At 38.1% G+C, this 144,179-nt stretch overlaps 1 protein-coding gene and 1 long non-coding RNA gene across 5 annotated transcripts; one reads left to right on the top strand and one right to left on the bottom strand.

Annotated features, from left to right (window-relative positions):
- Positions 1 to 32,041: 32,041 nt before the first annotated feature.
- Positions 32,042 to 61,904, bottom strand: LOC149784464 (uncharacterized). The gene is made up of 3 exons (XR_016414140.1): positions 61,706 to 61,904; positions 33,772 to 33,955; positions 32,042 to 32,213 (listed from the first exon to the last, which is right to left on the bottom strand). It is a non-coding gene; the product is annotated as an uncharacterized LOC149784464 (long non-coding RNA).
- Positions 61,905 to 83,181: 21,277 nt separating this feature from the next.
- On the top strand, positions 83,182 to 140,218 carry LOC149784463 (retinol dehydrogenase 11-like). Of its 4 annotated transcripts, none has more exons than XM_089932545.1 (8): positions 83,182 to 83,227; positions 87,574 to 87,759; positions 97,352 to 97,468; positions 100,818 to 100,922; positions 125,444 to 125,569; positions 129,444 to 129,743; positions 134,373 to 134,481; positions 138,826 to 140,218. In XM_089932545.1, the coding sequence occupies exons 1-8, from the start codon at positions 83,197 to 83,199 to the stop codon at positions 139,013 to 139,015; spliced, it is 1,164 nt and encodes a 387-aa protein (XP_089788671.1). In that variant the 5' UTR covers positions 83,182 to 83,196; the 3' UTR covers positions 139,016 to 140,218. The 4 variants fall into 4 exon arrangements, with proteins under 4 accessions (XP_089788671.1, XP_089788672.1, XP_089788670.1 ...); XM_089932546.1 differs by lacking the exon at positions 83,182 to 83,227 and adding an exon at positions 84,832 to 84,927; XM_089932544.1 differs by lacking the exon at positions 83,182 to 83,227 and adding an exon at positions 85,284 to 85,482.
- Positions 140,219 to 144,179: the final 3,961 nt, after the last annotated feature.

Genomic DNA, 144,179 nt, shown 5'->3' with positions numbered 1-144,179 from the left:
TAGATTTAGTAGGAATGGGTATATAAAGTTATACGTATTGGTAGGGTAGATTTAGTAGGAATGGGTATATAAAGTTATACGTATGGGTAGGGTAGATTTAGTAGGAATGGGTATATAAAGTTATACGTATGGGTAGGGTAGATTTAGTAGGAATGGGTATATAAAGTTATACGTATGGGTAGGGTAGATTTAGTAGGAATGGGTATATAAAGTTATACGTATGGGTAGGGTAGATTTAGTAGGAATGGGTATATAAAGTTATACGTATGGGTAGGGTAGATTTAGTAGGAATGGGTATATGAAGTTATATGTATGGGTAGGGTAGATTTAGTAGGAATGGGTATATAAAGTTATACGTATGGGTAGGGTAGATTTAGTAGGAATGGGTATATGAAGTTATATGTATGGGTAGGGTAGTTTTAGTAGGAATGGGTATATAAAGTTATACGTATGGGTAGGGTAGATTTAGTAGGAATGGGTATATCACGTTTCACGTATGGGTAGGGTAGATTTAGTAGGAATGGGTATATAAAGTTATACGTATGGGTAGGGTAGATTTAGTAGGAATGGGTATATAAAGTTATACGTATGGGTAGGGTAGATTTAGTAGGAATGGGTATATAAAGTTATACGTATGGGGGTATGGTAGATTTAGTAGGAATGGTTGTTGTTGTAGGGCTTAACGCCATTTTTCAGCACACGATACATGGCGGCCAGTATTACTGGTGGAGGAAGAACCCGGGAAAACCCCGGAAAGAACCACCGACCCACGAGAAGCTACTGGCAAGTTTTCTCACATACCCACATTGGCTGAATTCGAGACTCGAACCTACGCAGACAGAGGTGAGATGGCAGTGATCCGTAACGGAGAGCGCGTTAGACCACTCGACCACTCGGGGCCCCCTAGTAGGAATGGGTATATGAAGTTATATGTATGGGTAGGGTAGATTTAGTAGGAATGGGTATGTAAAGTTATACGTATTGGTAGGGTAGATTTAGTAGGAATGGGTATATGAAGTTATATGTATGGGTAGAGTAGATTTAGTAGGAATGGGTATATAAAGTTATACGTATGGGGTAGGGTAGATTTAGTAGGAATGGGTATATAAAGTTATACGTATGGGGTAGGGTAGATTTAGTAGGAATGGGTATATAAAGTTATACGTATGGGGTAGGGTAGATTTAGTAGGAATGGGTTTATAAAGTTATACGTATTGGTAGGGTAGATTTAGTAGGAATGGGTATATAAAGTTATACGTATTGGTAGGGTAGATTTAGTAGGAATGGGTTTATAAAGTTATACGTATGGGTAGGGTAGATTTAGTAGGAATGGGTATATAAAGTTACACGTATTGGTAGGGTAGATTTAGTAGACATGGGTATATAAAGTTAGATGGCTAGCAGAAACTTATAGAAATAAAAGCGTACGTTTTTACCCCAAACTTTCTTCAAATACATTTTCTCAGTAATGTTGTCTTGCTGACCATTCATTTCGGCAAGGGCCAATCTTGCTAATACATGTCCCTGATTTCATACACATCAATATCCAAAGGATTGTGTGATGAGGTGTTACATTTTAAAACTAGATATTATGCTGGAAATACTGATGAACGGTAAGGAGTGTTTTTTTTTCTTCTTCAATTCTTCACTCGTAGAAAGGACTTTCAGTCTAACAAATAACTATGAGACAGAATTTGTGTATGTGTCTTGTATTCACCCTACAAGAAATTTCAATAAGAATTATTCTAATTATGTTCTCTTGCAATGTATTTCTTGTTTTCCATCTTGATCTCCAGATTTAAATTGTCTACTTTTTTTCACCTTCGTTCAGTTCTGCCGTTCTTCTTGTCATAAGAGTGGTTTTTGAATTGTAAAAGTATTTTGACTGTTCAGTCACTCTTGAATTATTTTGCTGTTTACAATATTTGATTTCTCGTAAATTTAACTCGTACACTTCAATTATCTTACAAGGTGAAAGCTGTTATTATAATAATGTAAAAGGTTGCATAAAAGTGACACTATTATAGGTTGTTATTTTATACTCAATAAACGTCTGAAATAACTGAAGATCATAGTCACACTGTATGAAGGAGTTGCACATATATTTCATATTTTAGACGATAATTCATGATACAGACAATTCAAGATGTACACAAAATGGTTTCATAATTCTGGATCATCCCCACGTCTCAGAACACAACAAATCGTTGACCCCAGTGGTATGAAGGTCTTTGGGGTCAGAGAATAGTGGGCAAGGACGAAAATTGGTCGGAAGAGCATGGAGTCAGAGAATAGTGGGCAAGGACGAAAATTGGTCGGAAGAGCATGGAGTCAGAGAATAGTAGGCAAGGACGAAAATAGTCTGGTTCCCTGCTTAGTATGCTCCCTGCGTTGCAGTCCGCTATACTTAGTTGTTGGTCGGAAGAGCATTGGTAAGAGACTAGTGGGCAGAGACGATTGTTGGTTAAATCAGTAACATTAATTACGCAAATGAAGACACTTGCTACCTTGCGACTGATCTATAGTTTTATACTTAGTATAGCAGAGTGGAACGCAGGGAGCATACTAGGCAGGGTACCAGACTAGGACGAAAATTGGTTGGGAGCGCATGGAGTCAGAGAATAGTGGGCAAGGATGATTATTGGTCGGAACAGCATTGTGTCAGGGAAAAGTGGGCAAGGACGATCGTTGTTTGGAAGAGCATGGGGTCAAGGAATAGTGGGCAAGGACGGTTGTTGGTCGGAAGAGCATTGGTCAGGGAATAGTGGACAAGGACGATTATTGGTTGGAAGAGCAAATGTCAAGGAATAGTGGGCAAGGACGGTTGTTGGTCGGAAGAGCATTTGTCAGGGAATAGTGGGCAAGGACGATCATTGGCCGGAAGAGCATGGGGTCAAGGAATAGTGGGCAAGGACGATCATTGGTCGGAAGAGCATGGGGTCAGGGAATAGTGGGCAAGGACGATTATTGGTCGGAAGAGCATGGGGTCAGGGAAACGTGGGCAAGGACGATCATTGGTTGGAAGAGCATGGGGTCAAGGAATAGTGGGCAAGGACGGTTGTTGGTCGGAAGAGCATTGGTCACAGTGGGCAAAGACAATTGTTGGTAAAATCAGTAACATTAATTAAGCAAATGAAGGCACTTGCTACTTTGCGATTGATCTATAGTTTGATCCAATATAGTTTTAGGGAGATGTCAATATTCACAATAGAAGGTGGTGGAAATGTCTTCATGCCAATGCTAATTCACATTGTGTATAAAAATCCACTACATCGCCTTAACACAAAATATTCAAGCCAAATATGAGAGCTATAATTGTACCATATCATGCCCATGTCATTTACAGAAACAACATTTTCCTTCCCTCCGCTCCAGTGGCCTAGTGGTTAGAGCGTCCGCCTGGGATGCGGAAGGTCGTGGGTTCGATCTATGGTCGAGTCGTACCAAAGACTTACAAAAATGATACTTACAGCTGCCTCTCTTGGCGCTCAGCATTAAGAGGTTAGTGTTAGGATTGGTCGGCCTGGTGTCAGGATAATATGACTGGGTGGGACATCATGCTACATGTCTGCGGCATGATGCCCCAGTGCTAGACATCACTATAAACTGTCACACTGCAGACATCGTAGCGACTTGACTTAAACATTGTTAAAGCTACGTTAAAAATCCACATCACACACACACACACACACACACACACACACACACACATTTTCCTTCCATTTTTGTGTGCGCAATATAATACTCAATCCTCAGATTTCACTGCTGCCGGGTATGGAGTGGGGGTGAGTGGGTAGAGAAAATTGATTTCTCAGCCAGCAATTTCTGACAAAAATTATGCATAACTGATTTCGCGCCCGGATTGTGGTGAATAACGGTAATTGCAGAATAGTTCGTATAACACGACGTTAACTGATAAACAGGGGTGTCTATTAATGCCAGCTTAAACGTACCTATTAGGGCCATTTTGTTAAAATAATGATATTATTTTCTATTCTGCGATGTATAGCCTAGGATATACAAAAAGCTGTATTGTGAGTCGATGAATGAATGATTCGTGAACTTTACAACCAAGGTATTGATGGTGGAAGTATTAAAGTATCACTCTAAATCTAAATGTTCATTAAAACTATATACTCCTTTAAGAACTCAACAACTACACTAATCAACTCTCGACCAAGTCATGGTGCGGGTTTGAATCGTACACAGACCATGCCAAGTAGGCTGTCGTAATGTATGTATGTATGTATGTGTGTATGTGTGTGTGAGTGCGTGCGTGTGTGCGTACGTGTTTTTGCTTATCTTTCGATCGGCCATGGATCCGTTTGTATATCTCTGCCCATCAGTCTCTCAGTCTACATACTGAACTGTATGTTACGCTATGTATCTATGTAACCTCTTATTACAACAACAAAAACAAAATAAATAAAAATCCGCATATACATGTCATATCCTACCTTGTTCTCTAGTCTTTCATCAAACCATAAACATCTTGACATCAATGACATTTGTCACTCATCAAGTGACATAGTAGAACATTTATTCATAGAAACTTGAGAAGGATGTATGTACACACACACACACATAAGTTTGATTTAACTTCACTCACGCTATGCATGTAATCAATGTAATCAAAGTCTGGTAAAATAAAACGTAGAAATATGACATTTTGAACACATTATTTGTAACATCCATTCGATCACACAATACTCGTCAATACAGTCTATGTTATGAATATGTTGTTGTTGTTGTTGTTATTGTAGGGTTTAACGCCATTTCTCAGCACACGATAGGCTATGCACGGCGGACAGTATTAATGGTGGAGGAAGAACCCGGGAAAACCCCGGAAAGAACCACCAACCCACGAGAAGCTACTATCAAGCTTTCTCACATACCCACACTGGCTGATTCCGAGACTCGAACCTACGCACATAGAGGTGAGATGGCAGTGATCCGTAACGGAGAGCGCTTTAGACCACTCGGCCACTCGGGGCCCCGTTATGAATATGTGTATTCAGTCTAAAATATGAACCCTACATTACGCCATGAAATTCCCATGACGTTCATACACTTCGATATCGCCCTGTTCTTATAGGATTCTAGCAATTATTTACCTTGGGAGAAAAGTCAGAGAAATTACTACCGTAGTTACTCATGTAACCGTTAATAATTAATGTATAACGACAGAAACGTTCAATCGGTGGATTTGAATATTAATTGCGCTAAACTAAATTTTTAAAGGTACTCATGGAACTTTATTTGGAACTGAATGTTGCACTAGTGAATCAAAATCTTCATTCTTTACCTTGACTAATCGCTTTAAAGCTAGTGGACCATTGTGGTACACTAATGATCTTTCCTTGTGTATTTAATCTAATTCATACTGGTCAATGTACACAATCATGCAAATATTGATCAACATACTCTCCAAAACAAGAAAAATTCTAAAACAATTCCCCATGTACAATTTAAGGAGAGATGCTGTCAGGATTTGATCTTAAAGAGGACTTCACCCTTTGTCACCGAAAGAAAGGGAGAGTAGAAAAGAAGGAGGGGAGATCGAAACAGTTTATGGTTCAAAATTTACCTACTTCAATACTCCACTTTCTTTTAGATCTCTGTTGAAATCAAAATCTTTAAAAGATTTCACCTCTAGTTGTATAGGTATTAATCTGTTAATTATTTCTGAGTATACTCATACTGTGTATGAAAATTTTCTTTGTTTCCTTCTGAATGGGCATATGAATAGCTATCTTTGTCACCTTGAAGATGTTGGTAATCTTATCTTTATGGCTGTTATTTAGAATTTTCCGGAGTTCACAGGTATTATCTTCTGAATACATCTGCTCCAGATAGGATGCTTCACTAACAGAAATTTACGTCTTGAATCAGGAGTTTACTGACTACTATGCCAGATATTTTATATGTTCCATAATATTGTATTAGGGTTTTAGTCAATCAATGCCATAGTCTGCTTGTGCAGACAGAGGTATTCAAATAAATATCTTTACTTCTTAATTTCCTTTTTATCCTTAAAAAACGAACATTGCATTCTATTTTTAAATTGTGTGTTTTAATTAGGCTCATTATTCTGCCCTTTCTACATTTAATTTCGAAATACCGCTGAAATGGATGCCATCTATTTTTGTCCATCCAACATGCACATCTGACTCGTATTTAACATCATTTTCGGGCTGAAAATCACTCACTGGTATCTCAATTACAATTTCCCAGCTCCAATAATCCAATATACTTCATGACTTTAAAAATTATTGTCATTATCACAATCATCAGCCAGTATTTGGCTAACGAAAACGTAATAAACCACGCCGAGAATCAATTTGTGTTTTTAAGTGGCTCGTATTTTATAATCATTTGTAAAACTTCCTTAATGGAAAGTTCAAATTATACCATAATGCTTACTCCACGGCACAATGTGACAATCAAATTTAGTTTAACAACTATTTTTGTCATGCTTGAAGATACCAAATGTGTAAAATGTTGCCTGCTCGAAAATCGGTTAAATAAAAATTGTATACTTCGCCAAGCACATTTTCATATGCGGGACTTTCAACTAATTGCGAGAGTTCTCGCGCATCACTGTTCTCCAAGTGTGCGAATTCGTACATATTTTGCACGATTCACGCAATCGCATACCCTGGCAGCGTCTCTGTTTAAGTACTTTATATATCAATGACTTTCGAGCGAAGTTTCTCTGTTGCTTTGCTAGTACTTCCTGTCTGTCTTGCAAGGAATAAGCTACACTGATCCCTGATTGGCAGTTATTATTTAACCTCGAGCGAAACAAGCAGTAACCACCAATAAGATTTGAACGTAAAATATTTCACCGTGTGACACATCGGTATTGCAGCTTTCAAATGAACCAAAGCAGACAAACTCAAATTTAGTGTAGAAACATCACGTCAAATTGGTTATTAAATGATGAGTAAAGTACTTAAGATAATTAGCATGAAACTGGGGATGGGGCAGATTACGAACCATATCACTTTGTTTGAATCTGCAGACGGCGAGAGAGTAATCTCAATAGCCTTTTTCGTTTTCTACTAATACAAATGTGTGCCTAGGACTGCAAATGCTGTTTCAGATGTATTCTATGTTTAAAGAATAAGAAGGTGAACTAATAATAATTATTCATAACTAGTGCAAACAAAAACACCTTTATATGGTAAGTATCGTTTTGTATCGATTCTCCTTCTCTTGCATCGATATGTGCATCGTTCCAGCAAAGGCATCGATATATCGATGAATCGTTTCGCCCCTAACATACATACATACATACATACATACATACATACATACATACGCGAAGGTTTATTTTCGCTGTTATATGAATCAATTCATCTTCTTCAAAAGTAAATAGTATTATGAAAATTAAATATCATAATTTAAACCTTGGGAATAATACCAGGCGACCGGTATGGCGAAAAACTGAAAAAGTTGCACGACCGAAAAAATTAGTATCAAAGAGAAAATAACTTGATGCATTTGCACGAAGGGATAAATCATGACAATTTGAGAGCAAGTAATAAACATTTAATTTCTCAGATTTAACAAATCTGCAAAACTAAATTTATGTTCTATGCTTGCGAAATCAACAACAATCTGTATGTAGAAATTGATACAGTTTATCATCCTGGTACACCTGACGACATTAATTGAAAAGCAGGTGCAATTAGAACTGGGTTTACTGTATTTCATCCTCGATTTCAAATATCAGCTCAGCCACTGTCAACTAATAGCGGGTGACTACGACTTGCATCAAAATACAGGTAAAAACAACTGAAAGTAAAGTAAATACCGATTCGGTTCAGAGACTTTGTTACCAGTCAATCACATAATAATACTAAATACAATGTATTTATAGTATCCTTGGGCAAACATAATAGTGTACCTGAGATCCACTATAGGTATGTGTTCTCCAGTTTGAAAACAAATTTAAAAAAAAGTGTATACTTAATTCATTCGCCTCTCAGCGGGTATGAGACAGGAAAATGTATTTACATTACACACGCATCAGTAGAAATTATCTAGACATCTCTCTCTCTCTCTCTCTCTCTCTCCTCTCTCTCTCTCTCATTATAAACAGATCTTAAAATCGATGCCAAACTCTAAAATACATTTATGTAACCCACTTAGTGGCATAACAAAATGCTTAAAATCGAACCGCAAACAACAAGTAGTTCGAAAGTATTAATTTAGTTAACATAATTTTCGAATTAACTCGTGCAACTTATCAGTGACGTAATTCGTATAACCTGTTTCTATTCGATATATTCAGTGTCACGTCTGCATTCACTGCTTGTTACACTAGACGACAAAAGAAAAACACTTTGAACAAATCGATTTTGACTCAATATAATAAAATTAATTTAGCTACTAGTTACGACGGAGAGATCGAGGATAGCTAAATGTTGATTTCAAAACTGAAATTAAGCAACTTCCTAAATTGTGGTGCCGGATCTGTCACCGGACGAGTCTGCAAACTTGGCAAGGTCACAAAATACACGTTTACAAGTGGATATCAAAAAGCTATATAACCAAACTCCACATATTAAACTCGAAGAGGCGGAAATTGATTGGAAATGGAGGTTAGTGCGTGTCTGAATTGACATGAGTTTGAGCAAATAATATCAGGAGAGGGAATGTCTAAAGAGTACGAGAAATTTCGTCGACAGCAACTTTTCCTCAGAAAAGGACAATTCACGAAATATATCACTTTCGACACAGTTTCATCGTGTGCATTGCAAAATAATCCACTCTTTATTGAAATTATATTTACATTTCCTTGTTATAAATCAGCGACATGTATTTAACACCTTGAGGCAGCTGGTCTATTATTTTTGCACAACTTTGTGTTGTTATTTCTCACCCGTGCGACTGAGAAATCGACCTGTTTTGCTAACCCCACTTTTCCTATCCCAGCCTGATTATCTAAATCCTGTAATCTCGGCCATTGTGTACACACCCTATGGACTACTTTTTAACAGAATAAACCCTTGTTGTCTTCTGCTGTGCCTTACAGAGTTGTCATAAAATCCAACTTTGATAACACCATACAAAAACATTCACACACACGCGCGCACGCACACACAGACACACACACACACAGAGTCGAGGTATTTGATTGCGCTCCAGACACACAGGCAATACACACGGCAGGCCACACAAATCTAAACCCTCTCAATTGCTACTGCAAATCCAGCTAAAACCAGGAATGTGTTATATCAAACTTGTTTCTTCTAACTTTGTCAAACACCCGCAATCCGCCCAAGTTGAATCAAAGATAATAATATGATTGCAAATGAAAACTCCTGCACTTACCAAATAAAGTGGTTCGTTCATTAGTTCACACGCTATTCCACAAAAAGATTTCCATGTAGCGTTTCATTGCGTTTCCAGAACAGAAAATATAAATTTCCAAGAAAGTCGTGAATTAGAAATGTCCTGATGCCACTACACACTTCGTAAGATCTGTACACAGTAGACATATTGTACCTTTGCCTACCACAGAACGTTCTTCAAATTAGAACTGTTGAAAGTTAAAAATTAACCGTATTAAAGATATTGATTATTTATCGTTAATTTCATAGGGCATACATCAATTAAATTTGATAATACAATAATAATATAAAATGTTTTATTGTTTCTATTTTCTCATTAATATAACGTTTGTACTTAGGTTCGATAGGTCAACCCACTGGCCTCATTAATATATTCGTATCAATACGCAGTATTTGGATAAACAAAAGCACATTGCTCGAGACTCATTGCACAATACTTCAAACGAATAAAAATTATAACTGTATCTTGTTCTCTTTTCCTTTTCTAACAGCGATATATATATATATACATACATATATATATATATATATATATATATATATATATATATATATATATATATATATATATATATATATATATATATATATATATATATATAGAGAGAGAGAGAGAGAGAGAGAGAGAGAGAGAGAGAGAATCTACCTGGATAATTATTCAAATTTTCATAAAAGAGCACAAAACCCGTGACCTTTATATAGAGTGAGAAGCAATAATAGTACCTGATGAATATTGTGTTTTGCATTTGCAACCTAAATTGTAAGGGTGCAAGGTTATTTTAATTTAGTTGGAAAAAAAATTGGGTGAGAAAATTTATCTATGTCGTTGTTTGTCCCAATACAAGGAAATTCCATTCGCGTGATTACAAAATTTGTCACCCCAGGAGCATAGACAAATAATACAACTGCTTCACTGGGATTTCCTCGTCTCGGGACAAACCGATACTATTCATCCCTAGTAATTATAACATGCATTAATCCAGATTTTTTTTCGCAGATTTTGTGCTATATGTTTATTTTATATACGTAGGTTGTTTTTCCCCTGACGAAGAGTTTGTTTAGCCAGAAAAACACATCCCTCGTAAAACAGAGAGGAAGATAGACTATGTGTTTATTAGCAGGCACATGTTGACCAAATTATACAGATTGGGATCACATAAAACTTAACATGCGCTTTTCTAAACGTTCGTTTTGAATACTACATTTTCGGATTAAATCATAGGATTCTTACAGTTATTCATTGTTACGATAGCATTGTACAGTTCAATCACTAATTTACCATGCATTCCTAATACAGTTCAAGTTAATGTTTACAGAGCTGCAACAGTCGAACCTGAAATTTGGAAACAGATTTTTATCCGTCATGAGTATATAAGTTTATAATTTACAGATGAATGGAGAAGTCCGTTTATCGTCTGTTTTCTTATCACAAATGCCAGATCTACTAAATGGAAATAAGAAGTAATTAGACCGCTTGATTGAGGTAGGATTGTACACAAATCAATGTTGATGTAACATAACAAGTATCGAAACTTCATAATAGTAGCATAAAATGGTATGTATACGGGCAGTTATACTATTATTCCAATGTTTTGTTTGTACAACGATACGTGGTGATTGCAATTAATTTATGTAACCCAGAGAAGACGGGAATTCTTGACAATTAGTGTTATACATATGTCTCGTTAACCTCATCCCTCCCAACACGTACACGTATATTCGAATCTGTCGTAAAGCATTTAAAAAAGAATATATTGCTGGTACAACGATGAAGTATTACCTTTCATATATGTCAGCCAAAATATGTAAATATATTGTGTTATTACTTAATTTGTATAACCTATATTGCTTAACTAAACAATACATTCCAAATCCAGTTTTAAAAGTATTATATACGAGGATGTGATGATAAAGAGAGAAAGAGAAAAAAAGAAACTGAATTGAAAATATTTTAGCGAATCTGACTTTTGGCTTTTAGCACGGAAATATCATTTCATAATTATGCCGAAATTATCTGGTCTAGTCAGTGAGTATATAATGCAGTCAGTCTAATACGTTTCTGGTCTAGTCAGTGAGTATATAATGCAGTCATTCTAATACGTTTCTGGTCTAGTCAGTGAGTATATAATGCAGTCATTCTAATACGTTTCTGGTCTAGTCAGTGAGTATATAGTGCAGTCAGTCTAATACGTTTCTGGTCTAGTCAGTGAGTATATAATGCAGTCATTCTAATACGTTTCTGGTCTAGTCAGTGAGTATATAGTGCAGTCAGTCTAATACGTTTCTGGTCTAGTCAGTGAGTATATAATGCAGTCAGTCTAATACGTTTCTAGTCTAGTCAGTGAGTATATAATGCAGTCATTCTAATACGTTTCTGTTCTAGTCAGTGAGTATATAATGGAGTATATAATGCAGTCAGTCTAATACGTTTCTGGTCTTGTCAGGTAGTGTCGAATACAATCATTCTAATAAGTGTCTGGTCTAGTCAGTGAGTATATAATGCAGTGAGTCTAATACATTTCTGGTCTAGTCAGTGAGTATATAATGCAGTCAGTCTAGTAAGTTTCTTGTCTATTCATTGAGTATATAATGCAGTCATTCAAATAAGGTTCTGGTCTGGTTAGGGAGTGTGTAATGCAGTCATTTGTAATGCAATCATTCTAATAAAGTTCTGGTCTATTCACTGAGTATATAATGCAGCCAGTCTGATAATACTATAATATACAGAGCAAGCTTAAAGAACTGATTTAGATGGCATTTGGTTAAGCCCGCCCCCACCCCCTTTTTCACTAAATGTATTACACATTTCAATATTAAGAACAAATAAGTGTAGATCCTATAACAAAACGAAAATCCGATTAATAAACTTGATCTTCATTTGGAATATATCATGGATACAACCGTAAACTAAATGATATTCTGACACCAAAATGAAGACTATAGAACTCGCATGTCAGTAAAATCTAAAATTTTATTTGTATCGCCCTCCTCGATTTGTTTCACAAAATTATTTACTGGAAGGGGCAATAATGAATTGGGGAGAGGCACACACAGTGTTATATTTTACAATCTAAACTTGGAATGTGTAGCTTCATTTGTCAAGAGAGACAAATATTCCGACACAGTAAAATGTACCCGTAAATGTCTTAATCAAATGCACCCCGAAATTAAAGTGGCGTCTGGGCTACTGTATAATAATTTATGACGGGTTGGAGTCTTGAGATCATTGATTTCACGCAAAGTCTAATACAGCCATTATCGGAGTTTCATCGTCATTCCAACAGGGGACGCCGAACAGCCATCACATCTCAGCCAACGGGGTTACCGCTCTTAAGAAGTGGGGCCTGACACCAAATAGCTATGTGTGAGGAAAAAGCTGTTTGCCGATAATTATTTTAACTGCCACCATCAACCCCGCCAGCCAGCCAGCCCGCCCAGCAGTTCAGCAGGACTTTTCCAGCCCGCCTAGCAGGCATCATAGTTTTCACCTCAACAAAGGAAATTTCTTTCTTAAAATGAGACCATAAATCAAACATTTCCTTTCACGTATGAAATTCTCTACAGATTTTAATTCGACTGTAATGTTTATAAATTAAATATCGTAAGCGGGTAGTAATTATATTGCGTGGAAGATACCACGATTCCGTAAATTGCCGAGTTTTTCCGAGTTGTGATGAGACAACAGATTACGTGGTCTCGTGACACAATACTAGTCAGTCCTCGAATACGAACATAAACATGGCGAGCGAGACAGACAGGAAGAGACCAGATTTGGATTGCATATTCAAAAGTTGAATCTGACGTCTGGTATAATAGTTTATGTACAGTACTGGTCAGTACTCAAAGAATATTTTTTAGGCACAGGCCCCGGGCTGATGACTTAAAAACCTCAAGCCCTGATTGAAATTCCACAAGCCCGGACAGTTCATACCTGTCAACTCTCAAGCCGGAGAAAAACCTCCCGATTTGGGGGGTATTTCCTCATCTACCTCCTGATCTCGCAATATCTCCCAACTTTTCGCAGAGAAGTTCCGATTATTACATTATGTCTGATAATTTTCATTTCTCAGAAGAAGGAAAAACCAAATCATACTTGAATAGATATAACGTTTGCAATCCACAGTTGCCATATTCTATTTTATCACTTGTGACTATTGTAGTGATGAAATCAGTGCCGGATTTAGGCATAAGCTAAACAAGCTACAGCTTAGGGCCTCATAGTCTGAAGGGGCCTCTCTAATTTATTGTATACCAAATAGGGCCTCTTCAGCTTCCCATAGTTTAGAGCCTCGCTATGTCTAAACTGCCACACTGCAGACATCGTAGCGATGTGACTGAAAAACAGCAAAGGTGTCAGAAGCCCCCCAAATCACCAGAGGGTTAGAGCCCAGAACAAGAGACGTAATGGTCTCGAGGTTCCCCTTGGAAGTTGATAACGAAGCTCTGATGGACAAAATAAATCTGAAATTCCAGATCAACATTAAAAATCAAAAAATGGCAACTGTGTGGGGGGTATCAGAAAATAAAAACCGGGGTAAGAATCATTACAGTTGTCAAAGAGGACGCAGCCAAGCTCCCAACATTTTTTTGGGTTTCCTGCTAAAAACTTGGTACAAGGGATGCGAGTACGAGAGTCCCTGTACACGATGCAGGAAAATTGGGCATGAGCCCAGAGACTGTACAAATCCGTTAGCCCCAAGCACATGTGCAAGTGCGGCGGCTACAAATACAATAAAAACTGTTGATGAGGAAATAAATGGCGAAAATTTGATTGATTTCGCAAATAAGGACATAATTGATCAGACAACCTCACATCTAAATGTTGCAACAACAACACCTTATGGAAACACTCAGACACCCACAATAAATACGACCGGCAAAAATCTAGAGTGGGAAGACTTTGTCACCCCAAAAAAAGACCTGCCGTCCAGGAACCCCCAAATACTAGGATGAAATATTGGGGGAAAACCCGTATTTTCTAATGCAACTTGAGGATGAAATTATCCAGGAGAGTGAGGGGGAACCAGAAGAGCTACCTGTTGACATATTGGGAACCAAACACATGACATCAGCATCAACACCGGCGCAGAAGCGCAAACACGCCACGTCGTCGTCGCATGGCTCCTCCCCTGAAGGAGATTTGAGCTATGTGTACCAAATACTAAACAAAACCCAAGAAACAGTAATCCCGCCCGTAAGGGCCAAAATCATGAAAAAAAAGGAAAGACAAAGACAAGGACCTTGAAACCACGACAGAACAAACAAAAAACGACAATGGAACTGACACGGAAAACGAAAACGAATACGAATCAGACATGAAAACCATAAACGACTCACAGCTTACAGAAAACAGCAACCAACCAAACGAGGCTATACTTAATATAAATACAAACAAGAAAAATTGAATATAACAACTTTAACTGAAATACATACAATTAAATTATATATAAAAGCGATACGGCACTTCCGGATCGCTACTATCAACAGCAATGGGATAGACAAAGCGAAAGCAGACAAAATTAGCCAAAGAAACAAACTTTAATGTAATAATGATACAAGAAACACACAATGGAATTACGCCAGAATTCAAATTTTTATTAGAAGACAAACTTTACGCAATAGTCATATGCAACAATTTTACAAATAATGATATGGGGGGGGGGTAGCAACAATAATAAAAATTAAACAGGGAGTAAGCTGGGAAAGGTTTGAGGAGGGGGGACTTTTTAAGGGACGGTTGCTACATGTTAAAATGTTAAATTGGCATATAATAAATGTGTACATGCCAGCTAATAGAAATAAGAAACTAAATTTTATAGAAAACTTATCTAACCACCTACAACAATATTCGATGGAAAATCTAATCATAGGGGGAGATTTCAAGTGGGATGGCGACGAAATTGACAGAACGACTGACCTAACAACGAGTGACAAAATATACAGAACTGAAATGGTAAATTTATTAAATAAACACAATTTACATGACATTTATAGAAAACTGAACATATTAAGAAGAGAATTTACCTTTAACTATAAACAAAACCAGTCTAGCAGGACTGATAAATTTTACGGGAATTTTTATGATCCATTAATATATATTAATACTACAATAACCAGCCAAAAACTATCAGACCATTTCATGATCACTATGGACCTAAAAATGAAAAGAAAAGAGAAAATGGGGGCCAGGATTATGGAAACTAAATAATAAGATTTTAAATGACAAAGAAAATGTAGAAATAATTAAAAAAAGAAATTGAAACCTTCAAAAATCAAGAAAATATTAATATAATAAATGATTGGGATGTTTTAAAAACATAATAAAAAGAATATATATTCAGTACTCAAATAGAAGGGCGGAAAAACAGAAAAAAAAGACAAACACGAACTCAAATTAAAACTAAGCAAAACAACAAACGACGATGAAAAAACGACTGACAGACAAAATTAAAATTATTGAAGAACACGAAAATCAGGGGAGAAAAATAAGGGCGGGAAAATTTACAGAGATCTACAACAAGGCAAAAGACTTATATAAACGAGAAGAATTTAGAAAAGAGGGTGATAAAATTTTAAACAAAATCAAAATAAACAATGTAACCCATACTGTAAAAGAAGATATCCTAAATCATATTTCCCAATATTATAAAGAACTATACACCACACAGAACATAGACTTCAGCACAATCGACAGCTACTTAAAAAATGTCGACTGTGAGATGACATCAACAGTGCATAGAGACCAATGTGATGACGTCATCTCTGATGAGGAAATCACAAAGAGTATAGCTACACTCACTAAAAATAAATCGCCAGGGAAAGATGGACTCACCGTGGAATTCTACCAAAAGTTCCACGGTGAATTAACGCCGATCTTAAACGCTTTGTATAATAATATATTTTTAAGTGAAAATAAAATGACTAAATCTATTCGGGAGGGGGTTATCATAATTATATACAAAGGGAAAGGGGATAGAGACGAGATCAAAAACTGGAAGCCCATATCACTTTTAAACACGGACTTTAAGATTTTAAGTAGAATTTTAACAACTAGAGTAAAGGGTGGGATAAACAAAATAATTAATGTAAATCAAACTTGTGGGGGAAAAGGGGGGGGGGGTGGATATACAAAACAATATTTTAAACATTAAAAACTAAACTTGACTACATAAATGAAACTGGTACGAAGGGTGCTATGGTACTATTCGACCAAGAGAAAGCTTTCGCAAGATTAGAACAAAACTATATACAAAATGTATTTAAAAAATTGGGTTTCGGACCCAACTTCCTGAAATGGACCTAAATCCTATACACTGGGATAACTTCATGTGTACAGGTAAACGGGAAATGCACGAAAGAATTTGAAATACAACGATCAGTGAGACAAGGTTGTCCACTATCAATGCTATTATACGTAATGGCAATAGAAATCCTAAGTCACAAGATAAGAAACAACCCAGAAATACAAGGCATACAAATACCAAAGCTAAAAAAAAAGAATTAAAAATGCTCCAACATGCAGATGATTACACCATCTTTATAACAGAGGGGAAATGCTATAAGCATCTAGTAGAAGAATTTGAAAAATTTGGCAAATCGTCGGGTTTCAAAAGAAACCACGACAAGACCGAATTCTTAAAAATAGGTAACTGGACGGGTAACCACCCTGGATTACCACCCACCCACACCCCCTACTGAGGGACACGGTAAACACTCTAGGGGTTTACCTAGGTAAAACAAGAAGCTATAGAAAACAATAAACATATTACCAACAAAATAAGAGAAAATGTGAAAATCTGGGCCATTATGTACCAAATGGCTAAGACTTATTTATACTCAAATATTAACTACATAATTAAATCCATAGATATGGATAATAAAATTTTAAACAAAATAGACAGTGAAATAATGGATTAAATATGGAATCATAATATGCATTATGTAAAAAAAAGAGACATTATATAGGGCCCAAAGTATATGGGGCTTGGGGTTGCCGAGCCCCCTACTACTAAAATTAACTAACATAATCAATAGATTAAAAAAATTACAACAGGACCCGGCTACAGCGAACTTCACCAAACTACATACGATTGCCCAATGTGATAAAACTAAATATAACAGGATAATGTTAATAATGGAAATTTGCAAAAAATATAAGTATAACAAAAATAACATTTTATTCATAAATGTAGAATACGAAAACAAAATCGTTCTAAAAATTATAGGCTATATAATAATAATAATAATAATAATATTAAGATCATGGAAAGTTCCATCTGCAAAGAGCTCTTCGAGATTACTAACAAGCTAATGTCAAGGAACAAATCAACACCACTTCCAACTACCTTCTCTCCAGTCGACCTTCCGGACATGTTTGCAAATTTCTTCCGTGACAAAGTACAAACCATTAGAGATAAGCTTGACACCACAATTTCAATTGACTCGGCGTCACCATACAGTTGGGATATGTAATTAGATCGGCAACCATTAGCAGCATTTGAACCTGTCTATATGGCTTTCGTACGTACAATCCTGGTGAAGAGTGCACCAAAGTCATGTGAACCTGATCCAATTCCAACATCACTGTTGCTTGAGTGCTTAGATCCAGTATTGCCTTTACTAACTGATGTTATTAATACCTCTCATCCGGGGAATTCCCATCATTTTTTAAAATTGCCATTGTAAAGCCTCTGCTAAAGAAATCAACACTAGACCATAACATTTAAAGAACTACCGCCCAGTTTCTAATCTCACATTCATATAAAAAATCTTAGAAAAGCTTGTTCTATCCCAGCTTGTATCTCATCTGAATTAAAGTCTTTTTAACAATGTACAATCTGCATATTGCCCTTGCTACAGTACTGAAACTACTCTTCTAAAAGTAGCTAATGACATTCTCTCTGCTTTGGATAGTGGAAAGATTGCAGTCCTCACCCTCCTTGATTTGTCTGCAGCATTTGACACAATAGAACATGACATATTACTTCACCGTCTCCAGCATGTATTTGGCATTCATGATACAGCCTTACTGTAGTTCAAGTCCTACTTGGTCAACAGGACACAAATTGTATCTGCAAATGGAATACACCCCAGCCCAGTTAATCTATGTTGTGGTGTTCCACAGGAGTCTGTTCTTGGACCTGTTCTCTTCATTTAATACACTCAGACGCTCTCAAGTGTCATAGATCATCATCCACTGTCTCACCAATTGTACGCTGATGACACCCAACTATACAAATCTAGCCACCCAACTGAAGTTAATGCTACCATCCAAGGTGTAGAGAGATGCATTTCTGATGTGAAATCATGGATGACATGTAACAAGCTGCAGATGAATGATGATAAAACTGAGGTCATTCTGATCACAACACAAAGACTTTCTCATTCACACCCTTTACCTCAAACAATAAATATCAGCAACACCAACATTAAATACACACAATCAGTACAAAACCTAGGTGTTACTCTGGACAGTATTCTCACATTGAACTAGTAAACAAAGATCTATTTTATTTTAAAATGATTGGTTGTTATTAATGTCATGATGAAACTAGCTGGGTAAAGAAGTAAACATGTTTTTTTTTTACATTTTTATTCTGGGAATAAAATCATTGGTCTAATCAAGACCATATTCTGTGTATGTGATATAAACATCATCACATGACCCTTGTTGGTTATTTTAAAAAGACCATACAACTCAATGTTTGAGAGAAATATTTTTTACTAGAAGTTGGGCATTTAAAGTGTTATGTTTTGCTGTTTAGAGTTATTTGAAATCACCTGTTTGAAATTATTTCAGATCACTTGGATTCAAAAAGGATTAATTCTGTTATTTGTCTGGAAATATTCTGAAGAGTGCTCACACGAGGAGAGACATTGCTTACAAATTTAATCTGGATTTCCAACACCGGAGTGCCATTATTTGTATTTCTACAAGGAACTGCAGATAAGCACATTACTGACTACAGCATACGTCATCGTCATTTGGATTTTACATCAGGATTCGAATTTGAAACTATTAGACATTTATTACTAGGACTTTTGCAACTTAATTCGTGGATTATTCTTAGATTAATTTTGGATTTGATTCTTGAAACCGTAAGTTCTTTTTTTTTCTTTCTTTTCTTCATTTTTTACAGAATTTTCCAGGAAAGGTGGTCCTAAGCCCAGGTCATCAGGGACAGTCGCACAAGGTGGCAAACTAGACAAAGAATGCTAACAGCTGTCATCTAGATCATCTTGGCTAACCCACTCAAGAACAAAAACAGCACAGAGAATCTTATTCCAAATTCGTGTAAGACGACAAATTTAGACCAAGGTACTTGGAATAACTCAGCACTATTCTGTGACCGGCGCCGACCTGCCCTCCCTGCTTCCACCTTGCCTCAGACAGACACCCCAATAAACAGCCTACATTGTGCCCAGTGTTGAGTACTTTGTCCTGCCACTGGATGTGCAGAATGCGCCGCAGACATCTCAGGTGGAAGCTGTTGAGTTTCCTCTCGTGTCTTGCATAGGTGGTCCATGTTTCGCTGCTGTAGAGAAGTGAGCTGAGCACGCACGCTTGGTAGACACGCAGTTTGGTCTTCTCTGTGAGGTTGGGGTTGTTCCAGGCCCTCTGGTTAAGTCTGGCCATCACTGCTGCTGCCTTGGCAATCCTGCCGCCCATCTCAGAATCAATGGAGAGTGAGCTGGAGATGTTAGACCCGAGGTATGTGAAGTTCTCGACAACTTCCAAATTGTACCCATCGATGGAGACAGAGGGAGGGGAGTTTGTGTCCTGTGCCATGACATTCGTTTTCTTCAAACTGGTGGTCAGTCCAAATTCCTTACATGCATGGGAGAGGCAGCATACCAGCTGCTGAAGTCCATCTTCCGTGTGTGATGTCAAGGCTGCATCGTCGGCAAAGAGCAATTCACGGATGAGTACCTCTGTGACTTTAGTCTTAGCACGGAGACGGGCGATGTTGAACAGCTTGCCGTCAGCCCTGGTATGGATGTACACTCCCTCGCTGCAGTCCTTGAATGCGTACTGGAGAAGCATGGAGAAGAAGATGGCAAAGAGCGTCGGTGCAAGGACACAGCCTTGTTTGACTCCGCTAATGACTGAGAATGCTTCAGATGTTGCGCCATTGAAGCACACTGTGCTGTGCATGTTCTCGTGGAATGACATAATGACAGCAAGCAGACGTGGGGGCAGACGATCTTCTGCAGGAGTCTGAAGAGTCCACTCCGACTAACCATGTCAAACGCCTTCGTCAGGTCTATGAAGGCAATGTAGAGGGGCATCCGCTGCTCGCGACACTTCTCCTGCAGCTGACGTAGTGAGAAGATCATGTCTACAGTTGACCTGCCGGCTCGAAATCCACACTGGGACTCTGGGTAGACGTGGGAGGCTAGGATCTGCAAGCGCGCCAAGGCAACACGGGCGAAGGCCTTTCCGACGATGCTGAGGAGGGAGATGCCCCGATAGTTGTTGCAGTCGCTACGGTCTCCTTTGTTTTTGTACAAAGTGACGATGTTGGCGTCACGCATGTCCTGTGGGATGTATCCCTGTTCCCAGCAAAGGCAGAGGAATGTGTGTAGGGGCTGGAGTAGTACTGGTTTTCCGCTCTTGAGGACTTCAGGCGGAATGCCGTCGCTTCCAGGAGCATTCCCACAGGCAAGGCAATCGATGGCTTTTCCGAGCTCTTCCAGGGTGGGCTGTGTGTCTAGCTCCTCCATGACAGGCAGGTCTGGAATGGCGTCCAGGTCAGTTCCAGTGACATTGTTTTGGGTTGCACATAGCTCGAGATAGTGCTCAACCCATCGCTGCAGTTGTTTCCCCTGGTCTGTGATGACTTCGCCCGTCTTGGACTTGAGGGGGGCGGTCTTGTAGCTGGGGGGCCTGTCGCCTTTTTGATACCCTCATACATTCCTCTTGTATCCCCGGTCTCAGCAGCTGTCTGTATACTGTTGCAAAGGTTCAGCCAGTAGGTATTGGCACAGCGGCGGGCGGTCTTCTGGGCGTTATTCCTTGCAATCCTGAGGACTTGTAGTGTTCTGGGGCTAGGTGCAGCCTTGTATGCCAGGAGGGCTTTCCTCTTTGCCTCAGTCACGGGCTCCATCTCCTCCCAGTTTGCCTCATACCAGTCGACATTCTTTCGCTCCCTCTTCCCGTAAGCTGTGATGGCTGAATTGTACACAGAGTCATGGATATGGGACCACTTGGAATCAATGGTGTCATCAGGTGTTACTTTGGTGAGGGCTTCCTTCAGTTTGCTGATGAACTGCTGTGTTTTCTCTGGGTTGCTTGCACAGCAGGTGTTGATACGTGGGTGACCCATCTTCTTGGCGTGGTGCAGCTTCTTGGGTAATATTCGCACCTTGCTGGCCACGAGGGAATGGTCCGTGTCACAATCGGCACTGTGGTAGCTGCGTGTAAGGAGGACACTGGCCAGTTCTGCACGCCTGGTGATGACGAGGTCTAGCTGGTGTCAGTGGCGTGAACGTGGGTGTCTCCACGACACGTGGTGGATCTCCTTGCATTTGAAGAAAGTATTGGTCACACATAGGCTGTGGGAGCAGCACATCTCCAGCAGTCGCTGATCATTCTCGTTGATCTTGCCCCTTCCGTAAAAGCCGAGACAGGTGGACCAGGCCTCATGGTCAGCTCCCACTCTAGCATTGAAGTCTCCTAGTAAGTAAAGGCTTTCATTGTTGGGGATACTGGATATTGCCTGATCCAGAGCCTCATAAAACTTGTCTTTCTCCTCGTAGGTGGAGTAGAGGGTTGGGGCGTACACACTGAAGATGTTGACCGGGCCTAAGGATGTTGACAGCCGGAGGGCAAGGATTCTCTCAGTACCTGATGATGGAGGTTCAATGAAGGCGATTAGCGTGTTCTTGACGGCAAAGCCTACACCATGCTGCCTAGGTTCATCCAAGGGCTTCCCCTGCCAAAATTATGTGTAATTGGCTTCCCTGATGGTGCCGCTGTCAGCCAGTCGGGTCTCCTGGAGGCAGGCAATGTCGATGTTCAGTCGGGAGAGTTCTCTGTCAATGATGGCAGTCTTCCGTGCATCGTCGATCTGCTGTAGGTCAGTGGTCCTGATGTTCCAGGTTGCAAAACGAAGAGTTGGAGTCTTTTTATTTCTTCTTTTAGTCTTTCCTGGTGCAGAGTTTTGTGGCCCACTTGTCGAGATGGTTCTCTAAGCTCCACGCACCCAGTGAAGCAGGCAGGCCATGGCGGGCAGCACCTTACTGACTGGGGGCTGCCCAGCTTGAGGCGGGCGGTAGCTGTCCAGTGAGACCTGATGATCTCTCCCACCGTCAGAAGTAACCCGTGGCGCCAAGCTCTACGCCAATCGAGCTTTGACTTAGAACCGGTAAACTGCTACTTCTCGTGTTGTGCCGACGCCGTACGACGACGCTGGAGTGTCCTCTCCAGTGGAGCTATGAAGCCTGGGCAGGGTGGTATGGAGAATCAGCTGTTGCCCATGCAGCAGATCCCCCCTCTCCACGCAGCTGGTGTGCCCAAGGGAACGACGAATGCCGATACAGCTTGGCACCAACGGCGTCGCAGGAGTTGCCGGAATGACGTTGAAGTCAATGTCATACCGCCTTAGGGACTCCATCTCCGGATTTTCTGCCGGGGTTTACTCCCTTAGCCTTTCCCATGAGTGGGTATAGCCACAAGGCAGCAGAGATTTGGAATCGGAGTTTTCCTTCTCCTAGATGAGCTACCATCCAAGGTTTACGAGTCCCATCTACCCGAATCAACTGGTTTTAAGGTGCCAGTGGGCCGCCTTCACCCCTTCTCCTGTTAGTAGAAAACATGGTCTGCCGGGCTTCAAATCTAAGCCACTCGCGAAGGCCAGGAGCTGGATTTTAGTTGACAGAGGCAGTAAGAGACGCAGACCGTATGGGGCATTTTGGAGGATTGGGGCGCTTGTCTCCACTCCGACAACCCCGGGCGATGTCAAGCTTAGACCACATAAACGAAATAACATCTTAACAAATTAGAAGCCTGCCGTGCAGGCATTAACCCGACCTACATGCCCTAACGGGCGAACACGTGGTTAATTTAACGAAGTAAGTAAGTAATTATCTGAGTCAACACAATAAACAGGAAATTAACAATACCAAATACAAACATTGATGGAATGTACAACAAAGATAAACGTGAAAGCACGTTTCTATTAATGAGCCTTAAACAATACTCCAACTTGTGAAGAGTAAATTAAATTGTGTGTGAAGCTATTGAATTGGCCAGTGGCTCCAAGGTCTATGTGATTTTAATAACTTCGGTACATTTATTTTTTTACATTTTCCATTAGACGAGGACAATCTAAATTTAGAGTCAGTACCGTGACGAGTTCAAGGTGAACCTTATGCTGGAGGGGTAACATATGGCGTTCGCGGTACTCTTATTTCCAAGTGTCCATTAATGATGTAATTTTTCCTCAGTAATAATAATAAGAATAATAATAATAGTGACGATTTAATAGCGTGCTTAATCTTTTGTAAAAGCTCTAAGTGCTTAGCAACATCAAGTTAACACAAAGCATAAGAACCGTTTACATACGGACTACATTAAAGTACACAAAAATGTCTAACACCACTTTAAAAACAAATGAATTATACAAAAACGACATAAAACGGGTTTAAACAAATTAACCAAAACACAAAACGAGTTCTCAATACAACTTCAATCGAACAATGCTGACAAATGGATGAATGCCAAATATAGTTTTGCTTGTGTGAAATATGTCTTGAGGGGACTTTGAATGTAAACATTGTCTCTTTGTGTCCGAGATCCAGAGTTCATTCCATGTAACTGGGCCCTGACATGCAAATGACCGCTGTCCAGAAGACTTAGTTTTTACCTTATAAATACATAGAATACGAATGTAAGATGATGAGAGCAGGCTTCTCGCAAGAGTATACACGTGGGCGAGATCAGATAGGTATACTGGACTAGAACAATCATTTAAAAGTAACACTACCTGGACAATTGCATACGAAAGTGCTGTTTAGATAAATTTTATGATTTGAGTATGATTGGAGTATGTGCGTATGTGAGATCGATACAAAGTATCGAATTACAATAACCTTGCTTGTGGATAAATAAAAGCCTGATATATTATTTTGTACTCAAAAAATAAGTATGTCGTACATACTCTCCTGTGCGTAGAGACCAGCTGCAAACAACATCGCATAGATCACCCTCGATATTGTTTAATCTATTGATTACTCATACCGAACTGCATAGACCCAGATCTGCCGAAACATTATGCGATAACAGATCTGGGTATGTACAGTTTGCAGTTGGATTCGACTTATAAACGAGTACATGTGGATTTTCTCTATTATGCGCAAAGTTTAAACGTTGCTTTATCAACATAAGACACTAATTATTTTAATGAAAATATAGGCTAATAATTATCTGTAGTATTCCCTGTGTTCAAGTGGGTTGTTTCAGAAAAAAGAAATATACGAAACAAGAGCTTCTAGAATATCAAGACGACCTTACATAGAAGCAAAAAGACAATACGACATGAATGGTACGTAGAATATATGACAATAAGACATGAATGGTACGTAGAATATATGACAATAAGACATGAATGATACGTAGAATATGTGAAATTTCCTGACGTTTTTCGAATACTGTCAAAACATTTTGTGGTAGTCAGGTTCAACACTGAGTTACTGGAAACTGATTTTGAACAAGACCTATTCAGATCGTAATGTAATCACACGCTTTAAAAGATAAAATGTCAAATATACTCCACCGTCGCTTTTGACGCTATTGTGAGGCTGTGTCACTGCCGATCACATAAACATTTATTTTTATTATTTGTTTCTCTTTTTAAACGATAAAATAGGCTGTGCTGGAGGGGATATATCAGTCTTTTGTTTGAGAACTTGAGACGTTAGTATTGCTAATTCAGCGTAAGAAGTAAAACTGAAATGGCGATAGTAACATTCAACATAAGCGTATTGAAATCTGTCATTACAGGACTGTTTCCTCCTAGTTTCCTGATGATTTGCAGTTAGCTAATTTACGTAAATGACTCAGCTCCTGTTAATCCTAAGATAAACATCGCAATTAAAGATAAGCAACGCAATGAAAAAAGATAAACGCCGCAATGAAAGAAGATAAACACAGCAATGAAAGATTAACACCGCAATAAAAATCGATGTAGTTGACAATCTGCACCATCTTTACATGTGTACTCTGGCAATACGAAGTACGATTTAGAAAGTTCAGTTTTACATTTTCCGTGATTTTCTGATGATAGAGATCGTTTCTTTTAACTCATTCAGGTTTGATATGCAATAATCACTTTATATTTAGGTTTGACGCCATTAGAAATGAGTTATCCCTCATTTATTTAACTTGAGTTTATAATCAGTTAAACAATATCATTATTTGATATTCATTCAGATGGGTATGACACAATGTCTCTGGCACTGAAAATAGGCCATTCCTTGCAAAATTGTTAAATTCCTTTTGAGTCAAACCATTATAAATCTGGGCAAAAATAGATCTTCAGTTGAGATGCTCATCAAACTCTGATATAAACAGAACAGACCATGAACTACGTGGATGTGTTGAATGAAAAGAGATGTACGGATGTCGCAAGATCAAGTCAGTTTATCTTCCCTAGGTCGAAGCTCCAGTCATCACCACTTTGGTGCAGGCTTATACAGATAGTGTGGCAGAGACTGTCTGTGTAAATCTGCACCAAGGTGTGGTGAAAGAACCAGAAGGGCAACATCTAAGAAATTATGAATGCAAACTGCGACAAAGTAACAATTAATTGCATGGGGGACCAAGAGTCTAACTAGAGCAAATATGAATTCACTAACTTATCACCCGTTCCCGTTTGATGAGGATAAAGATAATATGAATACTGTTACGTGTTTAGCCTCAAATAAACAGTAACAAAAGAAATAATGAAAACAATAAGCTTTGAAAAATTTAACAAATAGTTTATTTCGCTGGGGAAAAAACAATATAAAAATGAAAAAAAAAAAGAACTGACGGTTTTAAGAATCAAATCCAAAAATAATCCAAACATAACGGACGAATAAAATTTTAGAAGTCCTAAAAATAAAATGTTCCATCCTGTACTGTGTTGTTGTCTACAGTTCCTTGTAGAAATACAAGAAATAACACTCCGATGTTGGAAATCCGAATAAAATCTTTTTAAGAAATAACTTTGTTCAAGAATTATGTATTAGTACTCAAATATTTCCAGAGAAACGAATTAATCTTTTAGAATCCAAATAATCTGAAGAAAAGTTAAGCTATAACTATATAACTCCAAAACTGGGCACAACAGAACAACTTGACATCAAGCGTAAAAATTCCAAAAGTGACTAAATTCTCTATAGACATGGTATAAAACCTGAATGATGCGCAAAACAGATGCCCGGATGAGGGTCACGTGATCACATTCTAGATAACCTTGGAAGGAATCTACAAGTCTAATGGCACATAAACCAGTACAGCCTCAATTCCACGATTATCATTGACACATTAAAAATGAATTTAAAATAAGTTGTTTACTTGAACGCCAATCAAGGCCAGGAACTAAGTCAAAAATAGAAACAATGTTTCTATTAGGTATTGATGAAAAGATTCAGGTCAAACTGAATTTTCTGGTAAGTATCAAATTCCTAGTGAACAAATTTACATTACATTGACTTGTAATGAAATTTTTTAAAAAAATATTTTAAAACTTACAAACAATAAAATTAAATCAAATCTAAATTAAATTTACATAACAACACAGAAACACACATACAACCATATATATATATATATATATATATATATATATATATATATATATATATATATATATATATATATATATATATATATATATAGAGAGAGAGAGAGAGAGAGAGAGAGAGAGAGAGAGAGAGAATTATAAATATACACCAGACAGAACGGAAACTGCTATACCTGGATTTTATAGGAAAATGTTTGATAATAGTTGGCAGAATTAATATTTAATACATGTAATACTATCATACAAGTTAGAAAATTTTTAATTCGTACTCTACGGAGATACTAACCCAGGTCCTCGGGTAAACCGCACGCAATACATACATACATACATATAGCTCCAGATATATATATATATATATATATATATATATATATATATATATATATATATATATATATATATATATATATATATATATATATATATATATATATGAACGACATGCCACTGTCCAGACTGTCCAAATGTAGTGTAAGGAGGACTGGTCTCTATTTAAGTAAAGAGTAAATAAAATAGCTGGATTCGCGTCTCCGCACGATCGACGTGATAGCTTACGCCGTGCTAAGAAGTTCATTGAGCGGAGACCGGAAAAAGTTTAAATATTGTGAGACAGAGTGTTTTGTCGGCAGGGCTGGAGATTATTTACAGTAATTAGTTGAGTGTGGTAAGTCCGAAAATGTTTGAGGATGTGACTGACTTCTTACTTACAGTGTGTGTATGTGTGTGTGTGTGTGTGTGTGTGTGTGTGTGTGTGTGTGTGTTGTTATGTATATTTGATCTAATTTGGACGTCTTGGTACCTACTTGTAGTAAGGAGTTGTAATGTTTATGTTAGAAAAACCTTCACTAATATTTTTGACATGGCTGCAGCTGTAGCTATTTGGTACAATTTATATGTATGCTGATTTTATATAGTTTGACCACTTCAATAGATAGATAGATAGATAGATAGATAGATAGACAGATAGATAGATAGATATTAACGCATTTCTGGGATTCAGTTGTGAGCCTCGTGCACTAATTATTTAATCGTTGAGAAGGAAATAAGCCGCATACTCCAAGCTTTATTGCCTGCGACAAGGCTACTTAATTTTACCGCAACTCGGGCAACAATGCCGAGAGAGGAAAGGGAGGATAAGGGTACTACAAGATAACCACATACGCCACTTCGCCACTCCGTTACGCCATGGACGTGTTAAGTTCTAATTCTGCCTAGTTATCTAACACGGACGGTCCCTACCGCCCATTGACCTTACGCGAGATGATAGATCACTCCGCCTACGAAATTATGTAACATGACATGTTAACCTCCGACAAACATGCAGTATTTGGCAAAGAAATATGTTTCAGTTTAAGTGATATGTTTATTAAAACTAATATGTATTATTCTTATAAATTTAAAATTACAAAGTTGCATAAATTATACTGCAGTAGACAATAATCATATGTGTAGTTCAAGTTCGTATATTAATAACCTAAGTATTTTTTTTATAGTAAATAATACAAATCAATTTTAAAGCTGCTCGAGAACTTATTTATATACAAGAAAATTCGCTCCAGAAGATGTTAATGTATTTAGAATTAATCTTATCTTTATTATTTTTATCTGGCTTATATTTATGCTGTCTTTGAAGTAAATTAATTTAAAATTAATGACAAAATCGTAAATAATTACTGTTTATAAGTATACGTTTGTACATAATAATTTTAAAGTTCAATGTTCGTCAGATGGAATTTTGATAAGTGATGTATGTTGATGTAAATAAGTAAATGCATGGTTAATACATCCGACAATAAATATCTGAAACCATCGCTTGTTTGTTTGTTTGTTTATTTATTTATTTATCTATTTATTATTATATTTTTGCATCCCCACCCTATCTTTGGCCCAACGAGAAAGGAAAGAGTCACTCAAGTGTCTGAAAGATCGAGACGATAACTTATTATCTTTGGGGCAAGCCAACATTAAAATGTAAATTTTTAAACTTTAAAATAGTGCAGCCTGGGGTTCAGCGCTTCCAATACAAGAAAAATAACATAACCAAAGCTTTAAAGTTAGGGGGTTCTCAACACACATTCTAAAACGTTCATTTTTACATATCGTTTTCCATTTCAATTTCTTCTTTTTTCAAGCTATCGACGAGTCATACTTTTTTATTTACTCTTATGCAAGCAAACGTATTGTAACTGTCTTCGATTGTTTCCATATTCAACTGATCGTACACGCGATTTCAAGTTTCGCCTGTGTTTCGGGAAAGGAATAAGTCTATTTTCTACATATAGACGATTGTCAGAATTACAAGACTCCCACTGACTTCTTTTGATCCTTATCGATTGAGAAATCAACAAATCATTGCCAAATTTGTAGACATTTATAACAATCAATTCATTATTTCCACAAGCAACTTTTTGAAGGAAAATGGCGGACGAAAGCAATGCCTGGAGGTGTGTCCGATTTAAGCTCGCTGATTGGTTAATTGATCAGCATGATTGACAAGTGGTGATAGATCAGTTGTGAGTAAGCCACTTATTGTTATTAGGATCACGCTAACCAGTTTTAAAATGTTCCTATGTAAATCTACATTTATAATTTAGCGTACAAAGTGTATAATCTGTATCAAAATATGTGTTAAAAATTCCTTGTGCGTTTGGTTGGGTAACTTTAGAATTATTCTAAGCAGTGGTCAAATGGATCAAATACATGATAATATAGATATTTTCAAAATGGATTTATAGCCAGAATGAAACCCCGAGGCAAATAGATTAGCAACCTTTAGAAGGGCTTATAACGTCTGACTAAATTGCTTGCGGCGTTTATTATCTGCTTCGCACTCCATTTTCCCGCGAACATCTACTCTGGGAATGCTCCCCAGCACATGTAATGCTCAGCTACCTCCATCAGACTTTACAATATATGGGCCAGATATGCTCAAGAATGTGTCGCCCAGACTTCCATTGCTGTGGACTTGGCTTCCAGATTCTAATGGATTTCCATGCTACGAGGTGAGTGGAGCTGACGAAATGACTTGTTTTGTTGTTGTTGTTGTTTTCTTTTCTTCTTCTTCTTCTGTAGCACCAAGTCCACAAGCCGTTATCTGTCTGGGTTCCAGTCTTCTTCCACTATTTCTTTGTCTCCTCCTCTTCCACTTCCATTTGAGATTCGCAAGGCGGTTTCAGAGTCGGTTTCTGGTTCAAGGTTTCCAGTTCGAACCTCACGGTCTATTGTACTAGTCTGCCGTTATTGTGTGGTGGGGGTGGAAGTTCGCATCAGTTTCACGGTTTGGTATTGGGATGTATGTCTGTTCAAGAACTGGAGTATTCTGGAAGGATTAAGAGGGTCATGGTCACGCTGCTGTGCTTCTTTTCTCCACTGCACCTGTTTCCTACTTTTGTGCGTACTTGCCACTTTCCACGTCCTTGATTTGTCATTTCCGTCGTCTTCTTTATTCGTATTGACCCACGTTAATAAAAGGGTTGTCCTTTTAATCCCTGCTGTCGGACTCCAAGTTGTTGCTAAAGCATTACCTAAGGCCCTTAGGGCCTGTAGTGCTGGTGTTGCTATTACATCATTTGCTGGTAACCTCAAGGGTATTTTGCCTTGTTTAGCTGCATTTCTCTCTATCGTTGATATGCATACTAGCTTCTGTTCTGTATGTGTGTGTTTGATTTTCAACGTAGCTTTAACAACTGTTCAGCCATATCGCTACGATATCTACAGTGTGACAGTTTATAATGATGTCTAGAACTGGGGCATCACGCCATATGGACATAGGACACAATTAATTTTACTATGTGTTCTCTACATTTGTTTCTCAGTACTGACCTTTCCACTGTGTGACAATCAATACAAATCGTATGTTAATCTAAAATACCTTCAAAGATGACTTCACGGTGAAGTTCTCGTCAAAGGTTGACCTGCTCTTTTCTTAGATGCTGGACTGTCAACATAGCAGCATGTAAACAGAACACAGATTTCACTTCCGGATCACCACCAAGGCCTTATTACTCACTGTGCACTGTCGCAGAAATACACACAGACAACAACACCCTGAGCTCATATTATCAAGAATAAACAGTTACCTTTAAATCCCTACCAAAAATGCATAAATAAAACTCTTCTATCACCACCAAAATGAGAGAGGGAAAAAATAGACTAGAACTACATTCGTGGGTACTGAACTGGAAGTATTAACTGTGAACCGATTCCTGACAGGGTTAGACAATTTCACCTCCATGGACAAAAATTCCATCCGTGATCAAATCAATGTCTCTTGAATACTGCTGCAAAGTTTCAAGGAATTTCATCCATGAATAAGACAGATACAGGCTTTTAGCTGACACCACTGTAACACAAGCACAAGCCAATTCCAAATGGCCGAATTTCAAAAATGCACAAAACTTAAAGTTTGATTGTGATTTCACTAATCAAGATAAACACTTCAAATAAACTGTAATTAGCTTTTAGTTCTAACACCAATCTGGAAATTACTAGAAATTAAACTTGACTGATTAATGATTTTCCTTATCATGTGTGAACCAATTAAACCAGAGGTTGTCAATGAAAGGTAACATATGAAATCTGGTAGCATCTAAATACGCAAGCTAGGTCTAACCAAGTACATGACATCATTTCCACCCATGAAGGGGAGGGGTCTTCAGATGTCAAGCTTCCAGTAGTATTGAAGAGTTGGTGAAGTTCTCTGAAACCAAGCTAGCATGCCTTCTCCTAGTTATATAAGTGAGAGAGAGAGGATAATTCTTGTATTTTACATGCAGTTATTGTAATTGAAACCATGAAAAGGTACAAGAAGAGGAAGACAACTTTTTTTAAACCTGGATGTATTCCACATAACAAAGGAGTCACATATCTGACTGATGATACTCTACCAAGTTCCAGTGCTGCATCTATTCCAGTGACCAGAAGAATTGATGCAGACAAGTTCTCTTTCATAACAGTGACAAAGCCGACAAATGGGGGTCTCAAGTCAGTTCAGGCACCAGACTGTAATGGCACACCTGGGTCTGCAAAAATTCTACGACCATCATCCAAAGCAAAACTGGACCTGAAAGAGACAAATTTGAATGAGCACGATGGGACACGTATGATCTGTATGAAAAAAATGTTGAAATGTGGAATGATATCATTCATCGCCATGGCAATCAAGTCAACATATGTGGCAGACCAGAGTTCCAAATTGCTAATGAAATAAAATAGGGACTTGATTGGAAGCATACTATGATGTGTAAAAACTGCAGCTTTAAGTCACCAAAGTATAAGTTGTATGATGAGATAAAAACAAATAAACCTGGGCCAAATCCTGCTGCTGTAAATATGATGTTTCAAGCTGGACTACAAGATACACCAATGGGCAACACCAGGGCTAGATACTTGCTTGCAGCCACTGACATTCCGCCACCTAGCAGAACATCTATGCAAAGGGCCTCCAACCTTGTAGGCAAAGCAACTGTGGAGCTCAGTGAAATGGACATGACAGACAAGCTGAAACTGGTCAGACACGTTAATGTTATGCGTGGTGTTCAGCATCCTGAGCAAATAAATGTTGCTTTTGATGCATGATACAATGCCATTAGCTTTTGGACATGAAAAGAAACCTGGTAAAAGTTCACCACAAGCTGTTAGAATTGCCTGCGAAACTGTTACAGAGAAGCAATACATTGTGGGAACTACAATAGAAAACAGGCTGTGTTGGACTGGAGCATGGCTGAAGGGGAATGGTTTTGATGTGAAATGTCCAGGAGGCCATGTTGACTGCACAGCAAATCTGTCACCAGTTGCACCACATTCAGAGTATGAAATGGCAAGAGAAATGGGAAACAAGTTTGTGCTGCAAGAGATTCTCATTAGACATGCAACAACAGATGGAGATACACAGGCTGCTGCTGGCTTCCAAAATGCTTACACCATTCTGCATCCAATGTGGAAAGTAGAAAGACTGTCGGATGCCATCCATTTGGGTCGCTTACAGTTCAAACGGTGTAATTCTGCAATATTTAGTGAAAATATGTTTCCAGGAATAAGTACAAGAGAAGGAAAAAGGCTCAAACAGAAAATTGTCAGCCAAGACATTAAAGCACGTTGCGGTTTAATCTTCAAGCAAATGATGGAGGACAATAGTGGTGATGTTACAAAAATTAAATGTCAACTTCCCCAAGTATTGGATGCCACTCTGCGCTGTTATTCAGGGGATACTGCTCCAAATGCCGGCATTATTCAAAGGTATGTGGGGGAGGAAGTACTAATAGCTGGTGGATGCGATCAGCATACCTGGGACCTCATCAAATGACACATCTCAACATGACAGAAAATGATGAGAACATCCTGCTAGAAGTTCTGAAAATGAAACTCTCCTGTGATGTTGTAGAAAGACTGCGACTGAACACAAACACACAGAAATGTGAGGCAGTGAACAGATCAGTCAGCGTTTCATTACCTAAAAATGTGAACTCTTCCAGAAACTTTGAGGCAAGAGTGCATTCAACAATACACAGACTCAATAACAGCCTGGGATCATCACTGAAAATAAAAGTGACATCTTGGGAGGTAAACTTTCAACAAGGACTCTGAGATCACTAGAGACAATGGATAAAGACTGCACTTACCATCAGCTGTATCAAAAGCATCCCCAAATCAGGAAACGTATTCTAGCAAGACGAGGAAATATGATACAGGCCCATCTGAGGTACAGGACACAGCAAGGCAATAGGAAGTCTGACTACTGCAAAGGACTGCTAGACACCAATGGCGATCACTCCTATGCAAAGGTTTAGCAGGAGTCAATGGACACTGCAGACAGAAAAAGTTATCTTAATTCCATGTGCAAAATGAAAGTCTTCAAAGACACCATGAAGAACACATTGTACAGAAGGGAAAACTGTAGTGGGGAAATCCGTAGGTAACACAACGCATGTTATGTGCAGTTGTGTTACTTACTACCACCTGATGAGATCTATGGAGAGGTTGAAACAGTTTTCTCTGAATATGAAGACACAAATAAAGAAATTAAAAAGTAAAATAAATAAAGATTTAAAAAAATCAAACTTAAAATAACATGACATGACAAGACATGACTAACTAGACTAGCTGAATGAATGAATGAATGAAATGAAGGAAGGAAGGAAGGGAGGAATTTATTTAAGAAAGCACTGTCATACCAGCATGGTCTACTAAAATAAAGACCACATTCTTTCCTTTCTCCTTGTTACTCAACACATACATCTATCCATCCTTCCTTCCATGCCAGACATAAATTGATATGGATGTGGGTGGGTGTAAAGGATATACCATGATACCTGAATTTATTATATATTACAATTTCAACTTTATCATGCAGTCTGGATAGTCACCATGGCCAATGCAATGACCATAACCTTTGCAATACTGCCTATTATAGTTAATGGAATGACGCTCTAGAACCAGATGATCCACATTCACACACAAACTATTATGGCATAAATGGGATGCATCTAGCTCCTTTGGCATAGTCAGACTTCTCAACTTCACCATCAGTGCCAGTCTGTGAACATGTTTTTTCTTCCATGTGTTTGTCACGGGATCCTTATATGACAATAGACCATATAATTCATTAGCTGTTACATTTCCTGTCCATATTTTACAAACACTAGTATGTGCTATTACAGAATTCAATGAAATTTTTGCTGACAGGCTTTGAAAACAATCCTCCATTGCAACTTCTATATGGTGTAGGAATACATTGCTGCTAATAATAGTGAGTGTCATCTCCAACAGATACCATTTCTGTGAATTAATAAGGAAAAATTTATTTTTAAACTTTTTATTTTTTAAAATTAATTTTTTTCAAATAAATTAATTAATTTTTTAAAATTTTATTATATTTTCTGATTGCTGCAGTCAATATACACATGGTGTGAAAATCTCATGTGTCTATCTTTAATAATAATTTTTTTTTAGCAATTTAAAGTTGAATCAATGCTGCCCTGACAGGACATAGGACACAATTAATTTTACTATATGTTCTCTACATTTGTTTCTCAGTACTGACCTTTCCACTGTGTGACAATCGATACAAATCATATGTTAATCTAAAATACCTTCAAAGATGACTTCACGGTGAAGTTCTCGTCAAAGGTTGACCTGCTCTTTTCTCAGATGCTGTATTGTCAATATAGCAGCATGTAAACAGAACACAGACTTCACTTCCGGATCATCACCAAGCCCTTATTACTTACTGTGCACTGCCGCAGAAATACACAGACAACACCCTGAGCTCATATTATCAAGAATAAGCAGTTACCTTTAAATCCCTACCAAAAATGCATAAATAAAACTCTTCTATCACCACCAAAATGAGAGAGAAAAAAATGTTCTGAAAATAGACTAGAACTACATTCGTGGGTACTGAACTGGAAGTATTAATTGTGAACCGATTCCATATAGCATCATGTCACACCTAGTTACATTATCCCGACACCGGGCCGACCAGTCCTAGCTCTAACCTCATAATTCTGATCGACAAGCTAGGCAGCTGCTAGTGCCATTTTTATAAGTCTTTGGTATGACTCAGCCGGGGTTCGAACCCACGATCTCCCGCATCCGAGGCGGACGCTTTTACCACTAGGCCAACGGACACTAGCTTGGTTCACGGCGATTTACTTGAACACGTATGTGTGTTGATGTTATACAGCTTCACCACTTCGACCAGTAGCTACAGTAGAGATTGACGCTTGTTAAAATAATACAGTACTAAGAAAAATTAACAAGCGGATCTTGCAGCACTATTTTCTATATACAGTATAATGATACGTTCAACTCCTTGTTTCATTCGACTAACGATGATGTGTTGCGTTGTAAAATCAGGATGATCCTCAATAACTAACAAACCAATGACATATATACATAGGCTCGTATAGTGGATATCTGCATGTATTGAGTAGATATACGGAAATATTTCACGTGTGAAGTAGAAATATTGTATTGTCAAGAATGGCGAAGCCACTGGTGACAACAGAAAATGTTTCCGCATCACAAGTGAATTATCCCCGTATAGGTTTTCTTTTTATTATAGATTTTTTTAAAGACAAGTGGTTTCTCCATCCTGTGCCTATACGATTGCCAGCTGCATTCCAATATCGATAAAAAAATTCTTATAATGTTGTGACATAAACGTTTAATAAACTTAGCTTGTACATATCATATGCTTCACATTGTGTATTTTGTCAAAATATTTACTGTATTTGTACAAAAATGAAGACATTTGAATTTTTTTAAACATATTTCATGTACTTATTGATACTCTTGGGGGTAGGGTAACCAGAAACATAACGGAACGGTTGTATCTGCATTACTTCAAAGCGTAACATCTTTAAACAAGAGTTTAATTACTGTGAATTTGACATTTGCTCTTTCTTTTGTTTCTTTCTCGATGTAAACGTAAATTGTTGAGTGGCCTTGGAAAGGATGGAATCTTGCACGGTAGTAGATGTTGTATCCTATTTTCGAGTCATTTAATTTCGGTTTGCAATCAACGCCTGATTTATCCATCGTTTTCGATGGTGATGCGAGTCAAAATTACTCCTTAAAAATTCAATACTATATTTACTCATGAGTTTTGTTTTTGTTTTGTTTCTATTTTAATTTTATTTTTTTGTGTTGCAGATTATTACAGGTATACAATACTATGGGTGACGCAGAGCAACAGGTCACTGACAGTTCCGAGATTCATGTGGAAAACTAATTCTAACTTTTTGCTGTTTGCTGCTAGATTTAATGTATTCCGTGATGGCATCTCATAAATGCACACTAGACGGCTTGCAGTAGCACCATTTTAAAATCTGTAAATCTTCATGTGGAGAGAGAGAGAGAGAGAGAGAGAGAGAGAGAGAGAGAGAGAGAAGCTGCAGAAGAAGAAATAAAAATTAAATAGGCCTAAATAAAGAAACACAGTCACATGTCTGAATAACACACGAGGACAGATATACTACCCAAGTATTAAAGAAAGTAGTTCCAAAAGTGGCATCGTGCTGTGGCGATATAATTTTTATCTCACTGATATATTTCAATATATCACTATGAAATATATAATAATAAATTATTTGGCATGGTTGTATGACTCACTACAAGAGTGGATGGTTAAGTGATTAGATCTTAACTGCTTTTAATATGAAACATTTTGCTCAGATGTTAACACAATGATGAATCCATCGTACTTCCATTAGTTTTGCATACAAATTTCTGTGTGATGCGAATGAGCATCGACATTGTAAAGTTATTAGTCCTGCAATTCCTTCTCTTCTAAAATAAAATTTGGACAAGCCAATTTTCAAATAACTTCATGAAGAGTCATTTTATTATCGAAGGTTTTTCTTTTGCTTTAGTTTTTCATACACAAGAAACAGTTATTGAATGTTTAATTGATTTGAGTTTTTGTTATCTGTAGAGAAAAGTGTCACTTTGCGACACCGAATGTCTCATTTGAACACACCTAACATTTTTGCTATCTCAAGGGAATCCTTTCATTATTCTTTAAAAAGTTTTCTTATGTTCCGCATGGCTTTATTTTATATTGAAGAAGCTTCCTTATAGGCTGAACTGGAGGAAAGGCTGTCAGCTGTGATTATGGTTTTATTCTAAACATTTTAGGATGTGGTTTCCATGTTGATTGCCTTTTCCTCAGGGAAAATGTACATAGACTTTCAACAAATATTCTAATGCCTCAGAGATACGAACAATAAATAAATTTCTCCTCACACACTCAGAAAACCATATCGCTTCAAATGTGAAGGACGTGGGGAAGTGAACCATTAATTGATGGAACCTGCTGTCTAATTTCGTTAATGAATAATAAATGCTAACGAGAAGGTAAATTTGTAATCAAAGCCAGATGTGACAAAATCGGGGGGGGGGGGGGTCTTAAATTTTTATATACAAACTATGTTAACTGCCCGTCCACGGACGGGAATATTGTTTTTTTTTTAAAAGGGGATGAGAGTCTTTAAAAGAACGTTTAAAAATAAAAATGAACGTACTTTTCTCCTTTAAAGATTTTTTTTGCTGAAGATCACGTGTTGTGGTAAATAACGTTATAACAGATTTCATTACTTGTGATAGGTCTTGTCCAAGTCTTTTTAAGGTTCATAGACAGTCTTCTCGGTCAGGCATTTTAACATATCTAACCTATCGTTCATAGACAGTTTTCTCAGTCAGGCATTTTAACATATCTAACCTATCGTTCATAGACAGTCTTCTCAGTCAGGCATTTTAACATATCTAACCTATCGTTCATAGACAGTTTTCTCAGTCAGGCATTTTAACATATCTAACACGTCGTTCATAGACTATCTTCCCGGTGAAGCATTTTTCAGATATCTGACAGGTCTTTCACAGACCCTCTTCTAAGTGAGATGCTTTTAATGCAAAATTGAAAAAATGAAATAAAGCAGTAAATTTGTGTGTTTTGTTTTAATAGCATACCAATAGCGAAGATAAAATTATGCTGCAATATTTCTATCATAAACAGTATATTTCCGTGGAAAATATTTTTTGAAAGCTTCCATGAACATTGAACATTGATCTATCATAAAAAAAGGAGAACAATATTTAATGACCTTGACTTTGGTACAGCTATCCGTGTTGTCATGGAGTCAAATACTTAGGATATGGAAATATATAAAGAATAACTATATAATGATAATTAATTCTTAATTATGCTAACCAGACCAAAAACAACAACAACCACAACAAGAAATAAACTATGTTTCTATTATCATTAATTACATACTGAGTTATTAATACAAACAAATATTAGTGAAGTACGAATAACTCGAGGAAAAACTGTCCCACTTCTTTATTACCTTCATCAGACTACTGGGTGTTTTTAAACAAGATTTTGACAGACGTTTTGATGCTGAATTGTTTTACCGTCGTACATATATCTGAGTGCCGTTCATTCAGAGCCCAGCCATTTTTGAAATACAAAATTCTTAATACTATAGTTGTGGGATTGGGTGGAAGGTTTGGGCATTTCAGACAAAAGAACTTAAGTGGTTCATACTGAATAAACAATTATTTTGCAAAGAACTTTTGGTATTCTGAAACTGAACGGTTACGTCAGTTTACAAACAAGTTTTTTGTTTAAAACTAAGAAACTAAGAAATGTTCATACACAAAGTTTTTATTTATTTTTCTCATATTTATTGTGTGCAGTTTTCGTACAAAAACACCATTTTTGTTTGTCCAGTGTTTGTCGGCATAATATCCCCACAAAAAAAAAAAAAAAAAAATCACAAACAATTCAATACCCCTTATTAAGCTATATAAATACATCCAGGACCTGTTGCATGGGGTTGTTGACGTAACTAAAGAAAACCAAATACCAGTCCAGAAAACATGCTCCATAATAAACTCTCAGCTGGACAGACAAATTAAATCAGAGGATAAATATCACTTCATTTTGCATTCAAAATTATAAACCACTATACAAACACTTACATAGAAACTAAAACAACAACCAAATTCATACATGGTTGTGGAACTACATGGAATGATTAAAAACAACCCCGAATTGAATTAAAATAAACAGGGAAACTCACAAACCAGTCATGTTATGCCTACAAGAGACACCTTAATAATAATAACACTAAATAACTCGAAAAATTCCTGGGTATTCAATAGGGTATTTCAAACACGGATTGAATAAGAAAAAGGAGGGGGTCTGGCAATCTTAAACAGCGACAGTAGTTAATGGGGATCTTATAGGGTCTATGGGATTTATCATTACAGACCCCCTTGGGAACATATAGGGTCTATGTAAATTTAACATGGAGAAAAATCGTGGGAACATATAGGGTCTATGGGAATTAACATGGCCAAAAACCCTGGGACAATATAGGGTCTATGTAAATTTAACATGGACATTAACCCTTGGGACTGTATAGGGTCTATGTAAATTTGAAACAGGGAGGGTCTCTATTTTTTTTTAAAAAAAATAAAAAAAATAAAATAAAAAAAGGGGTAGGCAATTCAAAGACTATCTCTTTTCGAGAAATATGGCTGGCCCTGAAAAGGGCCTTTGGGTTTTTCTTCTTCTTCTTTTATCTTCTTAACTTTTTCCAACATCTTCTTAATTTGTCCATCATTCCTTTCTTCTTCTTTTCTGTTTCCGGCAGCCAGTCCGGGTGGCCCATGGCCCGGAACTTCTCTTGGATTTTCATCCAGTTTGTGTTCAGTTTTTCGAATTCATCCTTTTTTCTTCTATTTTCTTCGTCTTTTCTTTCATTGGACCACTTTTCTTTGATCTTCTTGACCTCTTTGGTCAGCACATTCCTCATTAGTTCTTCAGCTTTCTTAAGTTTTTCTAACCCCCACTTTGCGAAACACCAATCTGTCCATTCTACAACGTCTTCTAAAAAGCACCTTGCACTTGTCACATGATCTATTGCTTCTTTTAACTTACCCACTTTGACATACAGTGGGTTAATTAAACCTCTGATTCTCTTCTCCTCATCCTCTATCATTTCTTTCACGATGTTTACGGCTAAGTGCAGGCTGTTTACTTGTCTTGAGACGAAGTCTTTTGTCACTTCATACCTCCATTCCTGTTCAACCCTTTCTGCTACACTCAATCCATCTACCATCCAATACCAACTTCCCATAAGATCGTTGTATAAAGCTGAAGCTGCTGGCATCTTCTTGTTTGCTTATTCCGTAGAATGAGCTCCAATGGCCAACACTGTTAGTTTTATACTGAAAGTGTGGACGTGAAGGAAAACATCCCCCTAAAAACATAAAATTGATCTTACCTAGATCATGACCCAACAACGCGCGGACGTGAAGGAAAACATCCCCACTTTTCTCATTTCATATAATATAACCCAAACTATACTCTCCACATACGCTAAGAAACAATAAAGAAACCCATAATCTACTATTCACACAAACTTACTTTATTAGTTACTAACACAAACACAAACACACAATCACATACACTTCCACTATTAATAAAGAGTTAGTGTTTATTTTCACACTACTCTACCTACACACATTGGCAAATCTATCGTTATTTCTTTCCTAGAGTATTGGGTAGCCCTGAAAAGGGCTGTTTTGTTTGGAACTTCATGGACACCTGGTTAATGGTGGCACCTTCCAGGCCTGGCGCCACATACACATCTTATCCCCCAGTTACTTTTTACCTTTTAGGGGCAGAGAGCAGAGGCAGGATATGTCGCTTCAGAATCCCAATTTTCGCTCTCTGGGATTTTGAAATTTCTTCTCTCCTTTTCCTCCTTCTCTTCTTTGTTTCTTCTTTCCTCTTTATATCTTCTTTCTTCTTCTTCTTTATATCTTCTCTCCTCCTCTTCTTTGTTTCTTCTTTCCTCCTCTCTTATCCTTCCCTCCTCGACAATGGCTTCCGCGGCCAGTTCATTTAATATGCGCCTGGCATATTCCAGATGTACATGAAGCTCCAACAGTTTCTCAAGTCTCGTGTTCATTTTTTGGTGTTGATCAATCAACAAGGGTAGCTGGACTGCCGAACGAGTTTCAATTTATACTGAAAGCGCAGACGTGAAGGAAAACATCCCCCTAATAACATAAAATTCATCTTACCTAGATCATGACCAAAAAAAACAACAACGCGCGGACCTAAAAGAAACACTCACTCACTTTTTATGCTACCCATCACTATTTTAAATTTTTTTTATAAATCACTTCAATAGACTATCCACATACACAAAGCAATTCAATCTAACTCCAAATATACACCTCAAACACTAAGAAAAGATATCATTTTAATCTACTATCCACACCAACTTACTTGAGCTCTTACAAACACAAACACACCAACACATACCCTCACATTTTTAAAAAGAGTTAGTGTTTATTTTCACACTACTCTACCTACACACATTGGCAAATCGATCGTTACTTCTTTTCTAGAGTATTGGGGTAGCCCTGAAAAGGGCTGTTTTTTTTGTTTGCTATGGCATTCTTTTTTAGTTTCTAAGAATGCGATGTCCTCTGAGGATAGACTTTCTGGCGATAGGTCTGCTTCTTCGGAAAGAGAAGAAGAACTCTTTGGTGTCGATACGACAATCGACAAAGCCTCTGTCAGCTTCAGGTTGTTGCTGCTGTTGCTGTTGTTGCTGCTGTTGCTGCTGTCTCTGAAGTCTGTACTTCTCCGTCCATTCTTCTTTTTCCCTGTTCACTTCTTCTCTGAAGAGCTCTTCTATCAGGTCTTCAGTGATTTGTAACATTCTCACATTCTCTATTTCTTCTGGCTTCGGTATCAGACTGTGTCTGACCCTATGCAAATTCACGTAGGCTTCGTTGAGCTTAGCTAGTTTGGAGCACATCTTCTTAGGAGGATGAGTCGACAATGGATGGCTAGACTGGAAACAACCCCGGTTATTATAGTGAAAGCGCGGACGTGAAGGAAAACATCCCCACACGATTTTCGATTCGCAACGTTCAGTGATTGTCATGAGAGGGATAGTAAGAAATGAAAGAGCATCAAGTCAACATTCTTATAGCTAAACAAAAGACAAAAGCATTTTTTCAAAACACAACATTTTTTATTCAAAAATCACTTAACACTAAACAACAACTCTAACATTTTTAACAATAATCCAACACTATAACATCAAACCATTTTTTTTCAAATCACAACATTTTTTCTCAATGGACAATCTACTTTAAACAGGGCTGACAACGTTGTGAATGAAATTGTGATTTCCACTGTTGGAAATCATTAGGCCATTGATGGACACTACGTTTCCTAGCTTGAGACAAAAGATAAGCATAATGGTCACAAAACCATCGATCTACTTTCACATCGTTTCTAGCAGAAGAACGAGGATCAAAATGAGTCACTAAATGTTCTAAGGAATAGCCCAGGCTGCGATGATGCAGAAAATACACACAGTACTGTCCACACACCAAGGAATCTGTGCCTTGTAATTTCACGTTATTGAATCGGGTGGTTTGAGCATTTCTTCTCATAAAGTCGATGATATCGTCTTCCAAAGGGGGCAATCCGTACGAATCGAAATATTCCACACATCCTTCTTGAGGAAAGTAGACGGCTACCCAGTGGGTTCCTGGGAGATGACTGTCGTCCGTGTTGATCACGTAAGCTTGATGGTCTTTAGGTTTGCGATGAGGGAGTTCATCTTTAGCACAGACGACAGGATTCCAAGAAGCCGTATACGAACTATGGTTCAAAAGGTAATAAAGTTCCCAGGTATCCATTGATTTGTGTTTGTTTTCTTCTTCACAGGTAATAATAAGTCGTCAATTCGATCCTGACTTTTTGCTTGAAAATGTCTGACGAATAAACGGTTATTCGTTCTGTTTCCTCACTCTGATTCAGGAGAGCTTCGATACGATGGATCTCTTGAGTGGTTAATGGTGGACAAGAATGTTCACGCAAGTCTTTATACCACTGGTGCAACACGTCTTTGTTCGAGATGAGACTCCAAGCTTCGTCCAGATACTCGTCCAATTTTTCTTCTTGACTCAACATCAGGCATTTATCGTGTTGAATTTGACTGGGATGATCGTTTTGACATCCATAACAATTTTTCTTGATCAATTCCGTCATTTTGTCGACCAAGTGTTTGGCAAAACAGGAGACTAAATGGGCTTCTTGTTCTGGCCATCTTGACTTCATCATGATCACTTCTTCTTCCACAGTCTCCTCACATTTCATGTCCAAAGTTTCTCCACTTTGTAAAGAGGGATAGCAGTCTTCCATGGCTTCTAATAATCTAGAATGACTTCTCTCAAACTGTTGATTTCTATGGTATTATCGAATTCTGCATACAGGATGACGTTCACCGTTTCATCAGGGATTCGGTTTGCAAATTGAATTTCCACACGAATCTGGCCAGATTTTATAGGGTGGAAATGTCCCTCGTCGCTGCCTTGGTCTGGAGTGAAATCGAAAGCCCACAAAGTGTAGCCTCCGGCATAATCCTCGTACGTAATGCCGTGACTGGTGTTGGTTCCTAACTGACCCGTGGCTTCGTACAGGGACAAGTACGATCTCAAGTAATTCTTCTTGGCAAAGTCAGGTTCAAAAGGTCGGGTACACAAGGTCTTGCCGTCGCGACTGACTTCGATCTTGGACACGCCAAAGTGTCGAAAGTAGAAAGGATTTTTACCCAAATCTCCGTTGAAGGCTGTATTCTCGACGATACCAACGATCAAACGTTTCGGTAGCTGTCCTTGGAACAGATGATCTTCGATCATGGATCGCTGTCCCTTGGGAATGGTGAACGTTTTCACTTCCACGCGTCGTATGGGATACTTGGCGGTCGTTCTGCTCAATGTTTGACTGATGTCGTTACCCACTTTAGGTAACACTTCCACGCTTCGTACGTAGAGCCTGGCTTCCTCGATGACAGTTTTGCAAGCAGTACTGCCTATCAAATGGAAAGTGGCACTGCTCCGATTCAGTCTCAGGCGGACATTCACCCCGTTCAGCAAATACTTGTCTTGCAACCACATGTCCAAATGCAAACGATCCATCAGTTCTAAACTATCTCCACTTTTGATTCTGTTTCTTCGTTCTATAAATCCATCATTTGTTGATTTAGTTTTATCCTTTGTATCAATTTCTAATTCTTCAAACTGGCCTGCTTCGTCAGCTTCCCATAGCACACAGGCATTGAGATGAGTGTTCTTGGCGTCTATTCCGTACGTCAAGAGATTTTCCAGGTACGCTCGATAAGGGTAAGTATCCATGCTGCTGCTGACCAGTTTGTTGTTCAAGTACAAGTCCACTCCGCTAAACAAGGAATGCATGAAATTGTTGACGGGAGCTATTACCTCATCGCCATCTAGGGGTGAATTGTCCTCATCGACAACTTTAACTTTCAAGTACAAGTAACTGCTATTCAGATCGATGTAATCTTCGGGCTGTCCTTTGATTTCAAACTCGATGGGAGCTGAGGCTGTCAATGAGGAGACGGGGTGAAATTCCACCCATTGGGATTCTTGCATGGTCATCATCGTGGGGGGCATGGCAAACAGATCCAGTTCCGTCTTGGAACAAGCGCAAGACTCTCGGTGCATCATTTTTTGGCTCTTTTCTCAATAATCGAAAACGTCTAAGTCTCGAACGGTTCTTCTTTTCTTGGCCTTTCTAGCTTGAAGTCTGGTGAAAGGGTGTTTTCTTCGTCGTCGTCGTTTTCTGCCTTGTCCTTGCTGAATGCCTGATTCGGTAGCGTGCATGGCATTTATAGGTGTGTCTCGTCGGCCCAAAATGTCTTTGCCCGTTTGCAGCAAGACATTTTTGCCTGCCCTCATGAAGGCTTCTTTAGGGTTTTGTTTGTCGATGATGACATTTTGGAGAAATTCTTTGCCTTGCGTCAGTGCCGCATCTTTCAAGGCGTGCAATCCGCGTGTCACCATCGGTTTCAACACTGGGGCCACAGAACGAAAGGCCGATTTCAGCATATCTCCTAAACCGTGTCCTCGTTGTCGAGCCACCCCTTGGTACACTGGATACATGACTTACTTACGAGTCGTGAGAGAACCGTTTTCGAAAATGGAGTTTCACCGTGACTTTTCCTTTGGTGAATGGAATATTTTGTCCCAAATCTCCTTTTATAGCAATGTTGACCGTGTCCAAATACGACTTGCTGACAGGCAAATAATGAGGATGGACAAATTCGCGGTGGACGTGGTAAGTGTTTCCACCTTCCTGGTCACTGGCCGTGGTATTATCCACTTTGAAAGGAATGACACGCAGTAACGGTACAGAGGTGTGTCCCACCACGTTGTACTCCACCACATCGGAGTACACGAACATTAAATTCAGTCCTTGATTCAGTTCTACAGGGAATCGAAAATACTTGTAAAATTCCGTATTGCTGTTGATCTTCGGATTAAAATTTGGAGCCATGTTTGTGTCTCCACCTAAAATATCAAACAAGTCACGATTGAAACTGATGGACATCGTTTGGGTATCCTGAAATTTCATCAGTAAGCGACGAGCCACTTTATGGTACTCCAGGGTGACACTTTTTTGGCTCTGTTCAGGGCTTTGCCAAAGGCGAACTCGAACCTGTCCACAATAGTGTCCACCAAATGTTGGCCGCTAAAATAAAACCCTGGTGGAATTTTCACGGTGTAGATTTTGAAGGCTGGATTGCTGGTGGATGTTGTTGTGATCCCTGAAAACCCGATGTCAGTCATGGCTTCTTGTAATTGTTGGTTCAGGATTTCGACCTCAAAAAAGTTTTGCTTTTCGGTGATGTTTTTGATTTGTGTAGGGTGAATCATTTCTACTAAAGCCACTTCCCAATGGGCTTCGTGATCTAAGGGGATGGCTTGAGGTAATTTGGCCGTGTAACAGCACAATGTGTTATTGGGAAACACCTCCATGGAACTGTCACTGGGTAAGGTTAAGTAAAATTGGTTTTGGTGACTCATAATTCCAGAGTTCTGTGGCTGTCCGAGGGGATATTACTGGACGTCAGAGGTGTGTCTCCGCCCAAAATGGGGTTCTGGTTGTGGTTGTTGTTGGAGTGGTGACTGGCACTGGCACTGGACACAACGTTCCCGTTCGAGGAGAATTTCAGGGAGGGATTGGGAAGCAGATAACCGATGCAACTGCTCAATAAAATGGTCCACAATTGTTTGTCTCCTTGTTGCAAACTCAAATTGGCGATGGCTGCCCCGATGACACAATACACCACGAAGATTTGGCAGAAAAAGACGATTTGCGTTTTAGGCACACGTTCTCCACACCACACCCACAAGGGTTGTTTTTGTAAATCTTGCACAGAAGAACTAGGTGAAGGAGGATTGGTCGACGTAGCTGCGTCTGATGTGTGAAAGGGCATGATGGTCACTTCTTTTTATAGTCGATGACTTGCGAAGCGTCGATCCAAGAATCGAAACTGGGTGGATATCCTTTCCAACGTACTTTGACTTCTTTGACACGTCGTTTGCCCACTTTACGGGTTCTGCGTTCGAGAATGCTTTCGATGTCGTACACGTCGTCTTCTTTTTTGGTGACACGTTGTAACTCGGGTAAGTAAAACGTTCCTTTGAGCACTTCTCCGTTCATGTCTTCCAATTTATAGACGGCAGGATGACGGCCATGCACTCGTCCAGTGACGCGAAACAATTCGGTCGTCCAGTTAGGTAAGTAACCTTTGTCGAAAGTGCGTTTGGTTTTGCCAATGCGCACCCAATCTCCTACGGCCAACTCTCCACTTTTCTTGGGGACAGCCCTCGTCGGGGACGTACCGAACAGACGCTCGAACACCAACACTTCATTGTCGGGAGTCACGTCTTGCGGGGCACGTCCGATGCTTCGATGGTAAGATTGGTTGTACGCTTGCACCAGGTGCGGTAAGATGTCGATGTACTTCAGAGTGTGATGATGCGTAAAATATTTCCACATGCGTTCTTTCAAAGTGCGTTGAAAACGCTCCACGATGCTGGCTTTGGTTTCGGGATTCTCGGTGGTAAAAAAATGAATGTCACGTTTCTTTAATTCTTTTTGGAAAGCTTGGTTCAGAAATTCGGTGCCTTTGTCCGTTTGCCATCGAAGAGGGTGACGACCACTTTGTTTCAACACTCGTTGCAGGGCTCGCACTAACTCGCTGCTGGATTTGGAAGTCAAGGGCACGACCCAGGCAAATTTGGAAAAGACGTCGATGACACAAAACAGATATTTGTAGCCACGATTGTAGCTGGCCAAATGAGAGACATCGGCTAAATCGGCTTGCCATTGATGATCGATGCCTTCCACTCGGGTGCGACTTCTGGCAAACTTGCGTCGAATGGGTTTGTGCAAAGTGTAGGTAGCTTGTTCTTGTAACCATCGTTGCACTTGAGGTAAACGGAGACTTTTCATTCGCGTTTTGGCAGCACGATACAATTTTTGAACTCCTGCGTAACCTGCAGGATGCGAGGGATCGTAGGTAAATGCTAGCTAAGACTTTTTCCATTTTTTTGTGTTGATTGGTGTCTTAATAAGGCACCCACTCTTGGAAGAGGCTACTCTTTTTCTCTTGGGGTATTTTCTTGGATTGCAAGGCTTTGCGTGTGCGACCGGCAATAGGTGTCGAAGAGGAGGATGTCTGAGCAGGGGATATCGGTTCTTGTTTCACTTCTGTCTTCACTTTCTTTTTCTCTTGTGAGGAAGAAGGGGTGGCCATCATCTTTTTAATCCATCCAATTCTGGAGGTAGGTGGTGTTGTTAACTTGCGTACTTTTTCTGGTGGAGTTTGAAACCCTTCTTCTTCTTCTTCTTTTCCTTTTTCTGTCTTGACCACTGGTACCGGTACTGGTACTGGTACTGGTGATGGTGCTGGACTTTTCATCAAGGTCTTAAAATCTTTCAAAGTGGGTAGAGCTGTTTCGTCTAAAGCTTTCTGGTGAAAGAGTTGCAGTCGTTGCAAGAGTTGACCGTACTTTTGCGATTTTTCTGTTTCGGACAAATCTTGGCGATCCATCAAGGATTGCAATTCGTGTTGTAACTGGGACATCTCGCTCAAATGGGGATTGGGAGGTAAATGCGGGGTGCGTTGTTCTTGCCACCGATGGTATTCCATCCATCGTTTGTAAGGCACTAAAGCTAGTTTTCGTCCTTCCATGGGGTTGTCAGGGGTCGATTCTGAGATCTTGGAACTTCCGAGGCCTTTTTATCTTGCTCCCACCAGTCCTCCCAACATGGTTCCCAAGACTCCTTTCAGTATGGGGCCTAACAAGAGAGGTAAAATGCCTCCACGTTGGACCAACATCTTCTTTTTTTGACGAATGGGAATTTTCTTTTGAACCATTTGGCGAAGAACGTGACGATGTTTGCCTAAGCATTGTTTCTGGTGTTTGGACAAAGGGATCGTGCCTTTCAAAACGTTCAAACAACATTCGCACACGGTATCGATGACCTCTTTGGAGGCCGTTTGAATGAGTTTTTTTCGTAGGGGTGAAGAAGCTTTGGACAGGACAGATAACAGGTCCCCATGTTTAGCTAAACGTGGTGGCAGTCCTTTCCTTTTCTTTCCTTGGGGTTTTCTGGAGGGTGACATTTTTTGCTTGTGGGTTCCGGGACATTCACCGAACAGACACTAACGTCGATGACTTAACGCACGCCCTTTTATCTTTTTTTTGGGACTATCGCTTTGTCATAAAGGTGACAATGTTTTTCCCAAAATCACCAAGGAATCCTCCCCTTTGTTGACGCCTCTTTTTCTTGGAACGACTGTGTCTTTTCTTAGGGTAATGTCGATGCTTGGCTAAGCGCTTTGTCGGATGACGCGTCTGCCTTTGTCTCTTTCTTTTGTGGCTTCTTGGAGGTGACATCTTTTTTACAAGTTCACTGATACCCCGACTTGGTCACAGGCTCTTTTTATACTGGAACGCGTCGCCACTGATTGTCTTTACGTTTTATCAGTTTGAGGACAGGCATGACACGTCGTGCAGGGGTACGCAACGGACTAAATCGAGCCAGTTCTTGCTTGGACAAATCCAGTAAACTTTGTAACATGCCCGATCTTTCTTGGACTTTGATTTTGGGAGAAGGTACTTTGTGAGCAGCAGCCACTGCCACTAAATTGGAGGGTCCTGCCACTGGGGAAGTTCTTTTGGGGGTCATCAACGGAGATGTTCTTGGTGTGATCAACGTCTCCAAGTACTCTTCAGTTCTGGGTGTCATCAACGGAGAAGTGGATGAACGTGAGGATGCCGGAGACGCAGTCACTGCCGTGGCAGGTCGTGGTTTGCGAGTGTAAGGTTGCGTCCTGGCCGAAGTGCCTCTCTTGCGACTAGTTTTCTTCTGTGGACTTTTCTTTTTCTGGGGACTTTTTCTCTGTTTCTTTTTCTGGGGGCTTCTTTTCTTTTTCCGGGGTGGTGTCTGGTAAGAGGAGGGTCCTGCCACTGGAGAAGTTATTCTTCTTGGGGACCTGGTCTTTTCTTTTTCTTCTTGGGGCTTCGTTGGACTTTTGTCTTGGGGATAACTTTGGGGGCATTAGGATCCCATCTTAAGAGTGAGCGAATGATGACCCCTCCTAGAGTACCGCTCCCTCCAGGTTTCAAAATGATTTGTTTTTTGGTTTGAGTGTCGATGCGGGGATCGGCCAGTTGGACCAAAGCGACTTTGTTTCGATCGAAAAAGCGTTTGGTTTGATGAGGAATCTGAATGATTCCTTGGAGTAATTGACGTGCCGTCACCGTGAACCATCGTAAGACTTCTTTGAGACTAGCTTCTAAGACACGGGCTCGTGTTTGTGGATCTTTTTCTCGACTGATGCCATACAAGGCACGAATCAATTTGACAGGAAGATGCGACTGAAGGGACGTCATGTTCACACTGTGTGAGACAGACGAAAAAGGGTCTGAGGTTTTTATAGATTTTTTGATGGGGAGTGAAATGAAGTCGAGGACGGAGACGTGTACAGGACAGGCCCTCCGTCTTGGCACCAGTGGTGAAACAAGTGGGTACGAAATCGCAAATCCTCGGGGGTCGTAGGTTTCAAATCGACGAGTAAATAGGCGTGTGGCGTTTGAGTGGCATCGTCGTACGCCTGAGTCAGCCAAGGCGTTCCTAACTGTTTGGCTAAGACTTGCACTTGCGATTTATCTCGAGGGCTTTTAAACAAGACCACGTAATGCGCATTGAGACTGATGGTGCGATGGGCTTTACTTTGTTGAAACAAATTTTGGGTGATGTAAATGACACTGGCATTACGGTGATGCCCTTTGCGCGTGAACCACAATTTAATTTCTTCTTCGTCTTCTCCTAACATGTCGTCGAAAATGACCAAATGGGTTTGACGGGAGTCAGAGACGATGCCGTCGTCTTCTTTAGGAATGCCTTCCACAAACACGATGGAATCGCCTTGACTTTCTCGCAAGAGGCTGTACGCCGATTGCCACTCTTTGTAACACCACACGATCCGTTGAGGTGGCCGATGGATCAAATGATGTTTATGTTCGATCAAACGTTTGACGAATTCGGTTTTGCCTGAACCGCTAGGTCCAGCAATGAGCATGTTAAAGGGATGGCGAAGATACAAAGCCTCCCAACTGGCACGATCTAAGTGTTCGTCGATGACTTTGACAGTAGAGGAAGAGGGAGCAGAGACAGCAGAGGTAGCCATGGTGTGAGAAATGTCACTTGTGACACGAAAACGAACAAGACAAGAGTTTATATACTTTTTCAGAACACGTTTATTGAATGTTTTTTTATCAAACATGAATACGAAAGACAAAAATACATAAAAGCCAAAGGCTTAAGTACAAGGATAAAAGGCACATGATAACGATGAACGTGGAATAAACACAAGTGTCTGTACAACAATCACATCTTTTGGGTAATGTTCTAACCAGTTCAACAGGGGGTAAGGTCACACAAGTGTCCTCCCGAAAGGGTCTTTCAGGTCTGTCCACGACAGTCCTGTCCTGGGTGACGGGTTCTTCTGGCACCGTCACTAACACGGGTTGAAAAGTAACTTTTTTCCTTGAACAACTCTCGTGCATACTGGGCCACTTCTTGGGTCCAAGCCTCAAAATCCCATTCTTTCCAGGCACGGACATCTGTCCAATGGGGATGTAAGTCACAAGCTACACACACATCGTCATACACGTCTTGGGTAGCTAAAAGTTGACGAATCTTTTTTTCCCGTAGAGGTCGAGAAGTATCCAGATGAAAACGCAAGGCTTTGAGCAAAAGGAGTTTTTCGTGACCATTTAAGGCCATGGAGGTGGTAAGTACTGATCGTAAAGAGTCCACAAAGAATCGGCTGGTAAACGAAATCCCAAAAAACAAGTCACTAAGACACACACCACTTGTCGTCCCAAATTGAATGGATACAGTTCTTGTAATAATCGATGGTAATGATCCACGGTTTGAATATGGTCATTGAGTTCCTTCCACGGAATCTGTTGGATGACATGTGACATAAGTCGTGGCATGGCAGCCTGTTTTTATAGTCTCTTTGTTTCGGAAACAATACACGTACTTTCTAGCCAGAGATCTTCGTTCTCCAGTAGGGAATCTAAATCTTGCATACTGTAACCGAAACTTCAGAGTTCGTTTAGAAGTTTCCTCTTCCTCTAAGTAGATTCCACGTAAAATATGTTGATAATCCTTTAACTTGTCTTCCTCAATGTATTGCTGTAGGTGAATCTCGAAGTAACCAAAATAATGAACATTTCGATCATTCACTAACTCAAAGTGTTGAACAAGGTCTGACCACTGAAACAATTTCTGACGAATCAGTTCTCTTATACCATTCAGGTACCAGTGGTTAAAGATCTGGTGACGTAACGGATGCAATTGTTCTTTACGTTTGACTTGTATTTTCACCAGCTCTCGGTAAATGCGTTCTCTCAACTCCACAGGCAAAGCACGAATGTTCTCTAGCAAAGTATCCATGAATAGGTCATACTAAATCCTCTTTGGTCTGACACAAGAAATGTACTCTTTGCACAAACATGGTTTCACTTCAGTGTCAAATTTAAATCGTTGAGTCACTAATCTACACATTACAATTCGTTCAGAAGTTTCCTCTTTCACTAAGTTGACATTGTGTTCAAGATGTTGGTAATTCGTTAACTCTTCCTCTGGAATTCGATGCAGTACGTTTACAATGGTGTAGGTAGAATCGTCCATACCAAACCAATCCTTTTTAAAACTAGAGGATCGTTGATCAATGTCTGTCCGATGGAACACTTTCAATTGAATCAATCCTTGTATAGCCTTCAGGTACCAGTGGTTCAAACACCGGTGACGTAACGGATGCAATTGTTCTTTACGTTTCACTTGTATTTTGACCAGCTCTCGGTAAATGCGTTCTCTCAACTCCACAGGCAAAGCACGAATGTTCTCTTGTAAAGTATCCATGAACAGATTATTATGGTAAGAAGTTACTTCAATGTCTCGGTCCCACTAAGGGTAAGTAATGACAATTCGGTGACCATCGAGCATGTTCTACGTAGGCCGAATCTTGCGGTTCCCAGTGGTGAAGTGTCACATCGCAACTGAAGCACCTGACTTTATCTCCTTCGCCCAAGTAGAAAAATCCGGCTCTGGCTAATTCTTCGGGGGTCGGTCCTCCCAGATACTTTGGCCATTTTCCTTTGAACGATTGAAGACGATTTTCAAAGTCGCAGTATTCCGACAAACGCACAGGAAACGAATATTCGTTTTTCACAGGTTCGTTTCGATGAGGGTTGAGTGACATGGGTAGGAGTTTGCTCAAGGCTGGATGACATCCGTAGGGGGGTAGACGTGAAGGTGAACATTCCCCTTTAAAACGAAACCCAGTAAAATGTCCAAGAGGACGAGCGGCATCACTTTCGCATCCCACAGGTTTGACACGCACAGCATCACTTTCCATGATAGGGGTAGGGGCACTAAAGTTCCCATGATGCTTTACGGCATCGCTCAGGTCACAACGTACAGCATCGTATCCATCGCAAGGCTCACAATCGCACTCGTCTGCAAACTCCGTTACGCAATTACAATGGTAACCACATGGACAATCGCAGTTTCCTTCCGGACATTTTCCGTCGCAATGCCTGGGTCTTATCCATCCAGTATTAGTCACACTAGAGGAAGATACAACTTTTTTACAATCCCCAAACTGGAACGATGTCTCTTTCAAAGTATTCATCTTGTTCGCTCGGTCTTGGTAGTCCCAATGAACTATCGATCTTGCCTAGGGTTCCTTTTTATATACAGACCAATACCGACGTGACCGTACGGTAAGGTGAAATGATTGGGAAGTCGAACTCGCTTCTGGTACACGATTTGATAAAGTTTTTCCAAAGGTCGACTGACGATGTGGTGAGTGGGTAAACGTACAATCTTGTTCGGTTGGTAAGTGGTCACTTTAAAGTTTCCATCCTCTTCCGATTGCAAGGCTTCTTTCAATACCCCAAAGTTGACCACACGACTGGTACGATGATTCAGAGTCAGTCCTTTCACTTTGCACGTCGTGTGCACTTCTCCTTGTTTGTCCCGGTATTCGTAGCCGTAATTTTTGGGACCGCCACTGACGAAACTTAGAATCTTGTCGTCGGGATGCTCGTCTGTCCAGGCTCCTAAACGGTCTCCTTCGATGTCAGGGTGATGTTGAATCGGGTGATGGATGTAAATGCAACTGTCCGTGTCAAAGTACAGGACGCGTTCTTCTAGCAGTTCTAAAGCTTCGTACAATTTTAAGCGAGCATGGGCTGTCACGTAAGCCGCAATGATGACATTTCCAAAGGGGTCGTCTTGTACAAAGTCCAGATCTTCTTCGTAATTGACTAAGATCAAATCCTCGCGAACGACGTCCACGTGTTTCATGAATTTGGTTTTGTCGTGAATCATCTGGAAGTAGCGGGAAGGTTCTGTCAAATATTCCGTCTTGGGTAAACACGGGCGTTGTGCCATTTTACCCCACAAGCAATTTAACATCACTTTGGCAAACGATCGCCTGCCTTCGTTTTTCTCAATGTGGTCTAAAGTGATGCCTTCTTGTTCGTAGTATTTCTCTTTGAATTGTATTTGGTCTTCGGGAGTGTGACACCAGGAAGGATAGCCGCTGGCTTCTTGCTTCAGTTTCAAAAAGGCATCCACGTAGTCTGCGAAAATGCTTTTCTGAGTAGGGTCACCCTTGTGGTATTGTTGTGTCTTGGGAAAGTGGCAAATTTCGTACACTTCTAACAGTTGGTATCCCATGTCCATAGCTTTGAACAATTCTACGCTGACCCAGGTTCCCGTCAAGGCCCGTTCTTCCTGGCTGTGATGACAAGGCTGGTCTTGGTTGCACGTTTCGGCACAAGTACGGCACAAAGGAAACATCAGTTTGCCTTGACAATGGTGAGGTAAGACGGGATGGTATAGGTTCGTGGGAGGCAAAACTTTACACTTGATCAAGCCTTCGTATTGTCGAATGTTGACCAGGTCGATGTGTTCCGTGAACAATTGCGGGTGCCCTACAGGAAAGCGACAATATTTGCACACGTAGGGATACAGCGAACACACGTCCAAGTATTTGATTTCTTCTCCGTTCTCTTCGTCGGCTTGGTACAGCAAACAGGTGGCATTGGTCCTTCCTCCGTACAAACTATCCCTCGGGTTCAGCGGGTCCATGAACTGGTAACTTTCCACGAGGCGTTTAAACTCGGGATCGGTTTTCATACGGTGATCGTACTCGTGTTCCCACATTTCCACCACTTGGTATCCTTGCTGTTCTAACTTTAGGCGTCGCTGACAAGTGTCCTGGTACAAGTCTTCCATGGTTCGTTGCAAAAACTGATTTTTAGTGCCACGGTCAGGATAACAAACGGGACATCCGTGAAATAAGCAACCGTTAAACTCGTACACGATCTTGGGGTTTTCTAAGTCCCAGCCATCGACCGAATACGTTCCGATGGTCTTTTCGCCCCCTCCGTTGCGGGCATGCTGAATCCACTTGTCTTCCTTGTCGCACAAGTAATGTAACCAACGTAGGGCTTTGACCGAGTATTGACGCTTGACATAGTGGGTCGTTTGAGGACTGATGACAGCCACGGTGTTTTCAGGCATGAATCGTTGTCGATACACTAAGGAACACGCTTTGGCAATGGTGCAAGCTTCTTTCAAAGGATCGACCCCTCCGTGTTCCATGAACAGTTCTCGAAATTTTCCACAGCAACGCCGTAAAATGTCCACGTCGGAACGACAATACTTTAGCATTTCTTCCTGAAAGTCGAAAGGGTCCGAGGCGTGAGCCTGGTACCAAGCGTAGAAAGCTTCTCGTTGTTCGGTACGCATGTTGTCGGGATCGTAATAGTGAGCCTCAGGCAAATGGGGTAGAACGGCATGTTGATTGGCTTCCGTATTGAAAAAGTGTGGAAAGTACCCTTTAGCCATTTCTGTCATTCCAAACGTTTTAGGCATTCGACTCAAAGGCATGGCCAAATAGCTCATCGAATCTTTAAACTGTACTTGTCCCACTTGCATGAAAATGATTTTGGCTCCGTTCAAAGTCACTTTAGGACGTTCGGTGCCATGTTCCGTATAGTATCTGAGAAGAAACTGTCCATCGTATCCGGAGAAATTGTGAGCCATCACCGTGGCATGACGATGACAATCTCCGTAAAGTCCGATGTCCTCTTGGCTCCACGTCTTGTCGATGGGGTCTAAGACCCATTGGGCAAAATCGGCTAACGTGTTTGACCCCCGAAAGATTTTTTCACGTCCTCCAGGAATCTTGCTGCAGTGAGGGCAATGACTGAAGATAGGTTCTTGAATGCACTTCTCGCACGCTCGATGAGCCACGCAGAAATTAGGAATGTGAATGCCAGTCTCTTGCATGCATTCGAAATCGAAAAAGATGAAATTGCCTTTCTTCTTGTGACCGTCCTCTTTCTCTGGTGGGGGCTGGTATTTTTGCACGTAACATTGGTGTTCCAAGTCCACGATGTGGTGACAAATGTGACATTTCTTTTTTCCTGAACATACGTGTGCCTTGGTACTATTGGTACGTATGCCTTGTCCACACGTAGGGCACAATCTCAGGAGTTGACAAGCACATTTCTGCTGTGAACCTTGCGTTTTCAGATGTTGTTGGTAACAGGTAGGGCTGACAAACGTGCGCAGACAAGTGGAACAAGGCACTGGTTCTTCGCTCAGACAGGGTGAAGAGGCCAAACATCCTGAGCATTTCGATCCACAATGCTTGTGTTGCTCTCGATTATTATAACCATGGTCACATTTCTCACAGTAATAACCGTATCCCAGGAATCCGGTGATACTGGTAATGGTATCGAAATGGTCATCGTGATGATAAACGTGAATGTATTTTCCGTCCTTAAAATCTTGCCCTCGAAACAACAGAGACCCGCGCACTTCTTGAGGGTGCACTTTCAAAGTGTATCGTGGAGCTAGGGCATCTTGCAATTTTTGCATCTCAGGAATGCCACAGGGTGTGTCTTTGGACATGCCAGCTTGTCGTAACAGGAGTTCTGCTTCACTTCGTTGTTTGGCTCGGTCCGATTGTCGAATGTTCTCCCAGTCTCTTTTCCATTCTACCGTGTCGTTCTTGTTGGCATAGGTTCGTCCCACCACGATGGCACGGGCTAAACACATCTGGTCATGAGGATTGTGAATTTGGACAAGGCTACGCTTAATGCTGCGAAGCTCGTTCACCAATAACATCTTTTTGCGTCCGGTCCCTTGAGGAGGAGAGACGTGGGTCATGTCCAATGTGGCTTTTCCATCGGTGATGTCAAACTGGTCATTAGATTGTTGCACGTGTTGAATCTTGTCCATGACTTTGGAAGCGGTCAATTCTGCAGGGGTGCTAAACTCGATCCAAACAGGGGATTTCAAACCGTCGTGTTGTATGGAAAGTCTCAAGCGATCGTCTTCTTTGGGTTGACATTGTCGCTTGAGTGCAGTGAGCAGAGAATCCCACACTCCGGTGATGAACCCTTCTGCTTTCTCTAACGGTACTTCGGACTTGAAATCTTTAAACTTCACCGTGTATTTGTAAGCCGTGGTTCTAAATTTTCTAGAGGAGCGCTTTTCCGTCTCTCGAATGGAATAGTATTTTTCAGGGTTGACTAAGGGTGGTGAACTTGGTTTAGAGGTTTCAAATTCTGGTTCACTCATGTCCTCTTCAAAATCACTGGCATGAATTTGTGCCAAGATTTCAGCCCTGGTTCGAGGCGATAGATCACGTTTCTGCCTCTTACTTTCTTCTTTCTTCTCGAATGAATGGGATCGTTTCATCTTGAAAGCAAAAAGTCAAATGACTCAAGTTCAAACACCATAAACTACTTTATAGTCATAGCAGACCAGCGTATATAAAAGGGTGTGTGTCTTGTCCTTTCACTATTCATTTCACTCTCAAGCCGAGCACAACGATGGAAGAGACTAACCAGATGGAACGTTTCGTCAGAGCTTTGCGAGGGGTCATTAGAAAATTCTCTTCAGACCAGCCTACGGACTACTCTCCTTCCTTTCGAGATAAAAGTCAAGATACTTGCTATATCTGTCAGAAGAAAGGGCATTGGTCTTCAGAGTGTCCAGACCGTCAAAAAACAGGAGCTAAAAAAGACAAAAGTCAAGATACCTGTTATTATTGTAAAGAAAAAGGACATTGGTCTCCAGATTGCCCAAAAAAGAAACAAGAGGAGTCAGAAGAAAAGAAGGATTCTTCAGAAGAAGAGAGGGATTCTTCAGAGGAAGAAAGCAGACAGGTGAAGAAAAAGAAACAGGAGAAGAAAAGAAGAAGGGAAGAAAGTGAGGAGGAAGAAGAGGAAAAGAGTGTGACGGTGAAGAAATTCAAAAAACAGAGAGACTAAACAAGGAGAAAGAAGAAGTCAATGAACTTTTTATTAAAGTGTTGTGTTGTGAATTGTGAATTGGATTGTAAAAAATGGAGAAAAGAATAAATGAATGATATAAGGTAAGAGTCTTTGAGTTATGATTTTAAAATAAGAAGCTACACTCACGCACTCATACACAGACACGTACTATAAGGGTAAAATGGGTGGGTTATTTTTTTTTGAGTTATTGGCAAATTGAAATTGTATTTCTTTTCGAGATATGTGGGTGGCCCTGAAAAGGGCCTTTTTTTACGATGTAGGGGTGAGTTTAAGCAATCAACTTTAACTGCCTTATGCCTTTGCCACGGCCAAGGCCTACTTCTGGACTGCGTAATGTTGATGATGATGATAATGATTGGGTTGAAATCACTAAGGGTGGTACGGTAGGCTTAGTCACAGGGTTGACGTGTTTAGCTCGGGAAGGTCGTATTCTCTTCGGTCGTGATAAAGAAGTCTGATACATTTGTTTCAGACTTCTTAACTCCGCTAAAATATCCAACAGTACCGTGACCGTTTGATTTTCACCCTCTTGTTTCTTTGCTGCTACTTCTTCTTGCTGTTGTTTTTTTCTTACCTCTTCTTCTTGTTGCTGTTGCTGTAAGAGAAAAGCCTGTTCCGCTTCCTTTTGTCGTTGCATAAATTTCTCCAATTCTTCTTTCTGTCTCTGTCTAAAATTCTCCACTTGCGGTAATGAAGAAGGTAACGAAGGTTCCGGAACAAATTCTTGCGAGGAGAGAAAATCGACAAAATCCCAATTCACCTCTTCTGAAAGTAAGTCCGGGTTCCCTTGGGCGGTCTCCGCTGCTGGTGCACCCCATTGGATCGTTTTCTGAGTTTCCGTCATGTTGAATCACTGTCGCATAGATTGACTGCACACAAGCGCTAGCAGATCTATATTGACTACGTGACGTCACAGACTGCTCTCTTCGGATTGGATGCGGGCTGACTGAATTCTGTAACGCGTGTTCGGATTGGTGAATGAACTCAATCCGTTTCAATCCTACCTGTCCCTATAAATAAGCGCAGTTCAGTGCATTGATTCACCTATTGTAGGAGCCTCAACATGTGGACCGACGTTGAATCTTCAACCCTTGTGTCAACAATGATGTTCAGGACGGACATGCTCATGTATGTCCGATCCAAGTGGACCGTTGTCCACAGGACCAGCAGCAGCCTGTGGATAAGAAGAGTCTATATAGAGAGACAAGGTTGCCTCAAGAGGACTCTGATGTATGGCCCTGCTGTAAGACGAAGTTTGAGGACAAGAAGATGTCGCAAATGCCCTTTATGTTAAGGGCATATTAACATAAACCAAAGGCCCTTTTCAGGGCCAGCCATATTTCTCGAAAAGAGATAGTCTTTGAATTGCCTACCCCTTTTTTTATTTTATTTTTTTTATTTTTTTTAAAAAAAAATAGAGACCCTCCCTGTTTCAAATTTACATAGACCCTATACAGTCCCAAGGGTTAATGTCCATGTTAAATTTACATAGACCCTATATTGTCCCAGGGTTTTTGGCCATGTTAATTCCCATAGACCCTATATGTTCCCACGATTTTTCTCCATGTTAAATTTACATAGACCCTATATGTTCCCAAGGGGGTCTGTAATGATAAATCCCATAGACCCTATAAGATCCCCATTAACTACTAGCGACACTGTCCCTTGTGTAGTAGTTAGAACCCCCAACCCACACTCAACACAAACATTAGATTATCAGTCAATTAAAATAAACATTTGACACAAAGAAATAATAGTATTTAACGTATATGATACTGGATGGAGCCACATATCAACTCCTGAAATAATATACCAAAATAAGATTGGTATTTTGGGCAATAATACAATGATATGAAGAGATTTTAATGCTCACAAGCAACATTAGGGAGGGAACCACATGGATAGGAGAGGGAGAAGTATAGATAAATGGGTCAGTCAAGCTACTAGTACTCAACACTGGTTCCCGGACTAGAATCAACCCAGAAAACTGTACACCTTCGGTAATAGACATTTCAAAAATTCCACCTAAAATAGCTGAAATAGCTGACCGGGATGTAGATCAGTCAAGTACACATGGAAGTGACCACTTCCCAGTACTTATTACCATCAATATATCCGCATATATCAATCACACAACTAATATCCCCAGGTGGAGTTATGGTATAAAGCAGACTGGGACGCAGTTCTGTGAGGGCATGACTTAAGACCAGCTGTACGACGGCAATTATAGATGTATTGAACCAAAATGAGCTTGAAGGACACACAGTACTAATGATATGGAAAAATAGGAACCAGCCTGGAAATGTATGAACATAAAATAGAGTATATATATATAAGAATCTTTTGAGAGTTTATCCTAGTTGTAAGTGAACAAAATAGAGACATTGTTTTATTGATGGAACTTTAGTCTTTAACAGCCTTGAGTTTGGAACACTCATTACTAAAATTAGCACCTACCTCTTTGGTGCGGAATTGAAAGCACATGTTTCAAACACATGTAAGTCCACAAAATTCCGCGGCTCATACCCTTTCCTCAACAAAGAAGCTGACATCTGTTTCATCTATACAGATAAATATAGGTTTGATCATGAGCGCTCAAATTTTTTAAGTTATTGAATTTTTAATATCATGGTGTTTGCATAGGTTTCCTATGGGAACTGAATTAGTACAGCGAGTCCTCAAGCACAGTCCTCGGCGGCTGAACTGAGCACTCAGAAAACCGGGCATGGGGGTGGGGCCTGTAAATCAATTAAGTCACATGGTGGAATGACGAATGTAAGCAGGCAATTAAGGACAAAAAAGAACCCTCAATAAAGGTAGACACTCACTGCAATCACAAGATTTTTTTTATTATATTAAGAAAAAGAAAAAGAGCTAAACTGTTATTCTCACTAAACAACAAACATGGAAGGAAGTGTGTTCGTCATTAAACCTCAGGACTAATGCTAAACAAGTCTGGGCAAAAGTTAAATCGATTAGGGAAAAATCTTTCTCGCACAAATCTCATGAGCCATAACAAATAAAGAGAAAGCAATTGTTATCAAAACATTCTGCAGGGATGAGCAGTAACTCCAACCATACCAACACATTCCAAACTCACCGGAAAGAGGTAATACAAAAATACCCCCTCCCCCACACACTTTTTTTGCTGTTAAAGAATTATATGTGTCATCTCAACATAATTCACTATCCATGAATGGAGGGCACTCAACAGCAAAAATAAAATCATCTCACCTGGAGAGGATAAATTGGGATATGAAATCTATAAGAATCTGCCAGAAAGAATTGAAGTGGAGATTTTGGATCTGTTGAATGCGATCTTGATATCGGGAGAAGTTTCTTTACATTGGAAACATGCTCTATTTATTCCTGTTCCGAAACTTGAAAGGTATCCGGCATGCCTGAAATCATGCAGACCAATTTCACGAACAGACAATACCTGCAAAATAATGGAGACAATGATAAACAACAAACTAAAACGCCATCTAGAAAGTAATAATTTAGTATCCCATAACCAAGGTGGATTTCGTAATGAAAGATCTATACTAGATCAGCTAACAATGCTAAACTCAAGAACTAAATTGTTATTCATTGCAAAAAGGAAATGTGACTGTAATCAAATCGAGGTTTTCCTCGACTTTGAAAAAGTCTATGATATAATATGGATTAAGGGTCTCAGCAATTCCAATTATGTTAAAGAAACTGTATAGCATTCAATATACAGCTTTGTCTATATGCATCGATGCACTAATAAGCACATCGGGAATAGCTACAAAATATTGCATGAGAACCACCATTACATCCAAAAAGAGAGGAACTCCATCTTACGTATGCGACCAGGATATCAATCCATCACATGTCACACACTACTAGGTCTGTCATCGAGAGATGCAATAACCCTTTAACCATAAACTGGTCCTGAATACCCCCTGGGGGATGTGTCTATGTGTGTGATTTTGAATTTTAACGTAGCTTTAGCAATTTGAGCTATATTGCTACGATGTCTGCAGTGTGGCAGCGATGTTTAGCACTGCGGCATCATGCTTCAGACATGTAGCATCATGCCCCACCAAGTCACATTATCCTGACACCAGGCTGACCTGTCCAAACACTAACCTCTTAATGCCAAACGCGGCAGCTGCTAGTACCATTTTTGTAAGTCTCTGGTACGACTCTGCCTGGATTCACATCCGCGATTTACCGCATCTGAGACGGACGTTTTAATCACCGAGGCTGGGGGAGGGGCATCCGTGGCCTAATAAAAGGACTAGGGATAGCAAATATCGAGGCAGAACAGATTACATTCCCTGATGCTATACTATGGATATGGAAAACCCACAAAATAAATTTAAATGCATAAACGTAAGGCACCAAACATGAACAACCACTGGAAAACAGGACTAAAGCTCTCTCAGAGATAGAGGGACGGATAAAAAGAATACGTATATGGGGGAGGGGGTGCGTGCGTGCGCACGACTAAGTCATCTCACCCAAGTCAAACAGGGGACAAGACTCCATGATGGCTGCTCCGTCCACGCTGTGCACTGTGGAATTCTGGGCAATCACTGAAGTCCTAAAACCGAGTAAACCTACAAAATCATAAAAAGCAATCATTATCAGCGATTCCCTCAGTGTATTGCGATCTCTGGAATCCGGTAACTCCACTAGCAAAGAAAATCTCGTAAAAGATTTCAACCTCTCGCTCAAAAACCCGACATACAACAACTGTACAGTGGAAGTCATGTGGGTTTCATCCCACAGAGACATTCCTGGAAACGAAAGGACGGACAAGTAAGCAAAACAAAGATTTGAAGAGTATAATTACATACAAATAGATTGCAGAATCCAGGAAATATACAGCACAGTAAGACAAAAGATCAATCAAAAATGGCAAAAGTAACTTGTAAAGGACGTAAGCTGTACTCCATATAGAAACAAATAAAACGCAACATAAAAGCCCCTAAATGAGCAAACCTCCTGAAGAAAACAAAATTAGGACAGAAAAATGGAATAACGTTATTAGTCAGTAGCTTTATGAGTTTTTATACCAAACAATACTACCAAGGACATTAACTGCCCAGCAGCAGAGAGACTGGGCCCACCAACTTTTTCGTCCAACAGGACCATCTATTAAAAACTCTTCTGATAGAAGTTCTTATTTCACAAAATAAACCCTTCTAGCCAGAAACTATGATGACTAAATCCTCTTTTCTGGCTAACGGGGTTATTTCGACAGCGATAACCAGCCGCTATAAAAAAAAGTTTCTTCACGGGGTGACGTCGACGACGACGTTGGTGGCGTAGTCTCTCTGCTGCTAATCATTTTAGGATTTCTGTTGTGAATTAAAAATTCGGGATAACAATAATGGCCAACATTGGAGAAGCACGTTCTGCTAGACTAGCTCGAGAGCGACTAGAAGCAATCAAAAATTTTCTTCCTGTCCGTGATAGTGTTAAAGAAAAATTACAAGCACGGCAGCTAGCACAAGTTGAATTTATGGAAGGTGCAGAACAATTATTTAAACCCGTTACAACAACTACTAAAAAAGCTGCTAAAAAGGCTGCGATGGTTACTGAGCGAGCTTTACTGGGAGAGCCTAAGACTTTTGAAGAGGTGGTGGATGTTGCGGAACGGGAGCGGAGGCTGCGAGAACAACAAAAACAACGAAGAAAAGGTATTCTTCCAACTCTAACGGAAACAAGAGAGATCTTACGAACGCTTCCAGCTGATATCGTTGCAGCTCAACCTCCGCCCGTCGCTGCAGCACCCCCTCCGTCCGCCGTTGCAGCTCAACCTCCGCCCGTCACCGAAGCTGCTACACCCAAACCAGCAAAGGAAATTGCCGAACTAACTGCAAGATTTGATCCGGTCTTTATTAAAATCCTTAAAAACATACCAGAAGAAGAATTGCCTGAAGTGATGTTAGAAGGTTTACACAACAAAAAAAAAATTTTAAACAAGAAGTATAAGACCACGACTAATGACAATTTTGTTAAATGGGCTTATCGTCTGTACTACGACAAGAAAACGGTTAAAACTAACGATCCAAGATACTCAAAACTTATAACCGAAATAAATAAACTTGACAGAAGTATGCAACAAGGATCTCCTCCTCCCTATTCGCCGCCACCAGAGAAGCGTCCAGATGAAGGCGGTGATGTTCTCGAAGATCTTGGCCTCCTTGAAGCTACAGGTAGTGGTCTTGGTGGTCACATTGCTTGTCCTGATAGCGTTATCAACGACGTATCTCGGTTGGAAGTTCTCATCGGAGGAAAACGTGCCGGAAACAACTCTCCCGAAATTATAAATGAAGCCGCAGATATCTGTCAGCGACTATTTCGTGGAGGTATCATGGATGTTCGTATCTATCGGGGACTCATTGATGAACTCGCAGATGGTTATTACAGCGACTGAAGGTCGCAGTAATTTTAGTTAGAGAAACAGCAATTGAATAACATGATTATACACAACGCCCAACCCATTCCAGTCAGAGTAGTGAATTCACGATTACCGGTCTATCAAGTAACATACGGAGATGGTCTCGGTGATGTTGTTACGGGTTTGTTTTCAAGGATAGCCCCTAAGGCGTTACCGATTGCGAAACAATTGGCGATGAAAGCGGTTGATGTTGTCAAGGATAAAGCCCTTGGAGCTGTTGGTAATCTTGCCGGAAGGGCATTTACGTCAGTTAAGGGTAGACTGTCACGGTTAGCACGCAGACCTAGCGCGGTTAAACCACCACCAGTAAAATTGCCGAGCACTGAACTTATGCCCGCGGATGTCAGTAAAGTAATAAATCAATCCGCAAATCAAAAACTTGCGGCGCTAGTAAACCAAATACCCGAACAAATAAATACGAGCCAGATATCAGGAAGTGGTCTTCGTTTTAGACGACGATAATTTTATATAATGTTCAAACGTGTATCTGATCCAGCGTTCGATATGGATGCACCAATACTCAAAGATGAGTCTGTGCGCGATTATCAGTATTATTCCTACGAGGCAAGATCAGCCAATCAGCCGAGCCGAATTGAATTACAAGTACATGATACAAGTAGATATTTCTTACCCGCTTAAGCATTCCTTGAAGTCGCGGGTGAAGTTGTAACAGATGTTGTCGCTAATACGCCATACGGAGCTAATGTCCGAGTTGGTCTTGTCAACAACGGCATCATGGCGCTGTTCAAAAGTGCTTCATATAGCATTGACGGGAGAGAAATTGAAACGATTCAGGATAACGTTGACGTTGCCACAACAATCGTGGGATTAGCACGATACTCAGATGATTACACTAGATCGGCTGGTCCGACTATGATGTTCACTAAGGATAATACTGATCATCCGGATCATAGATCTAGCATTATGAGACAACCAACCAACCGTGCTGTTCCTCCTGTTGCTGATGCTGATTTTAACGACGTAGAACATTTTTCATTTCCCAACCCTAATTACAATCTTGGTTTTGCTACACGTAAATTAATGCTAGCAGGTAATCGCAGAAAATTTTCATGTGCAATTCCGCTGTCTCACATCTTTGGGTTCTGCAGAAATGTCAGAAAGGTTATTTTTTGGAGCCAAGCATACAGTTGTACTTGTTAGAAAAGGTGACGACAATGACGCTATCTGGCGAGACGATGATGCTGGTGTCGCTGCCGGTAAAGTAATATTATTCAAGCTTGCGTTGTGGATGCCAGTGATGTCCCCATCGATCACTGAGGAGCAACGGTTACTCTCTTTCATGGACTCAGGTGGTAAATCATTGATATCGTGGCTGACAACATCTACAGACTCCATTCAGGGTGCCGGTGCTGGACCATTCACGTGGCACATAGCATCACAGCAGGGGGTGTCAGCACCACGACATATTTTCGTAGCACTCCAGGCTAACGCAAGAGTAAATAGTCAAACACGTTCGCATATGATATTTGATGAACTTGACGTCCGTGAAGTTTCGCTGCGAATAAACGGGCATCAAGAACCATCCGAGGATATAGAGATAAATTTTGAAAATAATCAAGTTGCGCGTGCATACCATCGTCTGATGACATTTATGGGACGTGATCAAAATATTGATACCGGCTTGCAGATATCACAGTTGGATTTCACAACGTTGTATCCGATTTATTACTTTTCGCTGGAACATCTTGATCTAACCAAACAAGGCTAACGTTGGTGAGTTTCCCGCTGCAGTTGCTGGTCCACCTGCAGTTGCTGGTGGTTTTAGAGCGATCGCTGTCATACTCTCCGATAAAGCAATGCTACTTGAAGGTGTTGGTGGACGAATGAGAGTCATCGATGCTCCAGTGGAAAATATGTAACATTGCTAGCAGCACGTGTAAACAATTAGATCAACATCATATTAAATAAAATGTCATACAGTTACGTTAATGTGTCACTGACTCCTGGTCAGGTGAAGAAATTACAATCGAAAAACGCGAGCACATGTGGGACATCAATAACGTTAAAGCACGATCAGCTAGCGGGTGGTTCAAACAAGCTGTCGCTGACTAAAACTCAGCTAAAACATTTCAATAGCGCGAAGCAGGGCACGACTGGAGTTCGAATTTATCTCTCTCTGGCCGCGGTCAAAGATATGGTCAAAAAGACCGGCGGAATACTTCCATTTCTTCCAATAATTGCCGCCGCGTTAGCACCAGCAGCAGCCGCCGCGGCAAAGGCAGCCGCGTTAGGAGCAGTTGGAACCGCTGCTGGAATGGCACTAAAGAAAGTAACCGGAAAGGGAATTTTACACAAGGAAAGTCTAAAAAAAAGACAAACAAGAACACAAAAACCAACAAGACGCCCCCGAAAGACAACTATGCCTCAGCCCAATCGTTTAAAACTTCCAGTGGAACAATACGGAGCGGGTCTAAGACTACCGGGAACTCCGGCGTCATGGTACCCAAAAAGGTTTTGAAAACACTTGCAGCGAGTAATTTTGATCTACTCGATGCTGCTAAACAATTACGTATAAAATCCTTCAAAAGTGTATTTATGCGAGATGAATTACCAGCACGACCGAATAATCCAGAAACAGGAATTATTAATCTCGACAACAAGGAAGGCCCTGGGACTCACTGGGTTGCCTACTCGATCGATCCGCGTGGAATTATCTATTTCGATTCGTACGGGCTAGCACCGCCAGTTGAATTTCTCAGGTACGTCCAAGAATTTTCAATTCCAGTTTGGCAGTCAACGTTACCAACACAAACACTAACCGATCCTCCGATATGTGGTCAGCAGGTTTTGAATGTTCTCGCCGCGATAACAAAACATGCAGCGATTCCTCCTCATAAAGTCGTGCATGAATACACGTTGAAAAATCATCAATGATTTCCAAATTTAAACACCCCCATAACAGATAATGGTTGATATTTACGGAAGATCAAGCAGAACCAAGGAAGAAAAAAAAGACGTCGATTTATCGAAGTATGCGACCAAAGATGAAATTGATGATCTTTTGAATCTAACCGGGATAGACCCAGATGAGGTTGTTATTTTTCAGGACAGGCACGGCAAGCTAAAAACCAGTAATATTAGGTGGAATGACATAATTCGCAGGGTTATTGGAGCTGTCGCGGACAACATTGTTGTATTCAGTGACAGCGGCAGAATCAGAGATTCGTCGATATCAATTGCGATGCTGCGAGATGATGCACGAAAAGTCGCAACGGAGCGTGTAGCGAAGACCGGTGATACAATGACAGGCGAACTCAGCATGAACGGCAACAAAATAACCGTTCTAAAAAATCCGGAAGGTCCCGAAGATGCCGCAAACAAACAATACGTAGACACCGTTGATGGTAAACTAGCCACGTTGCGGGCAGAGTATGATGTTCACGTGGGCGCGTTTGCAAGATTTCGAAGAAACGCTCAACAAACTGGAGGGGCCGTGGATAAGTTCTTTGGAACTCCTCCAGTCGTCGACGTGAAACTCGTTGATATCAAGACCGACATTAACACGATCAAACAAACACAGCAGGATATCGTATCGGGAATTCCTGAGATCGTTAACAAAATCAGTTTGATTAAAGTCCCCGTTACAGTTACCCCCGGGCATATCACCAACATCGTATTCACGGTATCATCGGGATTCGCAACATGGTCCCGACAAAATAATACTATCAAATACACAGCAACGGTCACTGGCGTGTACAGGTTGTCTGTGTTTTCAGCCGCTAAATTTGAAATCTTCACAACGTTTCCCTGGAGACATTCCACCGATAAGTATTCCGGGGTTGTAACTATAATACTAAACAGCGGAACCGAAGAAATATTTATACTTGAAGCCTCAGACAAGAAATTAACCGCAACATCTTACTGGTGGTGTTTGGAATTCGTCGCAGAAACACCTCAATTGGTTACCGCGTAATTGAATAATGTCAACGACAACGTTGAAATCCGAAACATTTCCAGATGCTCAACAATACCGGTATGATCAGGTACGCGAATGGCAATCAACGTTGAAAAACACAATTGACAGATGCGCAACAAAAATAAAAAAATACAAACGGCGTGTAACTGTGCTAGACACAATAGTGTATTCGGTATCCGCGGTAGTTGCATCCACTGGTGTGCTATTGTCTGCGCTGACACCAGTAACTGCTGCAATCGCTATCACAATCACAATTTCTGCCTCAACGACGATTGCAGGAGTCGCCAACATCATCGCAAAAAAAATATCCTCGTGCGCGATAACAAAATTACACGAGTATACCCGGGTAGCCAACGCGGCCAACAGCGCCTACTCGAAATTGTCCTCGTTGATATCATCCAGCGTAGACGACAACAACATATCAGATTCTGAATTCACGCTGATGTCCAGCATTTACAACGATTACGAGCGCGCAGCGAATACTGAAACCGCAAACGGTTTTCATTTGAAAACCAACAATAACAATAGCGATGGAGACACTTCAGCATCGAGCGCTGCTCGACATAGCAGCAAATACAACTCCGACAAGGACCACAATGATATCAATATCCTCGACGCAACCAGAGTTCAGCATTAATTTTCCAACTGCAATTCCAGTAAGTGAAATCGCGTTGGCACAATTACGAGTATATCACAGTTGGCCCAATATCAGGTCGACATCATTTCACGGACAGTTGCCGAATAACTCATTTGTTTTGTCGTATCAGAATAACGCTGACGGAACCCCAGATTGGAACGTCATTGCGTTACCCACTGGGAGTTATCGGATCGAAGAAATCAACAAAGAAATACAGCGTCAAATAAAACGTATCACCGGAAAAGAAGCAAAAATATCAATCACTGCACACGAGCCAACGCTGTCCACGATCATCGAAATCTCAACACCCGGTTACGCCGTTGATATCTATAACAGTTCAATCAGAACAGTATTAGGATGGCCTCGAAATCCACCACCGGCACCACCGACACCACCCGTTGCACCCGAAAAATCCGATTATATCACCGACGCGAAGTCATATCACCGAATTACACCCGGTTATAGGCCGCGTCTGGATGATATAAAAGGTGCAACGGTGGATAGGTGGATCCCGCATTTTAGTGACGGCGGCGATATTGTGTTGACTTTTACTCGTGCAAAATATTCAACGGGAGTGGGAGGATTAGGATTTCGTGTTTATCTGAGCGAAATTACTGAATTTTTTAAAACTATTAATGTCGAGCACCGTGCGCAACTAGCGCATCTACGGCAACGCTTCCAAGAACATCTTTCTGATGTAACAGGTTCACGCGGAGAAATTATTAAGCAAATCGAAATATTAAATCAGATTGCCACAGATATGGAATATATTAACCAACGAATGATTCAGGTAGTAACCGACAGTAGCTCCATCATTAAACAACATTTTTTGGATAAGTACTCGCTGACCGAAGCTGAACTGCCGAATTTTAAATTACCAGGATATGTTTCCCCGGTCATCTTGCGAAAATTCGTCACTGATATCGTCGATGAATACTTCGATGACATACTTGCACAGCACGCGCGAACACTACCAGAACCCGTTATCTTGGCACATGATAATTCCACAGCGAGCGATGGCCGGCATATTTCTCCGGGCATCGTAGCAATCACTGATGTCGTCGCGGTCAATCTTGTATGTGATGTCATCGATGGCAGTTACAACATAGACACGACAACATCGAATCAAGCCCAGCAAGGGTTTATACTGTATTCATTTACTCCTACACAACCGCCTGGATTTTTGATTGTGCAAGAGCCAATCAATCATGTATCGTTGCGGTGCCATAATCCGACGCTGTCAAGGATGAATTTTAAAGTCACTGACCAACAACATAGACTGTTGGACCTGCGTGGGGAGACTGTTAGTATTAATCTGCTGGTGAAATCCTAAAGGATTTTCGTCTTAAGACTTTCATCGTAAAAATACAAAGTATTTTTCAAGGACTTTCATCGTGAAACGATTTCCATCGTAAAAATACAAAGTATTTTTCAAGGACTTTCAATTAGCGATATCATATCATAATAATGTCCAAAAAATCTTCGAATTACCAACAGTATGATGATGACGAGGATGTCTCTGACAGTGATTTTGTTGTCAGTGATGAAGATGTCTCCGACAGTGATTTTGTTGTCAGTGATGAAGATGATGAAACACAAAGTGTTTCCACTGACAGTGATTTCGCTGACAACGACGACGATGACGATGATAGCACTGTGGGAAACGCTAGCGTTTCCAACGGCATCACCATCAGCGACAGCACTGTCACAATAAATTATATTAAATGAACGCGAAAATAATAGTATGTATCAACACGTGAAATGTTCCATCGTTGACAAGCGCGCGCTTGAAGAATTCATCCGAAAAATATTTACCGGAAATCATTCCCCGGGCGTTGTTAAAATAATCATCGATAAACACGGCAATGATGACTTTTTACTGACAGATTTTCAGCTGAAGCAACTCCGCGAAAACAATATCACGATGATTACTTGTGATGCAGACCAAATCCTCAATGTTGCTCACTCGTGCATTTCACGGGATCATCTTGATAAGATACTTCAGTGAAAATTCTTTACTTTATATATATTTTTTTACCACTGACCATTTTCCCGATTTCATAACGGTATTTTGCTATAAAAATCAACGAAATCGGACAGTTGCATAATTTACACAGTAAAAAAAAAATATTACTTTTTTTTTACTTTCGATTTCACTTCCAAGTAAAATGCAATCAAGGTGAGGTATTTACTTCCCGTTGACTTCGTGAATGACTTCGTCATCGGTGACAAAGCTATCATTGCTTGATAAATTCTCTGGATTTTCATCCTTGACCTCGTCAACGGACATACAATGCTTTAATTTCCGGACCCGATTGTTAATTATTTTTTTAGTTTCATACTCGGCTGCCAGTGCCAGCCTGATCTTTTCGACTGCACGAGACAGTGGAACAAATTCATTTATTTGTGTCTCCGCTACGCTGGCCAGCGATTTATACAAATTATTTTGGATCATCTTTATGAATCGGTATTGAGCAGGAAGAATATAACGCCCTGCGCATTTAGCTTCGTACAATGATTCAAAATCTGACAGAATAGTTTCAACATTTAGTAATATTTTAAATCCTTGTTTTTCTAATATTTGAATAGCATCAATCACATTATTGATATTTTCTTGATTCATATTTATATATATTTTTAAATCTTTAAAATAAAAAAACATCACATCTCGCTGAGTCTCTTATGACATCCTACCAAACTCAGGAGGGGGCGGAAACACTTACCCCCGATTGAGCCCCTAAACTGCCAAATAACAGTCTAGAAGGCCCAGAGGGTGTGTTTGCGAAACGACGAGACATTCCCCATTTGTGAACCTCCTAGCTTACCATTTGATATGCTAGCAAGGCTCATATGGGGATAACACATAACACATAACTTAATTCTAACTTATCCTAGGGACGGTACAAACATATAGTATTTACAGTAGAAGCATATTTACAGCAGTTGTATTTTACAATTGTATATATCTTAGGACGGTACAAACATATAACTTATCCTAAGACGGCACAAACACATAACTTATCCTAAGACGGTACAAACACAATGCGGGGTTATATTCTACATCCAACAAGTTGCACACTACCCCCTGAAATCAACCCTGTTTCCGGGTAAAAGGTTACCCCGAAACGGGGCGATAACAGAGTACGTGTGCAACTTCGTTGGGTTTCGAAACCCCAATATGGTATTAGGACGATATTGTATATAAACCGACTGATACTTGAAAGTCCAGAAATAGCTCAGCGTGATTTGTTTAAAACGTATTTTCTTAAATAATAATCGTGTGGAAACCACAGATGAGCCATAAACGAGAACAAGTGTAATAAAATAGCGATATTGTCTGTGAAAAAAAAAGATGAATACGCGTTTATTCTTGATTTCATCAAGTACTTTGTCATTCTTGCGCTGTCACCTTGATAGCGTCAAGTGGAAAACAAGGGAAGTTATTTACTTCCTTGTGCAGAAAATCGTCTGCTCGCACCTGTCACCTTGACAGCGTCAACGGGGAAATAATTGTATCATTGACTTGAAAAATCCTTCGATTTTCACGCAGTCACTGCAGAGTTATCTCCGCTGGAAAATTCTCTCGATTACAGTAAATTACCTAACAATAACGAAATATAATTTTCTGATTATTATACTTTTTTGCCAACGCGGATTTGGTAATATTTTCTGCAACTTTTCCTACTGAAGCCACACAAATACCGAAATACTTGCCAGCTGAGGTCATTGAGCAAAATATTATTTCTTCATTTGTATTTAAATTTATAGAAACAACTGCCTTAGACTCTCTCTCCCCCCAGTATTACCAGCCCTACAATTTTCGCTCTGCGTCACAGCTCTCAAATTGGATAAATTATTATTAAGTTTCTGTCCATCAATATGATCGATCACAAGACCGTCTTTGATTATCCCAAAGAAACACTCGTACACAATCTTGTGATTATGATAACGTTTCCCGCCAGCAGTAAATCTTAGATAACCAGCATTATCAACAGTACCAACTGGTTTTTTCAATCTGCTATTTCTAACTATTCCCTGTCGTGATGCTTCGTAATTCTTGATTGTGGGATGTGAGACAAATTCTTGGCTCATTTATATAATAATATATTTGTCTAATTTATAATTTGTCTGAAAACCTAGTTATATAATCACTCTCGGATTTTAGCGCGTCTCCGTTATTTTTTTATTGTAATATCGCTTGAGTTCACGGTATCGTTTCCCCCCACACCCCGCACATAATTGTGTTTTACCCCTGACACCAATGCCACATCGCAGGCAACGAATAGGTCCTGTGCTTCCTCGTTTAATGCTCTGTATATGTTCACCGCAGAATTCCTTCCTACAGGGCTTACCACAGACTGTTACAGATCCAACTTTTAACCATCTGCAGTTGTTCATTGTATATATAATATTTTCTTATTTAAATATTTGTCTTAAATATAACAATGGAGGAGTTTTCGAGGTTATCCGCAGTTGGCGGCGGGAGATTCGATCTTGACAGGCTAAACCCGGATCCACGACGACGGCATCTAACTGATCTGTTCAATATTATCAACGAGGGTAAAAAGGAATTCCGCGACGACGGCGCATCTCATGTATGGTCGACATTTAAAATTATCCGCGACGAGGACATCATCGATGCTACAATGACTGATGCCCGAGCAAAAACAATTACTGATTATATTAATCAACGTGAAAAGAAATATTTTTTCAGGATAAAATTTATTGTCAACGTCGACGACGATACGTGGATTATCCGCGACAAACTCGACCCTGTTCTTGCTAACGGAAAGACCGCTCTGTTAAGCAGCAATTGTAAACCAGGAATGCTGACCGGGATTGATATACCATATTACGCTCGAGCGTATCCTGTAACCGCAGTCATTTATGGAATATACCCGGTAAAAAAAACCAAAAATTGATAAACTCGCTCCGATGCGATTTGGAAACGCAAGCGTTTCTACGCTGAATTGTGTAGCCGAACGAGTAATGGAACATTTTAAAAACACAAAACGAGGAAACGGTTTAACCGACCTGCGACGTAAAAAAATAACATCATGGGGTGAATCGGTTAAGAATACCGGGGCAACAATAAATGATGTTGCTGCGCTATCAAGTAAATTAAAATACTCAATAACAGTAAAAACACTAACCGGGGAAATATTATACAGTTCGAAGCATTATAAAAAGTCAGGAACACCGATTGAAATTATTGATCATAATTCGCACGCGTGGACTGATGCGGTTACAATATTTCCACGAGACCGTGTTGTCAAGTTTTATCGTGGAAACATATACGAGGTTATTTACGCGCTGAGTAAAACCGACCCTGTGTCGGTGTGGTTATTTAGGAGCTCCGAAGATTCCGAGTATGATCAATTTGTGAGACCCAACGGAGAATTATACAGAACAGAATCGTTGCACCAACAAATGAAAAAACTCGCAAAAACGTATATGAGAGATGCTAGCGATGAGCAGTTATTGGTTAATTGTTTTACAGTTCCAAGTGTTGCCGCTCACGCCGCCAGAGAAAGAAATTCGTGGAGACCAACCCGAAGTCAGTTTCTTTCGGATATACAGTTAAGTTGTGTCGAGTATGGTCATGGCGGGTTGTGGAATACCCGGTATGACTACCGGGATATGATTTCCGTGGATATGATTGCCTGCTACCCAGGAAGCTTTCTCGGGAACGGCGAGTGCCGCGAATACTTTGCGCGGTTTGGACACCCCACGAACTCGACGACACGAGTCGCCGTAAACGGCGTTTTACCCGACGCTGACTGACAGGATTTGCTCGTGTGACTTCGTTTGAATTCGCCACGGGACTTCATCCGTGCTGTTATGTTTGGTTTGGCAGACACTTCGTCGAAAAGCGCTGGGTACCAATAGTGTTATTGCGATACATGCTTGACAGCGGCATACTGGTATCGTTGACTGTCAGCGAAGCAATCATATGTTATCGACCGCAGACATCAGTTTGGTTGCCAACACCAGAACGTGTAACTCTCGAAGAAGTTATCGAAGAATGGACACAAGCACGTCCAGAAACTCCTATTGATGCTATCCGCGAAGGAGCTCCTGAAATTCTCAAGATTAGGCTCAAAAACAGTGAAATCACAGCGAAAGATCTTGGACGAAGAATAATCGGTAAATTTACTCAGGGTGCAGCATTTGATCATAAAATGCATCACTCGCGGTTGATTATCGATGAAGCTGAATTGGATTTTATAATCACCGACGCGGTTGCCAGAGACATATTTTGTAGCAGGGAGGATGTGTTCTTGTCCGACGGGAAAAAGTTGGGCACAATTGTAAGTTATATCGACGGAGAATCGCCTCAATACACACATTTGAGATCTTCAATGCTGGCTTATGTTTCTATAAATTTGTTATCGATGGTAAATCGATTTCCTGACACCGCAGTCAGAGTTGCCACGGATTCATTTTACATCGACAAGAAATATTCAGAATCACTGACCCATATAATGAAATTCTGCGGCGAAGATGAATGGGGTTCGTGGAGAATAAAAGCCGAGATGTTGCACGGGTATTGTGAATCCGCTGATGTTGCAATCGAGGACGATTATTATAAATCAACAATGCCAGAAATATCTTCCGCACCGTCTGTGGATGATCCAATCACCAGACATAAAACTGTTTATTTGAACGGGCCGGGCGGGTCTGGTAAAACAACTCGAGCGATTGAATTATTTCGGAATTCAGATATGATTGTGCTAACACCTACACACAGACTTGCCAGAGAGATGAAACAGCGAAGAGTCAATTCTTGTACTTATCACAGCTTTTTCAAATACAGCGGCGGTACGTGGACGCCAGATCGAATGGGCACAAAATATATTAATGATATAATAATTTGGGATGAGATATGTACGGTACCGCTGGAAACGTTAAAAACATTTCTTGATTGGCTGCTAACGAAAAATACCGCAGTGATTATGTGCGGCGATCACGGTCAACCACCTCCGTTTGTCGGCGCATCTCCGCATGATTGGCTGAGGAATTTTGTTGATTATCACGAAGAAGTAACTGATGATTACCGAGCACTTGATGCAACGCTGAAAGAATTTAAAACACTAATCAGGCTACAACCGAATAAAATTCAATGTGAAATCATGCGCGAGATGATTCCTGAAACTTCGATGAGCGACTTTTTACGCGTGTGGAAACCATACGATTTGATAGTGGCGAGTAGAAAGATAGTCAGAGACACACTTCAACAACAGCTATTTCGGTTGCAACAAGAAAAGTTTCCAATGCTGCCAACGCCGTTATGTTACAGACCAACTGATACGCGGTTACAAAATATAGATGTTGATATTCCAGGAAAGACAGAGAAACAGAATTTAGTATTGAATGATATTGTGTTAGTTGACATCGATGCTGTTGAGGATGCACTAGCGATGAATAAATCCCCGTGGACGCTAGGATACGCAATGACCATTCATTGTTCTCAAGGACTGACTATTTCAGATACAACTGTCTGGATCATTGATGATCGAAACGAATGGTACAACTTAGTCTACTTGGCGGTGTCCAGAGTCAGAAGAATATCTCAACTGCGAAGAATTGTCTTGGAAAATCCTTCGGATTTTAAATCAAACAATGAAAACAACAGCGATGGTAATGTAACAAGAAAAAAACTCGCCAGTTACAAACAGAGTGACAAAAAAAAATAATCGCGATTTTGATCTTGATGTTGACTTCGTTGTTGCGCTGAAACAACAGCAGAATAATCACTGCGCGAGCTGTAATTGTATAATGCTATGGCAGTATTCGAATAAAAATTCAAGACAATTTACCGTAGATAGAAAAGATAACAGTCGCGGTCATACACGTGATAATGTCATGTTGACCTGTCTTGAGTGCAATCGACGTCGGGGCGCCAGCGCTAGTTAAGTCACTTCAGTGATTTTGGCGGCAATTGTGTGTCCTCGGGAATTACCTGAAGTTGCTCACGGGTGAATCCGCGTTGAGGAGCAGTTGAATCCAACCTGTAGATTGCTGGTCTAGAAACGCTTGCGTTTCTCCCAGTGGATCTTGTCACAGTGGATATCTTATGTGTGGTAACACTCCAGATGGGATCAGTCGCTCTTCGTTTACCACCTTCAAGTTCATCTGGTTCATATAAATATCTTACAGTAACATTACCCAGTATTTGCTGTTTTTCTTTCTTTCGTTGTAGTGGTATATTTTTTTGAAAAACACCTTGTGTTTTTGTGATCGCGATGGAAGGTTTCATGTTGTTGGTTCGGGTAATTTCATTATTTAGCGCAGCTATCACGCTTGGTAATCTTGCAACCCATTCGCGCGATCTCGTATCCTGAATGAATTCCTTCGCGTATTGATATCCAAATAACCGCTCAGCAAGTGTTCGATTGAATCGCTCAACAATTGCCTGATCACGGTGAATTTCAGTGTGTCCTTGTCGTATGGTGACGTTATGTTGTTTCATCAACGATGATACCGCACCTTGAAATTCTTTGCCAGGATCAACTTGTAGCAGATGTGGCCATCGCAGAGGTCCTCGCCGATAAATTCTTTCAAACGCAGAAGCAACCTCAGATGCTGTTTTAGTTGTTAACGGTTCCGCATCTTTGTATCTACTGGCAACATCAACTATGGTTAACGCGTACTTGTATGTGCGTCTTCGGATAGTATCATGTGGCAGAAATAATATATCAGCTTGATGAACCTCATTTGGTACACTAACATCAAAATGCGCGAAGTGAATTTATTTAGGGCGCGGTAGATAAATTTGCCATATTGCCTGTCGGGATAACCAATTTTTGGCAACCGGGCGTGTTACTGATGCCGCGCTGGCAAGTTTATCAATTGCTGCGTTACCTCTCCAATATCCGCTTGGGGAATAATAAATCGACTCCATTATATACCAGTACCTAACGCTAATTTACCTTTCATTGCAGTTTTTATCAACCAAGACGCTAACCTTTCTTTGAAAGATTTATCAGGGATGGCATTTAACGCGTGAATTAATTTCACGTCCGCGAGATGGCGCTGTTGCAAATCCTTGCTTCGGTAAGCTACGTCATGAGCATGGCACGCTGCATCGATAGCGTTTATCGGATACTCACCGGGTTTTGGTTGATCCTGAGCATCAAGTCTGATATCAAGTCGGGTTCCTGGACCACAGTAATTATATCTTGGAAGATGTTTTTCTCCTGGGTATTTAGCCCACGGAGCTCCTGGCAGCGCTGTTAACTTGGCTGCGATATCACCTCCGCATTTTTTTTAATAAATCTAAAAATTTTTGTGCCACATCGTTCACACTTGCCCGTAAGCGCTTGTCGATTATTTTTTGTTGTAATTGTTGTCGTATCCGTAGTTGAGGTACGTGCTCGGCATTTCACACAATATAAATCCATATTATTTTATGATATATCTAATGGAAATCACTGACTTTTCCGCGACAAAGCGACGAGAGCCAATCAAGCATAACTCAGTGCTACCAAATTCTGTTCGAATGATTATCATAGGTCCATCTGGGTCGGGTAAGACACAGTTGTTGTTGAATTTGATAATGAAGTGGATGAAGTGGGATAAATTATATTTGATTGCCCCGTCTGTGGACGATCAGCGGTGTTATCAAGTGCTAAAAGATTTTAACGAAAGTGCAAAATCGATAATGGAAAATCAAAGTGATTTTCACGAAGATGTTATTGATTTTATAACTGACATCGAAGAAGCTCCATCCGTCGACGACATTGATGGATCAATTAATAATCTAGTAGTGTACGATGATGTCATGCTGGATAAACAAACAAACCCTGCGAGAATATTTTCCCGTGGGCGTCATAAAAACACTGATGTCATTTATGTGACTCAACGGTATACACAAATTCCAAAAGTGATCAGAGATAATTGTAACGTTCTTGCGGTGTTTAACGGAGTTGACGCACACACGCTGAGAAATATTCATCAGACTTGGTGCAGTGGTGACATGGACCTCAATAAATTTAAAAATTTCTTTAGTCATGCTCAACGAAAACCACACGGGTTTGTGACGATAAATTTACATGATCCTCGGACACGATACCGAATTGGGTTAGATACATTTTTTAACTAAAAATCCTAAAAAGATTAGCAGCAGAGAGACTACGCCACCAACGTCGTCGTCGACGTCACCCCGTGAAGAAACTTTTTTTATAGCGGCTGGTTATCGCTGTCGAAATAACCCCGTTAGCCAGAAAAGAGGATTTAGTCATCATAGTTTCTGGCTAGAAGGGTTTATTTTGCGAAATAAGACCTTCTATCAGAAGAGTTTTTGATAGATGGTCCTGTTGGACGAAAAAGTTGGTGGGCCCAGTCTCTCTGCTGCTTGCCCACACTGCTCTATCCCAGAAACCCTCTTTAAGGAATGACCACAGTACAAAGTACAAATGGACAAATTCAAGGTTAATCGGAAAAAAATTAAAAGCCCTACTTACCTACCCAGACTTCATGCAATCAGGAATTACCAATATCGAACTGATATTTAAAAATGCCCTGAATTATATTTCTGGAATATGGAAAAAGGGCAAAATATAGGTAGCCATCAAGGACAATACTATAACGCAATATAAATAATACAAATAAAATAAAAATTCTGCATTTACTTAAAATCAAACCGAAATATCAATATCAAATAAATATAAATAGGAAATACAATACACTGATATATCAACAAATTAAATAGAGTAAAAGAAATAATATCAATATAGTTAATATTAAATAGAGACAATTCCCTCTGTTGTAAGCGGTGATGGTGTCGACGGTCTGGCTATTATGTTGTACGACGAGTCGCTAATTCGGGCGGTCCTAACCTAACCTAAGGTAAAGTCTCTCAACTTTATTAACAGTTAAACAAATATTACAGCATAATGTAACCAACACAAAATTATACAGAACGCATCTCTTCTAATAAGTACTAATTTTATTATAACTATATCATTAAAGACATGGAGGAGAACGTAGTGAAGACCAAAGCAACCTAGGCTAAGAAGAGAAAGGAAAAGGAGAAAGGGAAGAAGAAAGTAAAAACTTACACCTTCTTAATGCTCATTGGATAAAGGTCCAGGAGAAATTCAGGAAGATGGGCCATCCCGACTGGATTCCTGGTGAAGAAAAACAAACGAAAGCAAAGTTCATAGACTCTGTAAAGAGATGGTGGAAAACGTTAAGCTTAGGTATGAAGAATTAGAAGAAGAAAATCCAAAAGCCCTTTCCAGGCTCACTATAAATCACCACGAAAAGAAATATACTATTCAAATATTGCCCAAGGTGTGTGTGTGTGTGTGTGTGTGTGTGTGTGTGTGTGTCTTTCCATGTTAACAATTAAAACTTAAAACGCTTTACCGTTACCCTTCCCATCTGACCCCATATACCCTTTTGAAGCTATAAACCAATTCATATTTTAAACTAGTGGATCCCTTTCACATATGATTTTTAGTTTGGGTCTCAAGTGCCATATTTGGGTCAACTCTATCACTGTTACTATGGTATCCCCATTAAAGCCAGCCATTTGTAACACTGTTACCCTATCTGACCTTAATCGCTCCACTCTTGTTAAAATTGGGGACCAGTTTTGGTTTCAGATGGTTTTTGTGTCACATCTGGCCCATATCAATAATGTTGTTCGGTGGTTAGGAGGGTATGTGGATGCACAGAAACATATATGCATACACACCTCCGCTTGCAGTCAGAGCCCAAGAATGTTTGGCGTTCTAGAAGAACTACGACTTTGGCGTCCCCCTCATAAGGTCACTTCCGTATAATGTAGAGCCCCTTAAAGCCTGGCGCCATAGGCGATCGCCTAGTTCGCCTATATGGTCTGGAGGTCCTGTTTCCAGTGAAACAAACAGCATATTCATAGGTAGGTAAGTAGATATACACACAGACATATATATATAAACTAGCTACGATGTCGTAGCCTCAACTTGATTTGTTGTGGTTGAGGCTACGAACTGATCCCATATCATGTAACGGAGCAAAAAAAATCATCACTAAAGTCAGAAAAACAAACAGTGTAGAAATCAACTACATAAGTATAATCATGTTTTGAAAGAAGTTTGGCTTATTTTGAATTTATTAAGCCCTTACACGATAAAATAAATTGGCATGGTTACTCTAACCTTATCCTGTCCGCCATGACAGATAACGCGAGACTCTCGCCGTGACCCCTTTTCTACGTAAGGCTAGCCAGAACATATTTTGGATATTCTACGCTATATTATTATCAATCAAGTGCGAATAATCGCTTCTTGGTTGAATTTCAAAGTTGCCGATAAACCGTATTTACTTTTAATGCGCAGAATTTCTGACCCAAACGGCGTCAAACTTTTACTACGATTTGTTTACATTTCCAAATAAGGCGTCAATGTCCTTATATGGCACACAAACAAACTAGGCTGAGAACGGAAGTAATCATTATTTGAAATAACATGGCGGACGATCTAAACGAAAATATCGGCTGAAAAAAGTAAACGAGATTTTACAACTATTTCTACAATGATTTTCGATACTTCCGGTATTAAATAAGAGGACTACTCTATTTGATTATATGCAAGGAAAATGTTTACAGTAAAGTGTTATTATTAGGCTAAAAGAGCGCCGGGTGTGATTCACACCCGGCTTGTTCCATTAACACGTATATGCTCGTGTTAGTACCCTGTCCACGAGGTACGAGTAAGGGTACTAGTATTAGTACTAATATATAAACCATTTTATCTCAATGAATTAAAATACGGTACACAGTACCATCAAAATCATTTTAACTGTTTGTATAAAGCTATTGGTATATCAAATTGTGCAATAATGAACGTTGGACTACCCTGCTGTAGAGCATGCGTTTATGTTTTCGTAAGGTGCATAAAAGAGGAAGCACATGGATTTAGAGCAGGGGTCGGCAACCTAAGGCACACGTGCCACAGGTGGCACGTCAAGTGGTTTTTTGTGGCACGCAAAGGACAGCTAAAAATCTCAATTTTAACAGTGTTACTCTTTTACTGGTGGCACGCGCTCGTTCATTTTGTAATTAATCCACAAAAAAGTGGCACGCTATGTAAAAAAGTTGCCGACCCCTGATTTAGAGAGCGATTAAAACTTCGTTGCAAACGTTCACCTTAAAAAAGAGGGACTGAAGGATTTACAATGTTAATCGACACAAAATTAATGTCGTAAAGCTCCGTGGGGAACATTAATTATTTCTGGTAAAGGAAAAACTTCAGAAATTTCGAGCGCCGTATGTTGTCATAATGCCATTTTGATCTCATATAGGCAATTATGAGAACAGATGGCGACACGTGATGGACATCAAAGACAATACTGATAACACTTAGTATTTACGTTGTTACAAGGTCAAATCTGTATGGAAACAGCAGTTGGAATGATGTAATAGTAATATGGCAAGTTTATAAACAGAATATACAACACTTGTAATAATTGACAGCGTTTGCCATACGACAAACTAGAGAATCAATTCAGTAGGTGGCAAACTGCAGGATACAATGACGCAGAAGGAAAGTAGATCTAAGCACCGGCAAGCAGCAAGGCTGCTTGTATCAATGAAGAAAAGAAAAGTCATGACAATAATTAAGAATATAGCACTTGCAAGCAGTCATTGACAATAGTGCAGAAAGAAAGTAGTACTTGCAAACTGCCACGCACAATTTCTATCAAAGAAGGATACAATATACATGGACAGAATTATGAAAGCAGCACTTGCAGGTAGCCATTTACAATAATGTATCGAGGAAAATTAGAAATTGCACGCGTATAATTATGGCGGTAATCCCCCCCCCCCCAATACAAGTAACCTACAAGAATATGATTCGACGCAACGGTACGTGTACACTTTCCTTGGGATTTATCTACAGTGGTTATATAATCAACGATACAAAGTTGCAATAGCCTCCCGACACAATACGGTAAATTTATTTGATTACGAGGAACACATATTGTAATGCATGTAATGCTTTACTGTTGTTGCTGCTGTTCTTGTTGTTGTTTCTTAAACCGATTATAATGCTATACGCAGAGGCGGCGTTAGGAGTACGCAGGGTCTAGGGCCGACCATGACCGCGCGGAGCCAGTGTATCGGTATCTCGATTTGTATGCTACTGCAAACACTGATTATGTCTAGACTAGATCAACTTTCGCAATATGGCGGAGAATATAGCTTGACAAACTCATAAGAACGACCTTAGGCCTGAAGCGCGGGGCCCCCTCAAGAGCGGGGCCTGGGGCGGTCGCCCTACTTGCCACCCCCAAACGCCGCTCATGGCTCTACAAATCGATTATTATTAATTAAATATGAAAATGTCCAAAGCCCACATCTCTCTCTCTCTCTCTCTCTCTCATATTCTATCAAGATACGGGCGAAAATGCACGAAGAGACTAGCGTAGATAATTTTCGCTTGCATCATACGATGATGTCTCTGGACCTATAAATGATGTCAAAAGTAAAGTCAAATTGACGAAAGGAAAAGGGGGGGGCAGTTATTTTATAGGAGAGGCAATTTTTAGGACACCTTTTCCAGTCCCTTCCCTTACTAGGATGAGCAGTGCTGACTTAACAGGGCTTCTTAGCTCTCCTGGTTGAAAGAAAAACTACCACTTGTCCACAGACCGCCTCCGTCAGTAGTAACCTCTACCTGTCGCATCGTTCCTCCCCCATCGCCGTTGGACCTGGAAGATACGCGGAGTAGAAAAACAGAAGACGCAGAGGTTTGAGAGAAAAGCGTTTCACAAGAAAAACCTGCACGTGAAGGAGATTATGGTGAAGAAGCTGTTGCACTGGAGCAACCTCACCCTCTCGGCCGCAGAAGTCGGAGTCCAGTGGCACGATAACTCGTTACGGCTGGCAACTTCTTTGGCTGCAGTGGATGGACAAGTCTTACTTTGTGCTCCGACGTGCCCTCTGCACTCCACAGTGCATCGCTGAACCGCTTTATATATAACTCCTACAACAACATACATACATACATACATACTCACTGCGAATAGTAAAATGCATTCTTTCAGTGTACAATAAGTAATGCGAGACATTGATATTGGATCTGGAAGTGATATATGTGACCCACTGCACGTTGATGTTTCCAGTCCAGCTCCCAAAAAGTACCGGATCACCTATAAATGTATCCATTAGTTTTTCTTTAATATACTTTAGATTAGCATATCATTTATTGGACACGCTGGAAAGTTCACTACCGGAAAATAACTGTAGGGACTATGATAGAAAAAATAATTGCAATATGTGTTCATGATGGAATACGTTTAGGTCTTCCCGCCAATGATCGGAATAAACAAATGAATTTTGGTGGGAAAGCCATAAGATATTCCGATTGTCCACGTTCATTCTCCCTTCAAGAGTTATCTCCCGTATGTACTCAATAAGCGTGCCTGCAGGTCCTAGACTAAAACATTAGGTAAACATCTGTGCTCGCAGTAATTCTAGTATACATATGCAAAATGTCAAAACTTAAGTATTTTGGTATTAGATTACATGCTAGTAATGTCAGTGACCTCCATCGCTACCCTGATCTAGCCAATGCCATGATGCACCCCGCTTTAAAAGCTAAAGTGGTTCAGTTTATCATGGTTCGAAATGTATTATTGATATATTTTATCTTCAAAACACTCTAGATTAATAAAGTATATTGACTCAATCTGCCGTTAAGATAATGACATGGCCGGTAGAGTCAGAGTCATCTACCGCATCGAAGGCAGTCCTACAAATGGGGACGGGGGCTCCGAGTGGTCTAAGGCGTTCTCCGTTGCGGATCACTGTCATTTCACCTCTGTCTGCGTGGGTTCTAGTCTCGGATTCAGCCAATGTGGGTATGTGAGAAAGCTTGCCAGTAGCTTCTCATGGATCTGGTTCTTTCCGGGGTTTTCCCGGGTTCTTCTTCCACCATTAATACTGGCCGCCATGTATATCGTGCGCTGACAAATGGCGTTAAACCCTACAACAATAACAAATGGTAACCACACATTCATGATGCTATTTCTCACTGTTTGTTATTCTTTGCTGTATAACAGAATGCATTTAATTTCCATTTTAAATCAGATGATTGCAGAAAACGATAGATAAACACAACATACTGTCTTAAATAAATTATTAAACTGACGTAATCACTGTTACAATGATATCAGATTGCAGGTTATGCAAGGGGGGTTACTCTGATATCGCGGTAATACCCACACAAAATATCAGTACATAGGCATGTATTGTCCTAATATTGAGAATTTTATGTATGTGTTGCAAATAGTGTAAATCAACATGGCCTTCATTCTGACATCTGTTCCCGCTAACAAAATGGAACAGAAACTTGCCTGAGAGAACTAAAACACTGTATCTGTGACCACCTGTGACAGGGTAGTGGCACTGGGCTTGTCAGGGAGAATGGGCCCACAACCATGAGCATGAAAGTACATGTCGACCACAGACTGTTTAAAGTTAAACAGGTCCAGGTGTTCCAGCAAAAAGTAATAAATTGTGTACAACATTTGTAAGTCGGCACTTCTCAGTTGTGAAAGCCACCGCTATCGTCTTTACAAATATGGTAATCATGTGATCTAATTCTTGCATAACATCATTGGACATTATCAGATGACAAACTGGTAAACCGATTTGTAACAGTGATTATATCAGTTTTAAGAAGATACAGATTCTATTCAAGAACATGAGGTACAGCCATTTTTGGAAACAGTGATTTTATTGGATTCATTTATTTAAGATAGTGTGCTCTCCAGCAGTCCTAACATTTTCCTGAAATCAGCTAGTGATACAATATGATGCTGAACTAATAACTAGTCAACCAGTGTATGTACGATAAGCACACACTATGCAGGGGAAAAAAAGAAAATTTTGAATACCACAGTAGCTTAGAACCACAATATTATTGGAAGTAACTGAAATGAAAAACCCACTCATTTTACAAGTTGAATGTTGACAGCCTGCCATCAAAGATGCACATAACTTATTTTACAAGTTGAATGTTGACGGCCTGCCATCAAAGATGCACATCACTCATTTTACAAGTTGAATGTTGACAGCCTGCCTTCTGAGATGCACATCACTCATTTTACAAGTTGAATGTTGATGGCCTGCCATCAAAGATGCACATCACTCATTTTACAAGTTGATGTTTACAGCCTGCTATCAAAGATGCACATCACTCATTTTACAAGTTGAATGTTGACGGCCTGCCATCAGATATGCACATCACTCATTTTACAAGTTTAATGTTGACAGCCTGCCATCAAGGATACACATCAACATTTTGCATTTACTGTTTATTATTGGTTGATATTGTACCACAAACTATAAGCATTATTACTATCAGTACTATAGAAGATCTTTGCGATGTGAGAAAGAATAACAAAACTAAAGCTCTCTAATCCATGTTTTGAGGAATATCATTAAAAAAATTACCTTTCATTGAGTACCTTGTAACTCAAGTTGTTTACACTTTTGTGCAAGTACTGTTGAAATCTTGATTGTTGGACAGTAATATAATTCCCACATTGGTCAGATTAGAAAGACTCAGATGCTACTTTTGTAGGACAGAAGTACTGTTAAAGTCATCTGCAACAGTTTATTGATAGGATTGCAAATTTATGATTATATTATTTGTCTATATTGTTGTAGTAATGTCAGGCATTGGTTAAATAGTATTTGTTTCACAGCGCTTTGCAAATTCCACATGTCATTGTCTTGTATGCTTATGACTTACATAACTGAATTTTTAGGCTGATATAGTTGCCCCATGGTTTATGAAAACTCTAATAAATGGATATCTGTCATTATATCCACATGGGGCAAAAAAGGCAAATATGTGGTTTCCTATTGCACTAGCATTAAAATTAGGGTAGGTAGATGGATATTTTTAAATATTATATATATAAGTTTGATGTGATTCTTTGTGTACATATGTTTGCATATTTTAGTTGTTTTTGTGAGACTGCTGGGATAAAAATACATTATTTCATGTCAACTGATTTATCAGGTAGCAAAAATGTATCTTTCACAATTTCTCACATTGCAAAAAAAATATTTTTGTTGTCTTCAGATATTCCAGGAAAGATGGAGTTGAATGTTGGTGGTGTGACACTTGCTCTGTGTCCATTCCTGACATTGGTATTTCTGCCCCTAATCATCCTACTTCTTCTGCTTTATGTGTTTAGAGAACTATTGGGAAGTTGTCCCCCATGTCAAAGTAACAGACGACTTGATGGAAAAACAGTTATCATAACAGGTATGTAAGTGACTACAAAATACCATATTATTAAATAAATTTCTAGCAACTAGCTGATACCCATAAAAACAACAGATCTAAACTGTGTGAAAACCAGGTTAGCTCATGTGGCCAATAGCAAAGTAAACTTATGCTTTGCCCTTGCATCCATCATGCATTGCATGTGTGATCCATCATCTATCCATCTGGCAACAACTTCTTGTGAACATGGTTCTTAATCTTTTTTGGGCTGCAATGCTGATTAGGTTGGTTTAGTTAGCTTTGCCATCCATCAAATATTATTAAGAAAACCACTTTGACATGAAATTTCAGATTATTGAGGTTGATCTCTGCAACCAACTCGAAATTGAATGTGACCTAGTTTTGGTTCACAACGTATGGACTAAGAACCACTGCTCTCGAGGATTCATTTCTGTTCACATTTCGATATGTACGTTTATGTCATCAAGATCTGAGATGACTTTGATTATGATCTGTATCATGCATAGTGAAGAAGTGATTGGTTGACATGGATTTAGCTTCAGATTAGTTGATATTGTTAAAGGTCATATTTCTGATCTGATTTTGACCGGATTATTTGTTTATACTTATGCAGTTACGATTTATCTTGCATATGAATGCCTTAGCCCATGTGTGTGAACTACATTTTTAAAGTAGCTTTAACAATTTTCAGTTATATCATTACAATGTCTGCAGTGTGGCAGTTTATAGTGATGTCTAGCACTGGGGCATCATGTAGCATGATGCCCCACCCAGTCACATTATCCTGACACGAGGCTGACCAGTCCTAACACTATCCTCTTAATGCTGAGTGCCTAGCAAGACAACTGTTTGTACCATTTTTATAAGTCTTTGGTATGACTCAACCTGGGTTTGAACCTGCTTCCTCTCGTATCAGAGGTGGATGCTCGAACCACCTAAGCCTGTGAACACACTAGAGGGCTCATTTCTGATCTGCATTTTTTTCAGATTTGGTATGCTAGATTAATGTTTATAGTACTTTAGTACTGTCAGGAGATTCAGTCCATATAATTTCAAATTGAAACCAGGTGTACACATAGTACAGTGCAGGGGTCTTACACATGCCAGGTGTACACATAGTACAGTGCAGGGGTCTTACACACCCTGCCTATAAATCATTAAAATAAATTCATACACAACTATGTAATATCATACTTTGACTGGAAAAGAAGTTGCATCCACAGGAGTTTGATGTTTTGTGCATGAAAATTTACTAAAATGTTAAGAAAAAGATTAAATACAGTTAAATGTGGCCTAATGGTTACATGAATTACGCGGTCACCTGGCCATTTTAATTTCACCCGCGGAAAATTTCCAGTATAAATGTCACGTAATCATTGGTCACCTGTCTTCTGTTATCAGTGGCCATGTGTTTCTTAACCAGGCAATGGCTACACACTTCTTTCCATGGTCAGTAGCTATGTCTTTCTTAACCAAGCAGTAGTTACACCCTGCCTTTCATGGTTAGTGACTGTGTTTCTTACCCAAGCAGTGGTCACACCCTGCCTTCTATGGCTAATGACTGTGTTTCTTAACCAAGCAGTGGTTACACCCTGCCTTCCATGGTTAGTGACTGTGTTTCTTAACCAAGCAGTGGTTACACCCTGCCTTCAATGGTTAGTGACTGTTTCTTAACCAAGCAGTGGTTACACCCTGCCTTCCATGGTTAGTGACTGTGTTTCTTAACCAAGCAGTGGTTACACCCTGCCTTCCATGGTTAGTGACTGTTTCTTAACCAAGCAGTGGTTACACCCTGCCTTCCATGGTTAATGACTGTTTCTTAACCAAGCAGTGGTTACACCCTGCCTTCCATGGTTAGTGACTGTGTTTCTTAACCAAGCAGTGGTTAAACCCTGCCTTCCATGGTTAGTGACTGTTTCTTAACCAATAAGTGGTTACACCCTGCCTTCGATGGTTAGTGACTGTTTCTTAACCAAGTAGTGGTTAGACCCTGCCTACTATGGTTAGTGACTGTTTCTTAACCAAGCAGTGGTTACACCCTGCCTTTTATGGTCAATGGCTATGTGTTTTTATTAACCAAACAGTGGTTTCACCCTACTTTCTGCAGTCACTGGAGCACATCAGAAATGACTTTTCCAAGTATGAAAATTAAACATCTTTTGTTTGCTGAGCAAGGCATGGTATATAGAAAGGTAAAATATTACATGAATCGATAGGAACCTTCTTTTCATTTCCTCAAGGGTCTCTCATAAATCTGGCTGTCTTTTGCTCTTGGTGAGTTTGAGGAACTGCTTTTTACAGCAGTTGTTTGAAGTGTGAACACCTGTTTTCATGGCAGATTTCACCAGCTGGCCAAACAAAATGTTAGTCCTCTGTTTCCCAATCATAGGTAAAGTTTGGATGCATATTAATGGACTTTGCTAAAATTGATCAGAACTTCATCACATGTGACAATGATAAGAGAATCAGTGATGATGTAATGTACATGAAGGAATAGAGTGAGATCTTGTGTGGTTGTAATGTACATGAGGGACTAGAGTGAGGATTTTGTGTGGAATTATTTTAAACATTTTTATTTTTGTATTTGCTGGATAGCTGCAGTCAATATTGTGATAGCATGCTACTACTGCTAATTATAATACATACATACTTATAATAATGATAATGAATGAAAAATCAAGAACCTTTGTGACACGCTATTTATCTAGAATGTTTCTGGCACTGGATACTCTTAATGGTGTAGAGCTAGGACTCATGTAGAAAGGTTCATTATTATTATTAGGCATCTTGAAATAACGTTGTGATAGTTTACGGTAGGAGCAAGAACATTGCTTTTTTGTCACAATTTCAGCTTTTGAGAAATTCATCTGTTGATTATAACCCACATGGTCAACAAAGACTGATTTTGAAATACCAAGACTAATAGAATTTTATGCTTTTGCTTTTGGTATAATTTGTAAAACATCCCATTCAATATTCTGTCATTTTGTCATGTCTCAGCCATGAGAGCTGCTACCATTGAAAGTTCTTGACTTCTTCAAATGAAAATTTTCATCTCAGTTTTGTCTCATTCTCTTGTTCATTTTGGTTAATGCTATCAGTGATAACTCTGGCAAAAATAATAGTGATGTGTATTTTGTTGTCGGTTGTTAAATATTTAATCAGCATCAATTTATGCTGTCCATTTTATTTCATTGACTGTTTTTAATATTAAACTAGCACTTAACATTGAAACATGGAGATTAGTTATTTGATTGATCTTTCCTTTTCTATTGTCCTCTATAACATTACTTTTATTTGAAACCAACCAGCAGTGGTATTTATTATATCAATACCAACAATGTAAAGGGAATGTTTCTTACTGTAGCAATACCAACAATGTAAAGGGAATGTTTCTTACTGTAGCAATACCAACAATGTAAAGGGAATGTTTCTTACTGTTGCAATACCAACAATGTAAAGGGAATGTTTCTTACTGTAGCAATACCAACAATGTAAAGGGAATGTTTCTTACTGTAGCAATACCAACAATGTATAGGGAATGTTTCTTATTATATCAATACCAACAATGTAAAGGGAATGTTTGATACTGTATCAGTACCAACAATGTAAAGGGAATGTTTGATACTATATCAATACCAACAATGTAAAGGGAATGTTTCTTTCTGTAGCAGTACCAACAATGTAAAGGGAATGTTTCTTTCTATAGCAATACCAACAATGTATAGGGAATGTTTCTTATTATATCAATACCAACAATGTAAAGGGAATGTTTGATACTATATCAGTACCAACAATGTAAAGGGAATGTTTGATACTATATCAATACCAACAATGTAAAGGGAATGTTTCTTTCTGTAGCAGTACCAACAATGTAAAGGGAATGTTTCTTTCTATAGCAATACCAACAATGTATAGGGAATGTTTCTTATTATATCAATACCAACAATGTAAAGGGAATGTTTGATACTATATCAGTACCAACAATGTAAAGGGAATGTTTGATACTATATCAATACCAACAATGTAAAGGGAATGTTTCTTACTGTAGCAATACCAACAATGTAAAGGGAATGTTTCTTACTATAGTAATACCAACAATGTAAAGGGAATGTTTCTTACTGTAGCAATACCAACAATGTAAAGGGAATGTTTCTTACTATAGTAATACCAACAATGTAAAGGGAATGTTTCTTACTGTAGCAATACCAACAATGTAAAGGGAATGTTTCTTTCTGTAGCAATACCAACAATGTAAAGGGAATGTTTCTTACTATAGTAATACCAACAATGTAAAGGGAATGTTTCTTACTGTAGCAATACCAACAATGTAAAGGGAATGTTTCTTACTATAGTAATACCAACAATGTAAAGGGAATGTTTCTTTCTGTAGCAATACCAACAATGTAAAGGGAATGTTTCTTACTGTAGCAATACCAACAATGTATAGGGAATGTTTCTTATTATATCAATACCGACAATGTAAAGGGAATGTTTGATACTATATCAGTACCAACAATGTAAAGGGAATGTTTGATACTATATCAATACCAACAATGTAAAGGGAATGTTTCTTTCTGTAGCAGTACCAACAATGTAAAGGGAATGTTTCTTTCTATAGCAATACCAACAATGTATAGGGAATGTTTCTTATTATATCAATACCAACAATGTAAAGGGAATGTTTGATACTATATCAGTACCAACAATGTAAAGGGAATGTTTGATACTATATCAATACCAACAATGTAAAGGGAATGTTTCTTACTGTAGCAATACCAACAATGTAAAGGGAATGTTTCTTACTATAGTAATACCAACAATGTAAAGGGAATGTTTGATACTATATCAATACCAACAATGTAAAGGGAATGTTTCTTTCTGTAGCAGTACCAACAATGTAAAGGGAATGTTTCTTTCTATAGCAATACCAACAATGTATAGGGAATGTTTCTTTCTGTAGCAATACCAACAATGTATAGGGAATGTTTCTTTCTATAGCAATACCAACAATGTAAAGGGAATGTTTGATACTATATCAATACCAACAATGTAAAGGGAATGTTTCTTACTGTAGCAATACCAACAATGTTAAGGGAATGTTTCTTTCTGTAGCAGTACCAACAATGTAAAGGGAATGTTTCTTACTATAGTAATACCAACAATGTAAAGGGAATGTTTGATACTATATCAATACCAACAATGTAAAGGGAATGTTTCTTTCTGTAGCAATACCAACAATGTAAAGGGAATGTTTCTTACTGTAGCAATACCAACAATGTATAGGGAATGTTTCTTATTATATCAATACCAACAATGTAAAGGGAATGTTTGATACTATATCAGTACCAACAATGTAAAGGGAATGTTTGATACTATATCAATACCAACAAGGTAAAGGGAATGTTTCTTTCTGTAGCAGTACCAACAATGTAAAGGGAATGTTTCTTTCTATAGCAATACCAACAATGTATAGGGAATGTTTCTTATTATATCAATACCAACAATGTAAAGGGAATGTTTGATACTATATCAGTACCAACAATGTAAAGGGAATGTTTGATACTATATCAATACCAACAATGTAAAGGGAATGTTTCTTACTGTAGCAATACCAACAATGTAAAGGGAATGTTTCTTACTATAGTAATACCAACAATGTAAAGGGAATGTTTCTTACTGTAGCAATACCAACAATGTAAAGGGAATGTTTCTTACTATAGTAATACCAACAATGTAAAGGGAATGTTTCTTACTGTAGCAATACCAACAATGTAAAGGGAATGTTTCTTTCTGTAGCAATACCAACAATGTAAAGGGAATGTTTCTTACTGTAGCAATACCAACAATGTATAGGGAATGTTTCTTATTATATCAATACCAACAATGTAAAGGGAATGTTTGATACTATATCAGTACCAACAATGTAAAGGGAATGTTTGATACTATATCAATACCAACAATGTAAAGGGAATGTTTCTTTCTGTAGCAGTACCAACAATGTAAAGGGAATGTTTCTTTCTATAGCAATACCAACAATGTATAGGGAATGTTTCTTATTATATCAATACCAACAATGTAAAGGGAATGTTTGATACTATATCAGTACCAACAATGTAAAGGGAATGTTTGATACTATATCAATACCAACAATGTAAAGGGAATGTTTCTTACTGTAGCAATACCAACAATGTAAAGGGAATGTTTCTTACTATAGTAATACCAACAATGTAAAGGGAATGTTTGATACTATATCAATACCAACAATGTAAAGGGAATGTTTCTTTCTGTAGCAGTACCAACAATGTAAAGGGAATGTTTCTTTCTATAGCAATACCAACAATGTATAGGGAATATTTCTTTCTGTAGCAATACCAACAATGTATAGGGAATGTTTCTTTCTATAGCAATACCAACAGTGTAAAGGGAATGTTTGATACTATATCAGTACCAACAATGTAAAGGGAATGTTTCTTACTGTAGCAATACCAACAATGTAAAGGGAATGTTTCTTACTATAGTAATACCAACAATGTAAAGGGAATGTTTGATACTATATCAATACCAACAATGTAAAGGGAATGTTTCTTTCTGTAGCAATACCAACAATGTAAAGGGAATGTTTCTTTCTGTAGCAGTACCAACAATGTAAAGGGAATGTTTCTTTCTGTAGCAATACCAACAATGTATAGGGAATGTTTCTTACTGTAGCAATACCAACAATGTAAAGGGAATGTTTCTTACTATAGCAATAGGGGCCCCGAGTGGCCGAGTGGTCTAAAGCGCTCTCCGTCACGGATCACTGCCATCTCACCTCTGTCTGTGTGTGTTCGAGTCTAGGGCTCAGCCAATGTGGATATGTGAGAAAGCTTGCCGGTAGCTTCTTGTGGGTCGGTGGTTCTTTCCGGGGTTTTCCCGGGTTCTTCCTCCACCATTAATACTGGCCGCCATGTATAGCCTATCTTGTGCTGAAAAATGGCGTTAAACCCTATAACAACAACAACAACAACAACAACAACTATAGCAATACCAAGAATATAAAGGGAATGTTTCTTACTATATCAATACCAACAATGTAAAGGGAATATTTCTTTCTGTAGCAATACCAACAATGTATAGGGAATGTTTCTTACTATAGTAATACCAACAACGTAAAGGGAATGTTTGATACTATATCAATACCAACAATGTAAAGGGAATGTTTCTTTCTGTAGCAATACCAACAATGTAAAGGGAATGTTTCTTTCTGTAGCAGTACCAACAATGTAAAGGGAATGTTTCTTTCTGTAGCAATACCAACAATGTATAGGGAATGTTTCTTACTGTAGCAATACCAACAATGTAAAGGGAATGTTTCTTACTATAGCAATAGGGGCCCCGAGTGGCCGAGTGGTCTAAAGCGCTCTCCGTCACGGATCACTGCCATCTCACCTCTGTCTGTGTGTGTTCGAGTCTAGGGCTCAGCCAATGTGGATATGTGAGAAAGCTTGCCGGTAGCTTCTTGTGGGTCGGTGGTTCTTTCCGGGGTTTTCCCGGGTTCTTCCTCCACCATTAATACTGGCCGCCATGTATAGCCTATCTTGTGCTGAAAAATGGCGTTAAACCCTATAACAACAACAACAACAACAACAACTATAGCAATACCAAGAATGTAAAGGGAATGTTTCTTACTATATCAATACCAACAATGTAAAGGGAATATTTCTTTCTGTAGCAATACCAACAATGTATAGGGAATGTTTCTTACTATAGTAATACCAACAATGTAAAGGGAATGTTTGATACTATATCAATACCAACAATGTAAAGGGAATGTTTCTTTCTGTAGCAATACCAACAATGTAAAGGGAATGTTTCTTTCTGTAGCAGTACCAACAATGTAAAGGGAATGTTTCTTTCTGTAGCAATACCAACAATGTATAGGGAATGTTTCTTACTGTAGCAATACCAACAATGTAAAGGGAATGTTTCTTACTATAGCAATAGGGGCCCCGAGTGGCCGAGTGGTCTAAAGCGCTCTCCGTCACGGATCACTGCCATCTCACCTCTGTCTGTGTGTGTTCGAGTCTAGGGCTCAGCCAATGTGGATATGTGAGAAAGCTTGCCGGTAGCTTCTTGTGGGTCGGTGGTTCTTTCCGGGGTTTTCCCGGGTTCTTCCTCCACCATTAATACTGGCCGCCATGTATAGCCTATCTTGTGCTGAAAAATGGCATTAAACCCTATAACAACAACAACAACAACAACAACAACTATAGCAATACCAAGAATGTAAAGGGAATGTTTCTTACTATATCAATACCAACAATGTAAAGGGAATATTTCTTTCTGTAGCAATACCAACAATGTAAAGGGAATGTTTCTTTCTATAGCAATACCAACAATGTAAAGGGAATCTTTGATACTGTAGCAGTACCAACAATGTAAAGGGAATGTTTGATACTATATCAGTACCAGCAATGTAAAGGGAATGTTTCTTACTATATCAATACCAACAATGTAAACGGAATGTTTCTTACTATATCAATACCAACAATGTAAAGGGAATGTTTCTTTCTGTAGCAGTACCAACAATGTAAAGGGAATGTTTCTTTCTATAGCAGTACCAACAATGTAAACGGAATGTTTCTTACTATATCAATACCAACAATGTAAAGGGAATGTTTCTTACTATACCAATACCAACAATGTAAAGGGAATGTTTGATACTATATCAGTACCAACAATGTAAAGGGAATGTTTCTTTCTGTAGCAGTACCAACAATGTAAAGGGAATGTTTCTTTCTATAGCAATACCAACAATGTAAAGGGAATGTTTCTTACTATAGCAATACCAACAATGTAAAGGGAATGTTTGATACTATATCAATACCATCAGTGTAAAGGGAATGTTTCTTACTATAGCAATACCAACAATGTAAAGGGAATGTTTCTTACTATAGCAATACCAACAATGTAAAGGGAATGTTTCTTACTATAGCAATACCAACAATGTAAAGGGAATGTTTCTTACTGTAGCAATACCAACAATGTAAAAGGAATGTTTGATACTATAGCAATATTAACAATGTTAAGGGAATGTTTCTTACTATAGGAATACCAACAATGTAAAGGGAATGTTTCTTACTATAGCAATACCAACAATGTAAAAGGAATGTTTGATACTATAGCAATACCAACAATGTAAAGGGAATGTTTCTTACTATAAATTGTTATTATTGTTATTATTATTATTAAAATGTTTATCAGCACTGTTCCATTTAGAAGTATAAAAAAGTCAATTCACATTTGTTATACATGTTGCAGTAGTCATTCTCTAAGAGATATGTATAAACATGATTCAGAATGCATTACAAATGGAACTATTGGCACAAAAGATTTACTTCAAGAACTCTCAGATCTAGCATATTGCACAAGTATTATCAGTACAAACTGAATTTTCAAGTGTAGTTAGTGTTACATGTATAATAGGCAGAATTTCAATTTTATATGTATGTGGCATTTTATAACAAACAAATGCTTGTTAAATTTTCTCCCCAAAAATTTTGCTCATTGGTTTTCTGCTTTAAAATATCTAAAAATATGCTAAGATGTGATATCTTTTCCTTATCAGGAGGTAATACTGGTATAGGCAAAGAAACAGCCATTGATTTGGCCAGGCGTGGAGCTAGAGTCATACTGGGATGTAGAAGTGCAGAGAGAGCAGCATTAGCTGTCAGAGATATCATTGGTATGTCAGTTTCCTTAGTGATATCATTGGTATGTCAGTTTCCTTAGAGATATCATTGGTATGTCAGTTTCCTTAGAGATATCATGATATGTCAGTTTCCTTAGAGATATCATTGGTATGTCATTTCCTTAGAGATATCATTGGTATGTCAGTTTCCTTAGAGATTTGAAATTATAGATATGGCCTGCATATATTTACTTACATATCTGAATGGGTTATACAGTAGTCCCCCTCTTATAAGGCCACCCCTAATGCAGCAGGGAAGTGGCCTTATAATGCGGGTGGCCTTTCTAGAGGGGGATGACAAATGCGAATAGTAAATACATATGAAAAAAGTCACAAGTACATCTAATTTTAAATATTTAATATTTTAATTAAAAAATCACATGCATGATGTGAAATAAATGTAAAACAAACTTTGTCATCATTTGCAAAAGAATGCTATGAATAACCATTGATACAGTTTTAAAACTGTCTTTATGATTATATTACAGTTCACATCACGTCACTTTATTGGTAACAGTCCAAAAAACAAACCAGTCTCATCACATTAAAAATATCCTTGCTGTCATATCCCCTGCATATATCGTTTAGTCTTTTGTTCCAATCTTCGACAACTTCATTATTAACATCAGCTGATTCACCGCTAGTTACAGAACACTTGATATTGTGTTGCACTTGAAATCTGTGCAACCATCCGTTACTTGCGGTAAAGTCGTCATATCCCAGTTCAACTGACAAAATTTTTGCTTTTTCTTGTCTTTCAAATCAGGATACAAACGTCTCCTGGTTCAAACAATCTTCCTTTCTCCGTCCATTTCACCTTTCCACTTCTGCAGAATTGTTTCATTATTTTTCACGATATTGTTTATCTGAGTCTTCCTGACATTAGTTTTCTGCAAGGATCACGTTCTCCTCTAAACTGAGAATTTTTATTTTCCTCAATGACATGTTGATCTTTTTGCAGTAAGTTATTCATGTTGCCAACTACAATACTGATAAAACAATTTTGTATGCATCTAAACAAGTTGCCGTGTTTTTAAAGGAAGTGATCTTGTCACGTGATTCGTTAGTCGCAGTCTGGTACCCTATTGTTTTTATACGTTTCTTTAAACTAGGTGAGAGAAGCCAAAATGGCTTCAATATGTACCATTAACATCACGCAGATTTGACCTCGCGGCTGCTAGGATTCGTAATTTTGACAATTATTATCAGTAGTAATAGCCACTGATTACCAAAGTGAACAAGCTCAACATCTTACTAAGGGAAGCCATAAAGGCTATTAAACCATTTTTGTGCTGACTTTGCTATTGTACATCGATACTGCCACTTCTCAGCTGTTACTACTGTTAGATAATTGTATTCTTAACAATTATCAGAGTGACTAAACCAGACATCTTATGATAACACAGCAGTAAGGCTAATTGGATTACATGTACGTACCCTTTTGTATGGATTAAAATTTGAGTCTTTCTTGGTTTTTATGGAATAAATTTGGCTTCTCGTGAGGCGTAAATGATATAATATTAACCTTAGAGGTAAATGTACTTTACTCAACACTTCTTTCAGTAACGAAAACCTGACATTGGGAAACAGAAATCGGATTACTTAACACACGTTATGAATACAATACTGGTTCTGGATACATATTCAAATAAAATGCGGCCGCTTGTGAGGGGTAAATTTTATGATTTTGCACTAATGTGCTGGCCACTGGTCACGTTAGCCGGGTGGCCTTTCGCGAGGGGTACTTTTGAACACAAACTCGTCGGTGCCAACAGATTCTGGCCATAAGGAGCGGGTGGCCGCTGGTCGGGGGGCCGTTCAAGAGGGGGACTACTGTAGTGATAATTATGTTTACTTTCATATCAGAATGGGTTATACTTTAACAAAGTACCAAATATTAGTAACTGTGATATGTAACTTGTTTTATTTAGCGTGTTAATGGCAATCATCTAGAAAAGCTATGTCATTGTCTGGCATCTGACTCTCCATTAGTAGTTGTTTATTTTCACTACTCCTCCTTAACTAGTTGTGGGAATGTCATGAAATTTCGCATGCAGTTTTAACCTGGAGTCTAATTGGCCATATATGAAAATGATGCCGCTCAAATATCCAGTGTGAAAAATATTCTTGTGACACGTAAATGGTCCTAAATGAAAATGATGCCACTCTGATGTCCAACATGACTGCCATGGTGACCATCTAGAAAGTTTTTGTTATCACTATGCCTACAGCACAGATGGTCAGATTGCATGAAAAGACTTAACTACTCTTACAACATGTAAATGGGCCTAGACAAAAACAGGCAGGCTGTTCTGATTTGCTGGAAGATCCTGTTATTACTATTCCTCCTAAATGTATTATTTTAGCGAAAAGACATTAATGACATTTTTATGATCTGTATAAATAATTATGGCAATCTAACAGCCACAGTGGCTGTCATGGTGGCCATTTTGAAATAGGTGTAGCTTCTCCTTCTGACCTGATGCACCGATGGTCAGATCAACATGGGTTTTCACTGACACTTTTCATGATTTATATTTTTTTCCTGAATGAAAAGAGTGCAGATCTTATCTCCCACCACCACAGGGGCCATCATGGAAATCTTGTCATGAGTACTCCTCCAAAAATGGATAAATAGCTATAACAATTTCTTTTTCCTACTTGCCTACAAGACAAGTAAAAACAAATTTTACTTGCCCAGCAAAACATACCAACTTGCCAGACATGTGTATAATGGCATTTTATTAAATACATAAAAACATATCAGCTTGCCAGACATGTGTATAATGGCATTTTATTAAATACTTGAAAACATATTGACTTGCCAGACATGTGCATAATGGCATTTTATTAAATACATGAAAACATATCGACTTGCCAGACATGTGTATAATGGCATTTTATTAAATACATGAAAACATATCAACTTGCCAGACATGTTTATAATGGCATTTTATTAAATACATGAAAACATATCAGCTTGCCAGACATGTGTATAATGGCATTTTATTAAATACATGAAAAACACCATTATCGTTATATTGCCTCATTTTCTAAAATGTGACAATTTCAGATTTGGGAGTACTTTTTCTTTGGGTAAATTTTGCAAGGTATCAGCTGGAGGAACCAAATTAGGGATTTTAGTCTTTGATGTTGAAAAAGGGTAACAAGCAAGAGCACTGTATTAATTACTGTGTCCTTAGTAGAAACCCCTGATATTTGCCCTTTTTGATGGTGGCAGTGGTTATTATTATTGTTATTATTATTGTTATTATTACTGTTTTGATTTTATTAGCATGATCTTTCAACTGACTTATAATGTTTGTTTGTTATTATAAAACAGACCGGGGCCCCGAATGGCCGAGCGGTCTAAAGCGCTCACTGTTCCGGATCACTGCCATCTCACCTCTGTCTGCGTGGGTTCGAGTCCAAGGCTCGGCTTGCGTGGGTACGTGGGTAAGCCTGCCAGTATCTTCTCGTGGGTCGGTTGTTCTTCCCTGGGTTTTCCAGGGTTCTTCCTCAACCAGTTATACTGGTCGCTATGCATAGCCTATCTTGTGCTGAAAAATGGCGTTAAACCCTAGAACAACAATAAAACAGACCAAGTTGGGGAGGGGGAACATTTTCTCACAATCATTAGGACATTTATTTTCATTACTGTAGAAAAAGTCAGTGAATGGATTATCTGCAATCTGACTGAAAGTTCATTCAGATATTACTTTTCTTTCTTCCTTAATTGATTCGTTTGTTGAGTGTAAATCATTAAAATTCATTTATAGAGTAAATCATTAAAATTCATGTGTACAGTGTAAATCATTAAAATTCATGTGTAGAATGTAAATCATTAAAATTCATGTTTTAAGTGTAAATCATTAAAATTCATTTGTAGTGTAAATCATTAAAATTCATGTGTAGAGTGTAAATCATTAAAATTCATTCTGTTCAGTGTAAATCATTAAAATTCATTTGTACAGTGTAAACCATTAAAATTCATTTGTACAGTGTAAATCATTAAAGTTCATGTGTTGAGTGTAAGTCATTAAAGTTCATGTGTAGAGTGTAAATCATTAAAATTCATGTGTAGAGTGTAAATAATTAAAATTCATTTGTAGTGTAAATCATTAAAATTCATTTGTACAGTGTAAATCATTAAATTCATTTGTACAGTGTAGCAGCAGAGAGGGTGAACAGACCACTTAGGGGAATGGTCACCCTTGTGTTTTACCAAAAAAAATAGTGACCACTCATAGAGGTCAATTACCACGTCTACGATTATTGTTTGTCCCAAACAGAACCGTAGACGCCCCTCTCTGCTGCTATCAATATTGGGAATCATCATCTGAATCATGGGAATCTTCATCTGTTTCATCTTCATCTGAATCATGGGAATTTGTTCTATGTTTCAAGTAATATTCAAGTTCTGATGGTGGTTTTTCTATTTTGGGATTTATGTTCTTTCTGTGTTTATAATATATCATCAAACTTCTGTATTCCTCTTCTGCTGATATTAATTAAATTATTATGTTATAATAAAATGATACATCCAGAATCTCATACTGCAAGAACAGCACGAGAACGATTAGAAACAATTAAAAAATTTCTTCCTGTCAGAGACTCATTTAGAAAAAATCTGCAAGCGCAGCAAGAATCAAAAGTTGAGTATGAAGAGGACACTAAAAAACTGTTTAAACCCGTCACTGCAGCTACTGAGAAAGCTTCAGCGGCTGTTGAAAAAACTATATGGGGAGATATTGCGGAGGAAGATGAGAAGAAGAAAAAGGGTATTTTTCCGGTATTAGAACAAACTGCGTTACAGGCTGAAAAAATAGCAAGAAGAACCAAACAAACAAAAAAGATTTTACGAGACCTTCCAACTGGCATAGCCGGGGAAATAGCTGCGGCTCAGCCTCCACCTGTTGAAGAAATTGGACAACCTCGTGCTGAGATAGGTGATATGAAAGATCGTGAATCAACAAAATCAGAAGAAGGGAAAATGATTATGCTGAGCAATAAATTTACTAGTGCGGGTATCAAGTTCATAAAAGAAATTGAGGATATTGATACGTTATCAAAACTTGCAGTAGAAAGTTTTAATAAAAAAGAAAAACTTTTAAGACCTGAACATAGTTCCGCTCGTATTAGTGATCCTGAAATCTGGTATAAATGGATATATCGTATATATTACAATAAAGATAGAGTTTACTCTAGTGATGAGGTATATAATGATTATCGCAGAAAAATAGACATGTATCTTGCACAAAAAGAACCAAAATCTCTCAGAACAATAAGTGAGGAAGAAGAAGAAGTATCACCCTCAAGACTATTTAAGAAAAGATCACCCTTAAGACTATTTAAGAAATCAGAAGAAGAAGGAGCTACTGGCAGTGGTCTGGGAAATAATTTTATTTGTCCTGATAATATCATCAATGACGTATCACGGTTAGAAGTTCTCATAGGAGGAAAACGTGCTGGAAATAATTCACCAGAAATAACCAATGAAGCAGCTGATATTTGTCGGCGACTATTTCAAGGTGGTATCATGGATATTAGCGTTTACCGAGAACTTATTGATGAGCTCGTTGATGACTAGTTGTTAGATAAATGGTAAATAAAATAAGATGATTGTGCATGATAATCATCGTAAACCCACACAGGTTAGAGTGGTAAACTCACGATTACCAATCTATGAAGCAATTTACGGAAATGGACTTGGTGATGTCATTCGGGGATTATTCACGAGGATAGCTCCAAAAGTAGCACCTGTAGCAAAACAATTATCGATGAAGGCTATTGATATTGTTCGTGATAAAGCTCCTGGTGCAATTGTCAATGTTGCTGGTAAGGCGTTCTCGGCGATCAAGGAAAGACTAGCACGATTACTGCGACGAAAACAACAACCACCAGTAAAATTACCAAGTACTGAGGTGATGCCTGCAGATGTCAGTAAAATAATAAATCAGGCTGCAAATCAAAAACTAGCGGCGATATCTGAAGAAGCAGAAAAAAATATAACAGCAAATTTAATAGCAGGAAGCGGTCTTCGTCGACGATGATTATCATTTGGAAAAATGGTAACTATAATAAAAATGTTCAGGCGCGAATCAGACCCAGCATTTGATATGGAGGCACCTGTCCTTAAGTACGAGTCAGTACGTGATTATCAGTTTTATTCTTATGACGCAAGACAACCAAATCATCCGGGGAGAATCGAATTACAGGTTCATGATACAAGTAGATATTTCTTGCCCGCTGAAGCGTTTATTGAAGTAGAAGGTACACTTGTAAAGGATGATGATACGGCATATGGTGCCAATCTGCGTGTTGGTTTTGTCAACAACGGAATTATGGCACTGTTTGATAGCGCCACATACATGATTGATGGAAAAAATATTGAATCAATTCAGAAGGATGTTGATGTTGCTACAACAATAATTGGTCTGGCGAGATATTCGGACGACTTTACAAGATCAGCTGGTCCAACAATGATGTTCGCTAAAGATATCACCGACAACGCCAACCATAATCAGTATATCAAGTTACTCACACCACAAAATACTTCTGTTGCTAATCAGGCAGAAGGTGCCAACCCCGATCGTGAAGCTAGACCAGGTGCTGATTTTGACATCATAAAAGATATTGCCCCGACTTACAACTTAGGGTTTGCAACACGCCGATCAGCGCTGTCAGGAAATGATAGAAATTTTTCGTGTGCAATTCCATTATCACACATCTTTGGATTTTGCAGAAATGTTAGAAAAGTCATCTTTGGAGCTAAACACACAATTGTGCTCGTAAGAAAAGGTAATGATAATGATGCAATCTGGCGAGGTGCTGGTGTTGCTGATGCTGGTAAAGTAAATATATCAAAACTTTCACTATGGATGCCAGTAATGACTCCATCTATTACTGAGGAACAAAAATTACTATCTTTTATGGATCAAGGCGGTAAATCATTGCTATCATGGTTAACAGTAACCACAGATGCTGCTCAAAGCAATATTAATGGTTTATTTACATGGCATATAGCATCACAACAGGGTGTTTCTGCACCACGACATATTTTTATTGCACTACAAGATAATGCTCGGACGAATAATCAACAACGTTCACATATGATATTTGATAACCTTGGAGTTAATGAAGTTTCCTTGCGAATAAATGGACATCAAGAACCAACAGAAAATATACAACTAAATTTTGTTCAAAATCATGTAGCGCGCGCATATCATCGTTTAATGTCATTCATGGGATGTGATCAAAATATAGATACCGGCTTGCAAATATCACAACTATATTTTACAGGTCTATATCCGATTTATTATTTTTCACTAGAACATCTTGATTTATCCAAACAATCTGTTGTTGATATACACTTTCGAGCTCATGTTACTAACCCTCCTCCTGATATAGCTGGTCCACCAGTTGTTCGCGGCACCTACAAAGCGATCGCGGTCATACTTAGCGACAAGGCCATGTTACTTGAAGGTGGTAGTGGTCGAATGAGGGTCGTTGATGCACCGGTGGAAAATCTTTAATCGTGTTATTTAGAAAAACATATTTTATATAAAAATGTCGTATAGTCATGTTAATGTTACTCTGACCCCGGGTCAGGTAAAAAAGCTTCAATCAAAAACCGCCAACAAATGCGGAACTAAAATATCACTAAAACGAGATCATATTAGTGGTGGTCCAAACAAATTATCGTTGACAAATAATCAGATTAAACATTTCAATAAAGCCCTAGAATCAAAAACTGGAGTTCAATTTCATCTTTCTCCGAGCGCCATCAAGGACATGGTTAAAACCGGTGGTATATTCCCACTACTTGCGGCCATTCCAGCATTAATAGCTGCAGCTGCTCCAGCCGTAGCAAAAGCGGCCGCGTTAGGTGCTGTTGGAACAGCCGCTGGAATGGCACTAAAGAAAGCAACAGGGAAGGGATACAAAAAAAAGGGACGCGGTCTAAGATTACCGGGATCTCGTTGGGGAAGAGGCCTAAGGCTTCCGGGGTCATTTCGTTAAACGTTCCATCATCAAATTTTGATTTACTTGATGCTGCTAAAAAATTAAAAATATCTGCCTTTAGAGGTGTTTTTATGCAAGATCAATTACCGAAACAACCAAACAAACTAGAAACAGGTATTATTAATCTTGACAAACGTTCCGGACCCGGTACTCATTGGGTATCATACGCGGTTGATCCGCGTGGAATTGTTTATTTTGATTCGTACGGGTTAGCTCCACCTGTTGAATTTATCAAGTATGTCGCACCACTCCATGCAACAACTAGCGGTTATAAAGTTTGGTATTCAACGCTACCCACACAAACAATGACAGATCCGTCAATATGCGGCCGTGAAGTAATTAATGTACTCGACGCTATATCAAAATCATCCAAGCCGCCACATAAAGTCGTGCACGATTATACAAGCAACCGATATGTTGCGCGTAAAGCATTTTAAACAACGGATCTTATTATAATGGTTGATATTTACGGAAGATCTTCTACTAGTAAGAAAATAAAATCCGACGTTGATCTGTCAAAGTATGCGACTAAAGATGACCTCGCTGATATTATGAACCTTGCTGGAGTTGACCCAGATGAAGTTATTATTTTTCAAGATCGATATGGTAAACTAAAAACCAGCAATATCAAATGGAATGATATAGTCCGGCGAGTACTCGGTGCAGTTACAGATAATATTCCCGTGTTTACTGACAGCGGCAAAATCAGAGATTCAAGTGTATCATTAGCAACAATTAGAAATGAAATTGCAAAAAGTGTTGCTAATCGCGTGAGAAACACCGGTGACACAATGATGGGTGAACTTAGCATGAACGGGAACAAAATAGTAGTTTTAAGAGATCCAACATCTGACGAAGACGCAGCAACAAAAAAATACGTCGATGTCAACTATGGCACCGTAGACGGTAAATTATCCACGTTACGGGCTGAGTATGACGTTCACGCAGGAACTTTTGGAAGATTTCGAAGAAATTTTCAAAAAACCGATGATACCATAGATAAATTCTTCGGTACTCCACGCGCCATTGACATGAAACTCGTTGATATCAAAACTGACCTAGACACGATCAAACAAACACAGCAAGACGTCGTAGCGGGAATTCCTGAGATTGTCAGTAAAACCAATTTGATTAAAATTCCAGCTGCAATAACTCCCGGGCATATTACAAACATCGTATGCACGGTATCATCGGGATTTGCAACATGGTCGCAGCAAAATAATACTATCAAATATACCGCAACAGTCACTGGCGTGTACAGGCTGTCTGTGTTTTCCGCCGCTAAGTTTGAAATATTTACAACGTTTCCATGGCGTCATTCCACAGACAGGTTTTCCGGGGTTGTATCTGTTGTATTAAATATCGGAACCGAAGAAATATTTATTCTGGAAGCAGATGATAAGAAATTAACCGCAACATCCTTCTGGTGGTGTTTGGAATTTGTAGCTGAAACACCTCAATTGGTTACGGCATAAAAATATATATGGACGGTGCACAATACAGATACAATCAAGCGCGTGAATGGCAGGCGACGCTAAAAGATCAAGTTGATCAATATACAGTAAAAGTAAAAAAATATCGACGACGATTGGTTATCGTTGATGTGATTGTTTATTCAGTATCCGCTGTTGTTGCTGGAACCGGTGTAATATTATCAGCGTTGACAACGATGGCACCAGTAGCTGTAACTGTTTGTATTTCAGCAGCAACAACTATTGCAGGTGTGCTTGGTATCATCACAAAAAAAATATGTACTTGTACGAACGAAAAATTATCCCATTACAAAATAAAATTACATACAGCGACGGTAGCATACTCGAAATTATCCTCGTTGTTATCAGCGAGTCTCAGTGATGGAATTATATCTGATTTCGAATTTTCAATGATGACCAAAATATACGATGAAGGTATTAAAGATACAAGTATCAATAATGACAGAATTACTCCAGCAGATCGTGACCAACACAACTCCGCCAAAGATAACGATGATCTCGGTAAGTTCAACTAATCCTGAATTTAGTGTTAATTTTCCTATTGCAATTCCAGTAAAAGAAATAGCACTAGCACAATTACGAGTATATTACAGCTGGCCAAATATCAGATCAAAATCATTTAATGGTACACCAGCAAATAATTCGCTCGTATTTACTAACAAGAACAAACCCGATGAAACACCTGACTGGGTTGTTGTTGGAATACCAACCGGCAGTTACCAGATTGAAGAGATCGGTGAGGAATTTGCGCGTAGAATAAAATCAATAACGGGAAAAGAATCAAAAATATCAATAAACGTTCATGAGCCGACGTTGTCCTCGACGGTTGAAATAAACTCGCCTGATTATGCCGTTGATATTTATCAATCTTCAATCAGATCAGTGCTAGGATGGCCTGAAATATCACCACCGATAACACTGATACCACCAGAACCGAAAAAGTCTGATTATTTCACGGATAGACAATCATATCATGAAATTAATCCATCATACGGGGAACACCTACGTATTATAAAAAATAAATCAATGCTTCACAATTTTGTTTTCTTCGGTAGAGTTGAGGCATGGTTTTTTAAAAATCCGGGAGAAACAGGACCTCATTTGGGTTTTCATCGAGATACGATTATTAGATATTTTCAGGAAATCAATCAAGAGTGTAAAAAACAACTAGATCAACTAAATCAATATTTTAACGAACATATTTTTGACATATTAGCGTCATCGCGTGAAAAAATCATCACGCGTGTAGAAATATTAAATCAGCTTATATCAGATATGGAATATATTAATAACGGAATAGTTCAGGAGATGCTTATTCTTTTAGAATCACCTGAAAATTCTGATGCAAAAGCATGGTTAGAAAAATATAAATTAACAGAAGCCGATGTACCAAATTATAAATTTCCCGGGTATAGTGTAACCGAGTTAAGAAAATCTATCAATGATGTCATTGATGAGTTTTTTCCTAAAATACTCGATGCATGGAGAAAATTAATTCCACCTCCAACTGTTCTTAGACATGATAATGATCCACACGGCGGCGGAAGACACGTATCCCCGCGGATCGTTAATATAACACCGACGGTCGCGGTCAATCTGGTTTGTGACGTAATCGATGGCAGCTATCAAATAGATCTCGGAAGATCAAATCAGGCTCAACAAGGATACATCCTGTACACTTTCACACCACAAGTTCCCCCTGGAAATTTAATCGTGCAAGAACCAACTAATCCCGTGTATTTGCGGTGTCACAATAATATGTTAACACGAATCAATTTTAAACTCACAGACCACCTTAATCGCTTGATTGACATACGTGAAGAAGAGCTTATAATAAATCTGTATGTAAAGTCCTAGGACTTTTGTCTTAAGGATTTCTGTCGTAAAGACTTCCGTCTTAAGGATTTCTGTCGTAGATCTTCAGAATCAAATTCGATCAACTTAAAAAAATATTTTATTAATATTACTGGCACAAATTTGTGTTTGGTACAAATTAATCGGCCCAGGCAACTAAAAAAGCTAGTCGATGAAAGTAAAATTAAAATTTCTATCACAAAAAAAAATAATATTTATTAATTTTCCTGATTTTTACTGAAATTGTACAAATTACTTGATTTTGACTACCAACTACCCCCTCAGAAACATAAAAATGCACGAACTACTTGATTTTGACTACCAACTACCCCCTCAGAAACATAAAAATGCACGAACTACTTGATTTTGACTACCAACTACCCCGTCAAAATCAAGAAAGTTCTAACCTTGTCAAATTGTTCCTAACAAATTTTATTTATTATAAATTAATTTTATTTATTAATAATATTATTTTTACTGAGATTTTTATTTTTTTTTTACTAAAATACAACGAAATTGCTCAATTTTCCTGATTTTGACTACCAACTACCCCGTCAGAAATCAAGTAGTTCGTGCATTTTTCTTTGATTTTGACTACCAACTACCCCGTCAGAATCAAGTAATTTGTGCATTTTTCTTGATTTTAGTAAAAAAAAATAAATCCTCAGTAAAAATAAAATTTATAATAAATAAAATTTATTAGGAACAAATTTGACAAGGTTAGAACTTTCTTGATTTTGACTATCAATACACGTGGTCAGCGTTGACTTGGACCCCAGTTACCAAAACTTTCATTTTCATTATCATCAGTAACGAGGTTACCTTGGATCGTTTCATCAGTAACGAAGTTACCTTGGATCATTTCATCAGTAACGAAGTTACCTTGGATCGTTTCACGATCTGACATTATTTTTCTTAATAGTCTTATGCGAGTACTAATCGTTTTCTTTGCCTCATACTCGTGGGATAATAACGACTTAATTCTTTCTACGGCGGAAGAAAGAGGAACGAACTCCTTCACATGATCATCTTCTACGGTAGCTAGCGACTGAAACATTGCCGATTGAATCCGTTTCATGAGCCTGTATTCAGATGATAGTGTGTGTGTCCCCATGGTTTTACGTTCTTGTAAAATCTCAAAGTCAGAAACTATTTTTTCAGGATTAAGTTCATCAGATATATTAATTCCATCTTTTTTTAATTTTTTAATAGCGACAATTACATCATTGATATTTTCATGGTTCATTATATAATATATAAATCTTTAAAATAAAAAAAATATCCCTAGAACACCTATCGAGTGTATTAGCGAGTTCGTCGGGATGTTTCAGGGACAGCACAGCCAAGAACTCGTAGCTTGCCACCGCAATCTACCAAGTTCATTAGGCAAATATTCCCTCTACGAGAGCCCCTAACCCGCCAAACAACGGTCTAGAGGCCCAAGAGGGAGGACGGCACAACCCTCATTAAACTCGTAGCTTGCCACCGCAATCTACCAAGTTTAGAGGATATACACATAACATATAACTAACTAAGGACAGCACAAGGACAGCACAGTCCTCATTAAACTCGTAGCTTGCCACCGCAATCTACCAAGTTTATCAGACATACATATAACATATATACAATGAATGAAGAGCCCCTATCGAGTGTATTAGCGAGCTCAGATTATGAATGAAACGGCACTAACTAAGGACAGCACAAGGACAGCACAGTCCTCATTAAACTCGTAGCTTGCCACCGCAATCTACCAAGTTTATCGGACATACATATAACATATATACAATGAAATGGTTATATACAATGAATGAAGAGCCCCTATCGAGTGTATTAGCGAGCTCAGATTATGAATGAGTACAAACATATAACTTAACTAAGGACAGTACAAACATATACGCTCAGCAAAATCACACCCACAATAATTAATCCAGTGGGTGATACGAAAATATGTATCAACAACCAGTCAATATTGTGGTTGTGAATTTGCTGAGCGGAGGGGTTCTTGCGGTTCCCCCCACTATTATAAAAATCGCAATTATGCGCACCACTGACAAATTGTCAGCCATGGGGATTCGATCCTGGACCGCGAGCGCCACAGTCCAATACCATACTGATCGAGCTATCAAACATTGTTACGAACATATGTTTCGGAAGTTAATATATAGCTAGCTATATAGCTAAGGAACCAATATTTACACTAAACAGCGGTTTCTGAATCATAACAGTTTCTGTATTTAACAGTTTCTGTATTTATAACAGTTTCTGAATAATAACAGTTTCTGTATTTATAACAGTTTCTGAATAATAGTTTCTGTATTTATAACAGTTTCTGAATAATAGTTTCTGTATTTGTAGCTAGTTTCCTAAGCAGACCGAAAATCAATAATAACAGTAGCATTAATGCACCAGTCAAAGAACTTTCCAGAATTGTAAGTTCAGTGAACACACAACTGCGGGTCAATTACAATGAGTAACGGTTTCTGATTCACACACAGCTTCCTACGGATCAATAATATTATCATGTGTTGTATGATAGGGAAATATTTAAAAACCATAAATAATACTTATGAGTCTAATGAGTTAGGTTCGTCGGCACTATACAATGTAATTAGTTAAACTGACTAATTACAATCATAAAAAACCAACCATCTACGAAGAAAACTATTATATCACAAAGTAATCTCCCCTTAAATCAAAAATTCAGTAGTGTATGGAGGACCTCTGTGACATAAATTAAAAAAATTAATTCAGTGTGGTGATGATAGTTAATAATGTGGTGATGATAGTTAATAATGTGGTGATGATAGTTATTGATACTGAAATGTAATTTTCTGCTTATATTTTTTCGAGAGAGCAGATCTGGTTATATTATCTGCCACTCTTTGTACTGAACGTGAGTGAATATCAAAATATGTCGCAGCTGAACGCATCGAACGAAACATAATTTCTTTACCGGTTTCTATGTTTGTAGAAATTACCGCCCTCTTTCCGATTGTCTTACATCTTCCTGTATTACCGCGTGTATTATTCTCGCTGTGAGAGATAGCTTGTAAATTGGATAAATTATTGTTTTGAGTGTCCCCGTCAATATGATCAATAACAAGACCATCATTGATCACTCCGAAGAAACATTCATACGTAAATCTATGACACAAATAATGTTTCTTCCCAACTGTAAATCTAAGATAACCAACATTATTAATACAACCAACTTGTCTCTTCCACTTGCGGTGTCTGATGATACCATTAATATTTGATTCATAGTTTGTTATGACAGGATGTGGGACAAATATATTTTGCTCCATTATAATAATATTATATGTTTAAATCATTGTTTGTCTGAAATCTTGATATATAATCCTTCACGGATTTTATAGCGTTTTCACCGCTATTATTTTTTTTGTCATAATATCTTTTAAGCTCTCTGAACCGTTTCCCGCCACACTTTCCACATAATTCTGTCTTTCCTCGCACTCCAATACCACACCGTAGACATGGTATTGGTCCTAGACTTCCTCGTCGTATGTTTTGTGAATGTATCCAACAATATTCCTTTCTACAGGATTTGTTGCATCGATTTACTGAGCCGATCATCAACCATCTACATTGGGACATTGTATATATATATATAATTTTCTTTATTTAAATATTTGTTTTAATTATATGAACGAGTTTGAGAGATTATCCCAAACTAGGCCTGTTAAGTATAAATTCAACCTTGACAGATTATCTTCTGACTTGCCAGTACGAGATCTGGTTGATCCGAAAAATAAAAGTTTGATCTCGAAAATTCATGACGCTAAGAAAGAATTTTACACGGATGGTGCATCTCATACATGGTCAACGTTCAAGATTATACGCCCTGACTCCGTCAAGGACGCTGTCACGGACGCCACAATGAACGACAAGCGAGCGGCAACTATCATTAACTACATCGCTGAATACGAGGGCAATCAAAAATATTTCTTCAGAGTAAAATTTATTGTATTAACAGAAACAGATAGTTGGATTATCCGTGACAAATATGATCCTGTCCTTGGTAATAATAAAACTATCATATTAAGTAAAAATTCCAGACCGGGTCTATTGACTGGTATTGATAAACCGTATTATGAGCGAGCATATCCTGTAACGGCGGTTATTTATGGAATTTATGAGATAAATAAAAAACCCAACGTTGATAAACTAGCGCCGATGAAATTTTCAAGGTTAAATTGTGTGGCTGAACGAGTAATAGAACACTTTACAAACGCGATGCGTGGAAATGGATTAACTGATTTAAGGCGTGAAAAAATAAACTCGTGGGCTGATTCAGTTAGGGATACCGGTGCTACAATAAAAGATGTTGCTGAGTTAGGAAAAATATTAAAATTTCCAATAGCCGTAGCGACAATAACAGGAGAAGTACTGTACCAGTCGAAATATAAATCGAAAGGAGCTCCAATAAATATTATCGATCATAACGCGCACGCATGGACTAACGCGGTAACAATATTTCCACGTGATCGAACTGTTAGATTTTACCCCTCAGATATGAGTATGTTTGATTTTATCAACGAAATAAGTAAAACCGATCCTGTATCGGTATGGTTATTCAAAAGTAATGAGGAGGGTGAATTTGATCAGTTTGTCAAACCGAACGGTGAAATATATCGCACAGAATTCCTCCATGACGAGATGAAAAATCTTGCGACGTTTTTACAGTGCAAGCACATGGAAAATACTGACAAATTACTAACTAATTGTTTTACTGTTCCATCTGTTGCGGCTCATTTCGCCAGAGAACGAAATTCATGGAAACCAACACGATTTGATTTACTCGAGGACGTACGCGCAAGTTGCGTCGAATATGGACATGGCGGATTATGGAATACCAAATACAATTACAATGATGTTATTTCGGTTGATATGGTTGCATGTTATCCAGGAAGTTTTCTGGGATACGGAGATTGTTCTACGTACTTTGAAAGATTTGGTCACCCTACAAACGAGATGACGCGAGTGGCAATTAATGGACCATTACCTGATTTTGATCTGACTGGATTCGCCTGTATTGAGTCGTTCGAGTTTAACGAAAATCTTCACAAGATATGTTTGGTTTGGTAGACATTTTTGTGAAAAACGTTGGGCACCTATAGTTCTGTTGCGATATATGCTAGATTGTGCGATACTGACATCGTTGGTGGTCAGTGAGGCAATTATATCATATCATGCACAGACCAAAGTTTGGTTGCCCATGTCAGATTCTGAAGTTATTAGCGAGTTTAAGGATGATATTCCTAATAAACTCAAAACCGCAAAAGATCTCGGTAGAAAAATTATAGGAAAATTTACTCAAGGTGGTGCATATGATTATAAAAGACATCACGCACGATTAATTTTAGATGATGCCGAGTACGATTTTATAATCGCTGATACAACGGCGAAAAATACATTTGTAAATCGAGAGAGTGTTTATTTATCCGACGGAACAAAATTAGGTACGATCGTTAGTTACATAAATGACGTATCCCCGCAATATACTCATCTAAGATCTTCCATGTTGGCTTATGTTTCTATAAATTTATTATCGATGATTAATAGATTTCCTGAGACCACAGTCAGAGTCGCAACGGACTCGTTTTATATTTCAAGTAAATATTTAGAATCTGTTATGAAATTTACAAATAATGATGAACGATGGGGTTCGTGGAGAATAAAAAAGGAACTATTACACAATTACACAGAATCAGCAGATGTTCCAATGAGAGATTTTTATCGTGAGGGTAATAAAATATCAGAAATGTCGAAGGCACCATCGTTGAGTGATCCAATAACCAGATATAAGACAGTATATCTCAATGGACCTGGTGGATGCGGCAAAACAACTCGAACGATTAATGTTTTTAGAAATTCAGATATAATCGTGCTGACACCCACACATAGACTTGCACGTGAGATGAAACAGCGGCAAGTACAATCGTGTACGTATCATAGTTTCTTCCGATGGCGCGGGGATACATGGACTCCTGAACGGATGGGAGAAAAATATATACCTAAAATAATTATTTGGGATGAGATATGCACGGTGTCATTAGATACATTAAAAACGTTTCTTGATTGGTTGTTGACGAAAAATACCGCCATAATAATGTGTGGCGATCATGGTCAACCGCCGCCCTTTGTTGGACCATCTCCACATGATTGGTTAAAAAATTTCGTTGATTATTACGAAGAAATAGATGATGATCATAGAGCTCTTGATGCAAATTTGAGGGAGTTTAAAAAATTAATCAGATTACAATCAAACAAAATTCAGTGTGAAATATTACGTTGAGTGATCTCAGAGACATCAATGAGTGATTTTTTGAACTCATGGAGACCCACCGATTTGATCGTAGCAAGTAGAAAAATAATCAGAGACGCTTTACAACAACAGTTATTTCAGCTACATAAAGAACAATATTCAGAACTACCCGTACCGTTGTGTTATAGACCATCAGATACACGAAAACAGAATATTAATGTTGATATTCCAGGACCCTTGACAGAGTCAAGGAAACAGAATCTCGTATTAAATGATATTGTCGCCGTTGATATCAGTGTAGTCGAAGATGCATTACGCGCTGACAAATCTCCATGGGTGTTGGGATACGCTATGACGATCCACTCGTCTCAGGGATTAACTATTTCTGATACACGAGTCTGGATTGTAGACGATCGCATCGAGTGGTCAAATTTAGTTTATTTAGCGGTATCGAGGGTCAGAAATATATCTCAATTACGTAGAATTATAATTCCTGAAATCGTTGATAAATTTAACATCATCGATGATGATATAATAAGAAAAAATTAATCGGATACAAACAATCTGACAAAAAAAATAAACGCGACTTTGATCTTGATGTTGAATTTATTACCGAGTTAAAACAGCAGCAGAACAATCATTGCATCAGTTGTAATTGTATAATGTTATGGCGGTATTCGAGTAATGATTCAAGACAATTTACCGTAGATAGAAAAGATAATAGTCGCGGTCATACACGAGAAAATACCATGTTAACCTGTCTTGAGTGTAATCGACGTCGGGGTGCTAGTGATAGTTAAGTGATCGAAATCACCGGAGTGATCGCGGTGGTAGTTGTGTATCCGCGGGAATTATTTGTAGTTGTTCACGCGTAAATCCACGTTGAGGAGCAGCAGAATCTAATCTGTAAATTACAGGTCTGGAAACGCCTACATTTCTTCCAGTGGATCTTGTCACGGTAGATATTTTGTGTGTGGTAACACTCCAAATAGGATCAGTTGCTCTCGCGCTACCACCTTCAAGTTCACCAGGCTCATATAAATATCTGACTGTGACATCACCTAATATTTTTTGTTTTCCAGCATCTTTTCGTTGTGTTGGTATATTTTTTTTTGTGACCACGCTAATGGGTTTCATGTTGGTTGTTCGTGTGATCTCATTATTTAATGCAGCTATCACGTTTGGTAATCTTGCAACCCATTCACGAGATCTCTTATCCTGAATAAATTCCCTCGCGTATTGATATCCAAATAACCGTTCAGCAAGTGTTCGATTAAATCGCTCAACAATTGCCTGATCACGGTGAATTGCAGTATGACCTCGTCGTATTTTGGTATTATGTTGTTTCATCAGCGATGATACTGGACCAAGAAATTCCTTACCAGGATCAACCTGTAGTAGCTGTGGCCATCGTAGACCACCTCGTTGATAAATTCGTTCAAACGCATCGGCTACTTCAGATGATGTTTTCGCCGATAGCGGCTCTGCTTCTTTATATCTACTTGCAACATCAACTACGGTTAGCGCGTATTTGTACGTTTTTCCACGCACAGTATCATGCGGTAAAAACAGAATATCAGCTTGATGAACTTCATTAGGAACACTGACATCGAAATACGAGTACTGAATTTGTTTAGGACGTGGTAGATAAATTTGCCATATTGCTTGTTTAGATAACCACGTTTTAGCAGTAGAATGTTTAACCGATGCTGCATCAGCGAGTTTACCAATTGCTGCTTTGCCTCTCCAGTATCCTCTCGGTGAATAATAAATTGATTCCATTATTAATTACCAGCCCCAATCGCTAATTTACCTTTCATCGAGGATCTTACTAACCAATTAGCTAATGATTCTCTAATATTTTTATTTTTTATAGAATTTAATGAATGAATTAATTTTACATCTGCAATATGCCTATCTTGTAGATTTTTACTTTTATAAGCTACATCATGAGCATGACAAGCTCGATCAATAGCATTTATTGGTTCCTCGCCTGGTTTTGGTTGATCTTGATTATCGAGCCTGATATCGAGTCGAGTACCAGGACCGCAATAATTATATCCTGGTAGATGTTTTTCTCCGCTGTATTTAGCCCATGGAGCACCTGGAAACTTTGACATCAAATTAGCAATATCACCACCCCGCTTATTAGGTAAAAATGAAAATTTCTTTCTACAGCAGACAGAACATTTTTCACCGTACGCTATTTTTTTATTTTTTGTTGTAACTGTAGCTAAATCAATAGTTGGAGTTTTAACTCTACAACGTAAACAATATAAATTCATGTTATAATATATATGGATATAATTGATTTCTCAGCAACTCGGCAGCGAGAGCCAGTTAAGCATCATCCTGCGCTACCGAACTCCATCAGAATGATTATCATAGGACCATCTGGATCGGGTAAGACGCAATTATTACTTAATCTGATAATGAGATGGTTGAAATGGGATAAGTTGTATTTAGTAGCACCATCCGTTGATGATCAGCGATGTTATGATGTACTTAAAGATTTCAATGAAAACGCGCGATTACTGGATGAAGATAATGATGTTATAGAGTTTATAACCGATATTGATGAAGCACCATCTGTAGATTCCATGGACGGATTTATTAATAATTTAGTTGTATACGACGATGTGATGCTAGATAAACAATCAAATCCAGCCAGAATATTTTCCCGAGGTAGACATAAAAATACAGACGTGATCTATGTTACTCAACGATATACACAAATACCAAAAGTGATCAGAGACAACTGCAACATTTTAGTTGTGTTTAATGGCATAGACACACACACATTGCGAAATATTCATCAAACTTGGTGTGGTGGTGACATGGATATAATTAAATTCAGAAATTTCTTCTCACGAGCGCAAGCTACCCCACATGGATTTATAACAATAAATTTACATGATCCAAGAACAAGATATCGTGTGGGTATTGATAAAATATTTGGGTAACAGGGGTGATGATAAAATTAAATTGAATTAAACAGATATCATTAATATAATGAACAACTGTGCGTGGCTGCGTCAAGGAACAACAGATAAATGCAACAAAAGGTGCCGTGGAGAATATTGCAAGAAACATAATTATCTTATAAAGAAAAATCCTCATGCTGGTCCACGAAGATGTGTTGGATGTAACAACAGCGTTAGAGGATTATATCAGATTTGTAAAAATTGCGGTGGAGATCGATACAGAAGTTTGATGATATATTATAAACACAGAAAGAACATAAATCCCAAAATAGAAAAACCACCATCAGAACTTGAATATTACTTGAAACATAGAACAAATTCCCATGATTCAGATGAAGATGAAACAGATGAAGATTCCCATGATTCAGATGATGATTCCCAATATTGATAGCAGCAGAGAGGGGCGTCTACGGTTCTGTTTGGGACAAACAATAATCGTAGACGTGGTAATTGACCTCTATGAGTGGTCACTATTTTTTTTGGTAAAACACAAGGGTGACCATTCCCCTAAGTGGTCTGTTCACCCTCTCTGCTGCTAGTGTAAATCATTAAAGTTCATGTGTAGAGTGTAAATCATTGAATTTCATTTGTACAGTGTAAATCATTAAAATTCATGTGTAGAGTGTTAATCATTAAAATTCATTTGTACAGTGTAAATCATTAAAATTCATTTGTACAGTGTAAATCATTAACATTCATTTGTACAGTGTAAATCATTAAAATTCATTTGTACAGTGTAAATTTACTTTGACAAAAAGCATGTTTCTGCTAACTGCTTCTGAATGAAAATGGTAATGATTTGACTACCAAGAAGTTTGAAACCCCATATACTTGACCTTGGGATCAAGTCAGCTGTCACAGTTTGCATTTATGTACTTCACTAAACATAAAAACACAGTGACTTGTGCATATACAACTAGAGTTTTGACCAGTCATACAACTACATTATTTTATAAAAGAACATGTTGATAGTCAGCACTTTTAAATTAATTTCAAGTAAAAAAAAAAGTATGTGACTTTTTATATGTAATGCCTTGTGTGTGATTTTTTTATTTGTAATGCCTTGTGTCTTTTTATATGTAATGCCTTGTGTCTTTTTTTATATGTAATGCCTTATGTGTGTCTTTTTATATGTAATGCCTTGTGTCTTTTTTTATATGTAATGCCTTGTGTGTGATTTTTTATATGTAATGCCTTGTGTCTTTTTATATGTAATGCCTTGTGTGTTTTTTATGTATAATGCCTTGTGTGTGTCTTTTTGTATATAATGCCTTGTGTGTGTCTTTTTATATATAATGCCTTGTGTGTGTCTTTTTATATGTAATGCCTTGTGTGTGATTTTTTATATGAAATGCCTTGTGTGTGTATTTTTTATATGCATTGCCTTGTGTCTGACTTTATATGTAATGCTTTGTATGTGATTTGTTTATATGTAATGTCTTATGTGTCTTTTTATGTGATGCCTTTTGTGTGACTTTATTTGCAATGCCTTGTGTGGTCTTTTATATGTAATGCCATGTGTGTGATTTTTTTATATGTAATGCCTTGTGTTTGTCTTTTTATATGCAATGCCTTGTGTGTGACTTTAAATGTAATGCCTTGTGTGTGATTTTTTATATGCAATGCTTTGTGTGTGATTTTTTATATGTAATGCCTTGCATGTGTCTTTTTATATGTAATGCCTTGTGTGTGTTTTTTTATATGTAATGCCTTGTGTGTGTCTTTTATATGTAATGACTAGTGTTTGTCTTTTTATATGTACTGTTTTGGGTGTGACTTTATGTGTAATGCCTTGTTTGTGACGTTTTATATGTATTGCCTTGTGTGTGATTTTTAATATATAATGCCTTGTGTGTGTCTTTTTATATGTATTGCCTTGTGTCTTTTTATATGTAATGCCATGTGTCTGACTTTATATGTAATGCATTGTGTGTGATTTGTTTATATGTAATGCCTAGTGTGTCTTTTTATATGTAATACCTTGTGTGTGACTTTTTTTGCAATGCCTTGTGTGATCTTTTATATGTAATGCCTTGTGTGTGATTTTTTTTTATATGTAATGTCTTGTGTTTGTCTTTTTATATGTAATGCCTTGTGTGTCTATAAATGTAATGCCTTGTGTGTGATTTGTTTAGATATAATGCCTTGTGTGTGATTTTTTTATATGTAATGCTTTGTGTGTGATTTTTTATATGTAATGCCTTGTGTGAGATCTTTTATGTGTAATGCCTTGTGTGTCTTTTTATATGTAATGCCTTATGTGATTTTATATATGTAATGCCTTGTGTGTGTCTTTTTATATGTAATGCCTTGTGTGTCTTTAAATGTAATGCCTTGTTTGTGATTTGTTTAGATATAATACCTTGTGTGTGATTGTTTATATGTAATGCTTTGTGTGTGATTTTTTATATGTAATGCCTTGCGTGAGATCTTTTATATGTAATGCCTTGTGTGTCTTTTTATATGTAATGCCTTGTGTGATTTTTTATATGTAATGCCTTGTGTGTGTCTTTTTATATGTAATGCCTTGTGTGTGACTTTATATGTAATGCCTTGTGTGTGACTTTTTATATGTAATGCCTTGTGTGTGACTTTTTATATGTAATGCCTTGTGTGTGACATTTTATATGTTGTGATGTATATCTATATTTTTTGTAATTCCTGGTACATGACTTTATCCAATTTTTTCATTTTTTTTATTCATAGCTGTAAATTGTACAGAATATCTTAGTTTTGCCTTAAGAGTGGAATATTACACAGGATCTATAAATAATCGCTTATGTATGTGTTGACAATTATTAATAATAAGACTTAATGGTGCCTTTGGATTAATTTCTCACTGGCTGATGGGGTTTTGACATTTCTAGAAGAATTCAGTAACTTCCCATTGTTTGAGCTAGGTCATAAGAATAGGCAAGTTCAATGCAAAAATGAGTAGTGTGATCTGTCACGTGAGCTATATTGTGAAAAAAAGAGTCGTAACATAAGGTGTATATAAGGAGAGAACTGAACAATCAGATTCATCCTGATTTGGGAGACATTCTTTTTTCTTGTGTTCCTGTTATAAGTCTGCAGACATGTTTTATGTTGTACTTGGATGTTATTCGAGAGGAAAATTTGGATTAATGTCGGTTAATGTAGACGTTTAATGATTGCAGGCTTATTGTAAGTGAAAATTGTGGGTTTTGTGCAGTTATGGACACAAATCATGATTAAAACTATAAAAAATGCTAATTGGTGTCCATTTTTCAATTTAGAAATGAAATCGAATCCAGACATATCCTTCTAAACATTGTAAGAAGAATTAAACCAAGTATTTATGCAACCACTGCCTGAAATTGATAGATTGAGAGAGAAAGAAGAATATTGAGAATAAATCATCCCATTAATAGGGTTACAGTAATGGAAAACATAGCATACAATAATGGAAAACATATCTTACCTTCAATAGACAGATCATAGGAAAAAGAAAACACAGGTAGAACTTAATAAATATTGTCTTGGGTGATTAGGAATTAAATTTAAAGAGTGCAGGGTCTGCATGTACCATTTCAGATACAGTAGAATTCCAATTACCAGGCATCTGATTAACCGTCAATCTCTGTTAACCATCAGGGCATTGTACATCAAAATATTAAAAACAGGTACATATACATATGTAGATATTACGATTTTTTGATGACCCAGTCTATTGTATAATACTTTTAATGTACATATTCTATTATCCGTCTGTTCCCATATCCATCATGGTCAAAGTGTTATTGTTGATAATTTTGAGTACATAATGTAATCTAATGTATTTGTTTTCTCACTGTGGCAGGAGATAACTTTGGCATCATGTATAGCTAGATTCTACATGGATAATTATTCAGGTTTTCATAAAAGAGTACAAAACTCGATGACCTTTATACAGGTTGAGAAGCAATTATAATACCTGATGAATAATACTGTGTTTTGCATCTGCTACCTAAATTGCAAGGGTGCAAGGTTATTTTAGTTTAGTTGGAAAATAATTGGGTGAGAAAAATAAAATCTATGCCATTTGGGGAGACAAATAATAATAACCCCTTGACTGGGATTTCCTTGTCTCAGTCCAAACCTCAATGTAGATTTTTTTAAAATATACAGGGATCTGATGTCCTTTTATTTTCTCACTGTGGCAGGAGATAAAATTTTGACTATATTAAGGATTTGATGTATATATTTTCTCACTGTGGTAGAAGATAATTTTGACTACACATAAATATTTGATGTATATATTTTCTCACTATGGTAGGAGATAATTTTGACTACATATAAGGATTTGATGTATATATTTTCTTACTGTGGTAGGAGATAATCTTCACTCCATATAAGGATTTGACATATTTATTTTCTCATTGTGGCAGGAAATAATTTTGTAGCTTATATGGTAAAGCATCAGAACGTTAATTTTAGGGTCGCTGGTTCAACAGCCTGGGTCAGCTAACTAAGTTTATTTTTTGAAAAGGCACTTATCTCTGATTTCCTTGGTCTGATATACCATATATACTCACATATAAGGTGTCTGTTAGTCGTCCCCAGCCTCCCCTTTTCAGGGCTGCAAAAAGCTAACTTATCTTTGATCCATCTGTAAGTCAAGGTGTACTATAAGTGAGATCCATCTCTATGGATAAGAATTGCACTTGGGAAAAATAGGCAGGCAAAATAGATTGATAGGAAAAATAAAGACACCACCAGTATAAAAGAAATGCAGTTGTAGTTTTGAGTCTAGCTTTGGGTAATAAAATCCATAATGCTTGATAGTTTTAAAAAATGTATATGAAATAGCTATATATATTTTATTATAGCTCACTTTCCATCGTTAAAATAGTTGCTTACAATGATCTGGTTTACAATATCCCATAATATGTTAATTCCATAAATCTTACAGATAAACAATTAAAGAAATTTACACGATTCACTGTATCATATAAATGTTGCTGTTCAATGTCATCTGGTTCAATGCCCCAAAATTCATTATCGTCATCTAATTTACCCAAATAAAGTTCATTGTAAATATCATTCAACTCTGACTGTGTCATCCTTGTGGTGCTTATGAAGAGACTGCCTTTACAAGCTAAGGGCTTATGAAGAGACTGCCTTTACAAGCTAAGGGCTTATGAGGCGATTGACTTCACAAGATAAGGGCTTATGAGGAGATTGACTTCACAAGCTAAGGCCTTATGAGAAGATTGACTTAACAAGCTAAGGGCTTATGAGGAGATTGACTTTACAAGTTATGGGCTTATGAGGAGACTGCCTTTACAAGCTAAAGGCTTATGATGAGACTGCCTTTACAAGCTAAGGGCTTATGAGGAGACTGCCTTTACAAGCTAAGGGCTTATGAGGAGATTGACATCACAAGCTAAGGGCTTATGATGAGATTGACTTCACAAGCTAAGGGCTTATGATGAGATTGACTTCACAAGCTAAGGGTTTATGAGGAGATTGACTTCACAAGCTAAGGGCTTATGAGGAGATTGACTTCACAAGCTAAGGGTTTATGGGGAGATTGACTTCACAAGCAAAGGGCTTATGAGGAAATTGACTTCACAGGCTAAGGGCTTATGAGGAGATTGACTTTACAAGTTAAGGGTTTATGAGGAGACTGCCTTTATAAGCTAAGGGATTATGAGGAGACTGCCTTTACAAGCTAAGGGCTTATGAGGAGATTGACTTCACAAGCTAAGGGCTTATGAGGAGATTGACTTCTCAAGTTAAGGGCTTATGAGGAGACTGACTTTACAAGTTAAGGGCTTATGTGGAGACTGACTTTACAAGTTAAGGGCTTATGAGTAGACTGACTTTACAAGTTAAGGGCTTATGAGGAGACTGCCTTTACAAGCTAAGGGCTTATGAGGAGACTGCCTTTACAAGCTAAGGGCTTATGAGGAGACTGACTTTACAAGCTAAGGGCTTATGAGGAGACTGAGTTTACAAGCTAAGGGCTTATGAGGAGATTGACTTCACAAGCTAAGAGCTTATGAGGAGACTGCCTTTACAAGCTAAGTGCTTATGAGGAGACTTATGAGCTAAGGGCTTATGAGGAGACTGCCTTTACAAGCTAAGAGCTTATAAGGAGACTGTCTTTACAAGCTAAGGGCTTAAGAGGAGACTGACTTACAGGCTAAGGGCTTATGAGGAGACTGACTTTGCAAGCTAAGGGCTTATGAGGAGACTGCCTTTACAAGTTAAGGGCTTATGAGGAGACTGACTTTACAAGCTAAGGGCTTATGAGGAGATTGACTTCACAAGCTAAGAGCTTATGAGGAGACTGCCTTTACAAGCTAAGGGCTTATGAAAAGACTGACTTTACAAGCTATGTGCTTATCCACAGGCAGATAACTTAGGATATATTATTTGGAAATTAAATCCTGCTTTTATAAAATGCAAATTTAAATCAAATCAAAACATTTACTGCATAAAATACAAAAGGTGTTTATACAACAAAAAACAATGTAATGCAAATACAGGTTTTTCGGATTTACTTGTAAATACAAACATTGATGGATGATTCACTTTGCAGTATAATATTTAATTCTAATATTTTCAAATTATTAAAATGCAAATCAATGTAGATACAAGTATTGTGTAATGAATATCATAGATACAGCACATACCAATTATGTATTTTTTGGATGGGAATTGTGGCATGACAACATTGAATTCATTGTGGTTTGTAAATACGGCAGACATCTTAAGATTCCAATATTACCGCTAGAATTATGTAATATTTTGTATGCCACTTATATCAGATGACCCCTACTCTGCATGAATAGTTTTCAGCAAAACAGATGTCAACTTATAAGCAAGTATATATGACACCAATAGTGTTTTAAAAGTGCCATTAAAACCCACTAAAACAAACAAACTCAGTATGACACCTGTAATACAAAATTACAAAAGTTAGTAAATATATTAAGCTCATTCTATTTGACTGTAAAGTATTTTGGTAATTTAGTCCAAGTTATCTTCAGGAATCTGATGTTTTACTGCCACTATACAAGGTACACTAAAAAAGACAACACAAAGTGCCTTGCTTGCATTTTCTTACACTGACTTTTTTTATCAAGACAATATAATACTGTTATAATGGATTAAAATTTATTTACATTTTTACTTCGACTTTCCTAAGTGGCTGATACAAGCATCACATATTTTTAGCAATTAAAACAGATACTTCGTTTTAAGTATTATGAAGATTGTTTATCCATTAGATTTATTTATATTTTAAACACTTTTTTTTATCTAAGTGTTACTAAATGTTAGTCTAAAAAAATACATGCCTCTTCTGATTTCCCTTCAGAAAAAACTGGCAACTCAAATGTTGTGTTTTACATCTTGGACCTTGCTGATCTAGACTCTGTGAGACAATTTGCTGCTACTGTCCTGGAGAAAGAGAGCCATCTGGACATTCTAATCAATAATGCAGGTATGGAAATACTGTTCAGCATAAATTTTCAGTCAGTACAAAATAAATGCTGATAGTTTCTTATAGAAGAGTATACAGAAAATAATTCTGTATTACTGTATGTTGTTGTTGCTGTGAACTTAACTCCATTTTTCAGAACATGATAGGCTGTACATGGCACCCAGTACATCATGTGGAGGAAGAACCTCAGGAAGAAGAACCATCCTATCCCATGGAACGGTTCTGGTAAGCTTTCTTACGTAGCCAAATTGGCCGAAATGGAGATTCATACCTTGTGGACAGAGGTGAAATGTTAGTGACCTGTAAAGGCAAGTGCCTTAGACCACTTGGTCACCTGGAGCCTCACAATTACTGACTGTATAGATATAGTAAAACCATTTTATATAAGACACCCGAGGGACATACTCATTCTGTCCAAAATTATCAGGTATATACATATTTAAGACGAATACAAAATAAGGGTATTTTACAAGTCTTTCTGTTGTGAGAAGGTATCTGTCAGGGCAAATTTTACTGTATAATATATTTCATTATAATTTATGTATGAAAGTTTGTTTTTCCTAAGGACATGATTGATTTTTGCTGAAGGACACAAATGAGTTTTATTGAGGATATGAACAATTTTTATTGAACCTGCCTTGGCATAAGCTGGACATCTTGACCACCTTGTCATTTATTTCAGTGTCTATCTATTCATACATCCATCTGTGTCAATATCCATCTATTCTGTAATCCATCTATTCAATAATCCATCTATTTATACATCTATCTGTGTCAGAATATTCTATTCATACATCCATCTGTGTCAATATCCATCTATTCAATAATCCACCTATTCATACATCCATCTGTGTCAATGTCCGTCAGTGTCAATATCCATCTATTCAGAAATCCATCCATTCATACATCTATCTGTGTCAGTATCATCTATTCATACATCCATCTGTGTCAGTGTCCATCTATTCATTCATCCATGTTAATGTCCATCTATTCATACATATATCTGTGTCAATGTCCATTATTCTTACATCCGTGTCAATATCCATCTATTCATACATCCATCTGTGTCAATATCCATCTATTCATACATCCATCTGTGTCAGTGTCCATCTATTCATACATCCATCTGTGTCAATGTCCATCTATTCATACATCCATCTGTGTCAATATCCATCTATTCATACATCCATCTGTGTCAATATCCATCTATTCACACATCCATCTGTGTCAATATCCATCTATTCATACAGCCGACTGTGTCAATATCCATCTATTCATACAGCCATCTGTGTCAATATCCATCTATTCATACAGCCATGTCAGTGTCCATCTATTCATATATTCTTCCATGTGAATGTTTATTTGTACATCCATCTGTGTGAATGTCCATCTATTCATAGATATATCCATGTGAATTTCTATTCTCTGATCCATCAGTGTCAATATCCATCTATTCATACATCCATCTGTTTCAGTATCCATCTATTCATACATCCATCTGTGTGAATGTCCATCTTCCCATACATCCATAATAATAATAAACTTTCCTTAACGAGGATAACACATTTGGTCATGATTGACCCATCTTCCATGTGGTCCTCAGTTTTTGTTTTTGGCTATGTTAAAAACAAACAAAAAACCCACAAAATAAAAATACAAGACCATGCACATAATCAGGTGTCGGCACACACTCATTCATACATATTTAACATGAATGACTATGTGTGACTTTACTGGGAAATGTACACATATGAACAATATTCAGTACACAGGTACATACATTTCAGCATAAATCGTATGTATTATGTATACTGAATAAGATCTGGACATATCAGTTATGGATATGATGATAAGGTTTTCTATTCAGAGCTTTTCATTTGTCATTCCAGCTGGTCAAGAAAGAATTGAATTATATTTTGAAAGAAACAAGGGAAGTTGAATTATGTATCCTCAGCGGAAAAAATTCCATATAGTAGGTGCTGATACAGTAAATGAACTTTTGTAATGATTGATTTTTGACCATGGAATCTGGAGATTGTTGTTAGTCGTAGGTCGGAGATTATGCTCAGTTTTTGATGATCTTAGTTTAATTAGGTTAGAGATATAATCTGGAGAAAGACTGTTCAAAGACTTATATGTCATGATTCCTTTAAAATAAAGAATATGTTTTTGTATAGGTAGCCATTGCCGACATAAAAACAAAATATTAGAGGGAGTCATAACAGGAATTTCAGTATTATTCGGGCTGCCCTTTTCTGGAGTTTATCAGTTCCTTGAGGAACACCACTTAAGATATGACATGGTTCAGATATATATTTACCCGTGCAAACAACCCGGTGTCTGTTAGTGATGTGAACCAGGCAACTGAGTTTGGAAAAAAGTTGAAGGCTGAAAGTATTTTTAATGAGCACCGAATGGTCAACAAGATAGAATGGTCTTTTTAAATCAATGAAGATTGCGCCATTAGGTTTGACTGATTCTACTGCTGGTGGCCATTGGTCTATAAGTTTTGTCAATGCTGTTTGACATGAATGATTCTGTCGTAAACCTGATTGTGATTTATAGAGGTGTTGGTACTTGTCAAGATATCTGAAAATATGCTTGCTGACATCCATCTGTGTGAATATCAGTCTATTCTTACATTTGTCTGTGTGATTCATACATCCATCTGTGAATGTCCATCTATTCATACATCCATCTGTATGAATATCTATCTATTTATACATCCATCTGTGAATGTCCATCTATTCATACATCCATCTGTATGAATATCTATCTATTTATACATCCATCTGTGAATGTCCATCTATTTATACATCCATCTGTGAATGTCCATCTATTTATACATCCATCTGTGTGAATATCTATCTATTTATACATCCATCTGTGAATGTCCATCTATTTATACATCCATCTGTGTGAATATCTATCTATTTATACATCCATCTGTGAATGTCCATCTATTCATACATCCATCTGTATGAATATCTATCTATTTATACATCCATCTGTGAATGTCCATCTATTTATACATCCATCTGTGAATGTCCATCTATTTATACATCCATCTGTATGAATATCTATCTATTTATACATCCATCTGTGTGAAAGTCCATTTATCTGTGTACCCATCTGTGTGAATGACCATCTGTTTATACATCCATCTGTGTGAATGTCCATCATTTCATGTAAATATCCATCTCATCTAAAATCCATCTGTGTAAATGCCTATTCATGCATCCATCTGTATGAATATCAATCTACTCAGACATCCATTCATGTAAATATCTATCTTGTCATATATCCATCTGTATGAATGCCTATTCATACATCCATCTGCATGAATATCTATCTATTCATAGATCCATTCATGTGCATGTCTCTCTATTCGTATATCCATCTGTGTGAATATCTGTCTATTCATACATCCATCTTTATGACTGTCCATCTATTACATCCATCTGTGTTAAATGTCCATCTATTTATATATCCATCTGTGTGAATATCCATCTATTCATACATACATCTATGTGAATATCAATTTATTCATTCATACATCTGTGTGAATATCTGTTCATACATCCATGTGTATGAATATCGAGCTGTCCTTATATTCACCTGTCCATATGTCCTAGATTAATGTCATGTTCTTTATTTGGCTAAATAATAGAAGAACTTGACCAAGGGATGTGTAATGGGTAGGTGAGAGTCTCTTGCTCTTGATCAGGAATGGTGAGACAGTAAGAGAAAATACTAAACAAAGAAAATAAATTATATTTCTTGCTAGCCAGAACATCTTGTATTAGAGTTGCTTAATTATCCTCGATGTTGTCAGACTTGTTGATTTTTTTATGCATGTTTATAAATTTTGCAGGTATTGGCAAGTCAGCAGTGCTTATCTCAGGAAACACCACCAAGCAAGGCTTTGATTTGGTATTTGGCACAAATTACCTGGGACCATTTCTACTTACATACCTCCTTCTGGACTTGCTAAGATCATCGGCCCATAGTCAGATTATCAATGTCAGCTCACACATGCATTGGTTCTGCTTTCGTCAGTTGAACTTCAGCAATGAGACTAAAAATGGTGTTCGATATCCATATCTAAAAGGCTATGAGATCAGTAAACTGGGCAATGTCATGCATGCAAGGGAACTTGCCAAGAGATTGCAGAGTAAGAATTTAAGTATTCTAATTCTAAACTTTTTGTTTGTATTGCCCATATCACTAGATATAATAATTTGGGTTTTGCAACCTTTTCAAACACATTGGCTATAAACATTTAAATTATACTCATTCAGTTTATATGAGCCTTTTTGAGTACATTTATATGCCAAGGTTTTCTTGGTACATTTATATGCATGGTTTTGTTGGTACATTTATATGCCACAGTTTTGTTGGTACATTTATATGCCAAGGTTTTCTTGGTACATTTATATACCAAGGTTTTCTTGGTACATTTATATACCAAGGTTTTCTTGGTACACTTATATGCCAAGGATTTGTTGGTACATTTATATATCAAGGTTGTATTGATATATTTATATGCCAAGGTTTTGTTGGTACGTTTATATACCAAGGTTTTCTTGGTACATTTATATGTCAAGGTTGTGTTGATATATTTATATGCCAAGGTTTTCTTGGTACATTTATATACCAAGGTTTTCTTGGTACATTTATATACCAAGGTTTTGTTGGTACACTTATATGCCAAGGATTTGTTGGTACATTTATATACCAAGGTTTTGTTGGTACATTTATATACCAAGATTTTGTTGGTACATTTATATGTCAAGGTTGTGTTGATATATTTATATGCCAAGGTTTTCTTGGTACATTTATATGCCAAGGTTTTGTTGGTACATTTATATGTCAAGGTTGTGTTGATATATTTATATGCCGAGGTTTTCTTGGTACATTTATATGTCAAGGTTGTGTTGGTACACTTATATGTCAAGGATTTGTTCATACATGTATATGCCATGGTTTTGTTGGTACATTTTGTGCCAAGGTTTTGTTGGTACATTTATATACCAAGAATTTGCTGGTACATGTAAATGCCATGGTTTTGTTGGTACATCTGTAAGGTTTTGCAGGTACATCTATGAAATTTTGTTGGTACATTTATATACCAAGGTTTTGTTGGTACATTTATATACCAAGATTTTATTGGTACAGTTATATGCCAAGGTTTTCTTGGTACATTTATATGCCATGGTTTTCTTGGTACATTTATATGCCAAAGTTGTGTTGATACATTTATATGCCAAGGTTTTCTTGGTACATTTATATACCAAGGTTTTCTTGGTACATTTATATACCAAGGTTTTGTTGGTACACTTATATGCCAAGGATTTGTTCATACATGTATATGCCAAGGTTTTGTTGGTACATTTATATGTCATGGTTGTGTTGATATATTTATATGCCATGGTTTTGTTGGTACATTTTTATGCCAAGGTTTTGTTGGTACATTTATATGCCAAGGTTTTGTTGGTACATTTATATGTCAAGGTTGTGTTGATATATTTATATGCCAAGGTTTTGTTGGTACATTTATATACCAAGGTTTTGTTGGTACATTTATATACCAAGATTTTGTTGGTACATTTGCATACCAAGGTTTTGTTGGTACATTTATTTGCCAAGGTTTTGTTGGTACATTTATATACCAAGATTTTGTTGGTACATTTACATACCAAGGTTTTGTTGGTATATTTATATACCAAGGTTTTGTTGGTACATTTATATACCAAGATTTTGTTGGTACATTTACATACCAAGGTTTTGTTGGTACATTTATATACCAAGGTTTTGTTGGTACATTTATATACCAAGATTTTGTTGGTACATTTACATATCAAGGTTTTGTTGGTACATTTATATACCAAGATTTTGTTGGTGCATTTATATACCAAGATTTTGTTGGTACATTTATATGCCAAGGTTTTGTTGGTACATTTATGTGCCAAGGTTTTGTTGGTACATTTATAGGAAGCGCTTTGTTGGTATATTTGTGTGTGTAGGTTTTGTTGGCATATTTATATGAAGTGGTTTTGTATGTACATTTTCAAAAATAAAACTTAAAGCTAAACTATAATCTGAAATGTTTGTTTCACTTCAAGGATTTACTTTCTGTTTAATTAAAAATGCATTCTCAGAATAAATATTTGTAAACTAAACCTGTATTGATGATAGTTCTCAAACTATGCATTAAAATGTTTACAAATAACAGACCATATTTAATGTAAAATGTTTAAAGATACAATCTATTTAATATTTATATTTATAAAATAGGTTTAGAAATATGGTGGTTATCCAACTCAAAGGTTTAGAAATATGGTGGTTATCCAACTCAAAAGTCATACTTCTCTGAAGTGGTCACAGTTGATACTTCCCTAAAGTGATCACAGTTGATACTTCCCTAAAGTGGACACTTTGATACTTCCCTAAAGTGGATGCTGTTGATACTTCCCTAAAGTGGTCACAGTTGGGAACAAAATGTGTGGTCATTTTTATAAAGTTTTGATTTATAATGGACTTCAGTTTAATTGGAATAAGTGTTCTGTATATAGAATTTATAATGACCTTATTAATATGTAAGTGTTCTTTATAAAGAGGTTTAATATATAATGGCCTTATTAATTGGAATTAGTGTTCTGTATATAGAGGTTCAAATTATAATGGCCTTGTTAATTGGAATTAGTGTTCTGTATATAGAGGTTCAAATTATAATGGCCTTGTTAATTGGAATTAGTGTTCTTTATAAAGAGGTTTAATATATAATGGCCTTATTAATTGGAATTAGTGTTCTGTATATAGAGGTTCAAATTATAATGGCCTTGTTAATTGGAATTAGTGTTCTGTATATAGAGGTTCAAATTATAATGGCCTTGTTAATTGGAATTAGTGTTCTTTATAAAGAGGTTTAATATATAATGGCCTTATTAATTGGAATTAGTGTTCTGTATATAGAGGTTCAAATTATAATGGCCTTGTTAATTGGAATTAGTGTTCTGTATATAGAGGTTCAATTTATAATGGCCTTGTTAATTGGAATTAGTGTTCTTTATAAAGAGGTTTAATATATAATGGCCTTATTAATTGTAATTAGTGCTATGTATATAGAGGTTTAATTTATAATGGCCCTATTAATTGGAATTAGTGTTCTGTTTGATTAACAATTGTCATATTAATTGGGATTAGCGTATGTGTACCAATATAGCGATTTGATTTTTATTATAATGGAATAACTATAACTTTATAGCTATGTCAAAGCTAAGACCCATCTGGAGAGACAAGAATATCTGTCTGAAAACTAAAATCAGACTATTGCGAGCTCTAGTCATCTCAGTCTTTTTGTACTCATGTGAGGCATGGACCCTGACAGCAGAATTACAATGAAGAATCCAGTCACTTGAAATGAGATGCTACAGAACCATCCTTGGCATCTCTTACATGGACCACATCACAAATGAAGAAGTGCGTAACACCATCAGGCGTGAAGTAGGCCAATATGAGGACCTCCTCACCACCGTCAAAAAGAGAAAGCTGAAATGGTATGGCCATGTCACTAGAGCCAACAGTCTATCCACAACAGTCCTGCAGGGCAGTGTCCAGGGTGGCAGAAGGAGAGGTAGACAGAGAAAAAAGTGGACTGACAACATCACAGAATGGACCAGGAAAAGTTTTGCGGAGACACAGGCATTGGCACATGATCGAGACAAGTGGAGGGAACTGGTCAGATGTTCAGCAGCACAGTGCCTCAACGACCACACTAGGTCATGAGACTGATGACGATGATGATAATGGAAAAAGTGGTAGACTGGATTACAGAGGATGTCAGCTTTCACTATCTTTGAGTTTAACCCTTTACCTCATGCAAGCGTCTTTGGACGCCTCTACTCCATTCACATGGAAGCATCTTTTGATGCCTCTACTCCATTCGCATGGAAGCGCCTTTTGATGCCTGCTGTAAACATCAGCCATTCTGAGCAGGTTTTCGTAGTGCCACCTTCGGGGAAAACCCACCTATTAGATACTACATTCATTTCTGCGAATGACAATTATGTCAGATCATGTGGTCACTGTTTATGCACTGGTCGATATCTGCTATTTAAAGTAACTGGGTTGTAGTCTCCACTCTCCAAAATGGTGGTCGTGGATTTCATTCAGTACTTACGAAGCTTTCACAATTAGAATCACAACCATGAAAGATTCAATAACTTAGTGGCTCTGATATTAATGTAGGCAGCAATTAGTTTTATAAATTATCAAATTCAGATGACTTAGTGATGTAGACACAGACGAAAAACATGTAAATTTTGAGTATGGGAAATGGCAGCTACGTTTGGTTACGCGGCCTCACTGACATGACGGTGAACAAGTTCTCTCAAGATTTTAAAGCACATAAAAAATTCTTCCATGAAAATAATTACACAGCTATAACAATCGGACTTTACTCTTAAATTTTTCCACATACAGTAGATGTGTTCCAAAAATGGAAAATGGTTAAAATTGCTGCTAAACGTAACATACACTATATTGCTTAACAGTTCACAGGCAGGCCTATGCGTATGCAGTCAGCTAGGTAACAGGTGTTCTATTTATAGCGCACTGCACTATGTCACTATGCTTTATGAGGTAAAGGGTTAAGAGCACACTAAAGTTGAGGAGTTTAGTGAATAGAATATAGAACATTAGAAGTTTAGAATATTTTATCTGTTGCTCTTGTTATATCAGGATTATTTTCTAAAATTAATACATGTCACTGCATTATCTTTATTATCTTCTTACGGCACAGGTATTCGAGCAAACTCGTTGCATCCTGGATTGGTTGAGACAGAGATATGGGCACCACTTCAAAAGAAGTATCCAGGATGGTTGTACAATATACTAGTAGCAATCAGAAGGTACATGGCTAATTCACATACTATATGTACTCACTTATAAGTCTGTCCAACTGCAGACTGCATATATTTGTATCACATGCCAGCAGATCTGGATCTATCCAGTTTGTTACAAGTAATCAGTAGAACAATCAACACAGACCATAATCTGCCATTACTTAATTTACCGGCAGTTCAGGGGCCATATTGTTTGCAGTTGAACTTGACTGAAAACAGGTAGTTTATAGAATGAAGTTATTAAGAACACTGGGTATCATCAAGACAACATGCTGATGCAAATTAGTGTAGTGCATGATACCTGTGATATCTTAAAGCAGTATTGGGCATGATACCTTTAATATCATAAATCAGTATTGGGCATGATACCTGTGATATCTTAAAGTGGTATTGGGCATGATACCTTTAACATCATAAATCAGTATTGGGCATGATACCTATGATATTTTAAAGCAGTATTGGGCATGATACCTTTAATATCATAAATCTGTATTGGGCATGATACCTGTGATATCTTAAAGTGGTATTGGGCATGATACTTTAATATCATGAATCAGTATTGGGCATAATACCTGTGATATCTTAAATCAGTATTGGGCATGATGCCTGTGATATCTTAAAGCAACATTAGGCATGATACCTGTGATATCTCACAGAATGTTGGTTCTTTCATAGTTTTAATCAAGATCTTTAATTTCTGACATTGAAATATTTTTCATGCTATTTATGTTTGTATACATACTTAATTTGTGTTGTTTAAATCTAAATAAGAATTAGATGATCAGTCTACTTGATCAATTGAAACCTTTAAGTAAATGTGGCCTACTATTTATCCTAAGTTAATCTTCCATGGGAATTTGATGTGGAAAGTTGGCAAAATATGTCATTTCTTAGCTAAGACCATTAGAAATTTAAAAGACATAATTGCCAGCCATAGTCCAGAAGAGCTTCTGAAGTCCAGCTGGTCTTTAACACAAGTTTGTTATCACTACGCCTTCTAAATTTGGGGGGTGGGGGTGATTTTTATGAAACCTGTCACATGCATTCATTCAAAGGTCTCAAATGAAATTGATACTGCTCTGATATCCAGTATAGTTGCCACAACAGCCATCTTGAAAATCTTGCTGTCACTTCTGTTCCTGAGTTAGTGACCATATAGGTGGTGCTCTGCAGTTTCGTATTTTGCATAAGGGTTAGGATTTTAAAGAAAAATAATTTCCCCGGCTTTCCTCACTAGTTATACTGGCTATTTAAAAAAGACCTTGTATATCTTAGGTATAATTCAAAGAACCTTTAATTCCATTTATTTTGGTGTATGATTGATGGGTGTACTATGGGTTATAGAGTATACAGCTTGGCTTTACTTCAGATGTGCACCTTTCAAAAAAGTGCTAGCTCTACTTGGTCATTTTCACTTCCTGAACTTCAGAGGTAAATTGTATAAAAAAGAGCCGATAACTTTTTTTTACATTTTATATATTTGGTAATTCATTCATTGCACTTTCAGAAGCTTGTATTCTCTAGTCTGGAAAAATTCATTTTCCCTATTTTAATAGCTGCTATGTATAGTGTACTTTAGACTAATTCAGGCTGACTTTTTAACACAAGGGAGCAGTCATTTTAGTTAGCAGTGTGCTTAAATCATGTAAAATTTCCAAAAGTACAATATCCAAAGAAATATCATCCACATTACATTAATGTAGCATAGAGGTATGCCAACATTCTCTCCATTGTGCATGTTTTAAATGTGAACTACTTCACATTTAAAACATGCACAATGTAATATATGTCACTCTTTCAAAAGTACATATTAACTGGTGAGCGGGGCTCGGCTGGTCACATTCAGCTTGCTACAGCCAATCGAATAAGGGCCATTATTTTTTTATTAAGCATACTACACCCAATCAATGGTCACATTTAGCTGGTTTAACAAGTGTAGAGAAGGGTAGCTTAATTGTCTAGTGAACAATAGCAATAAATTTCAAAGATCAGTTTCTTAATAAAGCTACTCAACATCTTTCCTGCAAGTGGAATAAACCCTTTAAGTGAACACTTAACAGTAATGAGTCCTTCATACAGACACACCATATGGTTTTTAAAAATGTAGTTGTGTGTATCAGCGCAATCAAACCTTTACAATAAAAGTCCAAGGTAAAAATAAAAAGTTTAACAACAATTAACCTTTGTTGTCATTTTTCAATTCATATTTGAGAACCTTTTTATAATACTCCAATACATGCCTGAGAACCTGAGCAAGTATATCTTTACCATTGTTTATTTGATATATTTTGTTGGCTTGTAAAAAAGAAATAGTGTTTAAAATAGTACAGTGGCACGTATAAAATGCCATTGGTGGGTGAAATGCTGTAAAAATTTACTTTTATAAATAGTTTGATAGAGAAAATAAGTGTGACAGGGGAGGTCGATACTAAAACAGTTAATTCAGAACTTAAAAGAGCATACTTTCTAGTACAGTCATTATGTCAGTGTTCTTTTATTTGTTACAACTTCCATATGAATGTTTCGTTAATAATTTTCACAATTATGTGGATGACAACATTTATTTTGGTGGAAAATGTTCAAAAATAACTATGAGAATATTTTAATCCCCGATTGTAGTATATTTGCCATGATTCAGGAATTATTCTTGTATAAATATCCAGTTGTAATATATTTGCCATGATTAAGCAATTATTCTTGTATAAATATCCAATTTTAATATATTTGCCATGGTTCAGTAATTATTCTTGTATAAATATCCAATTGTAATATATTTGCCATGGTTCATTAATTATTATTGTATAAATATCTAATTGTAATATATTTACCATGGTTCAGTATTTATTCTTGTATAAATATCCAATTGTAATATATTTGCCATGGTTCAGTAATTATTCTTGTATAAATATCCAATTGTAATATGTTTGCCATGGTTCAGTAATTATTCTTGTATAAATATCCAATTGTAATATATTTGCCATGTTTCAGTACCCGATTGGAATGTATTTGCAACAGTTCAGTAATTATCTTTAACCATTATCTTTAAAATCATCAGAGCACAGTTAAAACTGTTTCATTTTTTTTTTGTACCACTCCGGTGGCCTAGTGGTTAGAGCATCTGCCTCAGATGCGTGAGGTCATGGGTTCGATCCTCTGCCGAGTCGTACCAAAGACTTACAAATATGGTACTAACAGCTGCCTCACTTGGCATTCAGCATTAAGAGGTTAGTGTTAGGACTGGTCGGCCTGGTGTCGGGATAATGTGACTGGGTGGGACATCATGCTACAGGTCTGCAGCATGATGCCCCAGTGCTGTACATCACTATAAACTGCCATATTGCAGACATCATAGCGATATGACTAAAACAGTGTTAATACTACGTTTCAAAAAAATCCAAATCCATTTTTTTTTATGTGCATTTCTTTTTCTTTGATTGCATTACAAGATTAATCAGCACATTCAAGAAGATTAGGGCATTCAGACATAAGAGACACAGGGAAACAAATAGTCATGGCCTGGCCTAGAGATAAAAGACAGGTGTGGGGAGGGTACAGAATTGTTCCTAACATGTTCGATGATGATTGCACAGTACACATAAAGTGGAATATCCATGTTGTTACACTTTTTTAAATATAGTTTCCACTGGCTGTACGACACACATCAGATGTAAATTCTTTTTAATTCCACAAGTGCAGATACCTGGCCAATTTTTCATTACTTTGTATAATAGCTTATATTCACTAAATGACTTGCAGCAGATGGTAATTCCACAAGTCACAAATCAATGTCGGCCACCCTTTAGTACAGTCTGACTTATCCTGTAATACATTGATATTGCACAGTGAGTGTAGTAGAATGTAAAATCAGTGGCAGCTATGTAGGCATGAGTAGAAAATTGTCAGTACACTTTATGTATATCTAGTAATATTGCTGTATTTATGAAGGCAGTACATGTGTTTAGTTTACCTAAGCTAAACTACATACCTTGTACTTAGCTCACGATTCCTATACTGCAGTTATCATGTCCACATCATACATTCCAACAGAAAAATCATTTAAACTTGTATAGTGAGATATCTGTGGATATATGTCCATTTAACATCAGTGTTTTAGGTCATACGTTAGACCTTAAAATGTAGACCTAACCTTGGAGACAAAAATGGCAGCATTTGCTTTTAGTTTTCTTTTGGCATCAATTTCCTAATGATACAAGTTGCCAACTTGCCTCATGGACATAATGATGGACTGAGCCTGAACAACACACATGGTCCATTTGGTGGTAAAATATGTATATTTGTCATTGTAAAGCTGTCCTTAGTTTTCCACATCATTGTTTCTGTATCATTTAGATTGGTTGGTCTGAACTGCACAGAAGGAGCCCAGACTACAATCTATGTAGCGGTAGATGAAGGAGCCAAAGAATACAATGGCCGATACTTTGCCAAATGCACAATATCCAAGGAAAACAGACTTGCTCTGGATGACAGTGCATGTGCCCTGCTGTGGGATCACAGCATGAAAATGTGTGGTCTGAAGTAGAAACATGTTCTACATAGTACAGTGCCTTACATGAGGAAAGAAAAGATTTGGGCAGCAGATATAACAATCTTGAAGGAAACTGTTCAGGAAAATCAGAATGCAGATTTTGATGAAATTCAGCCTCATCCTGCTTGCTGTCATCAGTGACACAGATATTTCTTTTGGTAGCAGCAGCAGCTCTAACAAACTATTATGATTATGGAGAGATACCAACAACCCAACAAGCCATTATGATTTATGGAAACATACTAACCACCCAACAAACCATTATGATTTATGGAAACATACCAACCACCCAACAAACCACAATGATTATGGAAAGATACCAACCACCAGCAAGCCACAATGATAATGGAAAGATACCAACCACCCAACAAACCATTATGATTATGGAGAGATACCAACCACCCAACAAGCCATTATGATTTATGGAAAGATACCAACCACCCAACAAACCACAATGATTATGGAAAGATACCAACCACCAGCAAACCACAATGATAATGGAAAGATACCAACCACCCAACAAACCATTATGATTATGGAGAGATACCAACCACCCAACAAGCCATTATGATTTATGGAAAGATACCAACCACCCAACAAACCACAATGATTATGGAAAGATACCAACCACCAGCAAGCCACAATGATAATGGAAAGATACCAACCACCCAACAAGCCATTATGATTATGGAAAGATACCAATCACCCAACAAACCATTATGATTATGAAGAGATACTAACCACCCAACAAGCCATTATGATTTAAGGAAAGATACCAACCACCCAACAAGCCACAATGATTATGGAAAGATACCAACCACCAGCAAGCCACAATGATAATGGAAAGATACCAACCACCCAACAAGCCATTATAATATGGAAAGATACCAGCAAACCACAATTATTATGGAAAGATACCAACCACCCAAAAAACCACTATGATTATGGAAAGATACGAACCACCCAACAAGCCACTATCATTATGGAAACATACCAACAACCCAACAAGCCACTAATATTATGTCTTGGTCCAAATGAAATTATGCATAAACCAGTAGTACATTGTTTGTAAGAAGAGAGGAGGAGAGATGGCAGTTTTTCACTCTAAGATCAGATATTCAAACCTGAACAGACCTATCCTGATTGTATTTCTAAATTTTCAGTTTTCAGTTTTACTAATAAATTTTTCTTTTAAAAGATTTTTGTTATCATTTTTCTCATTCACAATCTATATACATGTACCAGAAAATTCTTAGATAAATAGAAAAATTTTCATATTAATTTATAAATACAGGATCAGATCTGATTTTGTCATTTAGACTTAGAACGTTTGAATTTTTGGTTAATATAGAAATTAAGAATCAAGTCTGACTTTATCATTTAGACTTAGAAAATGTGAAATCCTGATTTTAGGTGTAATTATATACATTTCGGCTAAGAAACATTTATGGCTTGGCCAGTCTTGGAAGTGTTAGTAACTGTGAAGAAAAAAAACAACTGCCACTTTTCTGGACAGGGAGAAAAGTAACTGTTTTTTTAAACGTCAAACAAACTAGGTAAATTATGGCACTCTAAAACTTTGATATTCATCCCCGTTATATTTCAGTATTAATTATCCCAGCATTTTGTCAAAGTGTTATGGCTGTTTTGATCGTCTCCCTTTGTCCATAAATGGCTTCTAAACTGCTGTGTTAAATTATCTAATATTAAAACATTACCCAACCGACAACCATTGTCTCCCTTTGTCCATAATTGACTTCTAAACTGCTGTGTAATATTATCTTAAATTAAAAGATTTCCTGTGTCACAACCATTGCCAAGAGGGGCATAGTTTGTAGGACATTCCCTAGCAGTATCTATAGGGCAGTCAAAAGGCTAACATTTGGGAATTTTTTTTTTACCTCTCTTTAAAAATGCAGTCCACAGCATCATGATACATACAAGGTTAAACAATATATGACTGGGCTTTAGGTCATGACCTATATGTCAGGGGAGGGCAGGAGGCAGTATATAATATAACACAGGAAGTCTTTAGTATTTCAAAAGAGAGTCAGTATTTGTCCTTCCATCTGTCCATTACACAATCAAGTGAATGCAGCTAGGTTCAAAGTTTCTAATGGATTTCCTTTAACTTCATTATCTAAAGATACACAAAATGGCAACTACTGTGTTCACATAATTTGTATGCATATAATCCTGAAGTTTTAATTGATTACTGTGAAACTTGATCTTTTAATAGATTACTGTGAAACTATCTTTTAGCAGATTACTGTTAAAACTTAATCTTTTAGTGGATTACTGTGAAAATTTACATTTTTAATAGATTATGTGAATCTTAATCTTTTACTTGATTACTGTGAAACTTAATATTTTACAGGATTACTGTGAAACTTAATCAGTTAGTGAATTACTGTGAAACAATAATTTAGTGGATTACCATGAAAAATTAATCTTTTAATAGATTACTGTGAGACTTAATGCTTTAATGAATTACTGTAGGACTTTGTACATATTGAGGTCATAATCAGAAGATGTAGATGTGGAAAAATCACTTTCCTCATGCAGTTTGGGTCTGAGTTACGGCTGTTTTTGTGTCCTGCAACTGAATGCAGTGTCTGAAAGAATCCTGTAAATGCTACATGTCTCATAGTTTTGATGGTTCGCTGTGACACATCCTGGTCATCATCTGAAGGGGTATAGACAAATCAGTTTGCTACTGCTTGTTTTCTTACAGCATTGCCTTTTTGTGCTTGGCACTAGATTTAAAGAGAATGCAAGTCTTAAAGTTGCTTAATGACAAGGTTTATTTTCCTTTTTGACTTACAGCTAGCATGGTAGAATCATGTGAGGTGGATTGCAGCACAACATGATGCACATTATGGCCATCATCAGAAAGATGTGAATATTAACCAGTCATTGTACTCAACATGAGTTTTGAGAGTTTGAAGTTATTGCCTCATACAAAGTATGACGGAATCTTGTGAAGTCCGCTAGTTTAGTCTTGTAGCTATGTATAGCATACATGCTGATGCTGCATGAAGTGCTAACCACCTTCAATATTGTCTTCATTCTGCAATTTTTTAACTCCTGACGTTTTGTAAGGAGGGCAATGCAACTAAATGATAAGGAACATTACAGTCCATGATTGCTACTAAAAGTATTCCTTCAAAGATTGTGTGAAACCTATTGATGAGACAGTTTCTTATTGAAATTAACCGAATATCAGCAATTGTCTCCATTGTACAAGTCCTGGGTACTTAAGTTTTTGCAGCATGATTCACGTGGTGTAACAATGTCCACACAAAGCTTCTGTTTAGATGGCATGAAGCAAATACATTAATGTTTCGTTTTCGTCCAATGTTATGTGTTGATATTAGAAATAGAAGTTTATTTCACGTGAATCATTTTCACTGCAGTGTCTAAAACCCCAAAGAAAGGAGCACGTGAGTGATAATTATGTAGTTACCAGATTTCATTATCGTTTATATAACACGTTTTCAAAATTGTTCTTATAGAAACATCAATTCCCGGAAGCATACAGGCTGGCTGCCATAAATATGATGTCAGAGTCATAACTGAAAAGTATTATTATTCTAGTTGTAATATACTTATGTACATACGTGCTTACACACCTACCTACCTACATATATACATATACAGACCTTTAACAATAAACAAAAGTACAAACTAATAGCCGCAAACAAGGCCAAAAACGGCAGCAAAATGTCAAGAACTCTAATGAGGTTAATGCTGCTAATTCGCTCGTGAGCTTCATTATTAAACATTGTCACTATTGTACAGAAATCTTCGTTTTATTCAGTTTCGCAGAAGATACAATAGAACAAATAGGAACGTTTTATGTGCATAAACTAATAAATCAAAAATAAGAGTTACAACCAACGAGGATAATAATAGTGACTTTCAGGAGTACAAACTTTTGGGACTAATTGAATTTAGGAGATAAACGAAGTATTTGCTTTTGAAAAAAAAACATTTAAGCTGGCAACATGCTAGAAAATAAAATGTGTTTTCGTATCTCACTAAAGTTTACAAAAGATGCTAACATATCACCCGTTTCTAGAGGACACATTTGTATATCATGGAGAGTTAATTCCCTTGAAAGAGAGTTCTAAAGAGCGTAAATTCTTGTGCACTGACCTGATTCTAAAATCAAATAATTCATCCTTTACCGTGTTCTTCTTGTCAATATCACTGAGAAAGGACAACAACAAATGAACTAGGACAGATTAATGTTGCTGATATCTATCCAGAAGGCACCATAATGATGGTGTTTAGGAGGTAATGGAAGTATTTTGTCATTTTAAAAATCCTTTGAAGTCTGCAACACTCTAAATAAGAGCGACATGTGTTAAATGTCATAATTATTGTACAAATATGTGATAGCTATGCCCTACAGTTTTACGAGAGCTGAGGCCCAGCATCATATCTGGACGTCATCAGTTTGAAGAAAGAAAAAAAATTATATTGTGGAAAGTTAAATCACTTGAAATGTAGTTTTCCAGGTTATCCATTCCAGTGACGTCACCTGTTTTTGAAATCAGATCTATCAAACATTTTATTGTCTTTATCAAAGATAAACTCAAAATTGACTAAGGCTTTAAAATGCAAATCGAAAATTTGCAAAAGTCTTTGTTATGAAAGCCATTTAAAACAATTCTTGAACAGATGATTATGAAAATTGTACCATCTAAAAATTTAAATATATCTAAGTGTGTGAATTAATCATAACACATAGACAATTATATCTGCGAGAAAAATACATGAACCTAACTAAGCTGAAAAAGAAATAAGGGGGGGGGGGTATGAAATACCGAATGTAAGAATTTATATTATAAAAGAATATTGCAAGCTTCTTATTTTCCCAATTGTGAAAACGCAGACCAATACACTCCGTCTTTAGTACAATTAATTAGACGTCCGTTATAACAACTTCAGATGGGTATATCTAACAGATGTTGTTTGTATTGTACACATAAATTCGTTGCTCAGGTCATGTGACATTTTTCTGTTAAATATTTTCTAGTATATTAGTAGTACCGCTCCGGTGGCCTAGTGGTTAGAGCGTCCGCCTCGGATGCGGGAGGTCGTGGGTTCGATCCCCGGCCGAGTCATACCAGAGACTTAAAAAATGGTACTA

The sequence above is a fragment of the Sinohyriopsis cumingii genome, chromosome 14 (genome assembly GCF_028554795.1).
Source record: "Sinohyriopsis cumingii isolate HCF-2022 chromosome 14, ASM2855479v2, whole genome shotgun sequence".
In the NCBI taxonomy this organism is placed as follows: domain Eukaryota; kingdom Metazoa; phylum Mollusca; class Bivalvia; order Unionida; family Unionidae; genus Sinohyriopsis; species Sinohyriopsis cumingii.
Note: the sequence above shows the minus strand (reverse complement) of the source record. Positions and strands in the feature narration are given on the sequence as shown.

Excerpts from the sequence above, each read along its gene's own strand:
- LOC149784463 (XM_089932545.1), top strand. The coding sequence starts at position 83,197 with ATGGACAGAATTATGAAAGCAGCACTTGCAG. Across the intron at positions 129,744-134,372 it reads ACTTGCCAAGAGATTGCAGA|GTATTCGAGCAAACTCGTTG; the intron begins GTAAGAATTTAA and ends CTTACGGCACAG. Across the intron at positions 134,482-138,825 it reads ATACTAGTAGCAATCAGAAG|ATTGGTTGGTCTGAACTGCA; the intron begins GTACATGGCTAA and ends TGTATCATTTAG.